This window comes from Cucumis melo, chromosome 3 (genome assembly GCF_025177605.1).
Source record: "Cucumis melo cultivar AY chromosome 3, USDA_Cmelo_AY_1.0, whole genome shotgun sequence".
Lineage (NCBI taxonomy): Eukaryota > Viridiplantae > Streptophyta > Magnoliopsida > Cucurbitales > Cucurbitaceae > Cucumis > Cucumis melo.
In genome coordinates, this window is record NC_066859.1 from 22,422,353 (window position 1) to 22,528,800 (window position 106,448).

Consider the following 106,448-nt stretch of genomic DNA (forward strand, 5'->3'; position numbering starts at 1 on the left):
AAAACTTAAATCTCTCACATTTCCTTCTGATTCTCCGCCCTTTATTTATTTTTCAAATTAAAATATATCTTGAAACAAATCAAAATAACGACATTGAGTATGATATAAAAAATATAATAAAGCTGATATATATTGGTGTTTAACATCAACAAGGAAAAATAAACTAGAAATATAAAATTAGTACAACACTTGTTTAAGATAAACTCTACGAATTTGTAATGAAATATTTTGGCAATGAATCATAAAACCCTAAATAAAAGATGAAATAATTGGGAGAACAAGTAAAAAATAACTTAATGAATCATAAAACATCCCAAATTTGAGGCACTAAAATATGCCTGAAAATTATGTCCAGATGAATTGCACCAATTACCATATGAGTTGAGAAAGTGAAGTAGAAGGACATCAAAATCTATAAGATAATGACTTTTTGAGTTCTTCGATAAATCATCAATTTACTATACAACCTTTAACTAAAAACTAAGACCTTATATTATTAAGGGTGATTATCTTATTTGGCAATCGACATCTTAGTTATCCAAACATAGAGGTCCACCTTACCGTTACATTAGAGAGTTAATGGATTCTTAATGACAAGGATTAAAATATGCTATTTTAAAAAGTTGAATGACTATTTAAAAGTTTAGGGATCAAAATATAACATACATACAAAGTTTAGGGAACAATATAGAACTTAAACCTATTATGTGTATTTGACAACCTCTGTTGGAAAAGTATAATAGACACAAGTTTTTTACTTTACATTTAAATTGAAAATAAATCGGAGTTACATGCTATACCATTTAAATAGAGCTTGCTATATATTTATGTAAATGAAAAATCACTACACAAGGAAAAAATTAATGGCAAAAAAGTATAAATAATATGTCTCGGCATGATTATTGGACAAAACTCGTACTCTAGGTATTAAAGCTCTCTCAAGAGTAAATTAATCTGCTCAAGTTTTATTGATAAATAATCTAGGCTATAAATAGCCAATGAAAGTACATAAAACTCATGGGCTTTACAACTTGTTGCAATTGCTATTCAATAGAAAACAACAAACTAACAAATGGTAACATAAGCATTACTAACACTTAATACTCCCCCTTAAGATGGCTTTACAATATCAATGATACCCATCTTGGAAAGTAGAGTTTTGAAGGAAGATATAGTGAATATGTCAACAATTTGGTGCTACGTTCGAATGGGCAACAACTTTACTGCTCCTTTTACAGTTTGGTCTTGGATGAAGTGGCAGTCCAACTCGATGTGTTTTGTACGTTTGTGGAAGACAAGATTGGAGGCTATGTGTCAGCTGCAGTGCTATCACAAAAGATTAATGAGTGAGATATTGTAGAGATATGTAAATTTTTAAGTAGTTGAACTATCTAGGTAAGTTTACTTGTTGTGGCAACTAGTGCTCGATATTAGGCTTCAGTAGATGAGCGTTATACGGTTGTTTGCTTCTTTGATTTCCAAGAGATTAAAGCATCTCCTAGAAAGAAACAAAAGTCAATGGTGCACTTTCTTGTGTCAAGACATGATGCCCAATCTGCATCACTAAAGGCTTGTAGTTGGAAGGATGTTGATGGCTTAATAAGGAAGCCTTGTCCAGGGGTACCTTTTAGGTAGCGTAGCAGATGGTTTGCTACAGCCATATGTGACTAGCATGGATGGGCGATGTATTGGTTGAGTTTGTATACAACAACCATGATGTCTGGTCGACTGACAGTGATGTATAGCAATCTACCGATAAGTCTTCGATAGGATGATGCATCAGTCAACTCTTTGCTGTCATTTGATTTCAGTTTTATATTTGGATCCATTGGTAAGGATGTTGGTTAGATGCTAGGAGTCTCGTCTCTTCTAAAAGTTGTAGGACATAGTTTCTTTGGGATATGACAATCTCTTTTGAGGATCGAGCTAGCTCTAAACCAAGAAAGTACTTTAGTGTGCCAAGGTCCTTTAGTTTGAAAGCAGAATGTAAATGTGCATTTAGTGTGGTTATAATATGAAAAACAGTGTGAGATAATCAAATAAACCTTTAGTTAATTCTAAAGTATTTAACTGTTGTAATAACTAAAGGGACAATAGAAGAAAATAACACATAGAACTTTGGTAACCCAGTTTAACAAATACCACCTACGTTTGGGGAGCTGAGCACAACTCGTATGAGTAATATTATTAAGATTTACAATAGTCAATATACATCAATTCAACAAGTGATATTCTACTCAAATATACACTACAAGAAATAACATATACGATAGCTAACGAAAAAAGCTATAATAGATTTTTTATAGCCTTTTTCGGAAGTCCTGACAACCCATGTTATTAAAAGTCTGGGACTTTTTATAGCATTTTTTTGAAGCTATAATGAGTGCTATTGTAGAGTATGAAGATATAACTTTTACACGTTACTATGAAAACATTTGATAGCGTTTTTCATTATAGCTATAATAAATTTATATAGCTTAAATAATGTGCTATCTTTAATATACAATAGCCTTTTTTCAACACTATAACATAGTATTTACAGCTATAACATTATGCTATAATAATGCTATTTAATCAATTCCAATTATTATAATAATTATAATAACCTTTTGATAGCATTTCGTTTTTGGCTATATAAATCTTTATATATCTGTAACTTATGGCTATAAAAGAGGTAACTTTGTTTTCAAAAATAATTTCTGATTTAATTAGCTTTTTATAAATTTTAGTTAAAATATTCAACTTTAGCACACATAACTACTTTGTAGCACAATAAATAATAATAACTTCCATTCATAATCTATTAAAATTACAAAATAGAGTATTTAATAATTTACTCAAGTTGTGGTCTAAATGATACAAAGGTAGATAAAGTATTTAGTGAATGTAGCACAACACAAAATAACCCTCAAAATACAAACAAAATTCACCAAGTGTCCAAGATTATATTATCATATAAGGTATGAGCTACTGTCATCGTAGGATCTTTTTTCCTCTGGTAAGACACATTTCATTCACCTGCATAAATTTATAAAACATATATCAATATGTGATTTTTTAGACACCAATAATAGTGGATATTAATTAAAAAAATATAGAAAATCTTTAACAAATGTAGATAAAAAAAGATAAAAAAGATAGCATACCGATGGTTACTTTAGTTGTTGAAATTGTCGTCTCGACCTGAATTTGTTAAAGATTTGTCATGTCCATCACCCCTCAATTTTTCTTTCAATTATGAGAAAAAGAAAAAATGTTCATTATCAGAGATTAAAAAAGAATAATTCAGTTTCATTTTTAATGAGCACCAAATATGACCACTGAGAGTAAATTAGATGTTCTGGAGGGCCAGAGAGGGCAAACATCCATTAGCATTATTACAACTAACAACAATGCAACAGCATGATGAGGTACACATGTTATATAAATTTCTACATAAAGTTATAAACCTAAGAAATAAAATATCAACCTTCAGCCATTTGAGTGAAAAGTTTTAACCATAATATGCAGTTCCATTTGCATATTTCCAATTGCCCCCACTAACAGAACCGCCAATTCTGGACATCATCTTTTCACAAGCCTAAGCAGCCAATAGCAAATCAGTATAATTATCTTAAACAAACATACTTTGTTCATCAATGACCAAGTAGCGTCACACACAAATTCAATAAGGAATGGTTAGCACCTGAAGAAGTGTAGTCCGGTTGACTGAGAAAAGCTAACATTATCACCAAAAATAAAAGCTTCATTGCTTCTTTAAGTTGCAACTGCCCCTTGTTGTACAGATAACTCCAAATTCTCAAAGTTCCACCTTTTAACAATAAAGTACCTGATCTTTCAAAAATAAATGAGGTCATTTAGAGTATTTAAAAGGTTTATGTGAGAGTCAAATTTTTTTATTTTCATTTGTTTTGCAGAATTATATTAAAAATGAGCAACCATGTCTTTATCAGAAGATGAATGGAAAAGGTTACAGAACTAAAAAGGATACTTCCATAGCAAGAGAAGATTGAGAAGATCAATATTTAAGATACTATAGTTCTTCAATAATATCACTCCTCGCTGACAAAAAATCACACCAAATGTCTCCATCAATTACCAGCTTGCTCATTAAATATTATTTGGATAAATCTCACAATATCACAATCACATATGACTGAACAAGTTTCCATCCTATTTTATCAATTGCAGCAACAGAGAACCATAAGTGTCAAAAGAACCCAAAACTCAATGGTTTGAACCTGGTTTTCTGGAAATAAACTCACTGAAACTTCAGTAAATCCAAGAGCTATAAAAGTATAAAAAACTATGCATAAAAATAATGATGATGATAAATCATAGATAACAAATTCCATTTTTCTCTTCTAATTCATATTTCCCTCAATTGTAAATGTAGTAATAGTTCAAGTCATTCCATTGTCTGGAATGTGAAACATGCAAGCAAAAGCAAATTTCTACTCACCGGTATTCTAACAACATCATTACGGATCCATCCAAGAGGATTGTACACTACCATGACCTGGCTGCAGGCACATTTACTCATTCATATTCTAGTTGAAAATTTTAAAGAGAAGTTCTAAAAGGAATGTAAAATAAAAGGAACATTACCAAACTATTCCCTTTTTGAATATCTTGCTCAGTTGGTGGGCAGAAACTGATATTGAGTAACATAAACTTACTCAATATTTTCTTTATTGAGAAAAATGTATGGTTTTAACAACTAAGTAAAGAAACAAACACATACAAGAAAACCACCCAACTTCATAATCACATAAACATGTGGGAATTCAACTCTAACTTTCTTTTGGGCATTTCATCAAAAAGTTTAAGAGCATACAAAAAACATCATCATTAACAACAACCTACTATGTTTCCGTTATCACAAAGAATAAGACATTCTTCCTCAGGCCAAGAGATGAATTTAAATGGAGAAATTGATATCACAATCCATTAAAGTACAAAGCAACACAAACATGCGATTGTAAGAACAATTAATTAGATGAACATGACTTGCTAAAACTGAAAGGTGACAACAGAAAAAGAGTTCACTTCTAGGAGCATAATGCTAAAAATTACTTGCAACTTAAATTAATAATTGGGAGAAGAGAATATTAGTTATGAAGTTTTCCAAAAGAAAACTCTACAGTTCAAGCTTAATAAGATCAACAATTTTTGCTATCTCAAAATTTTCCTAACCATTAAAAGTCTATGCAATCACTCACAAATTGAAAGAAGTTAACAACATTCAAGATACAAACAACATTGTAAGAACTCAACTTTACCCATAAAAACATGAACATAAAAGCATTATGAATAGAGGTGATGTACACTTAAATAGTTTCATTTAAGCTATTCTTTACCTACTTCACACACACTGATTTCTTAAATGGAGCAAGGAAAAGCTACTCACGGAAAGGTAAAATGAATAATAGGCAGTCTTGTACTGTACAATGTGCCCATGACTACAAAAGTTACATTATATGTGCATTAGAAAGCATCCCAAAATAATATATGAAAGTGAAAACAACAGAAAAAGGTCGTAGGATGTGGGAGAGAGATATGTTATGAAAGACAGAGAGAGGTTGTGCAAAATTACCTATAGTTGCAAATCTCTAATTTCAATTTCATCGAGCAAATGGAGGATTTAATTATAGAAAGAGAAGCCTTTGCTGTGAGGGATTAAAACTGCAAGAAATCAGTTGACAAAGCAAAACCATAATAAATTTTTTAAGAACAAAACATGAAAGGGATTCATGGAATAAACAAAAATTGGAGATTAGGGCACAAAGAAAAATATGAAAAACAAATGTGGAAGGATTTTTTAAGCTAAAACATCAAAATACCAATTGTTTAAAGCCAAAAGACTAGAGGTGCGCAAGCCTATTCATATCAGACCACAAGCAAGACCATTAAGCTTGTTATGATCTAAAGAAACAAATCTCATTATTATAAACCTTAAAGAAAAGATGTTTAAAAATTAAAACAAAATCATTTCATATGTTTAAAACTCCTTATTGATATTCCACTCAGTGCTCTCACCATAAAAACGATGTAGAAGAAAGGAAAAAAAAGACTAACCTCGAATCATAAGCTTCAAGTGTCTAATAGTAGTAGAGAGACGACCTGGTAGACAAAGAACCCTAAGCAAAACCCATGTGGACGACGGTGAGAGATTAGATGAAGCCAAGTGATTGCAAGTCTCAGAGATTGAAGCCGAAAAATAGGATATTCTAGAGAAATCGTGTGATGAAAGTGATGACGAACAGAGAGACGGATGAATAGAGACAACAACGATGGATAGAGATGAAAGTGTCTTCATCGGTTGAACGACAGTTGTGAGAAGGAGGGTATCGCAGAAAAGAGGTGAGAAATCGTCGTTTGAGGGTGGATATCGCAGTCGTCGTTTGACAGTGGTATTTTGGTGTGGGTATCGCATCTGGTTGAGCAAAAGAATTCGTGAAAGAGGCTCCAAAAGGGGGGGAAATATTGGTGGGATATTTTTATTTTCTACTTTCCACTTCTTTTTTTCTTTTTCAATAGCTCAATTTAAAATGAGCTATCTTCGTAGGCTATTAAAAGCCTCATTTCTTGTAGTGATACGACTATCTTAAAGTACTTAATAACTTAAGAATTCATGCTCCCCTGAACATATGAGTGAGTCTTCTTGAAGATGTCTTCATACTTCTTCTTAGTTTAAGGTGATCTCTTGATCACTAGTTCTTCTTTTACATTACTCATCATTAAGTTCATCACAGATCAACATGTTGATACCATAGATAATTAGTCGCACTACCTTCTTTTCGCTCACAGCTTTTGCGACAATAAACTCGACTAACTTCACCAAAAGCTTTTTGCATTCTTATTCGTACCGAACCTCATAAGATCCGTAACATATATATATATATTTTCTCAAGAATAATCTTAAAAAAGATATTGATACAAGATTCCTAAAATAAAGGAATATCTTTTATCTTTTTAAAATTAAATAACTTATTAAATAAAAGATAATCTCATTAAATCTTTTTGACAAAATCCCAATATAATCTCTATAGAAGCTCCAGTGATTATGATGTCATCAACATACGCTAGTAACGCAATAAAAGTGGATTCTCTTCCTTTTGTGTATAAGGAGTAATCTAAATTGGATTGTGAGAACCCAAGTGATATTAAAGCTTGGGAGAATTTATCAAACCACTGTCTAGAGGTCGGTTTTAAGTTCATATATGAACTTGTGTAGTTTACAAACGAGTTGCTCCCCTTTTTGTCAACCATGTCATGTTTGTATCCAAGAGGAAGGTGCATGTAAACATTTTCAAATAAGTCTCCATGTAGGAAGGCATTATTTACATCCAGTTGGATGAGAGGCCAGTTCATGGAGACCGCGAGGTTGAGCAAAACTTTAACAGTTACCAGTTTTGCTACAGGAGAAAATGTTTTAATGTAGTCTAAGCCTTCTTGTTGGGTGTATCCCTTTGTTACCAACCGGGTTTTGTATCTTTCTATTGACCTATCAGCTTTGTGTTTGATCCTATAGACCCATTTGCATCCTATTGAGTGGCAGTCATTTGGTAAAGGAATAATGGTCCATGTTTTATTTGTTTCCATGGCTGAAAGTTCAGCTTTCATAGCTTCACGCCTATGTTCATATGGCACTGCTTGATGGTAGAATTATGGTTCATGGGATGATGAGATATTCAAGAAAAATTTTATGTGCTGTGGGGAAAGGTTCTTATAAGAAAGAACCTTTTCAATGAGGTATTTTGAGCTGGAGGGTGAGATATTTTTATCATGTAGTAGATTACAGTTTTGGAGATATGGTGGAGGTTTAGATGCTTTAATGGATCTCCGGATGGCTACTGGTTCATTTCTTCCAGTATTATTGCTTTGTTGTCAATTTTCTATGCAACTTGAACTATTTATGGTGGAGAATGAAGGCATATCAGCATTTGTTCCTTCATTTTGTGGTGACATTTCTATATTGCTGATTTCAATAGGACTGCTTGAGGTTGTGGATTGTAATCCAAAGAATTCAAAGGATTTTTGTACCACTAAGTCTAGAAATGGTATGAAAGGGAAAAATATTTTCATGTAATATTACATCACGGGAGACAAAGAAGGTTTTCTTTTCAATATTGTACAATTTGTATCCTTTCATTCCTAGAGGATATCCAACAAAGACAGATGGTATAGACCGAAGGTTGAACTTTGTGCAGTGTGTAGAGAGTGTTGAGGCAAAACACAGACATCCAAAGGTGCGAAGGGGTGCATAATCAACATTCCTTCCATTTAGTTTGAAGTAGGGTGTTTGCCACTTTAAGGTCTAGAGGGGGTGCAGTCGATGAGGAATATTGCTCTCAGGACGCTTTCTCCCCAAAAACTAACAGGTACTCTAGACTAGAAAATGAAGGCTCTGGCAACATTAAGTATGTATTGGTGTTTTCTTTCAACAACATAATCCTATTCTGGACGCTCAATGCATGAGTATTGGTAGATGACTCCTTTTGATCAGAAGAAATCAGTAAAGGATGGTTCTGGTGCATTGTCTCATCTAAACACCTTGATAGTGGAGTTGTATTGATTTTCCACGAGTGTGAAAAATTTTGGTATAATGTCTTGTGCATAAGACTTTTGTTTCATAAGGAAGAGCTATGTATATTTAGAGGAATCATCCACAATAGTTAGAAAGTATTTATGTCCAGAATATATGTTGTTTTTATATGGTCTCCATGTATCACAGTGAATCAACTCAAATGCTTTGTTTGAAACATGACTATTTGATTGAAAAGAAAGACTTTTATGTTTGGCTAGAGAACAAACAATACAAATGTGTTGTGTCTTAGGTAAATGAATATGAAGCATGTTTTTTAGATGAGTAATATGTTTGTGACTGGGATGGCCTAGTCTATTATGCCATCTATCAACATCAGTATGAGTCAAGGAAGCTACAGACAAATCATTGTATATAGGTAATACATGTGAATGACAAGCAATATTTAAAGTAGAAAATTTAGAAATATCAAAAGTGTTTAAAGTTTGAAGAAGATATAACCCATGCCAGATATTAGCCCTGCCAATCGTTTTCAAAGAGTACGTGTTCTGAATAATGCAATAACCGTCACAAAATTTAACCAATGTGGGTAAAGATGAAGTCAGAGCACCAATTAATAGCAAATTAAAACGAAATTTAGGTAAGTACATTACATTTTTCAGGATTAATGTGGGAGATATATTGACTATACCAGTATATTTGACAAGAGCATGAGTGTGATTTGGTAAGGAAACTGTGGCATTTTGTATGGGTTGATGAGATGAAAACTGGTTTTTATTATGACAAATGTGAGTTGATGCTCTAGAATCTAAAATCCACATATCATCTTTCATAGGAGGTATAAGCTTGGTTTGGGAACACATACCTGCTATATGTGGATTGGATGATGAATCTACATTTGTTTTGGCTTTACTGAAATGAGGTTGCAGCATTGATAGGAGGTTTTCGCATTGCTCGTTTGATAAGCTTCCAAAAAGATTTTCAGATGAGTTGTTTGTAGGAGGTTCATTCTTTTGTAGATTTTTCTGATGGTAGTGATGTCCTGGAGGATAGCCATGAATCTTGTAGCAGCAACAAACTGGGCGGTCTTTCTTCTTTGGGTTTCCAAAGGATTTGACTGAATTTTTTTGCCAAAAGTGCAGTTGATTGTACTGCATAAGGATCATTTGTGGCTTGGGGCATGAGAATTTCTCTCTGTTCAATCTCTCGTGCTATGGAAGAAAAATATTTTGAGATTGTTAGTTCAAGCTCCATTAGGAGTAATTGTGTTCGAATTGGGTTGAAAGCTTCATTCAGCCCCACAAAGAATGTCATCACGTACTCAGTTTGGAAGTAACCATTGAGTTCTTTGACTGCTCCGCAAGTGCAAAGTCCACATGAGTAAGAGGGGCGATATAAGGCTAATTCATTCCATAGCGTTTTCAACTTGGCATAATAGGTGGTGACTGAGTCTTGTGATTAGGTTAGGGTTGATAGTTCCCTGCGAATCTGATATACTCGAGGTCTGTTCTTGCGTTGGTATCTTTCTTGAAGATTAATCCATATGTCGTGTGTTGAATCAGAGAAATTGACTCTGGCGAAAATTTCCTTTGATAGTGAATTTAATATCCAAGCCATGACTACACTGTTACAGACGATCCATGATTGGAGGAGTTCATCAATGGGATGTGTGATGCTGTCATCGATGAAGCTAAGTTTGTTCTTCACGACTAATCCAATTTTCATTGTTGGGCTCTAGGAGGTGTAGTTTGTTTCGGTGAGGAGGTTGGATAAGAAGACGATGCTCGTGTTGTCTAAATGGTGTAGGAAGTAGGGGTTAGAATATTGTTCGACGGTGGAGAAATTCGCTGTTTGGTTGGTGGATTGAGGAAGTTGGGGGAACGATGGGTTCTGCCATGGAGGGGTTGGAGGATCGTAACTCTTAAGAGATTTTTTTTTGTTAATATGATACCATATTAAAGCTCTCTCAAGAGTAAATTAATCTGCTCAAGTTTTATTGACGAATAACTTGGGCTATAAATAGTCAATGAGTACATAGAACTCGTAGGCTTTATTCTTGGGCTTTACAAGTTGTTGCAACTACTGTTTAACAGAAAATAACAAATGGTAACAAAAGCATTACTAAAATTTAATACTAGAAGACCTTCAAAGCTCTCTCGAGAAGCCTCCTATGATCATAAAGTTAATTTATGACATTCAAGCATAATGACCTAAATGCTTGTCCATTTTATTTTATATTCATTAAAATTGAGCTTAAACATATTAGGTCTAACTACAAGTTTACATATTTTGTTATCTATATTTATTTTAATTAGTGTTTTTAAAAAGTCAAATGATGTTTTGAAAGCTAAAGAAGTGGTTTAGTTTGTTATGCATGCTACAACTATGTGGTGAACAACCATGCATAATGGAAATGGTGAATGAATACATGACAGACATTTATGATCGAGATTATTTTATCTTGGTCAAAATGATCATTCAAGATCATACTTAATAGTATAAAAATTGCATTTAAAAATGTAAAATTACACACTAACTTCTCCTATATCATGTGTGTTGGCAGTGTTGATCTCCTGCATGCTATGTTTGGGAATGTTTTTGGAAACAATGATGGTAGCAATATTGTCCGATGAACAAGTAATTTGTTAAAAAAAGTGATTTTCACATTGAGAGTGTGTTTGAGAGTGATAGTTGGAGTAATTATTTTATAAAAAAATATTTAGCTACAATTGATTTCTAAACAATTAAAGATTAAATTTGATTTTCAATCATTTTGTTTGATATCAAAAATAATTTTAAAATAATCAAATTACTAAAAATGATATTTTATATTTGGAGTTTTGTTTTGTTTTCTTTTTTTAAATAACAATAATACATATATAATTTTATTAATAAAATGCACATATTAAAAAAAAATCAAAACACATATCTCATCAAATTTAAAAATGTTTGTATCATTACAAAATACTTAAACTATACACACACACACACACACACATATATATATATATCATCTATTTAAGCACAAAGTACATAACAAAAATACTAAATAGAAGGAAAATGAGGCGACATGCACGATGACTGAGTTGTGAGATGGATTGGAGAGGATGGAGAAGAGAAATGTGAAACTAGATTATTGGTTTCCATACTCTAAGAGATTGTTTTAATACCGTATAAAATAAGGGTGATTGATTCTCAGATAACCACATTTACACAATCACTTGAGATATGATAATTCAAAAATCAACTGGTGATTTCTTATTTTTGTAAAATCATTTTTATTAGGTTATCGAACACCACATTTTTGTGCAAAAATAATTTTAAACACACCCTTAAATTATAGTAGAACTTTTAAAAACAATTATCTATCAACAAAACAAAAAGTGGTTTTTAACATATTTAAGTTCATGCTTGGGGTTTACTTTTATAATAAGTATTTTGAGCTTGACTATAATTAGTTTTGCAAAACTGATATAAATCATGTTAATATTTGATCGATTTATTTTACAAAATATTTGAATTTATTTTTAAATATATTTTATTAATTCATATATGTTGTTAAAAGACAGTTTTAGAATCATGAAAATATTAACACACTACGTGATAACCATTTTGTATTTAGTTTTGTTATTTGAAAATTAAGTCTATAAATATATATTTTTGAAAACACAAAATATATTTTTCGAGTTGCTAATCAAACAAATTTATTTCATTTTTTTGTTCTTCGTAAAAGAAAAAAACCATATAATAAAAACATTTGCTATATCCTACCATTGTCGATACAAATAAGATAGATACAACCCAAATAACAACGAAAATATAATAGGGCTGAGTGAGTATATAGCATTGGGCCCAAAATATATTAAGGATATAGCAAAAGTTAAAAAAAAAATTGCAAATATGGCAATTTTAACAAAAAAGACGAAATTACCCCTACATATACACTAAGCCTCTAGAAGACGATTTCAAGCAGATTCTTCACGTTTTCCTCCTCTTTCTATTTTCTTCTACTTTCTTCGTACTCCCATTTAGTTTTCCGGTGTCGGTACTACTTTCTTCTATTTTGTTTTCCTTCCGCCATGCTACGTTCCATATTGTTGAAGAAGATTTTCTTCTTTTTCTATTTGTTTGAAATCGATTCATTCATTCCTTCCGCCGCGCTACGTTCTACGCTCTGTTTTCAATTTGTGTCTATCAATGATGTGTTTCTATCACTGATTTAGGGTTTAACTTGTTTAGGTTGAAATGTTTAACTTGCTGATCTGTTTTAGGTTTGTGTGTTAGTGTATAGGGTTAGGGTCTATCGGTGATATATTTGTATCACTGATAGTCTTGAGGGATATTTAGTTTGTTTGCATTGGGATTTTAGTAGATAATTTAGTTTATTGTATATTTTTATGTGATGTTATTTATGTTCTATCAGTGATCTGTTTCTATCAACTTGAAGGATATTTTACTTGTTTGTGTTGGATTGTTATTAGATATTTTAGTTTAATGTACACTTCTTATATGTTGTTGCCTAGGGTCTATCGTTGATATATTTCAATTCCTAATAGTCTTAGAAGATGTCTAGCCTGTTTTACTTTGGAAGTTAGTAGAAGCTCTAGTCTAATTTAGATTTTGTGTGTTATGTTGCTTAGGGTCTATCAGTGATATGTTTCTACCACTGATTAGCGAATTTGGAGGATGTTTAACTGGTTTATGTTGGAATGTATAACATGCTGATCTGTTTTAGGTTTGTGTGTTAGTGTATAGGGTTAGGGTCTATCAGTGATATATTTGTATCACTGATAGTCTTGAGGGATGTTATTTGCATTGGGATGTTAGTAGATAATTTAGTTTAATTTATATTTTTATGTGATGTTGTTTATGTTCTATCAGTGATATGTTTCTATCAGCTTGAAGGATGTTTTACTTTGTTTGTGTTGGATTGTTATTATATGTTTGTATCACTAATAGATTTGGGGGATGTTTAGTTCATTGGGTTGATGTGTTTGTTGTAATTTTAATAGATGGATAAGAAAAAAGATATTATGGAAAGCGAACCAAATGAAAAAGGTGCAAAAAGAAGATTAAAAAAGAGAAGGTATTCCATTATATATATATTGTTTTGTTTCTAAGTTAGTATGTTGCATATTTGTAGCAATTATTTTTCTCTAAACAGGGAAAACAATTAATTATTCCCAAAGAAATGTGGAAGTCAACCTTGAGAATCACTGTGAACTGTAATCTACAAACTTCTGACCATATAATTGAAAGTTTATCACCTAGTTGTCTAGACTTGTTTAAAGAAGGGCCATTTGGACACTTGTTAAATTTAAAAATGACAAAAATACCTTTACAACTATTAACACACTTGATTAGAAGACAATGTGTCTCAACAGACAACAAGGTTCTTTTTTTCAACATTGAAGGTAACATTGTGGAGTTTGGATTGCGAGATTTTTGTTTGATTACAGGATTAAATTGTGGTGAACATCCTATAGAAGATGTTTTAGATGCAACGGAAGAAAATGAGTCTATGGTTAAACAATTGTTTTTTAGAAATAACACTTCCATTAGTAGACAAGAATTGAAGACTGCTTTTAACTATCACTGTAAATCCTGCACCGATGAAGAAGAGCTAGTAAAATTAGCCAACCTTTACTTCTTGTACAATGTTTTAATTCCTAGACAAAATCACAATATGTTGGATTTAAAACATGTAAAAATGTTGGATGATAAAGAGAAGTTTAGGAATTATCTTTGGGGAAGGTTGTGCTTTAGTCTTGCAAAGCAATTCATTCAAAATGCGGTAAAATCCAAAAGAAAGTCTAAGAACTCAGAAACTGAATCTAAAGCGTATGCCTTTCTACAAGGCTTCCCTAAGGTTCTAGCTTACTGGGCATATGAAATACTTCCTCAACTTGCTAGCAGGTATGTGACAAGAATAGGAAAAGGGTGTCCAAGAATATTAAATTGGGAATCCAGTGAACAACTCGATTGACAAGATCTTGAAGATAAAATCTTTCTGGAAAAAAATGTAAGTTTCATTTGTTTTTCTTTTTAGTATTTTCTAAATTTTGTTGTTACTAAGTGATAGATCCATATCAGTGATAGATCCTTATCAGTTATAGATCCATATCAATGATATTTTCATTTTTGTTTAACACTGATTATATATTTTGTTTTTTAGCTATTTGTGATCCCTATCGTTGCATCAGAAGAAGAAATGAAATATGAGTACTTCAGATATTTTTTAAAATTAGAAAATGATAGATTGGATAAAGAAGCATGTGCTATGAAGGACAAAAATATGGCAGAAAGAATATCTTCTTTACATGAAGATATTAAAGATTTAAAAAAACAGCACAAAGAAGATTTAGACTACTTGAAGAAAGGACAATAGGAGATTGTTCGTTTGTTACTTTCACTGACAGAAGTGGTAAATCAAAAACTTTCGCACAAATATGCAAGTGAAAAACAATCTCAAGCCCTTGGAAAAGAATCCTCCTCCATCAATAAGTTTAGAAATGATTGATGCTGATGTTGATAAAGAGAAAGAGGTAAAATTATTAAAGCTTCTAGTTCTTTTACTTTTATTTTTTTCCAAGACTATTATGTTTGTGTGTGAAAAGTTTATCAATGGTAGAATTGTATCAATGATTTAAGTCTATTAGTGATAGGGTTCTATCAGTGATAAACTATTATGAAATCTCAATTGTGATTCAAAAGTCTATCAATGATAGGATATTGACAATTTCTATAATTCTTTTCATTGCAATACTAATATTAATATCTGCAAAAGATTGAAGATAACGAGGAAACCAAGGAAGATGATAATCATCGTGAAAATAAGTCAAAAATGGTGCATAACACATCAAACAAAGTGAAGGTATTATAATAATCACATTTCATTGTTTTATGATAGACTTAATGTATATAAGTAGATAAACTCTAATTCAATATTATATTTTCAGGTTGTTCAAGAAAAGGCAAAAGTGAAAATTATGGAAATAGCGACGAATATTGAAAAAACTAGGCCGAAGAGATAACCTAAACCATCAAAGAAAGTGTTGGAGAATGTGAAAGAACAAACGAATGCAAGAGGTAAGAAGAATGATTCTCCAAAACCAACCAGACATTCTCCTAGAATAAAGGATCTTACACCTAGTTTTGATTTGCAAATCTCTCAATTATAAGTAAATGGATATTGTAGTGCAATAGTTTTATTGATATTTGTGATAGAGTTCACATTGTTTTAATGTACAAATCTCTTAATATTTAGTAGATAGATATTGTAGTGCATTAGTTGTTTTGTGGATGTTTGTGACAGAGTTCACATTGGACCTTCATATGCTGTTAGTTGATTTTACCATATTAATGAAGAAAAATGTTGGATTACAAGTCGAAACATTACAAGTTTTTTTGTCTTTGTTTGGATTGAGATTAATATTTATTGAACCATTCCTTTCATCAATTATCCCTTCTAGTTCCTTCAGTTGTATATTGGTTTCTATCACTGATAGAAAATATTGGTGATGACTACAAAATAAAGTCTATCATTGATAGAAACTATCTGTGATAGACTTTATAGTGGATTACTTCATATTACTACTTTACAATATAGTCTTGAGAAAAAGGTAGATTATTATTGAAAGGTTTGAACTATTCCTTTCATCAATTATCCCTTCTAGTTCCTTCAATTGGATATTGGTTTCTATCACTGGTAGAAACTATTGGTGATAACTCCACGATAAAATCTATTATTGATAGAAACTATCTATGATAGACTTTACAATAAAGTCACTTTTACTTTTATAGTCTTGAGAAAAAGGTAGATTATTATTGAACAGTTTGAGTCAAACAAATAGAAAGTATTTACTACACACACAAAATAAATGCTCTATATGCTAAAGCTAAAAGATTATTATAAAAAACATAATATCACGTCACTGTAAAAATGGTGGAAATTTGCAATTTCTACGATTTTGACCAGCACGATGACAATGGCTGCATCTTGAGTGACTTTTCTTCTCGCCAATTGATAGTATTCTTTGTTTTCGCGGTCGTCCTGCTCGACGCTTGAAAGCTGGAGTTAGTATGTTATTCTCAATCCCAATAGACTTCCAATTAGCATGGTTCCCAACTGGACGAACTGATCCAGTATAAGTTGAAATCAAAGTACTTGACAAAAAATACTTGGAAATATAAGAGTAAGTATTCATATTATGCCCACGAAGAACAGCAAGAGCGTGGGCGCATGGAATTTCATCAAGATCCCAAATGCGACAGGTACATGATTTGCAATCTAACCGTACAATAAATTGTTTTCTTCCATCAATCACTTGAAATTCAACATCATTAATAGCATTAACCTGAAAAAAAAAACTTATTCAACATATATGGTTTATCACTGATAGAATCTATCGCTGATATAGACAATCACTAATAAGAATCTATCAGCGATAGAGTCTATCATTGGTAGGTCTTGTTACATTACCCTCTAATTAAATAAATAAACATTGAAACACAAAAACTTACTGTGAAGCTTCTTGAGTTTTGATGTTGTATTCGTAATTCTCCCTCAACCCAACTAGTTAAAACAGTTCTCATACAACATGCAACTTTTCTCCGATCATAAAACCAATTTTGAAGTATTTGTCTGAAAGAATCGAGTAATGCTGCAACAGGCAAATCTCTAGATTATTTTAGAACTGCATTTAAGCTTTCTGAAATGTTTGTAGTCATCATTTGATATCTTTTCCTTGTATAGTATGCTCGAGCCCACTTTTCAAAACTAACCTTACTAAGATAGTCTCGTGTACTGGGATACATAGACTCCATCCATCTCATATTAGTCTCAAAATCAACAACTGTATATGCTTTTCCACATTTAAAAAGAGCTTATCAATTATAGGGTCCTTATATATCAACTTCAAACTTTTTAGAAGGTGTTGCAAACAAACGCAATATTCAGCATTTGGAAAAACATTATGAACACTTTTTGGGATACTTAAATGTCGATCAGATATTACAACTAAATCTTTCCGATCCCCTAAACTATTCTTTATATTCTCAAAAAACCATCTCCAGGATGCATCATTTTCAGAATCTACAATACTAAAGGCCAATGGGAAATTTTGATTATTACCACCAATTGTTGAGGTTGTCAAAAGAGTTCCACCATATTTAGATTTCAAAAATGTACCGTTAACTGATACGTTGGGCCTACAATATTTTCTTCCTTCAATGCATGCTCCAATAGCCATAAAATAGTACTTAAAATGTTCCTCTATATCAGTTTCATAAGCAGTGAATGAACCTGAAATAATATATATATATATATATATATATATATACACATATACATAAAAAACAAATAACATGTTCTTTTACTATAGGTCTGTCACTGATAGACCCTATAGTAAACCACCATAACACCAGTCGTCTGATGATATGCTCATTTACTATAAGGCCTATCACTGATAGAACTTATCAGTGATAGACCATATCATTAAAAGCTTGATTGATGATATATAAATTGTAAGAATAAAAACATACCTGGGTTAATTTCTTTTAGTTTCATAAAAAAGTTGGAATCAAGGTATAAGATTCTTTTGCTTCACTATTCAAAGAATTCATAACAAGTTCCTTTACCCTCCACGCTTTATAGTAGCTAACATTTACACCAAGTTTAGTACACATGTGAATCATAATATCATTTGGAGTCGAATGGTCAAAAGAACTAAAGTCTTTTACAATACAATCACTAATCAATGATGAAGATGCTTGTTTATGAGTAGTTTGAATAACATTTATGGAGCAATTGTGATTAGCAATATACTTCCTTAGTCGCCATAATTCCCCACCCTTGTAACGAGATGCACAGACATACCATGGACAATTATTTTGGGAGCACTTAAACTCAATAGATTTAGAATTTGATCTCACAGTCTTGAACTCAAAGTTGTTTTTTATAGCAATGTAGTAAAATGACTTTGATAGTATTTTCTTGCTAGCAAACATATCCTTTTCTTTCAAATCGAATGTAGAAGACAAGCTATTAACATGAATATCCGTAAGAATTTGAAAATCATCATCAATGAAAGAAGAAGGCAGCAAAGAACACAAATTATCCATCCCACCGTCAACAACACTAGACCATTCTAAATCCATATTGGAGACATGAGCAATAGTATGGGCAACTAATGGATGTCTTGTAATTTTCCCTTTAACTAAACTTAGAAACCAAGTAACATCTTTATCTTCCTGAATTTGAACCACGTTTTGAATATCAGTGATACCATAATCCAATAAGATTGACAATTGTATTGAAGAAGGAGATGCATCAAATCGAACTTCTCTTAATATCAAACTCACTAAACACCTGTAGTCTTGTAATTCAAGTAACTATTTGTATCATCCCATTGTCCACTATGAAACATTACTATTGGAAGCTTAATCATAATTCCAAATTACTGCAGAATTAAAAAAAAATAGTGTATTAGTGCTAGAAGACAAAGTGTCTATCAGTGATAGACTTGTATCATAGTGTATTAGTGATAGACTTCTATCAGTGATACACTAGGATCAAGTCTATCACTATCATTAATAGAAACATGTAATTCTACAATAAGATGAAGTCATATCATCGATGTTTAAGAATAATAATAAAAGGAACATGTAATTCTTTTAACGAAAAAACATGAAATCGACAAAAAAATATTCTACAAAGATTCAAACCGAAAAATTATTAAAATTAGAGGAAACAACTAAAATCAAAGATTACAAAGATTCAAATAGAAAAACTAAAATAAAAGGAAACAACTAAAAAGAAAATAAAATCTAAAATCTTTAAAAAATATCTGATTACATACCAGATGATTTAACGAAAGTAGGAGAAAATCATAGACAATATGACGACTGGTTGGAGGCGGAAGAAGGCGTCGTTGAAGCCGGCGGAAGGTGTTCTTAACGTGGAGAAAATCACATAAACGATGGTAAAGATGAAGAAGAGAGAAAATCGTGGAGAATATATTGGAGAAGGCAGAAAATCGCGGAGAAAGGGAATTATGGTGAAAATGGAGGAGGAGAAAGTCGCGCCAATATCCTCTTTAAAACAAGGGCAATATTGAAATATATTTAAAAAAATAAAAAATTTGTTATATTTGCAAATTGTTTAATAAATTGACATATACTTTATATTTTATACAAAATGGTTAACGTTATAAAATCTCATTATAATAATAATAAGAAGGACTACTTGGAGAGGAGGATAGGATAAGCAATGTATGAGTGCATGTATGGGATAAGAATAACATTCGTCTTATTATCCCGAAAATAAACAAACCCACACGCCACGTAAGCTGGGCTCTGACTTCGAACCAATCAAATTAAAAAGGGTCCCACATGCTGACGCAGCATTCCAACAACTCTCACTAATAAAAATCAATTCACTCGACACTTCCCTCCTTCATATAGAAAGAAACTCCGTTCTAACATACATAACCCCGTCTTCATCTCCACTATTACTTAAATCGAACAAAGTTGCTGACGGAGACAGCGCCCACCCATTCCGATCAATCAATCTTCTTCCTCCATGGCTATGCCGACCTCGAGCTCCACCTTCATCGCTTCTTCTTACACTTCTCCTTCCCCGTTTCCATGCCGGTCTAGGTTTCTGGAGCCGGAGTTCGTTGCTCATCTCCCTCACCGCTGCTTTGGCGGTGGTGCTAGGCTTACTTTCTTGCGGAAATGGTAAAGTTCGAGTGCTTTGGAAGTTTGGTTTTCTTCTTTTGTTTCGTGTTTAGGATGAACTGAAATGAACGTCGCCTTGAATCTAACGATCTTTAACATCAAGAACTGGTTAATTTTGGTTCATTGTCAGTTGGAACTCTCTTCCTTGCTTGCTCTAGGAGTTCCTTTAATTGTTGATGGATCGATTTGCTTTCTGTTGACACTCTACTGTGTATTATGGATAATGTGAAAAATTAGAAGTGTCGGCTGTTTAGTTGACTTGTCTGCAGGCTGAGAGAGTAGGGTTTTGAGCTCGGGATGGATACGATTCGGTTCGTTAGAACTTAATCATCTGATATTTTTCGACATAATGGTTTTTTTTTTTTTTTTTTAATTTAGTTTATAAATTAACATTTGTTCGCTCCAGTCGTGTAAAGACATTCTACGCAGAGGGCACGTTCGGTCAGAGGCCTGGGCTGAGTTTTTATTGTACTTTACGCATATGTAGGTAGATTGTAATGTGGATTATCTTTGATGCTAATTGTTAGAATCTGAGCGTTAGTTTCGTGAAAGGATGATGGGTGATTATCTGATATGCTTTTATTCTTTAAAATATAATACGGGCTTGTTCCATTTGTGCAATATACGATCTGTTTTGGATGGACGAGGATTAGGCAGTGGACGATTCTAAAATTTTAATTGCTCTACGATTGCAAGTAACTGTTGCTGTCTATCATCTCTGTGCCACGAGTTATTTAGCAAACTTATAAAGTCTAGTTCTGTTGTTTGCTTTTTGCTTATTTGATTTTCACCTATTAGTTTATCTCAATAATTCTCTAGTAATTCATATTCTTCTTGCTCTCCGAAGCATGCAACTCGTGTATCTGATAACCCTCTCTTGATTTATGCCTCTCAAGCTAATGCTTATGTCCTATTTGTTCTATTCATCAAATCTTATGCAGGAACATCCTTAGTGCATCAACCAATGGTTTGAATGCAGTCAGTCCAGCATCATTGGTCAGTGATGTGTTTCTTAAATCTAGCATTGAAATAATATTTCTTCTGATGTCCTCAAGGCTGGACTGCTTACTATTTCTACATAATAAAGATAATACACTCAAGTTTTATTACATATAATTAACCTTTATTCATGCCACAAACCCATCCATGGTTTGACACTAATTTATTGTCATTAGTCATAATCATTAATGTTTCTAACATCCTTCGTGAATGACTAAATGTGAGTTATTCCTTATTCTTTACTTCTCCCCCTTGATGACAGTGGAGGCTTAGAAATACTCCAATTAGGTACCAATATTTCAAATTCACAATTGTAAAAAAGTTACATCAGGAAGAGCTCAACAAATTAATTCTTTCTCAGTGCCTCCACCCCTCCCTATGATATTATTTCCCAGAAACTCCCTTGGTTTCTTTTCAACCAAATCTTCAAAAGAACGACTTTAACAATGACAGAAAAATAACTCGTATGTAGTCCCATACCATGCATATTACCTTAAAGAAGTTGTTCTCCCAATTGAGAAATGATTACCGACTAATCTCAAAATATATATTGAATACTAATTAAATCTCATCCTTAATTAGTTCATTGTTACTATTTTATTCTCATTTTTAATTAGTTGATTGTAATTGTCAAAACATTTGAAAAATATCTTTTTTTGTTTCACTTATTATATATGCATTGCAATGGTAAAGACAATGATTTCATGTTAGACATCTTCTTTTTATCTTTTTTGTGGGTGGTAGGGACTAAAGAGTTTTGAACTTATCCTTTGTTTCTTACCCTTAACAGTTGGAGCCCAAACTTTTAGTTCTGTATTTCCATTTTTGATGTTTTTCTTTGCCTTTATTTGGTTTGGACTAGCTTTTGTGTAGCCATCGTATGTCCTTTCATTTACTCTATGAAAGCATTTTTTTAAAGTCAGGCATCTCCCTTTGTACTTCTTATTTTGCTGTTGATGCTCTTATTTATCATTCTTTAATCAACTAATTATTTTTTCCTGGGTGTGTATGTGTATTGTTTTGCTATATACTTTTTCAGCTGTCTAAACTTAGGACTCAAAAGTCTCTTTTTGGTGGGCCATTCAACAAGTTCATTTTTACTTCAAGAATTATGCGTTTATTTTGCTGCAAATACTCTAACAATTCCATTTGCTGACCTTCCCCATTAATTATAAATCTCAATGACTTCAAAACTGTGCAATTGATGAGTTAATTTTTATTCTAGATGTTTGATCAAGATAATGTGCCAATGCCCATAGTTCTCATAGATCAAGATTCAGACTCCAATGCAACAATAGTGGAAGTCAGTTTTGGCGATCGTCTTGGTGCTCTTATTGATACGGTGACTTTTTCAGTTTCATTATCTCGTGCTTTGTAGAAATTGCATTACAAGATTTCATATATCCTATTCTCCGTATATATTATGTGAAGTCAATTTGAGGCTGTGTTGTACAATGTCAATGCTAAAATACTTACGTTAGATGTTGGGCTCAAAGTTATGATGTAGTTTATTCCCAAGTAGGATTCCCTTTTCTATTTCAACGTTGTGGTTGTAGCTAATGGATGCTGGAGTAATATATGATCACAGAAATTATTATTTGGCTTATAGGATTCTTATGTGAATTTATTTCTACTACCCTCACTTTGTGAAATACAAATTTACATTTTCTAAAATAACATTTTTCTGAATTAGAGCCACCTCGACGTTCTTTTAGTACTTATATTTGTATAGTTTTTTTTAATCTAAATATCATATGATCTGCATCTTATTTCATCATCTTTTCTTGGACATCTTGTGTAGATGAGAGCATTAAAAGATTTGGGTTTGGATGTGGCGAAAGGAACTGTTAGCACAGAGGGACCCGTCAAGCAAACAAAATTCTATCTGACAAGATTGTGAGTTGTTTTATTGCTTAAATCTTGTCATTTGAGTCACTGTCTGATGTTTAGTAGCAGCTCCCTTGGTTAATCCAAATTTGTTACTTCACATGTCCACACAAGAGGAATGATAGAGTGTTTAGGGGGTCAGAGGGGGCACAGTGAGATTTGGTTGTTGGCCAGATATCACGTGTCTCTTTGGGCTTCGGTTTTGAAGATCTTTTGTAACTATTCTATAGGCAACATTTTACTTAACTGGTCCTCTCCCTTTAAAGGAGTGATATTGTGGACTGTTTTTTTTGCACCCCTATATTCTTTCATTCTTTCTCAATGAAAGTAGTTGTTTTCATCATAAAAAAAATTGTTGACTCCCTGCATATCACATTTTTCCTCCGATTATATTTTTTGTATTTACTATCATGTTTCTTTATTTCAGAGAATATCATGAGTCGTATGTGTGGGCTCAATTTTGCCTCATTTTATAATTTTTGGTACCTGATCTCAATGGTGAAGGAAAATTTGATCCTGTGATCCATTTCGAACATAATCTGCAACGAATATGTTAACCAAGGGGGTATAAGGGGGTGAAAGTCGATAATTTATGGATCCACATACACTCTATATCACCTTTTGAGTCTTAAAAAATTCAGCCATCTTTTCTTCATAATATCCCTAAAGCATAAGCATGCTCGACCACATCGTCTTTGATTTACTCTGCCCTTTACCTTAAGTCTTTACCAGTTTGCCTTATCATCACTACAACTTATGGGGGAAAGAGACGGGGTAACTATTTGAAATTCACGAAATCCATAGAGATCAAAGCTCTTAAATTATTCTAGTTAAAGTATAAGTTGTCACAAGTATATTCTGAGTTGGCGTCCTACTGAGAAGCATGAGTACAAAGTAGAACCTGCATCTCTTTTTCAATGTCACAGTAAAGTTTAATGATCTCTTTCCTTTCCAATTAAAAAAAAGTAGACAATAGCAAGTTCTTAGTCAAAATAATTTTGGTTTCTAATGAAGGGATGTTCATGAGTAAGCTGCAGGTGAAGTCCCAGGCGTTAGTTGAAAGTTTAACTTGAAGTAGCAGAAAATTATGTTTAATGGAGTGTAGGCATAAGGTAGATAAGAAGAAGATGCTGGATCTTTTCTGAAAGTTCATCTAATATCCCAGATTCCTATTTACTGGTCTACACCTAGAGAGATGTTAGCGCTATGATCTTTTCTTCAGAAGTATGGTTTTCTGTATGTTTGCTAGATGTTGTGAGTGCTATGGAACTTTTCAATCCGTCTTGTTTCTTGTGGAGAGAAGGGCCGCTTTTTATGGTAAGCAGAGGTGTGTACGATCTTGTGGAGTGTGTGGGGTGAGCTGGACAGAAGGACTTTTACAGGGGTGGATAAGGACCCTAGTGAGATTTGGTCCCTTGTTCACTTTCATGTCTCTTTATGGGCTTTGGTTTCAAAGACCTTTTGAACTATTTTATAGGCATTATTGCAAAGCTAGAGAGCCTTCCTGTGGGGAGGTGCCTTTTTTGTGGGCTGAATCTTTTGTATGCCCATTTATTCTTTCATTTTTTTTCAATGAAAGTTGTCGTTTTTATCAAAAGAGAAAAAAAACGAAGATCTACTGTTTTACACCCAAAGCTCATGCATGGACTTTGTTATCATGATGTAGGCATATCTTCTACCCACTTAATGTATGGAATTGAGAGTATATCCCCATATTCAGATTTTTAGTTCCTGGTACATTGTCAGCATTCCGATAGTTTGTTACTGCCTCTTAATTGAAGATTTATTAGGTGATGTTAATTTTAGATCTCGTATGTGTTGTTGTGCTATCTTGCAGGGTTATTCTACCTGTGCTCTTATATAACGATTGACCTTTTAACATGCATTTTGATGTTTGTAATGGTAGAGACTCAGGCCGCAAAGTAGAAGATCCTGATTTGTTGGAGAGTATTCGTTTAACCATCATCAACAACCTTTTGAAGTATCACCCAGTATGTATACTAAATAACTTAACATAGATTGACTATCTTAGCTTTATTTTATCTGACGTAGATCTCTCCCTTAATTTTCTGAATATTTCCTTTTATTTTCTTTATCTTAGCTTTCTAGTTTCTTGGTAGGAATCTAGTCAACAGCTTGCAATGGGTGAGGCTTTTGGAATTCAGCCTCCAGAGAAGAAGGTATAGCTTCCTTCATGCTCATATTTTCTTTTATGGATAAATAATTGTATTTATAGAAAATAAAAACCGTACCTCCAATCCGAGGAGTCTTTTGTCCTCTAGATGGTGTTTTCTCCTTTTTTTTTTTTAAATATTTTTTTAAAAATTTGATACTATTAATAAAATTGTTTCTAATTAAAAGAGTGGGAAAAACTGCCATACGAAGAGGCAAGGGATCTAGCCAAGAATTTCCAACTACCTAGTTGCAGCAGGGTTTTGATTTAAGTGCCAAAACGTGGTAAAAGGATTAACTTTAGCAGTATCCCAAATCTTATTCTTATCACTCGTAATTTATTTAGAAATATAAAGATTGGTAAAGTTCCAAAGTACCCAGAAGGCAAAGAAGCCGTTACTATTCCTATTCTCCAATTTAACTTGTTACATGTTTCTTCAGACTTTCATTAATATTAGCAGTTGCTATTATTTATTATTTATTTATTTTGCTGTGAACTTGGAATCTACAGTGACTTGAGCTGCATAAATGTTCAATTTTTTCTTGATTTAATGATATTTATGTTTCTTTTGAGGGTTTACTTGATTTAACTCTCTTGAATGCTTTATATTGGTGCAAATATTCACACCCTCTTACCAAGTATTGGGTTTCTATTTTATTAAATAATTAGAAATCCTTCTTGTATTTCATTACTTATTTTCATAAATAATTGGATTCGATTTGATATATTGCAGAGGTATGAGTATCTGTTATAGATTTGCAGCCAATCATTGTCCCTTTTCTTCTTAAAAATAGCTTTCTGTCATGTATTTCTAGGAAATTTTTGTTTACAACAAATGGCTTTATTTTCTTTTATTTTTTCTATGCAAATTAGTCTAGTAATTTTTTTCCTTGTGGACTTGATTTTTGTATCTATTTACTTAACACTGTTTTGTACTTTCCCTCTTCTTACAAGATATGATTTGTTTTAACTAGAAAATGACCTATTAGTTCCTATCTCTCGGTTAGGTACATGCAATGCTGCTTTGATGATCCCCTTGCAATTTTGCAATTTTGTTTTCGTCTTGGGTGAAAATTGAAATGATCTGAAAGTTTGGCATTGTTCCTATAATTCCTCTACTCTCTCGAGCTAAATTGGGTCATCATTGTCTTGGAGTGAAATTCTCTTCCCTTCAAAATTAAGGTCTTTTTCTACGTGAGTCGACCATTCTTTTGTCATCTCTTGATTAGTCATGCATGAAGTTGCAAGTCCAGGACCTTGAGTGTAGTTTTTGGTTCATCAGACTGCAGTACATATAAATAGTCACTTTGGGGGGTCCAATTAAAGTTTTTTTTTGTGTGTGCACTTTTGCCCCCCTCCCCCTCTTAATGGTAGTGAGGTCCGCATTTCTATTTTGCTTCATGCAGCTTGACGTTGATATTGCAACTCATGTTCACGTGAAAGCTGATGGACCTAAAAGGAGGTTTGCTCTTCTTGATTTAAAATAACTTGCTACAATTTTGTTGCGAAAGTTTTATCGCCTGTCATCTATCTGATACCTATCTATTACATTGTTTTTAGAGTACAACTCTGCAATGTAATTATCAAATTGGCGGGAGCTAATTGTTCAATTATTATCTAATTTTTTCTTTCAATTTATAGCCTACTTTGTTTAGAGACAGCAGACCGCCCTGGATTGCTGCTTGAAGTTATAAAAATACTTGCGGATATCAATATCGATGTTGAATCAGCAGAGATAGATACAGAAGTAAAGCCGCATGCCCTTCCATTCTATTATTCTTTTTCTTCGTCTTCCTCTGATTTGTGATGACAATATTTCAACTTTGATCTTTAGGGGTTGGTCGCCAAGGACAAGTTTCATGTCAGTTATGGGGGAGCGGCACTGAATAGTTCCTTATCTCAGGTAAATAACTGACATGATATTCTGTGTGTGTGTTGGGCATATTAAAATGTAACCTTAGATTCTTGTTTTTAGCACTTTTGAAAAAGAAATGAAGTGTTTAATAATAATAGTACTTAAAAACACCATGAAATAAGTTATTCATCACACACACGCATATATATATTGGATTAAACATGCTTATTTGTTAATTAATCCTTTTTGTTTAAGCAGTGTAAAACTTTTTACTACATTCGCCTTTTCACATTCACGATGCGGATTAGAGTTGAATCTTCTCTTCTCTTTTACACCTCAAACTACCAACCACTGGTTTAAACATTTACATTAGTGATCCTGCCTAGTATTTTGGAACTCCAATGGTTTATCACAGCCCTCCAAGTCCATGAAATAAATTGTGATTAGGAAAACAAAATTCTCTTGATGAACAAGAATGTGGAGTGACAAATGTTTTGCTTCCCTCAGAATTGATATAAAAGTAGGAGGCAAATTGCAGTAATCACCCTTGAAGTATGGTGATAGTAGCACTTATATTCTAAAATTTACCACGGTAAACATTGAGCTCTCATATGCTAAAAATAGAAGTTTGAGAGCTCAAATTTTACCGTTGAAAGTAGATGGTATAATAGGTCATGGGTTTAAGCCAGGTCTATATAGGGCCTAGTATCCTACCTGTTTCCTTGATACCCAAAGTTGTATTATAAGATCAAACGAGTTATCCTAAGTTTAGACACTCACAAATATTAAAAAAATATTAAAAGAATTATTGCAACTACTACGATATTTGAAGGATGATATTTGCAATTTGTCCAACCTCTTCTAGTTTAAAGACTTCCATTAGGCTGTTTTTGGTTCACCATTTTTGTTAATTTTGTCTTTCAGCATTAGAAAACTAAAATTAGCATAACTTAGCATGTACTTATTTCCTTCTAATCGAAGGTTTGAATCTCTCTGATCCACATTGGACCATTTGTTGTAGTACTAAAAAATAATGTAAAAAAAAATCTTGTAACAAATTTCAAATGTTTATAATATGTGCAGGTTGTGGTAAATTGTCTACGTTACTACCTGCGGAGGCCGGAGACAGACATAGATAGTTACTAAGATCTCAAAGGAACAACATGATCTTCAACGTAAGGTTTGAAAGTGTTTGAGAGGTCATGCAAAAGTTGGATCTCAAGTTCTCGTTGTTTCCCGAATTTTCATAATTTGAAATTTCGAGCTCCCATATGATAATATTGTGAGCTGATCAACTTCAAAGACCTTGTTTTCACTTGTATAGATTTGAAGAATGGGATATTTCCACACAACAAAATGCTATCTTCCATGTCTGTGTTAATATCTGTCCAAGAGACTAAGCTTCCGAAGGTATCATTGTTCTCACTTATCAAATTAATAAAATGGAGTTTGAAGAAATAACAGGTGGTCATTAAATACCATTAATGTCCACATCATCACACATAAGCATTCCTTTAATTTAAAAATTATCTTAAAAGGCCATTTACAAACATTTACCTAAAGAATGTTGTGAAACTTCAAAGACTAAATACATATAAACTTCAAATTTTAGGAATCAAAATGCCGTCCTAATTTTATTTTTATACCTTTGTTCAATCATTTTTTTCACTAACACTTGAGAAAAATTCAAGTTAAACAATAAATACTTAAATTTACTTTAATGACAATACTTTTCATTCAAAGAAATGTAATGTGAAATGGTTTTGCTAATAGATTACGTTTTTTTCTTAAATCAACGATAAACTTACGTTAACAATCAAATTTAAGATTTATTCTAAACTAAGTTAATTAAAATTGAACAAAGTATAGAAATTAAAATTAAATATGTCATATTTTTCAATCTTAAATAAAATCGCAATGGTAACTAGATTGCTTTCGTTCACTTTTACCTAAAAATTTTTTGCATGTCTAGTATGTTTTCTTATCTTCACCATTTCAATGGATAACAATAACAATAATCGTACTATTTCATAATTTTTCATAGTAATAATAATGATATCTGTTAATTTTTCATGGTAACAATAGCGATATCTGTTAATTTTTTATAATAAATATCTACAACAACTGTTATTTCAACTAATTTTCAAGCTCAATTCGATTGAGCACGCTCCACTGCCCAACCAAACACTAAAGAAACTTCGTTAAACCTCATCAAAGTAAATAGAAGGAACCACTTTTCCGATATTTTAACCTCATCGATAATCCAATCGACCGGCTCTAGACCGACTCGAGCCGGGAAGTGATAGACCGAACCGACGCTCTTCCTCTTCGTCATCACCCCGCTATTCACCGCTTGATATTTAACAAAAGATCTCTTCAATCAGCAAAACACAGAAGGAAGAAAGAATGAAGGGCTTAGGAAGATTGATTCTCAGAGCTCGAAGAATTCCGTCACTGGGTTTTCATGGAGGTGGGAACACCCGATTCTTCTCAGCTGCAACAACTTCTTCCATGTTCGGGGGTGAAGGACCTGCTTCCTGTTCTATATCGTCTAGAATTTGCTCCGATTCTTCCTTGCGCTCGTGGAAATCGATTAAATTCGGAGGTGCGTAGGCTTTGGCGAACCCTTTTAAGGAAAATTTGCTTATCAAAGGTTTTTTTTTTTTTTTTTTTGGTATAAATCTGTTCAAATTTTGTTGCATTCAGGACAGAGGAGAACAATGTTCATTGAAACTCAATCGACACCCAATCCTTCGTCTCTCATGTTCTATCCTGGAAAGCCTGTTATGGAAGTTGGGAGTGCAGATTTTCCTAATGCCCGTTCTGCTATGAACTCCCCACTAGCAAAGGCCCTCTATGGTGTCGATGGTACGTATTGGAACCCATACTATCTTTTTTAGATTTCTGTTTGATTTTCAAATTGGAATCCCATTTCCCTTCATCTGCCATTTCCTGCATTTTCAAATTTGAAGCCTATCAACATTAACGTTGAGGGCTTCATAACTCCACTATACTTCTATTAATTTTATCCTCTGCACAGCGTTTTCATTTTTTCTTTTTTTTTTTTTGGGTTTATTTTCACGGTAACATTCTGATTTCTGAGTATGAATCCCTTCAATTATCATCTAATTTCTTAAATGCGAAGATTGTGTTCAGTAAACATTTTGATATTTGAATGTTCTTTCTTACAATTATACAATGTTACCTTTCTTGTTTTTCAATTTTCAAGTTTGAACTTAGTTGAGTGCTTCTTCTCTCTCTATAGAAATGGTTGTTTTCTAAATGAAGTTAGTTAAAGTCATACACTCAAGGGGTGTTTGGGGGCAGACTATTTTAGTTTGGGTAGGAAATGGTAAACATGCTAAGAAGGAAGGAAAGGAGGATGCGGAGGAAACAGTGAACAATATAACAAATAGTAAACATTGTACTGTAGCTAATGGTAGGTTATAGTAGTTGAAACACCAACTATTGTAATTGATTCTCCAAAGATGGAGTGAACTATAATAGCCGACCCTACACACTTGAAGTTGCAAGCCGAAACACCCGCACAACGTCTTTTATTTATTTATTTATTTATTGTGTTGATTGATTCATGGACTTTGAATGAGTGAATTCTGTATTTAGTCAAAACATGGATGGCTGCTGGTGTAATATGTCTCCCCCTTCTCTTTGGTTCTGCCTTTAAGAGGCCTTACAAGGGAGAATTTCCACTGCAAACTCTCCTCGGTCTCTATGATTGCTTGACTTAAACAATTCACTCTCTTTTCTTGAATCTTTGAGATTATGTCTAATTCACTCTAACTATCTCTTGATTTCGGGCTGGAACATATTTTTTCATTGATATCCGGGCGGGTATTTCTACAAAACAAAAGCGCTAGACCCCACTTGTGTAGCCTATGCGAAGCAAGCCTACTGGTCCTTTACAAAAATCAACAAGTTTCCCTTTCCTCTCGCCAAAGAAAGAAGTCCAATAGCAGCTGATCTTAGCTTTGAGCACTTATTCCTTTTTTTCCCAGCTACCTAGTGGTCACGAGCTTATTGGAATCAGAGCTTTTTTCAAGCATTCCCAGGGTCAAAAGGTCAACCGAAGCCTAGGCTTGATTCTTTTTAGTAGGTTTCTACTGGCTGTATCATACAATCGTCTTCAACACTATATTTACGGGGTTATGGGTAGAAGTCTGTCTGGGCAGCAAGGCCAGCCCTTCATTAGCTAGGAGGCAGGGATTGAATGAATAAGAGTTTCGTCAGTCACAAAACAGAATATCTAAAGAGAAAGAAGAAAGAAGTACTATTATCATAAATCAATGATTATAGTAGGGAGAGTGGGAGGGGCAGCCCACGGAGTGGGATCAGGCTCAAAGACTTTGTTCATTGAGGACCTTTGTTTTTGCTGATATTTGTAAACACCTTTCTAATCATTAACACCTACTACGTCTTATTCCATACCGCTCCTTTTGAGTTGTCCTTCTACTTCTACGTCTTTGGAGTTGTCTCGTCTTCTTTAATGAAACTACTTCGGACCGGTATTTTTGTCCATTGATATGAGATTGAATAAATTCAGATATTCCTTTCAAGTTTCTTTATGATAGCACAGTGGCCTTTACGTCTTCTCTTTTACTCTGATTAGACCTTTCATTTCATAATCGGGGGATTTGGAAGATTCAAAGAAGGGTTCTCGTGCGGGCATGGATGCGGGTTGACGAGCATGCGTCGTTTGTGATGGTCTTGAGCGTAGAGCGAAAAGCCAAGGCGCCTTATAGCTTGTAGAAAGATTTCCCAACCCGTCATAATATTTTAATTGATACAATGACTTGATTATGGATTCCTGGTATTCTAACTGGTTTTATTGATTCCTGGAGTGGGGCTTACTCAATTGCTTGTGCAGGTGTCGTTCGAGTCTTCTTTGGATCAGATTTTGTTACAGTAACAAAATCAAATGATGCTTCATGGGATTTCCTAAAGCCTGAAATTTTTGCTGCAATCATGGACTTCTATTCTTCTGGGCAACCGCTGTTTCTAGACTCTAAAACTGCTGCTGCCATGGACACAGCCATCAAAGAAGTATGTGTTCTAACTGGTTCACTTCATTGTTAGATTCTTACTGATTAAGAAGCAAATCAAATTTTCAGATCACGTAGTGCTTACTTTTCTCCAAATTTTTGATAAAAGCAGCAATGAAACAGTTGATACACTTGTTTACTTTTTTTATTTGGGGGTATTTATGATTATGTTATTTTATGTCTTGATCATAAGTTATGCTTCTCTATATTATTCTCTTTCCTCTCTTGCTATACTCTACACAGTGTAATACAAGGTCAAATGAGAGTTCCTCGGAAACCACATTAATCAATATACATAGGTTGTTTATGTTTCTTGAGTACTAATATAGAAATATGAAATCGTACTTCAGTTTAGAAGTAGGCTGTATTAATAACATACTGTGGTGCGCTTACAGTTGTTTTCATGGTAATGTTAACTTCTATGGAAGACTTGTGCACCATTTTCTTATCGAACTTACTGTTATACAATTTTACTCTTTTGGGTACAAGTACAAGTTGTACAACTTTGGCTAAAACTTGTTTTCTGATCTCCATATTGATCTTTTCTATGGACATTCAATTTTCTCCTAGTCAAATTAGTAACCTTTTGTTTTTTCCGTCTTGTTGTTTATTGTTAAGTAATGGCCCTTTCCATTAATACAAAAGCAGAGATATGAGAGCTATTGTGCCATTTGGGAGACCTAGAGAATTGAAAAGGACTTACTCAAAGTTATTGTAGTTGTATTTTGTTTTCAATCAGTGAAATTCTCTGGTTAGTTTTTATTAAAATGAGTGTGTAATGTGTTTGATTAATGAAGTTGAGTTACTTACCTAAAAGATGAGTTTGTCCACATCTTCTATTAGATGTCAATTAATTTGTTTGTAATATTTAATTTCGAGGTTTGACCTCATGGTGGTTGTTGTCATGCTGCAAGTATTGAATATTTCCTTAAAGGGTATATTTGTAATGTTGGAATTTGAAACATGATATATATTCTTATTATTCTAGTAGATTGATACACCTCAGTTCTTAATAGATCTTATACATTTACCTACTTTTTAGGATGATTCTGAAACTGTTGCTATGATTAAAGAGCTGCTTGAGACTCGTATTCGACCAGCTGTGCAAGATGATGGTGGGGATATTGAATACAGAGGATACAATGAGTAGGTTTTGCTGCATTTGGTTAAAGGCGTTCTTTAAAGTATCCAGAGTTATATGCATGATTGCTTTATATATATTGATTTTTGCATTTCTGCATTCTTCAGAGAAACTGGTATTGTGACATTGAGAATGCAAGGAGCATGCAGTGGCTGCCCAAGCTCATCCGTCACTCTAAAATCTGGCATTGAAAATATGTTGATGCATTATGTACCTGAGGTGAGAGTTATATGATCTTTGCATATTTGTTAGCTCATATTTTTATGGATCATGTAGATAATCACATTAAGGGAGAAAGTAGAATTTAGAAACAAAATGGTGTTACAGAGATGCTTAGTTCTAGCCCAAGTTTAAAATATCGACGTAAGTATCGAGGTCTTAATTTTCTGGAAATATCAATAAAATTTTGATGTTGATGGATATTTGGAAAAATTATAAAAACCAAATTGCTCAAAGAGGTCTTCAGCTGGGGGATCCTCTCTCTCTTTTCTTATTCACCGTCGGTGATGCTTTCAGTAATATTGTTCGGTATTGTAATGAAAGAAGAATGATCAAAGGCTTCTCCCTTGGCAACCAATCGACAGAGGCTATGCACCTTAAGTGTGCAGATGACATTTTTATCTTTTGTTCTTGGTGTGATGAGAATTTGAGGGCTTGGTGGTCTATCGTTAACCTTTTTTTACTCGGATCGGGCCTATCCCTCAACGCTTCCAAAACTTCTCTCATTGGGATCAATCTTAGTGATGACAAGGTTGCTTCTAGTGCTAGTGCTTTTTTGTTAGGTTGCAAATCTGATAAATTACCTTTTATCTACTCGGGTTCCCCTTAGGTGGAAAGCTCTTGGCTAAGGCGGCGAGGGCTGCTCTTGAGGAGAAATTTAAAACGAAAATTGACAAATGGCCAGGTTTGGTCCTTTCTAAAAAGGGTAGGCTAACTCTTGCTCAGTCGGTTATTCAAAGCTTACTGTGTTACTTCTTCTCCTTATTGAAGGCTCTGAGCTTGTCCGGAACTTTGTTTGGGGTGGAGGAATTAGTAATCCGGCTACCCATCTTGTTAATTGGAAATGGACTTCTCTCCCTATGATCTATGAGGGGTTGGGAATTGGCTCTCTTAGCCAAGAAAATAATGCTCTCTTGATGAAATGGCTTTGAAGAAGACCCCTTTTGGAGGAAGGTGATTAGTGCTATTTTTGGTGAGGGTGAGCGTGGGTGGAGCTCCTTAAGTTGAGAAACAAAGGAAGGTTCATATTGTGGAATGTTACTTTAAAGCAAAAAGACCAACTTTTTACCTTTGTTGACTTTGTGGTTGGTGATGGGAGAAATATAAGGTTTTGGGATGATGTCTGGTGTGCTACCCAACATCTTGCAACCTTATACCGTAATCTCTATGTTATTTCCTCTAAAAAGGATGTTGTGGTGGCGGATTGTTGGATTGATTCAAGTCAGACTTGGGATTTAGGGTTAAGGAGAAGATTATTTGCTAGAGAAGTTGGCAGCTATATTGCCCTCGCTCAATTGCTGACCAATTGGGTGGTGAATAGAACCAAGGATAGCTTACGGTGGAGGTTTGAGGCTTCGGGCATATTTTCAACCAAGTCTACGTTCCTTAAGTTGACTATAGGGGCCCTAAAAATTGTGTTCCCTTTGGCTAATCATATTTGGAAACCGAAGATTCGATAAAAGATGAAGATTTTCTTTGGTCCTTTGCTTATAGAAGCCTCAATACTCATGACAAGCTCCAAAGGAGGTTTCCTCACCGACCTCTTTCCCCTTCCATGTGTCATCTTTGCCTGAAGGAGGTTGAGACCTTAGATCATTTATTCTTACACTGTGAGTTCGCTTCCAAAGGGAGGAGTATAAATTTTTATACTTTTGGGTTGGATGGTCATCTCCCCAGGAGGATTGACAATTGGATGATGGATGGCTTGAATGGTGGCAGCTTTTGTGGAGAAGGAAAAATCTTCTGAAGATGTGCTACTCGCGCGCTTTTGTGGCATGTTGGGAACGGAAGGAATAGTGTGTGTGTGTGTGTGGGGGGGGGGTGAAATTTAGTTTAGTAAATAAACATTTAAGATTTTAATGAACTAACATGTATATTATTTATATTCTACTTATATTAGTGACACCTTATTGCTTTATTTATTTATTTTTATATTTCGTGGTTTAATATATGGTATAATAGAAATATCGATTCACTCTTTGTGTTCTCATGCTTCTTAGAATCATAAACACAGAAGCATAAACACATATACATGCTTTTTGGTGGTTGGATTATCTATGATTTGAATGCTTATTCTCAATGTATAGGTGAAGGGTGTGGAACAAGAATTTGACCTCGAGGAAGAGGATGTAAAGTCAACCAGCCAAATGGAGTAAAAGATGAGTTGGTCTCTATTCATTTTATGTCATATGTTGAGCCTGATCATCTTGAGGGTTATACCCTATACGGTTTTGTTGTTTCATTCTTGGTTTGGTTGAGCTAACACTGATCTTGAGGGTGGCCAGGCCATAAGGATACTTGTTTTTTATGCAGAGAATAAAAAGAAGCCGTTTAGGTTGATTTTTTTTTCTTGGCTTATAGAGTAGAATACCATGTAACTTTTATTCCTAGCTATGAAAAGAAGTTTGTGAATATTGAACCGTAAACTGGGATTTCAAGGGATTGACATATTTTGGACCTGATAACATATATGATATGATAATGTACGAGAGATTTTGATTGTTCATTTAATAATAATATTTTTGTTCTATTTCTTGGAATGTTGGGACATTTTCAAATGTAGTTTGGGCAATCTTTACTATAGGATGACAAATGTGTGATGGTAGAAGCCATTATTCTCTTAAGTTGACCCTTTTTCTAAAATTTTTTTATTGGGTTGAAGTTCATGTCAGTCAATTACTTAGTTCAGCTCGCTTTGGTGATATTTTCATTTTTTGTAAAGGAGCTTTGTCACTTATTTTATTATTGTTAGTATTCTTTCTAATGTTTGTATGAATAAACTCCAGAGAGAGAGGGTTTTCAATTAAGTCAGACATCACTGGTAGAATAATTAAAAAAGTCTTTAAAATTGAAGCCCAAAAAGAACTATCCCTCCCCAAATATCTCACAACAAAGCACACACTCTTGTAAATCCCAAAAAATTGGGATTGAACGGCCCTCTAGTGAACAAACATAAGCTCAGAACTTTTGGGAAAAAAAAAAAAGAAATCAACACCGATCTTACAAGCTGACAATCCGAATGAAGGTGGTCCAAGTTTAACATGAAGGCCTATTTATGAACGTGTCTTTCACGAGGGCCTATCCATGGTGTTCACAAGACCGGACAGTGTACTGGTTCCCAAAAATACAGAACTTGTCAAGTTTTCGACCAAGCAATGTCGAAAAGCATGGATGTTGTTGCTACCTGCGTCTAAATGTAATTTCCTAAAGTTAATTTGTTGATTTGTGATTATGGCTTTTGAATATTTAAATGTACCCCACAATTATATCAACCCTATTTGCTTTCTTTATACCAATCAGTCACTTTCAAACCTCTCATCTTCCAAGTTGCTGCGTGGAAATCTTCTTAAATACATTTTTAACAAATAAATCAATCAGGTTTAGGTGAAGGCTGAAATCCTCGTTCCTAACCTTCCTAGTCGAAGTCAAAGTTGAAAAATGGTAGTAGACCACAAAACCAACATCAGTAGGAGTTGCGAATTCGATGCTGACTTGGTCTAGGGCATGACATCGTTGCCATATGTGCATTTCCATGCCTCAAATATGACATACAAATAGCCTAATTTGTTCCATAAAACCGTAAAGGGATGTTTGGTGAACAATTGGTAGATCCATAAATTTTATTGACGGAGGTTTTATAGAAAATGTAAAGAGTAAGACTTAAACCTAGGTCCAGAGGGAGTTATAACATAGTTTTACCACTGAGCTAACTTCTGTAATGAATATTATTTCAATTTTTTTTTATACATAATGTAATATAAAGAGCATAAAGTTGAGAGGAAGCTCAAGCCTCCATAGACTATGCTAAATCCGGCCGTCGGTGTTGGTGAGTTGTAATAGGAGGAGTTTATGTTGTAATGTAATCCAAAAAATCTATTTTGCATTGAACATTTTGGATTCGATTTGTAATATCGAACACATTTTGCTTTGACAGTTTTCAATCTAATATTTTCTCATTGTTTTCACGCTTTAAGATCTTATTTTCATTTAATCTTTGATTACTCATGCAATCCAACACTTTTCTAATTTATAGTAATCATGATTACATTCCTAACACTTCTTCAAGAAATGTGTTGGACTCTTTTACTTGATTAGAGACAATATTGGTCAAAATAACATACTTAAAAACTTGTACACTTGTGGACAATACGTAAATGAAGGGTAAAAACATGCAATATATAGCATTTATCAACATCAACTAAATTGTTTAATCATAACTTACCACAATGGAGATTCTTCTTTTTTTATTTTTTAAATATTTTAATTCGTTCCTTTTATGGCATAAAAGCAGGATGGATACCTTAAGAATCAATTATCAGGATTCTATAATTTTAGAACTTTGATGAGTTTTTCTAGCAATACAATATTGTAGGGGTAGCCAATTTTTTCTAAATAAAGTGATGTACAATCGGAATAAAGAACTATAAAAATTTGAATGAGTCTCCATTTAGAGGATGTGAAGATGCCTTAATGAAGCTTCAAGTTTACTCTATAAGGCCAATTAATATATATATATATATATATATATAGAGGTGTGTGTATATATATGCATGTATGTATATGTGTATATATATGTATGTAAACTTTAGTACCGATCAGAAAAATTGTAAAACAACTTTGTTGATTATTATATGGTTACCAAAGCGAATACTGCATTTTTATTTTTTGTGCTTGAAAATTTTTCTTTTTTTCTTTGCTTTAAAACCTAATTTGTTTTTTTTTTTTTTTCATCTTTGTTTGGTTTGAAGAAAGAATTATGGCATATATGATAAATGGGCTAATAGTAAAATTAGCATAATTTAAAACTACTTACAAATATGGTAGAATTTGAATGAAATTCTAAAAGTCTCTCGATATATCACTAGTACAATTTCAATCTAAATCACTAGTACATAATTTTAGCCTAATCATTTTCCATCTAACTACAATTATGGGTCATTAATACAAATCTATTGATATCTAGCATTATGATTAAAGAATATTGTTTGATAGGATTCTAACACTTAATTGACTAACTTATGATATTCCTATCTAAGATAACAAGGAGATATCATATAAACTCTATTATATGATATCACATCTGAAATTTAGTCTATCATCTCTAGATTGTGATGAAATTAAAATTGAGATTATGAAAAATTCAAACATGGAAGAAAACTAGCTTGCTATATATGTTTACAATTTTTTTATAGTTATATTTGCAAATATTTTGTCATCTACTTTTGATACTTTTTAGAAAAAAGAAATAGATAACAAAACATAAAAACTTATAAATAGAAGTAATATTTATAAGCTTAATTTTTAGAAACTAAAAACTAAAAATCAGAAGAGTATCAATCAAGTCCTAAAATGTTAGGATTATATTCATTAGATCTCAAAATATAAAAATTGTCTATGACTTTTGTATTTGTAAAATCCTTAATTTTGAGTTTCATCGAACTTTTAAGTTTTCTAGGCATTGTTTTTGTTTTGAGCAAATAGTGGAACAATAAATTGATGGGAAGTTAAAAAATTGGAGTTTGTGAACTTTAGGGTAAAAAGTTAATAAGGAATAGTAGCATGAATCCCCTCGACGTCTACTCTCCAAACGTGTCCATGAGTTTAGCATATGACATATTTAATTTAATTTTTTTTTTTTTTTGAAATTCATGATACCATGACCAATGACATATAATTTAATCAATTGAATTGTGTTTTTGTTTGTTAAAATTTATTGTCTAATTAGCACAAAACTAGAAGTAATCTAGTTTAGATACCCAATTCATTTTGTAGTACAACAAATTACGTGGATTCCAAACCTCTAAGTTAAAGAAAAAGATACTAATTACTACTAAGCAAATTTAATATCCTAAAAATATTAGAAAAAAGCAACAAATATGGAAGATGAAAAAATCTAACATTTAATCTAAAGATGGATAGTACAAGCATTTATAGAGGTGATGTGGGGAAGTTAGATTTATGTGTTATTGAATGTTGTTGAATTAATTAAGAATAAGAAGTTTGGAGTTGGTATGTATATGAGTAAAATGGGGAGTGGATAGAATGGCATGCTTCATTCTTATTTGGCAATCAAAATTCCACTCTCCATTGCAACGCCACAAGCTTTTCACGCGCCAACTTGTGTGCGCACGTGCCATATCACACACACACACACATTAACCCAACTTCCTTTCTTATGTCTTCAATCTTTTCTGTTCTGTTAAATGCAACAAATTTTACCTTACCTTTTCCATTATTATAAACTTTATTTTCATTCATACTTTTAACTCTTTTTATATTATCCTCATATTATATTTTATATTCTTAAATATAGTAAAATTATTCTAAATATTTGCTTCTATAATCAAATATCAAATCTATTATGATATATCTCACATATAGATTATCTAATTTTATTATATTTTTAAATAATCTTTTTAACATTTTTTTCTAAAAAATATTTTATGGATATTTGTAAAAAAGAGATTATATATATATATATATTAATAGATATTTAAAATCAACGTTGAATTCTTCGATTTATAGATGTATTTTTAAGTATATCAACATGTCCATCGATATTTCATAAAAATATAAAAAAGTAATTTTGGATTCTATTAAAGATAAGATTTCTATTATTGTCTATCAATATAACCGATAAAAACGTATCAATATATTTTAGAGAATGTTTCCAAAAATAAAAAAAAAATTGACAAACTATACACGAACAAAATCATTAAAAGATAAAAAAAAATTATATTTAATTTTTGTGGGAAGTATAAATATTTTATGATAGGTTGTAGTATTTGTGATTTTTCATATATTTTGCTTTTAAAGGGTAGAACTAATATTAGGGTTTCATTTGTTTTGGAAATATTAACAACATGTCTTTTCCTATTTAATTTTGTAATGACAATGTCTGTCAAGTATTCCAGCGTGGACACACATGTGGCATTTGTTTGCATATTTTATTTTTCTCTCTTCTTCTTCCTCACTTCTTTAAATTTATCGTTTATTCGCTTCTTTCCCTTTCACTCTAAAACTTTTGGTATCAGCTACTTTTTGTTCTTCACCACAATTCAAAATATATGATTTCATTTGTCTCTATTGATTGATACTGAGTCGGGCAAGATTTTGGGGTTTGAAGATGCATTTTGCGGCATGGAAAAGTGGCTTTAAAGAACTGAGGCCTTTGATTCACTTGTTATTGCCTTTATGTGTTCATTGGATTGCTGAAGAAATGACTGTTTCTGTTCTTGTTGATGTTATTACTAATGCTCTTTGTCCTCAAAACCCCACTTGCCCTCAAGCTATTTACTTCAATGGAACTGAGCAAACGGTAGCCTCTTCTTCTTTTTTTTAATCTGTTTAGATACTTACGCTGTTGAATTTTCTCTGTTTCTGCTTTCTGTGTTCATGATTCGGATTATTTTAGTTTCTTTTCTGTTTCAATTTGGAAATATGCGGATTTCTGATACTTTTTAAAAATTTGTTTTGAGTGATTATTTTGGTAATATTCAATTATAAACTGTTTGTCACTTTTTCCCTTTTCTTTTTTTACTAATCACGCGGGAGTTTTGTTTTTAAGGGTTGATTTGAAATGATTTTTCAAGTTCTTAATAATAATTTTTACCGTAAAGTGCTGGTCAATTTTTTCTTTTATGTATTTTGAGCATACCGTCAACTAATTGTACAAAACAGCTGTCTTATTTTTAGGTCGATTTGAAATGACTTTTTACTTCAAATCCAAAGATACATCATCGTTTCCATCGTTGCTTTAGGCCAAACTAAGCGAACCAACCATTTGCTTCACACAAAAGTTGAAAAGTATGTTCTTAAGTAACACTGCATGCATCTCCCGCTTCTTTTTTTCCTCAAAGTTTTGATGGTAGTTTTATTTAATTTCGATAAAAATTTGGTTTTTCATTTTTAGTTTTTGAAAATTAAGTCTATAAATATTTTTCCATCTTTAAATTTCTTGTTTTGTTATAAAAATTCTTTCACCGTGTTTTCAAAGTTGATGAACAAGTTCTCATAACTAAAAAATTATTTTTATTTTCAGAATTTGAATAAGAATTTAACTAAAACATGTAACCCATTTTAGAAAACCAAGATGCTCTAATATGGGTTTTCCTTTTTTGTTTTTGATTTTTGACTGCATGCTTAGCCACCTCTATCTCCTTCCCAGTTTTCATGAGAACAAAAAAGTTCATTACATTCACGTTATCACTGTTTAGGAATGATCAAGATCACTCAACCAGGTTGTTGCTTTTGCACTCTTAGAATGAACCCACAAATATTTCATTCAATAACAAAGAACCTAATACATTTTATAGCCAGCGTTTCTCCATCTTTTGTAGTGAAAACTTTAATTACAGTGGTAATGAATGAATAAATTTATATTAGCAATACCATTCCGTTGGTATGGCCACGCTTAAATTCTGTTTTATCCCTTTCTTTGCTTATCTACAAGACTTAGAAAGTAAAATAACTGAGGTTAGAAAATAATGTTTTTAGCACTCTTTTGAATTGCAGATCGTTGGAATTTTCAAAATGGTAGTTCTTCCGCTGCTTGGTCAGCTTGCGGACGAGTATGGTCGAAAACCTTTGCTCCTACTAACAGTATCGACAAGCATATTTCCTTTTGGTATGTTTCTAATTTCTGTTTCTTATCTGAAAAACAAATGCATTATTTATTTATTCCTTTCCAAATTTTGAAGTTCGGTTCATGCATTTTTGTCTCAGCATTACTTGTTTGGGATCAATCCAAGGGCTATATATATGCTTACTATGTGCTTCGTACAATATCAAAGATTCTGAGTCAAGGCAGCATATTCTTCATTTCTGTTGCATATGCCGTAAGGATTGTTTTCTATCGTAATTATTATTGTAATTTTCTTTCGGCGTTGTTTAATGGCGTTCTCAATTTTCGTTTTATGTTGGATAAAGAATACAATAATGTCAACTTAAGAATGCCTCGAAACTTATGATGCTTTGCTCATCTACTTCAGGTTGGAGTTTATCCAGTTCCACTCTTTTTGTACTAAAAGAAATACAATAACTTGAATCTCTCTCTTTATCAGCAATTTCTTCACTCAATGCTGATGCCCCCTTGCAAGACTACTTTTGAATTTTAAAGAAATTTGAGAAACAAAAACAGAAGTTTGGGAAATGATTCTTAAAATTTACAAAGAGAAAAGACTTGTAGTAGACAAGCTCAAATTTTAGAAACAAACCATAACAAAATCTGTTTGCAATGCCATGAGTCTTGACATTAACTTCAAGTTTTGGTAGGAAAATATACAGATCAAGCGGTCTTTTAAAGCTTTTCCATCTTATAGGCGGATATTGTACAAGAAAGTAGGAGAGCTGCAGTATTTGGTTGGATCACTGGCCTTTGTTCTGCTTCCCATGTTGTTGGAAATTTGCTAGCACGGTTTCTTCCCGAAAAGTACATTTTTGTGGTACTAACTGCACCTCCGTAGCATCATAGATTTAGCTCTCATAGTTTCATTTTCCACTTATCACATCAAGAATTCACTTTTCTGTTTCAGGTCTCAATCGTTCTGTTGATGTTTTGTCCCATCTACATGTACTTCTTCCTGCACGAGACAGTAAAACCAATCCCGAAGAATGATGGAGAACCCAATTGGTTATCAAAGACGGTCAATGTTCTCAACAGACGATTCAGAACTATGAGAGATGCAACCGAAATAGTTATCGACAAGTACTTTCTTTCTAGCTTATGTCATATTTGTTTCTCTGTCACGTTTGCAAAGTTTCAATAGTCTATTTTCTATTCAAAGTTCCTTTATGTCCATTGTTGAAGAGCTCCATTCTGTTTTGCAGTCCGACACTTCGGAGCATAACTTATGTTTCTTTCTTTCTGAAGTTGGGAATGACAGGCATCACTAGCGTCCTAATGGTAAGTTTTGATCAAGTAAAATTTTATTATCCTTAAAAAATATGAAGTTCATTCAATTGCACAAGTGGAACGCATAGCAATTGAATTGGACTTTAATCTTTAACTAATAATTTAAAAGTTCTGCAGTTCTATTTGTCTAACCTCTCTCTCTGGGGCTCCCCCTATCTGGCTCCCTCGTCAGTAAAACGTGGAACGCATAGCAATTGAATTGGACTTTAATCTTTAGCTAATAATTTAAAAGTTCTGCAGTTCTATTTGAAGGCAGTTTTTGGGTTTGATAAAAACCAAAACTCAGAAATCTTGATGCTTGTCGGAATAGGCTCGATTTTCACTCAGGTAAACTCCTATCCAACAAGAACTGAAAAAGAAGACCCTCTGTAATATACTCTATCAAATTCAATTACTCGTAGAACAAACTAGTACACAACAAATACAAATACAGCACCGGTTTCTGATTCTCCATAGATTTCTTCTCCGCCATTGACGAAAATTGTCACCCTCATATCAGTTTATTGGTCAAATTTGGTTTCAGATGTTGGTACTACCACTTCTAAATCCACTGATTGGGGAGGAAGCTATATTATGCTTGGCAATACTTGCATCAGTAGCTTATGTGAGTCATTTCATCTTGCATTTTTAACCTTTTATCTGTTAAATTTCTCCTGTTACTTCATCCTCAAGAAAATAAAGCAAAAAGAGAGATTGAGAAGCTTCTGAAGAAAAATAATACGGTCCATCCTAAAGTTTCTTGTTTTGTTTTGGCTGTACAGGCATTGTTCTATGGCTTGGCATGGGCAGCTTGGGTATGCACCATATTCTATATGAACTTTAGAACTCGAACAAATTACTTAGAACTTTGCTCTACTAAAAAATGTGATCTTATTTAGTCTTTGCAATTGGTAATAAATGTTTTTGCCCTCTATCAGGTTGCGTACTTGGCTGCTTCATTTAAAGTCATATATGTCTTAGCAAGACCTGCAGTAAGTATCAACAAAAAGGAAATGAACTCTTTTAATCATTTTAATTCTAATAACATGAATTGACTTATATGCTCATTCCTATTGTCATACAGATTTATGCAATTGTCTCCAAAGCTTCAAGCTCCAGCAATCAGGTTGGAATAGTTGTTCATTTTATTTCCACATCTGAATACCTTATCGTATAAGAAATGAACTTTCTGTTTTTGGTTCTGTTTCTTATTTTCTATTATTTCAGAAACATAAGTATTTGATAGTTTCTATTTCTTTTCTCAAAAAAAAAAAAAAAAAAAAAAAAAACTATTTCTTGTTTGTTTACAAATGTTTCCATAATTTTGTTGATTTTGGAGACAACAAAACCCAATTTGGTAAACATTTGGCTTTCTTTTTTTTATAATCAGTCCTACAAACACCCATCCACCTCTAACTCTCTTGCTTTGCTATCTACATTCTACTCTTGTATAAAACTAGGCCAAAATTTGAAAACTAAAAAAAAATAGTTTATAGAAACTTATTTTTGTTTTTGGAATTTGGCTGGCAATCAAACTCTTTTACTTTAAGTTTACGAAAACTATCGTAAAAATTGAGTGAAAATAAACTTAATTTTAAAAAACAAGAAACTAAATGGTTACTAAACGGATCCAATTTACATGGTTGTTTTTTCTTTTCCAATTTTTAACAGAAGACCATTGAAGATTTCCCCATTTCCCCTCTCTCTGTAAAACTTCATCCAGAGAACAAGAAACAATAAGTGATAATCAAACATATGTTTGTTTTTGTTTTTGTTTTCTTTTTCTGTAGTAAGAAAGTAAAAAAAAACAAAGAAATCAGAAACGTTATTCTTTCTTGATAAAGAGGAAACAGAATGAAAAACAAGAAACAAAACATTGTCAAAAGGCCCTATTCTTAATATACTTCCATCGTTGAGGTTTTGGCAACTGGGGTTGATTGTTTTAACTGTCAACTTATTGATGGCAGGGGAAGGCCCAAGGATTTGTTGCTGGTGTGGAGTCAATAGCAAGTTTATTATCACCACTTGTGATGAGTCCCCTAACCTGTGAGTTTCTTTCATTCATTGCTTCTCTTCTTACTGTTTGTTCATTGTTGGAATTGGAGCAGATCTTTTAACTATATTTGGTTATTGATCTTTTTTTCCTGTTTTGATATTTCACAGCGTGGTTCATTTCAAGTGATGCCCCTTTTGATTGTAAAGGCTTTAGCATTGTTTGTGCCTCCCTATTCTTGGTAAAGCACTTCTGATCTCTATCTCTCTCCTTGGCGCATGTTAAGATAACTTGATTAACCCAATCTAACCCTGCCATAAGGGTTTGGGTTATTCAAGTTAACTTTATTAACCCAAGCTAACCATACTGTTAGGGTTCGGGTTGTATATTTGTCTGAGTTGCGTTAGTTCATTTAGATAGATCTCTCTAAACTTAAAAAATGTCCATAAATGTTAAACACTCACATTTTTATGATTTATTAGATACTTTTTAGGATTGTTGAACTTATTAGACATGAATGCCCACAAAATTGAAAGGTAGGATTGCCACTGGGTACAAAATTCAGTCTAAACTTAAAGTTGGAATCTATTAGATTAAATTGTTACTTGATAATAACAAGTCCAAAATAATAATAATAATAATGATTAGATAGTGTGTTATAAACTTGTTAACTGGGATGAAGTTCCATTGGTGAGTATTTTAAGTATTGAGTTAGATTTGGCCATAGAACTACTTCTATTTTAGTCCTTAAACTTTAAAAGAAATTTTTTAGTTCTTGTCTTTATTTTGTTCTTCACTGATTATAAACATGGTTTTAAATATGTGTACTAGCATGTCAATATGAGCTTGATTTATATGCTAGAGATGAACCTTTGATAAATGAACATTAAATGATAAAGTCATATGACAATGATTTAAATGATTATTTTTTTCGAAGTTCGGAACTAAAATAGGCATTTTGAAAATTTAGGAACAAAAAATAAGCAAACTTGAAGGTTCAACAACCAATACAGACATTGCATGTTAGAAGCCAATACAAAACAAACTCGAAAACTTTAATGTTTAAAATGATATTTGAACTTGAAATTAATTTACGCTGAATCAAACCAAATCAACCCGACCGTTTTATGGTAGTGAGTGATGTGAGTTTTGTGTTGCACAGGTGATTTCTTTATGGCATGGCTGTTGCCTACTGAAGGCTAGAGGACATGAAAGCAAAGAGGTTGATCCCGAGGAACCACTTTTGATTGATGCTTAAATGTTGAATGACATTGGTTAAATTGCAAATTTAGTCCATTCGAAGAAAGTTAGAATTTAGTCTTGTTAACTCTAAATATTAGAATTTAGTTCTTATGGTTCGATAAAATCTTTATAAATGGTCCATATGGTTCGATAAAATACTCATAGATATTTTCTACCATATAGACTCTTTATAAAAAATTTATTAGACCGAGACTAAATTCTAATTATCGAGACTAAATCTTAACTTTTTGTATATCATATAGACTAAATTTACCATTTAACCAATAGTATATAAGCCATGGAGAGAACTTTTGTCTTGTATATTAATTCTTCTGTAAATAATACAATGCCCTCAAATTAAAATTGAGTATGATAAAGACTATATTTTAATAACGGTATAATGAACTTGGAATTTATATGATCTATTCCTTTTATCTGAAATTATCCTACGTGAGAAAATGTTGAAAATATTTTTAACTTTTGTTCTGTTATATTTGTAAATAAATTGATAAAGAGTCATTTGATGAACTTACAACGAGTAAAAATTCAAGGAAAGGAAAAAAATTGGACTAATAGAAAATGTTTAGAATCAAGAAGCTTTGAGCTGTCGTGAACTCTTAGGTCTCTACAGTGTAAAATGTAAGGAGTTAATAAGTTAACTTTTTATAGTAAAGAAATCTACACAATGTGTGAAATTAATTTTTATTTTTCTTTTACTTAAACAATGGTCATAATGGTCATGTCAAATTTGTTTTTAAGGCTAAATAGTCAAAATTTTATCTTGGTACATTAAAAAAATGAATTGAAATCTTTCATTAAAAAGGTGAACAGACATGTACATAGGAATGCAACCAAACATTTGAAAAATCAAATTAATCCAATAATTTGGTTTGATTTTTAGTATAAAATCGAACATTTTAGTTTGTATAAGAGAAAACCAAAAAATATTATTTCACATCCGGTTTTTATTAGAGAACAAATTAAAACTACACCGAATTTACGATATATACCTTATAAAAACTCTCTATCAGGTATATTTTACTTTTTTAATTAATAAAGAACATGTATGCTCTTGAGAAAGAAAAACAAAAATGTCAAATATATATATATAAAGAAAATGACTCAAATTTTAATTAGAGTGAAATTAAGAATAAAATTTTAGGGGAAAAAAATGCTAAAAATCCAAATAAAGGTTTTGTTCTATAATAGATATTGATTTGGAGTTTAGTTTTGGGGTGAGTGGGGATATAACATTGGACCTTAAATTAATTAAGGATATAGCAAAAATTTTAAAAATTTGCAAATATGGCAAATTTTAACAACAAAGACGAAAATGCCCCTGAATACGATTTCAAGCAAACTTCTTCAGTTTTCCTTCCATTTTCTACTTTCTTCGTACTTGATTTGGTTTTCCGGTGCCAGTATTGGTGCCTTCTGCTGCGCTACGTTCTCCACTTCATCTTACAGACTTATTTGTTTTGCGTTATTCACTTCGCTACGTTCTCCACTCTACCTGTACAATCGTAAGTTATTTGCTTTTTGTTTGAAATAGTAAGTTATTTTCATAAGGTATCTTTGTTTTCGTTTGGTCGTAACCTATTTGAAGAAGATTTTCTTCTTTTTCTATTTGTTTGAAATTGATTCCTTCATTTTCTGTTTGGTTTATGCTATGCTTTTCAGTTTGTGTTTCTATCACTGATTGACAGATTTAGAGGATGTTTAACTTGTTTATGTTGGAATGTTTAACATGCTGATCTGTTTTAGGTTTGTGTGTTAGTGTATAGGGTTAGGGTCATCAGTGATATATTTGTATCACTGATAGTTTTGAGGGATGTTTAGTTTGTTTGCATTGGGATGTTAGTAGATAATTTAGTTTAATGTATATTTTTATGTGATGTTGTTTATGTTCTATTAGTGATATGTTTCTATCAGCTTGAATGATGTTTTACTTGTTTGTGTTGGATTGTTATTATATGTTTGTATCACTGATAGATTTGGGGGATGTTTAGTTATTGGGTTATATTATGGAAAGCGAACCAAATGAAAAAGGTGCAAAAAAAAGCCTCAACACATGAGCTTCATCAAGCAAAAAGAAGATTAAAAAAGAAAAGTTATTCCATTATATATATTGTTTTGTTTAGTTAGTATGTTGCATATTTGTAACAGTTATTTTGTTCTAAATAGGGAAAACAAGTAATTATCCCAAAGAAATGTGGAAGTCAACCTTGAGAATCACTGTATACTGCAATCTACAAACTTCTGACCATATTATTGAAAGTTTATCACCTAGTTGTCTAGACTTGTTTAAAGAAGGACCATTTTGTTGTTTTATGATAGACTTAATGTATATATGTATAAACTCTAATTCAATATTATTTTTTCAAGTTGTTCAAGAAAAGGTAAAAGTGAAAATTATGGAAATAGCGAAGAATATTGAAAATGTTAGGCCGAAGAGACAACCTAAACCATCAAAGAAAGTGTTGGAAAATGTGAAAGAGCAAAAGAAAGAAAAAGATCAAAAGAATGCAAGAGGTAAGAAGAATGATTCTCCAAAACCAACAAGGCATTCTCCTAGAATAAGGATCTTGCACTAAGTTTTTATTTGCAAATCTCTCAATTATAAGTAGATGAATATTGTAGCGCAGTAGTTTTGTTGATATTTGTGATAAAGTTTACATTGTTTTGATGTACAAATCTCTCAATATTGAGTAGATAGATATTGTAATGCATTAGTTTTGTGGATTTTTGTGACAGAGCTCACATTGCACCTTCATATGCAGTTAGTTGATTTTACCATATTAATGAAGAAAAATGTTGGATTACAAGTTGAAACATTACAAGTTTTTTTTGTTTCTATTTGCGTTGAGATTAGTATTTATTAAACCATTCCTTTCATCAATTATCCCTTCTAGTTCCTTCAATTGTATATTGGTTTCTATCACTGATAGAAACTATTGGTGATAACTACACAATAAAGTCTATCATTGATAGAAACTATTTGTGATAGACTTTAGAGTGGATTACTTTATATTACTACTTTACAATAAAGTCACTTTTACTTTTATAGTCTTGAGAAAAAGGTAGATTATTATTGAAAGGTTTGAGTCAAACAAATAGAAAGTGTTTACTACACACACAAAATAAACGTTCTATATGCTCAAGTTAAAAGATTATTATAAAAAATATAATGTCACGTCATTGCGGTAAAAATGGTGGAAATCTGCAATTTCTACAATTGTGACCAGCACGATGATAATGGCTGCATCTTGAGTGACTTTTCTTCTTGCCAATTGATAGTATTTTTTGTTTTCGTGGTCGTCCTACTCGACGCTTGAAAGTTGGAGGTAGTATGTTCATGTCAATCCCAATAGACTTCCAATTAGCATGGTTTCCAACCAGACGAACTAATCCAGTATCATCCCACTGTCCACTATGAAACACTCTATTGAAAGCTTAGTCATAATTCCAAATTAGTTATCATTGATATTACATAATTCCAAAAAACAGTTATCATTCTAATATTACATCGAAACATTGATAGAAAACAAAGTGTCTATTAGTGATACACTACGATACAAGTCTATCACTCTCATTAATAGACATGTAATTCTACAAAGAAGATGAAATCATATCATCAATGTTTAAAATTAATAATAAAAGGAACATGTAATTCTTTTAACCTAAAAACATGAAATCAACAAAAAAAAAAAAATTCTACGAACATTCAAACTGGATAATTATTAAAATTAGAGTAAACAACTAAAAACAAAGATTGCAAAGATTCAAACGGAAAAACTAAAATAAGAGGAAGAAAGATCAAATCTAAAATCTCTAAAAAAAATATTTGATCACATACCAGATGATTTATAGAAGAAGGTGTTGGAAAAAATCAGAGAAAGAGAGAAACAATACTAAAGAGGTGAAAATGGAAAAGGAGAAAATCCGTCGATTTCCTTTTTAAAAGGAGAGCAATATTGAAATATATTTTTTAAAAATAAAAAATTTGCTATATTTACAAATTATTTAATAAATTGACATATACTTGGTTATACATTATAAAATCATTGACCTTCAAATCGAACTTATTATCATCTATACGTGCACACACATATTAATGGAGGAGGATGAACAAAATGTGAACATGTTTTGTTTTTGCAAATTATGTTTTGTTTTTGCAAATTATTTTAGTAGTGAACATGTTTTGTAGATTTATGAATGATTTTTTTTTTTTTTTGGCAAAACATGGAGATTACTTATGAAGTTGATAACAATTTGCAAATTAACCTATCGATTCCACTTTCATAACTCAAACTCAAGTCGGTACCCCAAAAGGACCAACATCTTAGAGTCCCAATTACCGGTGAGGTGTTTGCTTGATTGCCACCATTGAAGCGTGTTCCAATGGAGCTACTCTCTCCCTCACCCACAACGAATTTCTCATTCCACTCCCTCAAACCCCATTTCCGATCCTCCGCCATTAACACCCATTTCCCTCTACCTTTAAGTAAAACGAAAAAATTCCTACTTTCTTCTTCTTATCTGTACTCCACTGTTCCTCTTCGCTGTTCTGTTGCAGTTAATTTAGCTTCAACATCCACTCCTTCTACTTCTTCTCTCTGGTCTCCGACTTTCGGCGAAAACCGCCACTGGAGGGTCCTCATGGAGAGACCCCCATCAGGGCTCAATTCAAAACCACAAGTCATTGATTACTACGTCAAGGCCTTGGAAAGAGTTTTGGGCAGGTTGGTGTTCCTCGTGTTTTACTGTTTGATTGTACTGCATCGTTTTTCTTTTTCTCACTGTTTTTTTTTTTTTTTTTAATTTTTTTTAATTTTATCATTGGGATTATATGATTAGTGAGAAGGATGCCCAGATGTGTATTTATGATGCTTCCTGGGATACACACTTTGGATTTTGTTGTGACATTGATGAACAAGCTTCCATTGAGCTTGCAAGTAAGTAAAATGAATGTTAGCTCGTTTGTCTATGGGTATTGGCGTTTGAAAACAGTACTTAAAAGTGAAAAGTACTCTTAAGCATCTTCAAAGATGAATTAGTTATTAGTTCTCCTCCTAGAATCACCTTAGTGCATTTTAGTGTTTTAAGAATTTTGAAGGCCTTTTTTTTCTATTTTCTAACCACACTAGGGAAGTTTTGGAGAGTGATTTTCAAAGTGTTTTTAGTGGGCTATAGAAACACTTTTCACCTTTTTAAAGTGTTATAAACCTACCCTTTTGATAGATTCATCGATTTTTTTATTGGTTAAAACTGATCATCTTCCATACTTTCACTTACAAAAATAAAAATTTCACCAGGCATTGCAATTTTTGTTGATTTTCATAAGAGCATCTGTTACAGGAGTACCTGGGGTTATATCTGTTGAGCCTGACCCGAACCTCAGTTCCATAGAGAAGGATAATGGTTCTTCAACTCCTCCATTGAATCTGAAATCATATTCGCAAAATGGCAGTAGGGTCTTGTTCCCTTTGGGGAATACCAAGCATTGGCTTGTTCGAATAGACAAGCCAGGTATTGGGGTGGTTACCAAGGCACAAATGGTTGATTATTATGTTGAGATACTGACCAAAGTTCTGGGGAAGTAAGTGTACTATTGAATGTAACGAAAGTAGTTGCTTCCATTTCGTTTATGATATTTTCATTGTCCCTCAAGAATGGTTATGTTAATTGTCTGTAGTGACAAGGATGCCCAAATGTGTATATATCACGTTTCCTGGCAGTCTAGCTTTGGTTTTTGTTGTGAATTGGATGAGGAATGTGCACGAGAACTAGCCGGTAATCTCCAGTTTCCTATGACACTTTTGCACTTTATTCTGTGAGTGATAGTTCTATGTTGTTTGATGCTAATTCTCTCAAGATGCAGGTGTTCCTGGTGTTTTATCTGTTCAGCTAGATGCAAACTTTGAGGCAGAGAATAAGGATTATGGAGGTTAAATCTTTTAACATTGAGTAAATCTTTCAATTCCAATTCTTAGTTGTGGTTTCATTGCTTGAGATAAACAACTGTTTTTGCCCATTCTTTTCTAACTTAAAGGATTCTAGTCCCTTTTTGCTTTTGTTGATCCTACCTTACTTGGTGATTTTTCCTATATTTCAAAATTTTACCTTTCGGACTGTGTAGTGCTGGCTTCTTAGATGGATGGTCGAAATTGTTAGATTTGATTATTGAGTAGATATCGCTTATCCTTTTGTTGGACTGATGAAAATTAACCAAAAGACAAAGATTATTAGGATAAATTGTTGGTATATATTTTGAGAGAAAATACTTGCAGGAATTTAGTTCTTTTGTCCTGAAGCATAAGCTAAAATAAGATCTTATAATAAAGAAGAATGTGGGCAAAAAAGGTTGGCCTACAATTGCAAATTTCATTTTGGTGATCTCAGCCTTCTTTTTTGGCTAATTGCCATTTTTTAATATATATATATATTAGAAACCTTTTTAGCTGTAATGGGGCAATGAAGTTATCTGAAATAACTATCACTTTTTATTTGGTTTGTTGTTGATAGTAGCTAAGCAAACAGGGAACTTGTGTTATATTTACATGTTAATTCTTAATCAAGTTATTCATACTGTGTGATTGTAATGGTAAATGCTACAGGGTATTTGCTAGAATTGTAATTTGATTTATTTGTAACTATTAACTCAATTATTTCCATTAATTTCTTTGAATTAATTACCTGCATTTTTCAGGTAATATTGCCAAGAATCCTTTGGATCTACCAGATTCTTCAGGAACACATCAAACAACTCCTGTGAAAACAAAGAAACTATTTATAACTGGTATTGGCAATTCAAAACATGCTAGATTATAAGATTTTTACATTCACTTCTATGAGCACTGTCACTGATATTATTCCACATTTCAGGTGTAGTTTTTGAATATGAACGCCTTAGTGAGCCAAAATATCATTGTTCTGTTTAATGTTCTTAAAAAATGAACGCAAAGGCTCTTCAGTAGCTTCATCATGACATGAGAAGGAGGTGGGGGCTGGGATGTCTTATAAAAGGATTTTATTCAGTGTGAGCCAAATGGCAACATGGACATAAAGGATATTGTTAGGAACTAAGGTATTATGAGCTACCTTTGTCCCATATTGGTTAGAATGGGATGAGCATTATGGTACTTAAGCAGTTGTCTCTCCCACCTCAATAGTTGGTTTTTTCTAGTGTGGTTTTCCAAGGTGTTTAAGTACCTAATTGATATTTGGCCCCTTTCTTAAGGGAAAAAACTAGAGAATGTTTTATCCATTGACATGTCTTTTGAAAAAAATCCTTTTAAATGGAAACACACGCTTTGGGTGGAAGCAATGATTGAAAACTTCTCCTAAAATCCTTTAACTATTATCTTTTTAAATGTTTAGAATTTTCAGAATCTTTTGATTTTAACCGCTCTGGATTGATTTAGTGGTGGTCAATAAAGCCAATGTAAACATGCATAAGTTAGTGGGAATGAGTTCAAAACATAGCAGTCACGTACCTAAAATTTGATTCGTACAAGTTTCTTTGACAACTAAATGTAGTAGGGTTAAAAAATTGCTCGTAAGAATAGTCGAGATCACTTTTGATCTATGGTTTTGTTTTGTTATTGGAGAAAAAATATGTTCGGGCACAAAATTGAAAACCATAACATGTTCATCTTCTCAATTTCTTGAAACTCCTATTTGACACTGCTTATTGCTTTCAAAACGAGACAGGACTTTCATTTTATACATCAGAGAAAACCTTACGTGCTGCATTTGAAGGCTTTGGCGAGCTGGTTGAAGGTATGTTGCATTGATCATGTGATTTTAAACTCTAACAAGTTCTCATGAGACAAAATCATGGTGTTGTTGATTACTTTTCTAAACAGTTAAGATCATAATGGACAAAATCTCCAAAAGGTCCAAGGGCTATGCATTTATAGAGTATACAACAGAGGAGGCTGCCAGTGCTGCCCTCAAAGAAATGAATGGCAAGGTGAATAAACATGAGTTCTATCTCTCCCTCTCCCCTTGTTGCTTTCTTATCTGCCATATATATTCTCTGTGTTTGATGCAGATCATCAATGGCTGGATGATAGTTGTCGATGTTGCTAAGCCTAGTCCTCGTAGATACGGTGGAAACCGCTCCCGACCCTAGGTAAAAGAAGGCACGTAAAATTTTGAGTAGTCAGTTAGAAACTTAGAATTTACTAGTTTAGCTCAAAGTGTTTGAGCCTTGAGACTAGGGAGCTACTCATTCAGCTCAGTGCCAATTTGAGGCAAGAGAAGAATTACAATTAAAAATGCACACACACATATATATAAAAGAATTAGGAAGACTAAAACTTACTACATCTTCCTTAAAATATTGTCAAATTACTTATTTTTGCCACATCAACATTAAACACAATAAAAAATTCATGTTAAATTTGTGTTAAGTGATTGGCATTTAAATTTTCTCAACCAACAAAAAAAAAAAAAAAAGACATTATATAAATGTAAGTCAGAGGAAAAAAATAATTGTTTTAGATCACAGATATATTTAAAATATTTATAAATATAGCAAATATTTACGGTATTGATAAAAACTAATAGATAATGATATTTCTGTTATATTTATAAATATTTTGATTTTTAAAAATTAAAATAGTTAGTACTAAATTGCTTTGGATTCAATTTTATTTTTATCAAATATTTTTTATAAAAAGAATTATAATACGAAGGTGAGGGTGAAATATGTAGTCTTTTTTTTTTTTTTTTAATAATCCTAAAGGAAACCATTGAAAAAAAATTATAATTAGAAATTAGAATCTTTGAGATGTAGATTCTTTTATTATCAACCTCTTTTGCTTTCAACTTTTTTAAACAATGATTTAAATCCAATATATATATATATATATATTTTTATTATTTAAAATCTACATTTAAATTTAGTGTCTAAAACCAATATTTTATTATCCCTTTTCTTTTCTAAATTCAAGTGGACAAACACAATCTGTCGATATTTCTATCTTCTCATACAAATAGGAATCGTTATATAATATTTTTACGAAGATAACTAATATTTAAACCCAACATTAAATCAAATGTTATTCATATCCAAAAAGATTTATTTCCTATTCTTTATCTACATATATCTGCCCTTTCCTGTATGTATGTATGTATGTATATATATATATATATATATATATATATATGTATTTGTAGGTTGTTTTACTCTCATTCAGCAAATCAAGTTAGCCTTATTTTAGAGTTAAACTCTCAAATGACATCAAACTCGAGTTTTCTTCAACTTTAATTGTTTAGTCATCATGATGGCGACACAACGGTAGCATACTCCCATACCTTTTGAGTTTGAATTTTTCAATCCTTTTAAAATTTGTTTTCTATTCTTCGTGTACTCTAAAAATTTGACTATGGCAACCCATTTCAATGTGTTATTTTTTTAGAAAATACACATGATTTTATGAGTTATTAACATTATAAAGTAATTAAAACTTGTTTGGAAGCTAAACACTTAAAACAGCACCCTTTTAAAATAGTAAATTTGTTGTTTTCTTTATTTTTAGGTTTTATTTTCAAAAGTTTAACTTTGAGCATTTTAATTCTACCACCAAACACAAACTTTGAATTTTATATTTGAATTCAAAGTTTTAAATTAGAACTAGTGTTTCTTTTTAATACAAAAAAAAAAAAAAAAAGATAGAAATTTGTTTTTGTTTTCAGTGAATTTTTGAATCACGGATCAAAACATTAAAATTAGATTAAAGGTTCTATAAATTGATTAGACATTTAAGGAAATTATATAGAAAAACAAAATTTAAAATATGTGAACCGAATTTATAATTTAATTTTAAAAGAAAATATCTTTAATGTCTTTGTGACGCTTTTAGATAACTTCTCGTAGATAGAATTTGTTAGCAATGCTCACGAGACATCATTGCTTTTTTTTTTTTTCTTTCTTTCTAAAATTTAATTTAACTTCTCTCTCTCTCTCTCTCTGTTTTTGATTTGCTATGTTACAAAACATTACTTCATTGGACTAAAAGGTCTAAATTCACTGTATGGAAAATAAATTTTTTATTTACTATTTCTTATTATTATTCTATTGAAATTAAAATTTTAATTTACCTATAAAATCTATCCGATTTAAAAATTTAATAGGTGTTAGATAATAATTTTGGTTTTAGTTTTAAAAATTAGTATTAGAAGACTCTAAAAAATTTGATTTAATCCAACCTAAACTGTTTAACCTATCAAATATTACATGGGTTAGAGGTTTTTTTTTTTTAAATTTCTTTTCCTTCCTAAAGTGTTATGTATTAGTATTCCTGTTTTTAGTTTGGGATATGGAATTTCAACCACGTAAATGCATACACGTCACGTGTATTAATTATTATTTTCCAAAAATACTCATGCCAGCTGGCACTTAATTTACGTAGCCACGTCGGGACCTAATTTAGTAATTTGGCTTTACCAAAATATCAAACCCTTTCTTTCCCTCTCCTAAAAATTTGCAAAAGAAAAATTAAAAAAAAAAAAAAAAAAAAAACCCTAGAAGCTGAATCATCGAAAACGCCCCAATGTTCCCTAAAGTTTTCTTCTCCCTTATAGGGTGAATCCGAGCGTTGATTCTCTCCATCCAACGGTTCCCGTTAGTCGGCGACCGCCTTTTTCCCCAGTGGTTTTTATCATAAACCCTAGCCGTCTTCTCTCTGTCAGTTTGCATGAAGCTCTCTCACTCTCACCGATTATTCATCATCCTTTCGGATCTAATCTTTGAAATTCCTTTTTGGGTCTTCCTTCTTTGTTTTTCTCCGCTTCTTTTCCGGGGTTTTCCCTAGCCTATGTAAATGGATCTCTGATATTTCTGTATATTTTAAAACTTCTTTTTTCTCTCTCTCTCTCTTTTTATAGGATTTGAATCTAGATTATTGTAGAGATAGTGTGTGATTCTGTGAGATTTTTTGTATTTTCTTCTTGATGTTGCATGTTTCTTTGTTTGTTTCCGATTTTTGATTTTTAATTTTCCCCCCTCTTCATAATCTTTGGCGCCAAGTCTCCATTTTGAGTTCGATTGTATTTTGAAAATTCTGAGTCATCGTGTTTACAGACACTGATTTCGACAAGATGGGTGGTTGTTAAACACTGGCGAGTTTGTTTTTTTACGGCCGCCGGTTCTGAGTCAATTCGAAGAAGAAACAGAGGGTTGATTGTTGGGTGGTTGGTGCTGTTGATTTTTTATAGCCGTACGGCAATGCCGTCTGGGATGAGAAGGACAAGAGTGTTTGGTTTGGTAAAGGGAATTGATGGAGCTAGAGTTTTGAGGTCTGGAAGACGGCTTTGGCCTGAATCGGGTGAAGTGAAGCTTAAGAAGTCTAAAGATGCTAGTGATTGGTACCCTATTATTGACGGCAGAGGAAATGGGGGTGGAAGTGGCCATGGTAGGCTCCATGGGAAATGGACTCAAGTTCGAAATGTCAAGCCAAAGAGGGTTGTCGTTGTTAACATTCGTGAGGATGATGATGCATGTGTTGTAAAAGTTCCTGAACCAGTGAAGGTCTTGCCTAGGATTGGTAACGATGTCAAGTCTAGTGATGTGGATAGAATGTTTGGGAAAGTTTACTCAAGGAAGAGGAAGAGGGGTCGTTTGGAAGATGGGGAGGTTTTTGATGAAATGGAGAGTGATAATGTTCTGTCAGGGGATAGGATGTTCGGACTCCGGTTCATTCGAAGACAGAGGTCGAGGAAGTCTGATGTTGAGCATTGGGAGTCTACTGCAGGTGGCCGTTCTACTAATCTGCATTTCCATAGGCAGAGTATTCCGCACCCACGTGATTGTGCTCTTACAATTTTTGCCGGGAGCAGTGTCGATGGTGGCTGTTTTTCAGATTTTATACTCACGGTTCTTAGACATTTGAAGAGTCCTAGCCTTAGTGTGGCCAAGTTTTCTGCATTTTTGTTATCTAATCCGATCAATGGAGTTTTCGCTCTTAAAGGAATGCGTTTCTTGCAGGTATTGGACTGTACCTTCTTAATTCTAGCTGTATGTTCATATGTTTCCTAATAAAATTTTGAGCTTCAATATAATTGGGTACTGTGATGAAAATTTATGAAATGGGTATATAGATTTTGTTGGGTATATAGATCTTGTTGGTTGTTTCTTGATCTAAATAAATACTGTTGATTTTATGTCTGGAACATTTTTATTACTGTTAGAGAAGGTCTTTCATTATTTTGAACTTAACCTGTCCTTCAGGGCTATCCTCCAACTGGAAGTTGTGGCATGTGTGCGATTTTTGGGGCCAGGCAATCCATTCCAATGTTTCATTTGGATTTTTCCGCTGTTCCTCTCCCTTTTATGTTTTTGTATTCCGAGATGTTTCTTAGAGTGACTTGGATTCAGGCTCGTCTTGTATATAATAACAACCAGTTAGATGTAGATGTAAGTAGTGATAGTGAAGAAGAAAGTGTTGAAGAGCTACGTGCTTCCAGTCCTCCTGTAAGTTCTTTGGAACGTAAACCCATGGCCTTTTCATTTGATCGTCCTAAAACCCGATCTGTCTCACATCCATCTGTTAGATCTACAAGGTTAGGTACTCGGACCATGCAATACAGAAATGGTTTCAGCTCTCGTGGTATACGGAAAAGGAGAAGTTCACTGAGAATTAGGAGACCAAGGAGCCATTCTCTTGCTGCTACGCAAAAAAGTATTGGCTCTTTGGCAGTCGATGATGTGAAACTTGGTGTATCTTTTCCTTCTGGAGCATCTTGCAACAGGCACAAGAGCCCAGATGTGAGAGATTCTGTGAGAGATTCCGCTGGGCGCATCAAAGAAGCGAGTTCTACTGTGTTGGGATCAGCAATGGATGTTGACTCGTCATGCTGCAATGCAAATATATTGATAGTGGAAGCTGATAAATGTTTGAGAGAAGAGGGAGCCAATATCGTGTTAGAGTTCTCTGCATCGTGTGAATGGCTTCTAGTAGTGAAGAAAGATGGTTCAACTAGATACACCCACAAAGCCGAAAGAGTCATGAAGCCCTCTTCTTGCAATCGTTTTACACATGCAATATTGTGGTCAGTAGATAACGGTTGGAAGCTAGAGTTTCCTAATCGAAGGGATTGGTTTATTTTCAAGGACTTGTACAAGGAGTGTTCTGATCGCAATATACCATGTTCGATCGCTAAAGCTATTCCTGTCCCAAGAGTGTCCGAAGTTCCAGATTATGTTGATAGTAGCGGTGCTTCTTTCCAAAGATCAGATACATACATCTCTGTAAATGACGATGAGGTATGTAGAGCGATGACAAAAAGTACAGCGAACTACGATATGGACTCTGAAGATGAGGGATGGCTGGTCGAGTTTAATAATGGGCTTATTGCAACAGACAAGCACGAAGAATGTGTCTCAGAGGATAATTTTGAGTTGACGGTTGATGCTTTTGAGAAGGGATTTTACTGCAATCCTGATGCCTTCTCTGACGAGAAAGCACCTGCTGATATATGCACACCTCTTGGTAGTCATTCGATCGTAGAGTCTTTATATACTTATTGGACAAAGAAACGGAAACAAAGAAAGTCATCTTTGATAAGGGTTTTCCAGGTAACCTTTTTCTCACGCTGCTTTAACTTCTAAGATTTGTATGTGAATTGAGTCTCTGAAATTTCTGTACATTACCCAATTTAAGACTATTTTTTCTTTTAAGTTGTCAATCTGTTTTGAGTGTTTACGAGGGTTGAATACCCTTTTAAGCTTTGACTTGGTTTGTTGAGGAGATTTGGATGAACTTTCATTCCCAGGCTTATCAATCAAAAAGGAAACCTCCCCTGGTCCCTAAACCTATGATGCGGAGAAAAAGATCACTCAAAAGGCAGCCTAGCCAATCCGGGAGTTGTAGAACTCCCCAACCAAGTATTTTGGAAGGTAAAATTCTTGCACAACCATCGTTTTGATATCTGTTTTGAAAATTGTGGTTGTTTTGTGTAGCTAAATTCTAAAAATGAACTAAATGTTAGAAACTATTTTTTATTCCTTGGACCATGGTTTGTGTTTTGATAACAATGAAAAGTCAAATAAAATAAAGGTTCAAAATCTTATTTTGTTCTATTTTCTACTTCAAACTTATAGAAATATTTGGCCCCGGATTTTCAAAAGGTGCTCTCTTTTGGTCCCTTGTATTTCGTATTTAGATTTTGTTAACTCTTGAGCAAAATGTAGTTTTAATAACTGGGTTCCTAAAGTCGTTAGTTATGCTTTAAAATCCGCAATTTTGATTCTGAAATAGGTGGCAAAACAAATTTCTATTGAACTCAAAAGTCAATCTTTCACTCTATTTTGGTCGGTCACTGTGTGGACTTGCTGGTTGGTTGCTGGCACATTGTACTTCATTTTCACCTTGGTCAACACATCTAGAGCCTAAAAATAGAAGTTCCTTCAGATTTAACAAATTCTTGACTAAAATTGTGACTAAAATGAGATTATATATTTTAGACGAAACTTTAATCTCTTGATCTTTTTATCAACTTTTGCCATACTCAGTAGTAATGAGGTTAAGGGGCTCGGCCAATCTAACGAATTTGTTTGAAACCTGTTTCTAAAGCTCGAAAAGTCTCTTATTCAATCTGTCACATTTTCTAAATCGAAAGGTCATCGTGCAGCCATACATTGGAGACGAGATGCTGTGGAGGACCAGAATGCTGTGCAGAAGTATGAAGAATCGAAGGCAGCAGCAGAGAAATGCATCGAAAACGCTGTTAATAAGCGGCAAAGAGCACAATTGCTGTTGGAGAATGCAGATTTGGCCGTATACAAAGCCATGTCAGCACTCAGAATTGCGGAAGCAATTGAAGCATCAGACTCTGCTGGTGCTGCTGCTACTGCTGCTTGTTTTCTCGAATGAAATTTTACCTTCGAGAAGTGCCACATTCAATTTTTCATCCAAATCCATGGCTTCTGCTTTTTCCTTTTAATTAAATATTGTATAGTATTTCATTAATGTGTACATTCCTATTTTGTATGATTAGTTGAATCTTTATCACCCCATTATGTAGAATGAGATGTCCTGATTTTTCCCAGGTCAAAAATATACCCAACTTTGTGTACTTTCTATATCCTATATGATAATGATGAATTACGCTTCTCTCTATATCTGCTCTAATTTTACTTTTCGATCTACACAAAAGCACAGGAGTTCCCCATTTCTTTTCATGGTACAATTCTCAAAATTGTTATATAAGCAACAACTTGGTTACACTTTTCCAGCAATACTGATTAATATCCTAAAAGGATGATCATCTTAAAAGTTACATCTCCAATATTTCCTTTTTGCTCTTTATCATAAACTTCCTTGCATTGAGCTCAACGTCTACCAGATCTTCTGCTGTTCCTAAGTATCCATAAAGAACTACCTCTTCTATTTTGTTCCCCTCCATTTTAACTTCGCCATTGTTGCACTTTGCCACCTCAAAATCCTCTCTTCCTCGTCTGTTTTCGGAAAAGAATTTGTTGAGTCTTTCTGCATCTGTCAAACCAGAAAAGGTTGGTAGGAACTTCAACGCGATCACGCTTTGATCTGCAGGACACCCCAAACTCATTTTCACTCTTCCCTTCAGTAGGTTTTTACCTGTCATTTAGTGACGTTAATGCTTCCACATCTTACAATCCGGGAATATGGTGAGTAATTCGAATCCACCTTTTTGGTCAAACAAAGTATATGCTAAATAGTATTAAAACTTCCACATTCGATAAGAATATACACACATAGTATATGCTTTCCATAACTGAGGATGATATATACAAAGTTGAAGAGGTGAGGAATTCAAACTCACCTCTTTCGTCAAGTATAGATTTTCAAATGCTAAAAGAAAATAATATACTTCCAATTGAGAATAGACATGCTGTGTGCTAAAAGTAAAGTATAAACATCTGCCAGATACTAAGTAATAAGATAAGTTTGAAGTATAAAACACCACTTACTTCTCAAGAAAGACTCGAGTGCTTCAATTGTTACGACTCTCCACTTATCAGGACTGTTGTGTGACAGAGAAACGTTGCGGACAATAATAACAGGAGGCCAGATGATGAGATCCTCCTTCTGAAGCACAGCTTCTTCCTTGGACAAGACCTCAGGAACCCATGTTACAGTGTCTTGGGGAAAGACACTATTCCACCCCATCAAAACACATATGGCTTTCCCAAGACCTAAATGTTGAGCCTTCAACCCTACCTTGTGGGACATATAAGCATGCTTTACCAGGCGTTGACTATTCATAAATTCCTTTGAGTCGCTGCAAAGATACAAATAGGCAAAGCTGGAATTAGTGACGAGTCAATAAAAAGACGTTACTCCTGGCAGATAGTAAGCCTACAAAGGCGCCAGATCTAGGTCAAGACAGTAGGCGTCAGCAAACTGAATAGGCTCAAAAAAGTAAAGACTATCAAAATCACAAAGATGATCATACCCACAAGTCATAACTTCAGCAACTTAACATTCAGAACTACCTCGGGAAATCTATTCAAAGAAGTTAAACCCCATGATTTCAGAACTACACCTCGGGAAATTTAATAATTAACATTCAGAACTACATGGAGTCAAAGTTCTGGAGATTAGAAGTTGATCTTGCAACAATTGGTAGTCAACAAACTTCATAAGAAAATCAATATCAAAACATGTCAACAATCTTAAATTAAGCTCCATCCATGAACGTTTAACCACCATGTTAGCTTCAATATTCTCATGATTTTCCAAAAACCACACAGGTGAGTTATGATTTTTTCAGCTTATGAAGGATAACAAACCTGGAACCAACTTTAACGCAAACATGAAATATAAAAAAAATGGGCCTAAACAAAATCCCTTAAAGCAATAGAAAGCTTTGCTCCACGAGGGCTGGAATAAAGAAATTGGAGGGATAAACCACGACCAAAAAGTCAAAATATGAATTCCTAATTGTCCTCCCAATATATTATACCGTTTAACTCTTCCAATTGAATATTATATCAGATGCCACATATATCTCTATCTCTAACAAGTAATAAATGGGTGTAGCAGTACAAAATGAAGGTAATATTACAGAGCAAGCTACCATCAAATGATGTTCAGTACTGGCTTAACATCTAAAACTGCCCCATCGAATGTTAGCCTCTGGTCTATATGTTTCATCCCGTTGAGTAAAAGAGCAGTTAAAACCTTGAATGCTCTATAAAAAATATCTATCAAGTAATTCTATCATGCTGGTACTTGGATGGCCCACTTCACAGCCCAATTCCAACGATCTTCACGGTAAACTACCATTAAAAAACAATATGCATATCAAAGAATGGTCATTATCACTATAGAAGCAGTTGATGAGCAGCAATGGGAACCATAGGCATAGCACAGTGGCAGAAAGTCCAGGCCATTGATATACTCTACTAAATTCTGCAAAATAAGCTAGGAAAAAAACATTTTCAAGAGCATAGTTATGGCACGTTGGTAAAAATCAAAAGAGGCCATATCGTCATGCAAAACTAATGCTTGCTAAAGTGGACTGGCCATACGTCCACTACTCGTGTAAACAGAACAAAAGAAATTGGTTATATCACCAGGAGAAGAAAAATCAAATCAAAGCCTCTACAGCTCGGATTTTATGAAGCTATAGTTAGTTTGGTTGTGACATGGTGTAATTGCTCTCCCTTTTTCATTTCTACAGTTTTTCTTACCTCCTCTTCTAACTGGAGAGGTCTTTTGTAACTCCCCCATATGGAAGCCTTCTTTTGTAATTTCATGTCACAAATGAAATTGTTTCTTATCCAAAAGGTACCCTCCAACCAAGGCCTCTCTACAATGGGGTGATACTGCCCTTGTAGTTCCAAAACATTGGAAATGAAAATGAAAATTGGCCGATCAATATACCAAGGAAATTTCCTACGATCTATGCTTTGATGTGTGCTTTCTACAATAAGCATATAATCGCCACCATGAACCAGTGACAAACGAAAAGACACACATGTCTGTAGAGGATAACCTGAACTTCCATAAATTTCGCTAGTACTTGGAGTCCTTGACAGGATTGCACATTTCACAGGAAACACTGATACAATTGGAAGACTGACCAATGGAAGTACAATCTCAAAGCTTGCTCTGAACAACTCCAAGTTTCCAAGGTCAATCAAATGATGAACCATTTTGAACGTGGTAGGTTTAAGTATATGACTAGTAATCATTCTCAAACAAAATAAAAGCCGCTATCATTTGAAGTACAGGTCTAATGATCCACGCCTTGCAGCAGTCAAAGGAAACCCTTAAAAGCTCCAAGATTAAATACCCCACTCTAATTTCCCCCTCACCCACCAAAAATAAAAATGATGATGGTACACACAGAACATAGAATCAATTGGAATCTTACATCCAAAGGAACACACAGAACCAAACCTTGAACGTTAGAACCAAACCTTGAAGGTTAGTTCTTATAATCTTACTTGAATATGGTTGCAAAATAGCAATTAGAGAACTCTTGAGTCAAAATATGAAATGGAGTCTCCAGGATTAGGAAATAGGGAAGAAGACAGACCTTCTGCCACATACGACGCAATATAAACTACCGGCATTTCCTTGCTCCTTGTACTTTTTCCGGACACTAGGATTCATATTCAACATTTTTGAGCACTTCAAAAAGGCCTCATGGACCAATTGTTTAAACTCTTCAGAATCCTCAGGGGGTTCAGATTCTGTAGTTATTATCAAATCATCTGACAAGTCATCATCATTTACACGAGCATAATCATTCTCTTCAGTTTTTTTCCAATTTTTAAATGGTTTATGCAAACTATTTCTGTGATCAACATTTTGTGACTTGATCCAGCTTGAAGGACCATACTTTTTATTGCCCTTCATATATTTTGAACCAAATTTATATTTTTGAGCATGATCGGAATAACTTTCATGTGAATCAGCAATATTACGACAATTATATTTCGTATTTGGCTTCTTGTATTTGTTGTGGTCAAATCCTGCTTTCCTGGATATATATCTGTTTCCATCATCCCTCCACTGTTCATCACTATCATATAAATCCACAAGCTTATTGGGTGCATTTTCACGTGATGTAGCTATTCTATGATCGAGTAAGTTCATATCTTCCTCAAAGTACTTTCTTTTTGGCATATGATCCTCCCTCAAATTATAAGTGCGAACACCCTCTGTCATTCTCTGTACTCTTTCAGTACTTCTGTAAGCCTCTCTATCGCACTTGGACATGTTGGACCTACGCAACCTCTCCTTCAAATAGTATGAACCTACTTCTCTTTCAGGGCCGTAATCCGATATTGCATATGATGTTTGACCATACTGAGAATGGTTAATGTTTGACCTTTCATAATCTTGAGTTACTCTCCCCACATCAGAATAGATGGATCCAGCACCTGCATATTCATTGTCATCGTTTATTTCTTCTGTGCTTGGTCCTATATCAGGGTAATCTAACGCTGTCTGTTTTCTAAGTCTATACTGGTCAAGTGCTATTCCAGCTCTATAGTTTGCATATGAATCATCAGCTTTTTGTATTTTCAGCATACTAGTGTTTGCAACTTTAGTTCTTGAAAAGTCTCCATGATCAGAAACAACTGTACTGGCGTAATCAACATAACCACGTGTTTGAGTAATTTTCTGCACCACACGAGATGGATCTTCATTTGAATTATTCACTGTTCTCTCAGGTTTAGAATAAAAATAGCTCCCGTGCTCCCTTCTAGGACTATTTGTTCCTCGTTGATGAGGAGTAAGATTCCTTTTTCCACCTTGAAGATCAATGGCTGAATCTACAAGGGTCCTTTTCCCATATGAATTAAACTCTATATGGTCCACAATGTCTCCGTGGGTCCTTGTTGAAAACTCATCTGAAATTTGAAAGTAATGGCCATCACGATAAGATTCCAAACACTGGCTTGCCAGTGGTCCTGACAAGGAGCTCTCATTTCCTCTGGAATAAAATCCTGAACTTGCAGAATATCCAATATTCCTTGAATTAAACTTCTGTCCTTCTTGAGCTTCTTGTGAATCTGTGATCTGAGGTCTATCAGAAACTACATGGTTTCGAAATTTGAGTCTTTCATTGTCAAGACCTCGCATCTCCACATCCAAACTCAGGGAAGATGGAAAGAAGTCTTTATAAACAGCCGTAGGACCAATACCAGGATGTGAATTATAAGATCCCATCCCATTGCCCTCTTCTATAGCCAAAAGTCTCTGATCCGTCATCCTTTGTCCACGGCCATCTGACCATCTCCCTTCAATAATTTCCCTCTCTTTTCTAATTCTCAAATCACCAAGCCTATACCCAACGTCATGCTTATAGTCAACAACTTCATTGTCAGCAGAAAATCTCCTTGGATCAGGTGAAACCTGCTGCAAATCTGAATGCTGCCTGTGATCATTGTGCAGGAACACTTCCTCATAGTTGGGCACTTTCCTCGATTGACCAAAAGAATGTGAACTTAACCCAATATCATTGTTCCTTCCAGTTCTCAGATGCCAATTCCCGTCCCTCCTTTCTGTGTTATCAACCCTATCAACCAAACCCACTTCGCGTCGGGAAACACCAAACCTATGAGGGCTCAAACTTCTCCTAAGACGTGGAGATCGATCCAGTGTCTCCCGCCGGGCCATACCATATCGACCATGATCAAGATGAAGTCGATCTTGTACATGTAGTTCCGTATTTTCCGGCTCTCTAACATAGTAATCTTCACGCCTTCGACATTGCATCTTTAAGTAATTAGTTGAGTAACTCCTAACAAATCCTTGAACAATACCCTAGAATCGTCGAAATCGATTGATTCGCACTACAAAGTCGGAATAAACAAGCAGAAACCTTCAATTCCCATGACCTAACTCACCCAATCAAAATATCGAACAGGAATGTGGAGCGCTATCTGGAAAAAAGAATTGCAATAAAAATCTAACGAAAAGGTGATAAAGGGATTACCAAGCTGAGAAAAATTTCAAACCTTGGGAGGTCGATTTTGAGAATCCATTTGATGGTGTCTGTTATAATCCCTCGCTTAAGCTTCCATTTTTTGAAATCAAGAATCAGAAGCAAGCAATTTCTTGAGGAACGGGAATTGTCTTCATCCCATACGTTCGAGGGAGGGAACTATATTCGCTTTGATCTCCGAGAAATTTTATTGAGACGAAATCCCACGTCTGAACGATAAGGGCAAGTGACCGAAACCGATTATTTGTAGCGTATTTATTATTATTATTATTATTATTATTATTATTATTATTATTATTATTATTATTATTATTATTATTATTATCATCATCGTTATTACTATTTTACAAAGAATTAAAGTGTAGAGGTCGAAGTCAAAGCCGAAGGTTAGAAATACAAACACAACCAAATGAAAGAAAACTATTTACATAGAAAATAGTATGGTATCTGAGCTATGATTCTTGCATTATCGGGGAAGTACAAGATAGGATTTTTCACTAGAACAATTAAGAAAACCACTAAAGAAAATCTAGAATTCGTCATCGAAACAATCAAGAAAACCATGGAAGGAAATATGCTCTCAGCATAGAAGTGCAACAACAATATAATAGCCTCCTGGATCATAAATTCATGCAACAACAATATAATAGCCTCCTGATCGTAAATTCAATTTCTAAGGAAATTGCATCCAACCTCATCTACAATGGAAATGTACAAGAAATATGGGATGAACTTAAGGAGAGATATAGACAGTCAAATGGTCCACACATTTACCAATTGTGAAAGGATCTTGTAACAACTACACAGGAAAATCTCTTTGTAGAAGTATATTATGCCAAAGTAACAACCATATGGCAAGAGCTTGTAGAATACCAACCCATTGATGAATGTACATGTGAAGGGTCAAAGAAAATGATAGAATTCCTCGATGCTAAATTTGTGATGATCTTCCTCATGAGATTAAATGAATCCTTCTCTCAAATCTGAGTACATATTCTTTTCATTGATCCCTTGCTACCAATGAACAAGATATTTTCCCTTATCATTCAAGAAAAGAGACAAAGATCCATTGGAATTTCTTCACAAATTGAAAGCATCACATTAATGGCCAATGCTGATAAAAGATCATCTTCTAACCAATTGAAGAAGAAAGATACATGTCCAATTTGCTCCAATTGTGGCTACAGAGACATTGTGGCTACAGAGACCATGTAGTAGATAAATGCTACAAATTACATGGACATCCACCTCGGAAATAGATTGGCAAACAACAACTGAGTACATCAACAAAGACAAAACAACCCTGTTCAAGTTGATAACGAAAAGGGAACAAAATTGCCTAAGTCAAATCAGTCTGCCTTCTTTGCAAACCTTACCAATGACCAATATTCACAACTACTGCAAGTTGCAGACTCATCTCAACCCTCCTCAAAATGGTGAAAATACCAAAAGAGAGACTACTCATGTGGTAGGTATTTGCTTCTCTACTTTATTTACCAACGGTAGAAAACACCAAAAATGGATTATAGATTCTGGTGCATCTATACACATTTGTCATGAAAAATCCATGTTCAGAACACTTTGCAAGGTTGAAAATTTCTCTATGCTTTTACCTACTAAGCAAGACTTACGGTTGAACTTATGGGTGAAATTTCCATAGCAAAAGATCTGATATTACAAGATATCCTTTGCATACTAGAGTTTAAATATAACCTACTATCAGAAAGTGCCTTTCTCAAGGATACAAAATACTCTCTTTCCTTTACTAACACTAATTGCATCATTCAAGACAAGTTGCTTTTGAAAATGATTGGGAAGGTTGAATTCCCCAATGGTCTTTACCTATTCAGTACAGAAGCCAAAAGCCACACTGCCCTGATATGTAAAGCCACCTAGCACAAACAAATGAGACATCCATCAGTTAACAGACTAAAAGACCTATCACACAAACTAGAAATTTCTAATTTCTTAAACTGTAGAGTGCCACATCTACCCATTGGCCAAACAACGCGGTCTCTCTTTTCCTACTTTAAATAATGTTGCTGAAAATGTTTTGACTTAGCACTAGAACAAATATAGGCTTTAATGTCGGTTGGGAAAAATGGAAAATGAACATTAATGTCGGTTTTGAAAAGGCAGATGTTTAATGTCGGTTTTCCACCGACATTAAAGACTAAGCTTTAATGTCGGTTTTAAACCGACATTAAAGGTCCGCCATTTTGAAAACCGACATTAAAGGTCCATTTAATTTTTTTTAATAATTTTATTTTGTGAAAAAATAACAGTCTCTCTTACTTTACTCTTTTGACCCTCTCCTACTCGCGCAATCCCTTTTCTTCTCCAAATGAATTCGTCCATTTCTTCTTCGGCGACTTTTTCTTTTCCGATGCCCGTTCCTTCTCCGAATAACAATCGCTGCCACCATTGAGCTTGTCGCCACTATTGTGATTTGGCGTTGGTTTTGGAAACCTTCTTCAACCTCTCTCCTTCAAAAGTCAATCGGCATCCTTGGCGTTGATTTGGCAGAGAGAAAGTGATTGAGGAAGATCACAGATTTCTCATTGTTTTTCTCATCTTCTTTTCTTTTTCTGAATCCTTCCCATATTCATCCAAAGGCATGCTCATCCACTTTCTGTAGAGGTAAATTCGTATTTTACATTTTCCATTCTTCATCTTCGATTTTGATTTTCGATTTTCATTGGGTTTCCTTCCTTTGAGTTTCTGTTTCGATTTTAATGAGCAATAGCAGTAGCTTCTCTTCTAGGGTATTTCAATAAAGGGTTTGGCTTTGGTTTTTAGCTGCCATGGAGGATATAGGTCTTTTCAAGCAAGGATGGAAATGGTTTCAGTCGCAGAAACACACTTACTCGCGTGCTCGAACTGCGTTTTTTAGTTTCAGAGACAAAGTTGGGATGTTTATTGAGAGACATTGGCCAACAGTGTGCCGTGGCTGTGCCTGGATGGGGAGTTTACTACGTTTAGTAGTGCTTCAATGGTGGGACTGCATTATAAAAGGCTTCAGATCGCTTATTGGATTAGGCTCTGCTGCATTGCTTCTTATAATGTGGAGTTGCTTTCTTAGTTTAACCTCCATGTCCTGCCTGGTTTACGTTCTTCTTAGTATGGTATATTCCTCTCTGATACCCGATAAAAAGTTTTTTTATGTTATTTTGGGTTATTTCAGAATTAGGATCTGGATGTTGCTTGAAATGATAACGAGATTTATGAAGTTAAGTTCCCAACGGCAACAATTGGTTAAATGATTGACTTGTGGCTAAAACTTTACATTGGATCTTCACTGTTATAAATTTGACAATTGAGAAGCTAGAGATGTTTAACATTCCATCCACAAAGGTTCATACTAGTATTCAACTACCTTACTTTTCCATATAATCCTTGGTGGTGCCGTTGTTTTGCTACTCGTGGTTGAGTTAGGGTTACGATGAATGATTTAGATTTTATTTTCATGATGTAAGTTTGTTGAAAACATCACTGTAGAGGTACTTTGAGGTTTATTGTTCTGTTAATAGCTGGCTCTTTGGTATTGGTAGCCGTTTGTAAAAGTGCATCTTTGACTCGAGAATTCTCTCCTGTTCCCTTCTCTAGCGTATAGTCCTGTTCTTTGAATTACGATCCCAGTAGATTTACAATGTCATGGAAGTGGGCAATAGTCGATATATTTTCAAGTTACTTTCATAGAATTATTTGTTAAGTTGCTTTACAAGGTTCCTTCTATTTTAGTTTAATAGTGTAATACGTCAATAAAATGAAATTTCATTTCATTATATTTATAGCTTAGTCCACTGTTTCAGGGAGCTGCAGGAGTTGCTGTTCAATATCTCGGTTACACTCCTGGACTTTTTATTGTGGGGCTCTTTGCTATTCTAGTCTTGTGGATGTATGCTAACTTTTGGATTACAGGGACGTTGTTTATAGTTGGAGGTACAAACTTCTTTCCATAAATTGGGCTCTTTGTAATTACCAGTTTAGTCTCATAAATTCATTTAGATTAGGGTCTGTTCTTGTTGATAGGGTTGAGACTCCATTTCTTTTCCCTCCCTATGATACATGTTTCTTTTCACACTTCTCGTTCTCGGTTTCCTACACAGACACATATTAATAATTAAAACTGTGGTACAGAGTTGACTACTAGATCTTTTCCATGGTTGTGGTTTGTATGTCTTCATAGTAGCCGATAACCATAGTTTACTTCTATTTTTTTGTGATTGAAGGTTCAATGTTCCAATCTGTGGTATGGCTTTCCACAATGCCATAACTTTTTCTGTAATCAGCGGGGTAAAAAGGAAAAAATAAAAGCATCTTCCACATGTATTTCATAAATAAGTCTATTGGAGATAGTGGGGGAAGGGGAAGTATGGCAAAATTTTCACCATATTAGATGTTATGTTGACTGAACAAGTGCTATTTTGCATACAAATGTCGTCTGTGCATCTTCCAAGATTGATATCCCATCTGTGAATTGTCACGAAGGTGTTACAAAGAGTATCAATTAATTTCTCCTTTTGTATGGAGTTACATGTACGAATAAAATGTCCATAATACTGGGAGGGAAGATGTTTATGGGCATATTATCTCTAATATAATTATTTTAAATTTAGAAATGACAAGTAGAGAAGATAGATGTTTCTAATATTTTCCAAATTTACTGCACACTGCTTGTGGTGGTTGCAATGAAGATCTATATGAACTTTTTATACTTCTACACACGACTATTCACCCTTATGCCCACTTTAATATCCGTTTCCCATAAGAGTAAATTTTCTTGATGAATCTGTACTCCACTTTAATCAGATTGCTATATGAATCTTGAAATTCTGTCAGTTGATTTGGGTTTTTGGTTATCCTTTCTTATTTGCAGGTTATTTGTTCTCTCTTAATCATGCACGGTTGGTGGTCTTGATGGCAACTGTATATGCTATATATTGTGTTAAAGTTCGTGTTGGATGGCCGGGTGTCTTTCTCTCAATAAATCTTGCATTTCTATCCAATGATGCATTAAATTATTTGCTCCAATGGTGTGATAAGGCGAGGGAAAGCTCATATTTTGAAGAGCAGAAACAATTTGAAACAGTTTCGGGAGATGAATTCTCAGGAGAGTGTGAATACTCTATTCCTACTAGTGAGTCCGAGAAGGTTCATCCATGTAAGTCAGCCAGCCCAACTGTTGTGACATCTGTTGTTGATAACCAAAAAGAGGCTTCTTGTAGCAAGGTGACCAAAGATCAGACTGATTCAATTGATGAGATGAAAAGGATCTTAAATAATTAAGCTTTATAATTTCTTTGTATTTGGAGCCAAGTTGTATATAAATGTACACATTATTAAGATTTCATTTTGTATATGTACAAGTAAAAGATTTCATTTTTAACTATTTGGTGTCATACAAAATGGACAATAATGCAAGGATTTAATAAAAATAAATTTGAAAAAACGACATTAAAGACAGCTTTAATGTCGGTTAAAAAAAATTAAAGACATCTTTAATGTCGGTTATCCACCGACATTAAAGATAAACCGACATTAAAGGCCTTCAATAACACCTTCAAAGATGTCGGTTTATAACCTACATTGAAGCCCAACCGACATTAAAGCCCTTTAATAACGCTCGCAAAGATGTCGGTCGCCAAGTGACATTAAAGGCCTTTAATGTCGATTTTAAACCGACATTAAAGGCCAAATTTCTTGTAGTGTATAGTGCACTATGATATATAGGGTCCTTTTAAAACTCAAACACATTGGTCACTTTTACTTTGTTACTAATGTTTATGACAAATCTAGATTTACTTGGATCTACCTTTTAAGAAATAAAAATGATGTTTTACAAGTCAACCCACGTTTCTTTAAACTTATAGAAACTCAATTCTCAAAGGTAATCAAGACCTTCTGGTCTGATAATGCCTCAGAACAAAACTTAATTGTTGAAAGGAAGCACCAAAGCCTCCTCAATGTAGCAAGAGCTTTAATGTTCCAATCCAAAGTGCCAATAATTTTTTGGGGCGAATGTATTCTAACTGCTACTTATTTAACCAATAGGACACCTATGGTTCTACTTCAAATAATACAACACCATTTGCTGCCTTGTTTGAAAAGGATGCAGACTACACGTACATTAAAGTCTTCGGATGTCTTGCTTATGCATCCACATTATCTACAAATAGATTCAAGTTCAATCCAAGAGCACACCCTTGCATATTCATGTGATATCCACCAGGTATGAAGGGATACAAAAATTATATGACATAACTAAAAGAAAGTTCTTTGTTTCCAGGGATGTATCGTTCTTCGAGGAGCTTTTTCCATTCTCCTCCATTAAGAAGAACACCCTGTTACATGACTCCACCACACATGACTTCCTCGAACATTTTGTCACACCTTGCCCTCTCTTTGACAATCTTGGGAAAAGGAATGAGCAGATGGTCCAAGGAGGTCTTGTGTTCAAGCGCCTGCATTGTCGTTTCCTCCCCAATTAAAATTGATTTCCACTTGTTGGGCCTTTCAAATATGGGTAATTATAATAGGTAGCAATTTTTAGAATAATTATTAAGTATGGAGCAATATTTTAAAAAAATTGCAAATATAGCAAAGTCTATCAGTGATAGAGTCTATCGTTGATAGACTCTTATGGTTTATCAGTGATAGACCAACATTTGTTATATGGTCTATCAGTGATAGACTCTTATCATTGATAGATTTTGACAGATTTTGCTATATTTGAAATTTTTTTAAATTTTGCTATATACTTAATTATTTTAAATATAATTGCTACATTTGCAACTATCCTTTCAAATATTTCAGGCCCACAAGTGAAGGTTAGTGATATATAATTAAATTTACCTTTACCGCATCGACTTAAGCTTTTGGATGAATTGTTAATTTAATACACTCAATGAAAGTTCTAAGTAACTGAAAACAATAAACAAAAGTCTCAGACAAACATGACTCACGTAAGATAGTCTAATGATCACAAAGTGATTAAGTTGCCATATGAGATAGATAACTCTAACCTTACATCTCCATCAATTATCCGCATTAAGGAGCTAGTCAAATTAAGTCATGTATCCTAATCACCAATTATGCTAGAGAGTCTTAACTTCATTACCACATAAAATAGAATACATGCGTCGGAAATTATATGAAGCACTAATACTTCACAAGTGTGCAGAGAATCTGTCGCTGATATTGATATATTCAGATACGTAAAATGAAGTATCTTACTTATTTTTTTAAAAAAATTCAAGAACGCGCATCTCCTTCCACGCCAATCAATTTAATTATATATATAATTGAGATGAATTTTTAATCCTAAAACTCATAGTTGAATCAATTTCATATAAATTAATTTTTAAATTTGAATTTGAATTTCTAGAGATGTTTTTTTAAAAAAAAAATTAAGACAGTATAAAAACTTAAACATGTTTATTATTAAAATAAAAAATGCTTCTTAGTTCAACAATATTTATTAAGTATTATGAAGGGGAGAACTTGTGCATTGAAACATGACGGTCGGAATATAAGTTGAGAGAGCCACAACCGGAGCCCATGGTTGCAAAAAGTCATAGATGGACCAAGTCCTGTCTCAAATTCTGAACAATATTGGTATTGAAGACGGAAGCGTCGAGTCAAAGGCTCATTTGAGCGAGACCAAATGAGATGCATGTAGTGGGAGGGAGGTCGATCGATCGATGTCGATAAAGCCAACTTGACAAGCCCTATGTTGGAGGAATAGCTCTTGAGGGAGTTTTGATTGAATGGAGTGAAGGATAATAGAAGTGGAACAAAAGAAAATGTGAAAGTGATTAGTAGCAAGCAATTTTGAGAGCTCTAAGAAAGGTGAGACATGGCCATGAGCAGGTCGGAGGGCATCAAAATCTTCATTTTTATTTCATTTCTACCGTGACCATCTAACTCCATCTCTTTTTCTTTCTTGCTTTCTTGTTTAAATTTGTGTTACGAGAAAACTAAAATCAGATTATAGGAGAAAGGGATATAATGATTAGATATAGTTTAAGTTGTATATAATCTCATGTTTCATTTTTCTAGCACAATTTAAATAAAACCATATTTTTTTTGTCACATGGAAAATTTAGTGGTGATTCAAAGTTTAGGGATAGAAATTGTTGAAAATACTTATAAAATGTTCTAGTCTTCAATTAAATTTGAAGTTAAGTACAAAGAAGGGTTTTTTCATTCTCTTTTCAGTATATTATAAAAACTATAAGTAAATAATTGTCTATGCAAAGGTATCTCTCTATCATATTATTTTTCCTTTAAAAAGGTCTAATACATATATATTAATATACATCTCAAGATTTAGTCTAGAAGTCGAGTTGAGATTTATGGTTATTTGGAAGTTGATATTAAAACGGTTATATTTCGACTTTCATATATACGTGTCTACTAAGTCCTAACATGAAAATATTATTGCATGTTTTCACACATGTCAAGTAAATCAAACTCCCACATGGCAAAGGAATACGGTCTCTCGTTCCTCCACCGAAGTCGAATATGGGGCACTTGCAATGTTTATTGGCTTCATCATTTGTTGTGTGATCTACGTGTATCCTTCACGATCCCCCGATATTATGGTGTGACAACATTAATTTTCAACATCTTTCTTATCAGTAATTCTGTTTTTCATGTACATACTAAACACATAGAAATTGACTGCAAGTGACGGGAGTACTCCCGACGCTCAAAAACGTCGGCGAAAATGAAAATAACGTTGGGAAAGGATATGCCGACGTATTTCACGGCGTCGGGACAAACGTCGGGAATGCCTCTCCTGACGCCGTCACATGCGTCAGCAACAGTGGCATCAGGAATGCCTCTTTCCCGACAGACCTTATGCCGACGCACCTCACGGTGTCGGGAATGCCTCGAAAATTTAATTTCTATTTTTTTCCCTAAAATATTTTGCTCAAACATTCACAATGACATTCGGATTGCTCAAATACTTTTTCCGACGTTTTGGATTAAATTAAAATAAATTGAATATAAATTAATAAATTAAGAAATATACAAACACAAATTAAAAAAAAAGATTTAAAATTAATAATACGAATAAGTTCACAAAATATTAGTAAGTTTAATACAAAAAATGTAGTTCTCATAATACAAGAAAACGCAAACATAACAAAAAGTCTCCCAACAAGGTGCATATGTGTCATTCTACACATTCGGTCCTAAAATGATATAAAAGTAACTAAGTTTAGTACATATATCCATATGTTCACTGTATACTATCATTGCAAAAACTTAAGAATAATGGAGACATATATACGTACCGCAGAGCTAGGGATCATGTGGTGGTCCGTTGTGCATGAGTTAATTCTTCCATCATCTTTTTCATTGTTTCCACTTGTAAAGCTAACGCTTGGTGATTTCTATCTTGTACTTCAATCCATTCCAAAGTTTCATTAAGTTTAGCTTGTAATTCAATCTCTTTTTATGGGACTGTGAACAAGATCGAACTGCTCGTACTCGTCATCTTGCGGGCCTTCAGCTTGGGTTCCCAACCAAGGCCTTTTGAGTAGTCTGATCGTCTACCCAACACCTGATTGCATATCTCATCCTCAGAGAGTGGCTGACTACCCTCTGGGTTAGGTTGGGATTGGAGTTCCAGCATTTGATTCTGCAACAAATTTAAAAACTATGTTAGGTAACGCGCAAAATTATATAATGAAAGAAGATAATTAATAAGGGCATAACTTACGTGCGCATCCTCGGCGACCTGCGACACGAACGTCCCAACTTGAATGTGTGTTTCTCGAAACAACTCCACACGATCGATTGGCTCCCCTTTTCTCTCAGCGAGCTCGTACTGTTGTTGTAGAAACGACTTGGACCCGCTACTATGATTGTAAGGCTGCCTCTGTTTAGCAGCCTTGTTCGTCCGTTATTGTTCATGCATTAAAACAATTATATTGTTTATTTCTTATACATATTAAAACTTATTATCATAATTAATCATGACAAATACCTGGAATGCACGGCTGATATAGTGGTCGCAAAGGAAGTGTCAATCCTCATGATGTCCAACCGATGCGTTTGGTGGGTTTGCACGAGCCTCCTCCGGGTCGTACTTTTTGAAATGTCTGTGACAGTCGGCCTAGAACTCTTTAAAGGTCGTGAGCATCTAATGCTCAACAAACCTATTCATTGCTTGATCATTGAAATCAAGTACAAACAATCGCTACACATTACAAACATAACACATTAGATTGGTTAAAGTTAGATATGTTTCAAATGAAATCATAAACGTGTAGTGCACTTAATTACCTGGAGGTCGCCCTTGACGACCTCAATGTATTCTCTCCCAACACCTGCCCACTTAAGACAGCGGACGGGAAATGTTTTTCGCTCGCACACGTCTATCGCCTGGCTAAAACGAACGGCGTGTGGGAAAATAGGCTTCTCCGCTCTAGGGCGATCATCATCGGAATGTGCCTATTTATTGCAACGTGGCGCTCTAACTCCAAAAGTCGAGACTGCGCACGTCTCCTAGGAGTCGGAGTCGCAGGTTGTTGAGAAGAAAATCCTGCTCAATAAATCGATAATAACATATAATGTTAGAAAAAAGAACATGAAATAATCGTAAGTTAAAATAAAGAAAATTCTTAGACTCACTCGTATTATCGCCCACAAACGACGACCCTCCCGCGATGTTATCTAAATCATCCTCAAACTCGAGGAACATAGCGTCCATCTCCATAAAATCATTACATGGATATGACGATGACATAATGGCTGTGGACATAGAAAACAAACATTCAATAAGCAAATACGAACACATAGCTAGAATCAAACTACAGAGGCTACCATAACTGCAGGATAGCCAACACAACCTAATTATTAACAACAAAATACTTCAAGCTATCCTACTACCACCCCTTGAAACCATCCCAAACATAAGCAAATTCAAAACAAAAAAGGCTATCATAACTGCAGAATAGTCATCCCAAACAGAAACAAATTCAAAACAAAAAAGGCTACCATAACTATAGGATAGCCAAAACAAATCTACACACATATTACATTTTCAATTTAAAACATAAACCCCCTACAAAAATTTCAATTTAACAATAAACCTCCTCCCCCCAATTTAATTTTCAATTCAACTATAACCCCCCCCCCCCCCTCAATTCAATTAAATCCTAAACCCTAAACCATTCAAATTTCAATTTAACTATAACCCCCCCCCCCCCCAATTTTCAATTTAACTATAAATCCTAAACCGTAAACCTTTCAAATTTAAACTCAACCACAATTACACACATTCTATACAAAAATACATTTAACAAACAAAAATCTATTCCAAAAGAAAATCCTAAAACAATTCTCCTAAAAAAGACCTTAAAACATAATTTAAACTAAACAAACTTTATATTTAAACTTACCTAAGGTGGCAGATGGCGGCGGAACGGTGAGGGATGGCGACGACGACAGAATGGAAGGCGGCGAGCTACGGACGACTAAGCCTCGACGATTCTCTCTTCTCCCTTTCCCTTTCAGTTTCAATTCTGTGAAATACAGAACTGAATCGATTATAAAGGCATCGAGAATAATCGTATTTTCGACGCTCATTAAAAGGGTTTCCCGACGCGCTATGGTGCGTCGGGAAAACCCCTTATTCCTGACGCCGTTTGGCCTATTCCCGACGTCGTTTGGTCGACGCGTGTTTGATGCGTCAGAAAAAAATGGTATTCCCGATGTAGTGGTCATTGCGTCGGGAATACACTTATTCCCGACGTTCTTTGTGCCGACGTCTTTTTTGGCATTGGGAAATCTCCGTTTTCTTGTAATGTATCATTTATTAGAGAGAAGAGGTTGTTCACAAGGATCTTGTGTTCTTTATTTCACTTTAGGATCAGGTTGCTGACTTGTTCACCAAGCCTCTCTTCACGCGTTCCTTTGATCAATGTTATACCAAACTCACAACAGCTTCTTCCTCATCTTGAGTTGGTAGGGGTGTATTAGATATTTGATTCTATTATAAGAAATTGTTATCGTAGATTTATTATTTTGTGGTAGATTCAATTTTAGTTGTTACTCGTAGTACAATTAGTTGTATCACCCTATTATATATATAGAAAGGTCTCGAAGAATCAATGAACAAGCAAGATTAAACTCAATATATATTTACCTTTGTCAACTTGTTCAAACTTTCAAAGCATAAAAAGTTGTTCGTGTTGAATTTGGATAGATGATTACTACGTGAATGGAAAAGAAAAAATGTGAACAAATAAAATTTGTTTCTTATTGTTATTTGTTTTGATGTGTTTTTATATGAGTCTAAAGCTCAAACCAACCTCTTACACTAGCTCAAAGATTGAACAACAAGTCATGTCAGATGCATGTATTTGACTTCACATTTAGCATTTAGATAAAACCTAACGATGAATAATTAGTCAATGTTCCACTATAAACAAAAGTACATCATTACGTCTCCAGAAAAAGTAAATTCACTCTATTATTCTCTAATTTTTTACTTGGAACACGTACACTTTATGATTTAAGCATTAGAGTTTGTGTGCCTATGTTAATTTTCAAATTATAAAATTTCTATTTTGTTATCATGTGTTATATACCTTAGCCAAAATTTGGCACCAACAACTATATACATTAACTTTTGTTTGTTGTTACACCGCATTATCATCAAGCTTCAACAACATAACTTCAATCAAAATGAATTAATAATCTAACTTGAAAATAAAAGTACGTGAATCAAAACAGAACAAAAACTCAATGAATATCAAAGTTGAAAATACAAAAACGATAAAGCAATTTTTGAAGTTATTGTTTTTATATAATACTATGAAAATTTTAATTACATGATATTTCTTCCGCTTTTACTTATTTGCAAGGAGGCCCTCAGCTTTGTTGGGTGTTGCAGTACCATTATGATCATCAATCTTCATGACTTCACAACAATGTGAATCCATGGAAGTTCTACACCAATTGCTTTGTAAACCTTTCTTTTTCCTTCTACATAGCTTCGTTATCTCTTCCGCAACAACCTCCATTTCATCTTTATCACCTTTCTCCTTCATAATCTTTGCAAACTCCTTCATCTTCTCCCTCACTCCCTTCCCGCTTTCCTCCGCCACTACCTCCCTCACAGCTCTTGCCACCTCTCTCCAACATAGCCTACCGCCACAACTTCTCTCCACCACGACACCAACGCCGAGGTGCTCTACTAGCCTGAAATAAGTAGAAGGCATTAAATCATCATCAATATGTGATTGTTTTCATTGACATTTGTAGATATAGTATGCCAATAAAAAAGTTCGTGTAGTGGTTTTCCTTTTGAGAAAAGGAATTTGTTCTCTTTTTTTAGTATGTTAGAAAATGATTTGCACCTAATTATTGGTCTATACATATGTGTGTGTGGATGTAGAAAAGTGTTACCTGGCATTCAATGGTTGATCAAGTTGCATCGGGGCAGCGATGATCGGAACGCCAAACTTGAGGCTCTCTAAGACAGAGCTCCACCCACAGTGGCTGAGGAACCCGCCGGTGCTCCGATGCTTTAAGATCTGAGCTTGCGGGACCCACTCTTCTACCACCATCCCTCTCTCTCCAACTCTCTCTAAAAACCCTTTTGGGAGTTCTTCTTCTACGTTGTTCCTCTTTTTTCTTTCTCCTTCGCCGCTCGCCGGAAACCTCACCACCCATATGAAGTTCAGGTGGCTCAACTCTAAGCCATGAGCGATCTCTTCCATATCTCCTTTGGATAAGTAAAACTCGCTTCCGAAAGATACGAGTATGCAAGATTTTTTCTCCTTTTTGTTCAGCCATTTCTCGATACTTTCTGCTAATACTTCGATGTCTTCATCTTGTTCTTCAACTAAGGGACCCACGGGAATTACCTAAATAATAATACAGAATCAGCTCAAATAATACAGTTATTGGGGGCTCATAAACACCTTGGAATGAAGTATAACAACTCCACATTCCCGATGATCCTTTTGGGTCAAACATCCACTCTAGTTTGGCTTACTTAAACGTACGATTGATCTAAACATAAGTAGAACTCATCCCTTGCCCTTTATATTAGACATACTACCACACCAATGCGAGATCTTACTTTGAACCTATATGTCACTCAATGTGTGAGGTGACAATTGTGCAACTAGATTGACTAGATCAAGGGACAAGCAAAAAGAAAAAACGAAAGTCAAAAGAGAATTAAGAAGAAAAAAGACAGCCCAAAACGATATCGACCTCGTTTTGGGCATATGGCTTGATGCACTTTGCCCATCAAGTTAATGAGTTAAACCCCTATTTGCACGCCAACTAAAGTTATATGCATGTGCTTGTTTCTTCACATTTCTATTTATTGTTGATGGACAATACTTAATTATCAACATATATATATATATATATATATATATATATATATATCTTTTTGTTGATGGTTAAATGCCAATCAAGAAAGAGGTTTGTTGATGTTTGTGGCTCATCAACAAATCCAAAAAATGAAAATTCCTCATTTGGACGAAACTTACGTATTTTTGTGCCAAAATAATAATTCATTTTTTCTGGCGTTCTTGCACATCAAGTCAAATATATATAAAAGCTAAGTGTATCAATAAATGTATTTTTCTTGACATTCTTGCACATCAAGGTAAATATATAAAAATCAATTGTATAAAGAAAGGTGTTTCTTTTTTATGGTTTTTTACATGGTCAAACTTTACTTGTAGTAGTGTCATACTTAAGTAAAAGTTAAACTTAGTATGTCAATCGTGAAACAATTAATTAAGAAATGAAAATAATTTTAATGCTAAAATGAATGGCTCAACTAAATGAAAGTTTATATTATCGTCTTCGAAGTCAAAGGTTCAATTATTCCATACATACCCATGTGAGTGTAAAAATGTCATTAACTTTAAAAATGTTTAAAGTAGGGATTTGTTTCAAAGTTTTATTATTATTATAGGTAAAGTAGATAAGACATTGACTAATTTCCATTAAAAAAATGATAATTCAAATCTTGACTCGATATGGTTATAGTAATTGAAAACAAACCTTGATTTGCAACGAAGTGGAAAGAAAATCAATATACTTGGCTTCTATTTCTCTGAAAGATTTAAGAAGAAGAATGCCACAAGATCTTTCATAACATTCTTGGATCCTTTGCTTGTCTTTTGCATCATTCACTGAGCTTCTAAACAAGTTCTTCAGTTGTTTAATCTCAAACGCAGAGAGGCGAATTTCAGGAAACATCGACGGAAAGTCCGAGTTTGGAAACTTTAACATGTTCGTAACTAGGGCCGCCATAAGAGCACCTGAAACAATTTATAAATTTATCAACCATTTCACGAAGATTGGTTTGAAATAAATTTAAAATTCACACTTATTATTAGAGAAGTTATTCTTTTTTAACAATACATAGAGCTGGAGAGATCGAACATCTTATCTGAAAGTCGATAGCACATATTTGATGTTTAATGAGCTATACTCACTTAGTTTACGGTTTCAACTTTCTTTTAGTAATACTCGAGTGTTTGTACACCGTTAACCTTGCCCATCTCCTTTAATAATAATGGAAGACTATAGAAAAAGAAGGAAAGAATTGTGTTTTCTTTAAAGATTAAAGGAAAAAAAAGTTTGTCAACTATAATTTATCAATACATACTTGATTGAGCTAAATTACGATGAGTGCAACTAAAAAAATATATTTTAAATAACAAAATTAAACTTCTAAAAATATTTATAAAAATAACAAAATATCACAATCTATTTATGTGATATATTATGATAGATCAAGATAGACTAATGTACCTATATAGTAATACAAATATACAATAGATAATATCTTGATTTATATTGGTCCATCCATATATACACAATGCTATTTTTTTATTTTATAAATATTTTAGTTTATTTTACTGTATTAAAAACTATTATTTTCGATTTCTACAAATTATAGTTTGTTTTTATAAAAAATAAATGAACATTTTTTAAATATTATAAAATCAACCAAAATATTTATCAAATATATGTATATACGTATCATGATACAAACCAAGAAACACGAATAGAGAATATAATATTTTAATACGTCTGTAATTATTTTTGAGAAATTTTCATTCAAATAATTACTATAAAAAAAAAAAAAAAAAAAAAAAAAAAAAAGTAGGTCTAGTTTTTGTTAGAGATGCATTCCAATAATTTCTAAAGATGCATTTACGAGTTAAAGCTATTCTTTTTGAAAAGAAAATAATGATAAAAGTATATCAACAATTAATTAAACCAAAGTCTTAATAATGGAATTACCTGTGCATTGAAACATGACTGCTGGAATATCAGCAGAGAGAGCCACAGCCGGAGCCCAAGGTTGCAAGAAATCATAGATGACCAAGTCCGGTCTCAAGTTCCGAACGATGCTGTCAAAGGCGGAGGCAGCCGAGTCGAATGCTCGCTTGAGCGAGAACATGAGATGCGACGGGAGGCCAGCAGTGGTGTGGCGGCACCGGGGGAGGTCGGCCGATGTTGGTAAGGTCAACTCGACAAGCTCTATGTTAGATGATGATAGTAAGTTTTGAGGGAGTTTTGATTGAATGGAGTGAAGGATAATAGAAGTGGAACAGAAGAAAATGTGAAAGTTTTTAGTAGCAAGCAGTTTTGAGAGCTCTAAGAAAGGTGAGACATGGCCATGAGCAAGCCATGGGAGCATCAAAATCTTCATAACTTTCGTCTCATTTCTTTGATGCCCGTCTAACTCCATTTCTTTTTCTCTCTTTCTGTTCTTTCTTGTTTAAACTTAAGATATGTTATTATGGAATAATTTAAATGCTTAAAAAGAAGTTTGGATTGTGGGAAAAAGAAGAAAAGAGTGATAAGGATGTCTCTCAAATATTGTTACTTACTAATGAAAATATCACAATAAAATGTGGATAATATTGATGAATATTCCTACGCATATATAACAATCTCTAGTATATCTTTTACTGTATTTGTATATATTTTGATTTGGTTTTCATAAGTCTTAATATAAAATAATTTGTATGTTTTGACAAAGGATAAGTTGATGGACAAAACGAATATCTATAGGAAATTGAATACAGGACCTTCAGAATTAAAGCTATAACACCGCAATTTTAAATCACTAATTGATAAAAAAAAGGTTAAGTGAATAGATAGCGAGGGGTAGTTCTATTATATATAATAATGTCCACATGGTAAAGAGTTAATAGATCCAGGTGTATTTTATATCTATGTGTTCAAACTTCAAACCACAAAATCGGTGGTTTTGAATTTGAATGGATGACTTCGTGAATGGAAAAGAAGAAAATGTTTGAGAACAAACAAAATTTGTCTTCGTTTTCTTTGGAAGTGTTTGATTGTTAAAAGGGTGTTTTTGATAAATAACAAAAAGTAAAGTTCCACAACATTCTTTTATTTAGTAGCAGATTTAAAATTTTAGAAATGGTTTTCAATTTGGTATTAAGTTTTCATTTTTCATTTTTTTTTTCAAAAACTTCATCTTACAAAATAATATAGTAAAATTTTAAGTTGTATCAATGATAAATACCAATAAATTCCTATCAATTTTTATTGTTGATGTAATTCAAAATTGTTTAGTATATTTTATCTATTCGTAATTATATTAATTCGTTTTTCAATATATATTTGAAAATAATCCATTGAAAATTTACAAACTACAAGATGTTTTAAATTAAAATTAACATAAACAAAATTCTTTGAATGTAGTGAAACTAAAATTGAATTAAAAAGAAACTATTCAGAAAACAGATGTTATTTATTCTTTATAATATGTACTAGCCACTAGGAACATGATTAATTTTTTTAGTTCAGCTATATGCAAGCGATAGATTCAAACCTTTGATCTTTTAATTAATAATACATACTAGTTTTAGATTGGACAAAACTCAATAAAACTAATCTAACAAATATGATATTTGTTGCAATTATATTCTTAAATTTTTAGAATAAAAAATTGAGTCCACCAATTATATCTATCCAAAATTTAAATTTGGACCCTTAAGTTATTTATATATAAAGGATTTAATTTTTATTATTAATGGGTCCAAGAATCTAAATTTAATATTTTATTTAGAAGTATAAAGGTATAATTATAACTAAAATTATTTTAGGATGATTTTATAATTTGCGTATTTAGTGGTAGGATGTTTTTATTTTTAAAAATTAGTTTGAAATTTGAAGAAATTTTGTTGGGGGCAACTTTTATTGCATCCAAATCTTCACTCAATTTGTTCACCTTTTCCGAGATGATGTGCTCATCATTCCCATCTGTTTTTCTATTTCCTATATTTATCCAAAACAAACATGTGTCAAACGACTATATACATATCCACATTTCTATTTTATATATACATATATATATATATATATATATATATATATATATATATATATATATATATATATATATATATATATATCAGAAATTATTGTAAATATTTAAATCAAGTAAAAATATTTATAAAATATAACTAAATTTTATATATCTGTCTACTCATCTTATAAAATGTTACTATGTTTTACAAATATTTTTAGTTTATTTTACGAAGTATATTTTTTAAGTCAAAAACTATCAAATTTATTTAAATTAATAATTAAGTATTTTGGAAATTTATTAAAATAAAAAATTCATAAAAATTATTTATAAATATAACAAAAATATCATAACTTATGTACAATAAACTAAGATAGGCAATAGTTTATGGTGATCCATTGTAGTTAGTTGTGATACTTTGCTATATTTTGGCTATTTTATAGAAGAGAATTGTGAAAAATTAAGTTATAAATATTGTTGTTAATATTATATTATTCATATTGAAGTAGATAGATAGATGAATGATATTTTTATGTTTTATGATAAAAGATATTGGAAATATTTATGGTATATAATATCGATGTTGAACCCTTCAATTTAGGATATATCGACCCATGTTTTCATCCATGGTGTCATCTTATTCTAAGTTTAAAATGGTTTTGGAATTAGTAAATTTTTTTAATAGAAGTTTTAAATTATTTTTAAAAAATGTATGTTAGCGTGTATTTAATATTAACGTTTAATAAAGATAAATATTTAATAAATAGCATTTTTTTTTTATATTAGCATGTTTGAAAAAAAGTATATTAATAATAGGAGAATTATTATAGATAACATAAAAAAAGAAACTATTAACTAGATATAGTAAATTTAAATGGACTATAAAAAGTTTGATTGAATTTTGCTATTTTTAAAAAATGTATTTTAATAGATGTGTTTATATAGTTTATTGATTTATTCAATGATCAAAAGTAGTTTTAAATAAGTTTTAATATTTTCTCGAAATAATAGAAAAGATGATTCGATTTCTTGAAATAAACATGCGAAAAAAACCTGTTTTTGTTGTAGTAAGGAATTAAAAAAAATAGCTATAGGTTAAATTAAATTTTTTGATAGGATACATAAAACCAACTTAAATGATATTGTACCTAAGGACAAAAAGTTATAAGTTCAAATCTACTCTCAAAATCTTACTAAAAAAAGAAATTAAGATAGAAGAACATTTTGAATCCTAAGATTTATTTTGTCATTATATTTTTTAATTAACTAAGTTTTAAAAAATATGTATATATCAATTATAGTTGAAATATTCTAATTTTATTATCTATTCTGATAGGATAAATTAGAACGTAGGTAAAGTGTTTTCATTTTGATTAATACAAAGAATGAAAATGAAATATTTATCTCGTAGTTCTCAAATTTTGATGAATATATATATTTACCATTTGAATTTTCAAAACGCAATAAATCAATTTAATCACCGAAATTTAAAAATCAACACTATTTTTTGTTTGATTTCTTTAAGAGGTAATTAGATAATCTTTGAATTTTAAAATAAAATAATTTAACTTTTATAAATTATTCTTATAATTTAAAATATCATATAACTATTTAAAATAAAAGTGTAAAATTATATCAGTGACTTTTTAAACTATTTTTTAAAAATTTAAGGATATAAAAGGTAAATTTTTAAAACACATAACTAAACATATTCTTCAAAATTTCAAGAATGAAATGTAATTTTATCAACAAAAAAAAATTGTCATATATGGATATTTGAACTTTTATAAATTTAATTAAAAAAGAAATATATTCAGTATTTGTATTTAAATAAATATTATATAATATTATTTTAATTGTTGAAAACTTTTAGAATTTAGATAATGTAATAATTATTATTTTAATATTTTTTCTAAAAGAATAATTTTAATATTTCTATATTATTATCTTTTAATTTTCAAACTTATAGTGATATATATCAAATGAAAACAAAACTACTGTAACTTTACATGAATCTTTATTCATGTTTTTATATACTTCAAAATTTGTATAGAATATTTATTTGGTTAATTTTTATTAATGTAAAAAATATCAAATTATTTATAGTTCGCATAATAAAGTTTATGAAGTTAATCATTTTTAAAATATTCTAGGTTTTTCCTTCCTTTTCTTTTTTCATTCGCACCGTGATTTATTTCTTCGTCTTTCTTCTTTTTCTCTTTCATTTTTTTCCACTACGATTTCTTTTCATCATATTTATTCATTTTTTATTCTTTTTCTACGTCGTTTAATCTTTCTATCGTCTTTCTTTTTTTCTTTCTTTTTTTTTCCAACTGCCATTTTTTCCCATCATATTTCTTCTTTCCTTTTTTTCCAGCTGCAATTTCTTTCTATCGTCTTTCTTCTTTTCCTTTTTTTTTCGCTGCGATTTCTTTCCATCGTCTTTTTTCTTTTCCTCTTTTTTTCGTTGCGATTTATTTCCATTGTCTTTTTTCTTTTCCTCTTCTTTTTTTTACTTCGTTTAAATTTAGTACCCAAATCTAAACGACCATGTACAAAAAATAGCAAAATCTAAAAGATCGTATATAAAGAATCTTGAAAAAAATCATTTAGATTGGAGTAGCCAAATGTAAACAATCGTGCAAAAAAAAGTAAACAATCGTGTAAAAAAAATGAATCATCTGTAGATAAATCTAAACGATTATATACCAAAAAAATTAAAAAAATCATTTAGCCAAATCTAAACGATCATATACCAAATTATGAAAGAAAAAAATCGTTTAGATTTGGGTCCAAATCTAAATGATTAAATATAAACGTGTAACTAAATTTAAACGTAACCAAATTAAAGCGATCGTATAACAAAATTAAACCATAGAACTGAAAAAAATAAATAGTAACCAAATCTAAACGATCGTATACCAAATATATTATGGGTACGTTGTTGACGAGACATTTTTTGTATTTTCTAAAGTGAGTCTATAGGCTTTTTCTATTTTCGAAATTATTTTATACAATGTAAATATTTTATTGTTTTTGTTATATTTTTTTAAATGACTCCGGTTTATATCAACAAATTAAACTACTCCATACATTTAAATCCTAACCATTTTTCATTTGTTGAGAAGAAATCCTATCAAAAACTATTTAAAAAGTCAACAAAGAACATAATTTATCAACCTAAAAAATATAAAGGAAACACCAATGAATAAATAGTTAGTTGTTTTCATTAATTATGATATCAAGAACATAGTGTTTAGTTTGGATGAAAAGGTATGTTACTTGGAAGTGTATAAAAAAAATGAAATAATTATTTTAATTAAATTGTCTAATTTTGTTTCTAATTGATTTTAAAAAAATTACATCAGATGATTGGATGATAAAAAAATTAAAAATAAAAAAAACTCATACTTACATATTGCAAATATAACAAGTAATTATATATATCAAAGAGTTATTAGAGGACTATCATGTAACGCCCTAGAATATAAGGTATTTTAATTTTAATTATCTTGTCAAAATTATTTTGGGTGTAAAGTGAGTTAATTGGTGGGATCTGTTTGATTTTGTGGGAATTAGGTTTAATTAAATATTTTTTTGGGAGAATATTTAATTAGTTGGGAGATTTGGAACTTTTTGTGTCGAAAATTTTGATTTAAAATGAATGTTATTGGTTGATTTATGTGGTTTAATTTTGAGAATTTTGGATAATTATATATATGTAAATATAATTAATTTGATTAGTGAAGATAAGAATAATTATATTATGAGAATAATATAATTAATTAAGAAAATATGATATGTTTTATGGAGAGAGAATATATTTGATATTGTTTCGAGGAGAAGAGAAAAAGAGAGATAACAGTGATGATGTGATGGGAAGATTTAATGAGAAGAGAGAATAAAATTATTTGGCTTGATTTGTATTAAATGGAGAGAGAAAATTATTTGTTTGATTTATTTAGGAAAAGAATAAAAATAATAATTACTATTATTTTTATTAGGAAAATTTTCATAAATATAACAAACTACTAAAATATTTACCGTCCGTGTAACAAAACTCATAAAATTGGCCATTTTTTAAATATTTCAGGTTTGTCCTTCCATCTTTTTCTCCTGATTTTTTTATCGTCTTTTTTCCTTTACTCTTGTTTTTTTTTTTCGTTACGATTTTTTTCCATTTTTTTTCCCTCTTTTTTTTTCACGTTGTTTAGATTTGGGTAACCAAATATGATTTCTTTTTATTGTCTTTCTTATTTTTTTTCTATTTTTTTCGCTGCGTGTATCGTCTTTCTTATTTTCCTTTCTTTGTTTACGTTGTTTAGATTTGGTAATCAAATCTGATTTTTTTATCGTATTTATTTTTTTCTCTTTTTTCTTTTATGTTCGCTGCGTGCATCATCTTTCTTTTTTTTTCTATTTTTTTTATGTTGTTTAGATTAGGGTAACCAAATCTAAAATATCGTGTATAAAAAATCTTGAAAAAAATTGTTTAAAAAGATCATGTACCAAAATTTGAAAAAAAAATCGTTTAGATTGGGGTAGCAAAATCTAAACGATTGTGTAGCCAAATCTAAACAACCGTATAATCCAATTAATTAAATAATCGTGTAACCAAATTAAATGATAGAATTGAAAAAATAAATCTTTTAGATTTGGCAACCCAAATCTAAACCAACAAATCTAAACAACTGTGTACCAAACAATAGCCCAATCTAAACAATTGTGTACCAAATATATTACGTGTGTTACTAAATATATTATGCGTGTTGTTAACGGAGCATTTTTGGTATTTTCCACGGTGGGCCTTTAGGCTTTTTCCATTTTTAGAATTGTTTTATACATTGTAAATATTTTGACACTTTGTTATATTTTTTAAAAGATCCCTATTTTTTTATTTAAATAGGATCCCTCGTGATGTGTGCTCATCACTATTCATTCATCTTATTCCTCACACAAAACCCTAACCTCTTCAAGATTTTTTGTTATCCTTCTCCGACCACCGTTGCGCACTAGTCGTTTGCCATTAGTCGTTGACCGTCACAAGCCACAAGAACCAAGCCGCTTCTCCTTTCGTAAGCCAATCGTCGCGCGTCATCTTGCGCCGCATCGTTCCCTTGAGTAGCAATATTGTTGACGAGCCCTCATCAATTGTCGATTGTCACATTTTACAAGTGTCCGAGCCGATTCTTCGTGAGTCGTGTAACCCGAGCCGCTACCTCCTTGTAAGCCACGTGTGCGAGCCGTCCTCTACTGTCAGCCGTCTTGTCGAGTCGATCTACTCAGATCTAAGCCGCACTCGAACTCCAAGTTATCATCCAAGCAACACGCGAGCCACCACCCCTTCGTGAATCGCCTAGCCGCTTTCTCTAAGCCACCCAAGCCGTTTTCCTTAAGTCGAGTCACCAGCCTTGTTTTAGTCATTTTCTACTTATTTTGGTAAGTTTTAGTGGGTTTTGGATAATATCTATGAGATATTGATTTTTGACATTAAATAATTTAATTTTGGATTAAATTGGATTATTTTTCATAAAAGACTGGTTATATCAAATTTGAAGTTTATGTTGTAGAATTTTTCCTAAATCAAGGATAAATTGGATTTAACCTCAACTTTGGATAAGTTGAATTAAATTGATTTTGGGTCTTTAAGCAACCATTAAACTTATTATCTTAGTTATTTTTCCCTTACTGTTTAGGACTTATCTGTTTGGGAAAGCTTGGTTGTTGCTATTAGGCATATTTATCTATTTGTTAATCTCGAGGTAAGAGATTCTCCTACTAGACTTTCGTATTGAAGTTATGAGTTTGCATGTGATTTCCCTATTATGCATTGATGTAGCTAAAATGCATAATGTATTGATGACGTATATTGATGATTGATAGTTATGACTGAGTTATGTTGATAATGATGCATGGTTATGTTAATGTTGATGCATGAAATATTAATCTCATGATTAAGAATGTTATGATTAATATTCATGTCATATGTTATGATGTGTTACATTTTATGGATAGGGTGTTATGTTAACTTTATATATTAGAGTCGTACCTATATAGATATCCCTCGGGATCACCACCTTTTTATGACTGTGTAGTCCGACGAGATCACTAGTCTCATGAGATGTTATGTATATGAGTAATCCGATGGGGTCACTTATAGCCCGATTGCCATAAGTGTTCCTTTAGTTCACTGAAACCCAATTTGTCCTAAGTGTTCTTTCAAGTTCACCGAAGACCAGTTTTGTCTTAAGTGTTCCTTTGAGTTCACCAAAGACTAGAGATGTTCCTAAGGGATCATTAGATTGCAGGTGTTCGAAAACACGCCAATTTAGGGGTACTTCTTTATAGGACTCTAATGGAAAGTTAATAGACACCTAGTGAGATTAGTAGTAGGTCCCTTACTGAGTATATGTTTATATTCACTCTTTATATGTTTAATTTTTTAGGTAAACGTAAAGGTAAAGGTAGAGGTAGAGAAAAGCTGACGAATGACAAGAAGTAACCGTGACTTGCCATAGGGAAACTTTTTGTTTTCGCTTTCACTTTACAGTTTTGACTTCAGTATTTTTGTGTTCTTTGACTATTTTCTTTAAAAGTAGATAGGGCCAAAATTAGGAATTTATTTTAGATCTTATTTCTACACACTTTTATTTATTTAAAATGTTAATGAGCATTTGAGGTTTTCAGTTAAGGGTGGTGTTATTTTCTCATTTGTTTAAGAAAGTCTTTATTTCTTTTAATAGTAATGATCTTAGTTTAATATAAAGAGTTGGGTCGTTACATATCTGCTTTTAAATTTGCTACTTTTACAATTTAGAAAATATAGTGACATGAGCCCAATTAATTATCATAAATTTTTTTGCTATTTCGACAGTTGCATGTGGTCACCTGTAATTTTAATGACGATGTTATTTGTTTTACGACACACTTAAAATTGCAAGGTATTTGGCTAAACTAGTTGACCCAAATCTCAATGCACTGATTTTTCTCTTTTAGAACCCAATATCCCTTGAATTAAGATGAATGCGTGAACTATCGATCTTACAAGTGTAAATAATCAAACATTACTACTACTCATCATCATTGGCTAATCTCATTGATTAACTTTAGTTGAAAACTTAATAGCTATTTATTTCTTTATTAAAAAAAAACTTTTATTTGGTTGTTAAAAAAACAATGAAAAGAATGATAGTGATGGGAGATACCTACTTTTATACTTCTTTAAATTCTTAGGAGAGAGGGAATTCTCAAGAATACAAATTTTGTTCTTTTGTCTATATTAATAATAATAATAAAAGTCATTTTTTATAGGACAATTTTAAAAGTCATTTTCTGCCATTATTTTAATTACCAATTACTCAATGGACAGTTCCATTTGATTATTAAAAAGAGGCGAAAGGAAAGGTGCCCCAACAAATAATTATTTTAATTGATTACTTAAAAAGACCTCCAATAGTGTTTTAAAGACAAATATGAAATACAAAAAATAATCAAATAAAAACCAATAATATAAAATAGTATGAAAAACGAAAAAAAAAAAAAACTGTTTGGGTCAAAATTAAAGCTCCTCATTGTTAAATTGTATAAAAATGAAAAAAACTGAATTGGATTTTAAAAAACAACTTCCTATCTTATGGATAGAGAAACGATTTTTTTGTTCATAATTACAAAATAATAAAACTTGAGGATATTTAATTAGGGTCGGTTTAATAAATCATTCATTTTCGATTTTTTATTTTATAAGTGTTTGATATCTAATTAACTTTTGGTTTTTAACACAAGAAATTTGTTTTCTAAATTTATGAAAGAAAAAAATGAAAAATGAAAAATGAAAACTTTTGTTTTTAAATCAGTTATCAAACATATATGACTTTTATTTTTAATAAAATTGAATAGTTATTAAATAAGATTTTGAAAATCGTATATATTTGTATATAAGATTGGTTCAGAGCGCACACCACATCCATCTGAAACTTTCAAATTAATTTCTTAATCTACACGATATGAAACTTGAAAAAGGAAAAAAAAACATACCACCTAAATTGGAAGGAAGCAACCGACACCTTGAACAAGTGTATTTAATTTTATGAAAGTTATTTAAATCAGAACGGTTGATAACATTTGTAAATATAGTGAAATGTCAGAGCCTATATAAATGATAGACCATGGTATCTTGAGATATGAAGAACAAATGGAGAGAATAATTTGGTGCAAGAGAAAATCCTAGCTTTCCATTGATGTTTGATATTGATGCAGTCTCTAAACATAAAAAAAAGCACGATGAAAACCTCTTACACTATGAACTCACACATTATATGATTTCCCTTGTAACAAGCAAATATATTCTAAAAAAATCAAATAGACTAGGCCTTATCATAATGGGTCGTGATTACATAAAAGGAAAAGATAAGTGATGAGTCTCAATGGGTTGTCTTAACGCCCTTTGCATCAACAACAATTAATTTGTTTTTAAGTTTGTGAAAGCTTGTAGTAGACAATGGTTTGGTAAGCACATCAGCTATTTGTTTAAATGCTAGAAGGTGCCAAACATAGATTTTTTTTTTCTTTTATATGAGATCTCGAACGAAGTAAATGTTAAGCTCAACATGTTTTGTCTTCGATGTAGTATGAGATTAGCACTTCAGTGAATTACATTTAGATTATCACAACACAAAATAGGAGGATTAGATATATCTGTACACAAATCATATAAAAGTGAACGAATCCATACCAGTTTTGTGGCAAGAAGAGCGAGCATCGATACTCGACTTCAGTACTAGACCTGGTAATAATGGATTATTTCTTTGAACCCCATGAAACTAAGTCATGACCAAAATAAACCTAGAATCCCGAAGTTGATTTTTTTATCATCAAGACAAATGCCCAATCCACATCAGCAAAGCCAACCAAAGATAAACTGTTAGAGCGCCTAAGCCATAACACATGAGATAGTATGCCTTTGAGGTATCTTAAAATGCGTTTTACAAGTTGCCAGTATACAAGTTTTAAAGAATAAATAAATTGGCAGGCTTTACTGACACTATAAGAAATTTCAGGATGGTGAGTGTGGCATACTGTAATGCACCAACTACACTACGGTACATATGTTTGTCGTTAAAGGACTCTCTTTTAATGGGCAGATAATAGAGGTCCACTTACCATTAGAGTTTGAATTGGCTTAACTTTATTTATTTTTGTTCAATGTAATATATTAGTTATATTTTTAGATTGTGATAGAAACAAACCACTCTTGACAGGGCAGGAAACCTCAAGTCCAAGAAAATAGCTAAGCTTTTCCCAAATCCTTGAGAGCAAACTTCTTGTTTGTTTAGATAGTGAATTAGACCATCCAAGCCTTTACTAGAGTTTCCCATAATAATCAGATCATCAACATAAATCAAAACATAGCAATAGGTAGTAGGACTTATGCGAATCAAAAGAGATATGTCAACTTTAAATGTTCTAAAGCCTAAAGATTGTAAACTCGAGCTCAACTTCTCATACCAAGCCCAAGGAGATTGTTTAATCCCATAAAAAGCCTTTTTTTAGGTGAAAAATCATAGGAGGAGGACTTTTGACTTCAAAACCAAAAGAGTGTTCCATAAAAACATTCTCTTGTAAAGTTATGAAGGAATGCATTACTAACATCAAGTTGACGTATAACCCACCCTTTCTTAATTGCTATAGTTAAGAGCATACAAATAGGAACTACTTTCACAACTAGACTAAATGTCTCATTATAGTCAATATTAGGGGTTTGGTGGAGTCCTTTTGCAACTAGACGGGCTTTGTATCAAACAATGGACCAATATGAATTTCTCTTAATTTTGAATACCCATTTGCATCCAACAATTTTTTAATTTGGGGTTTTTGAAGTTAGTATCCATGTGGCATTGTGTTGTAAGACATTATATTCTTCCCTTCATAACTTTACTCCAACGAGTATAGTCAATTAAAACACACTTTAGGTTTGAAAATGTTATTCTTACATCGAGTTATTATTGAATGAGTATAGACTATGGATGAACAAATAGTAATGCTTGCATCATCAAGAGGTTGTTTTGGCAATGAACTTGTGGATTGGGCTGAGGTTGCCCCATCACAAGTATCTTCATGAATGATCAATTCTTCTTGGGAACTACTTTGAGTACTTGTCTCTAAATGATACACATTAGTGAGATTCATATTATCAGTGTTATTAGCAGATGTGTCAGAATTATGTCTTTCCTTATTATGGTTCATGGTTGGTGGTTGGAGAATGGAAGTAATTGGAGGACACATGACACTTTGGATGGCAAAGATACGACCATCTGAGGACAAACATTTGTATCCTTTGTAAAAGGTATTGTACCCAAGAAATGTGCAAGGTTTAGATTGAAAAGCTAGTTTATGGGATTGATATGGTCGCATATACAAATATCATTTTGCATCAAAAAAATTCTAAGAGAAGGATAATTGAGTTTTTGGCCCTAATGACTTCTCCAAAGGACTAATATGGTCTAGTATTGGAGTGGGAAGACGATTAATGAGGTAAACACTAGTTGAGAAGACTTCGTCTCAAAAGGATAGATGTAAGGTGGCTTGGTGTAACGACCCAACTTTCCGGACTAAGCTGAGGTCACTACCAAATACCAAAACTCGACCATTCAACATAAAATTTAAAACGGACCAGTTACGATTTATTAAAAGCATTAGAAATCTTACAAAAAGACGGTTTCGGGCCCTATTTTAAATCAATCATAAAAAGTCTCAAATAAAAACTCAAGTCATCAGTTCAAAAGCACAAGTCAAATATTCTGACAAAATACATAGCGGAAGCGATAAGAAAACCAGACGCGTCCATATGGCCTTCACACATCCTTTCTGCCTCTCGTCGGTCTGCCCCTCGCTGTGCCCTTACCTGAAAAGTTAAGGAAGAGAAAAGGGTGAGTATAAACATACCCAGTAAGGGACCCACTACTGGGCCTGTTAGGGGTCAACAGTTAACTTCCTATTCGGGGGTACCCTACATAGCAGTCTAGTGGTCTCGTAGAACGCACACATCAGTCTAGTGCTCCCGAAGGATGCACATATCAGTCTAGTGCTCCCGAAGGATGCACATATCCGTAAGGCACACTACCCCATAGATGAAGCTAACCGTTACCCCTCGGTCTATACTAAATCGTCTACCACAGTCATACCACAATCATCAATCATTTTACAATTTCTCTAAATGCTTTACTGGCCAGGTAGTATAAGCTTAAACCGTTACACCCTCTGTTGCTATACGCGCCAACTATTCATATACCATTATGGAAGAGCCCCAAGACTCAAACAACTAAATAACCAACTGAACTCACTGTCCTTCCCCGTCTAATCCCATGATCATCGTCCATCAATCTAAAATTTCAATCTACAATTAGCGGTTGCAGTTCAGTTACATCAGACAGAAACATAATAACAGTGCTTAACAGTCAACACAGATACACTTATTCAGTATAGTCACTAACGTATAATCCCCTGTGGATTACTACGTTTCCGGCCTCGACCCGAGGTCCAGTAGTAGGAGAACCCTTATTTGATACTCGGTTATGCCCCTCGATCGAATCCACGCTCAACAGCTCAACCTAAAACGAAAACACGAAGGTTTTAGTTGATGACTTTAGTAGAAGTCGTTTTAGAAGGTCCGAAGCACATCCGTTGACTTACCCGAGGAAAGAAGGAAGCTATCTCCAAACAAGCCTACCGCGAGACCCGAGAACTCAAGCGTCAACTCTGTACTACCTTCAAGGGAGAAAAGTAGGGCCATATCTTATTCCAATATTCAAACTCTAATCGGATGTAGCAACATTAGGGAATTCATCGAAAACAATCCTTACCGAAGACTCACCGTGACCCGGAGCGGAGGAAGGAAGGCTTAGGTGGCTTGGTGAAATAAGGAGCTCGGCTCGGCTCGGCTCCACCTCGGCTCGGCTCGGCTTGGCCTTGGCTTACAGCTCGGCTTGTGGCTCGGCTCAACTCGGCTCGCGGCTCGGCTCACTCGGCTCGCGGCTCGGCTCACTCGGCTCGTGGCTCGGCTCGCGGCTCGGCTCACTCGGCTTGCGGCTCGGCTCACGGCTCGGCTCACTCGGCTTGCGGCTAGGATCGTGGCTCGGCTCACTCGGCTCACTCGGCTCGGCTTACTCGGCTCACTCGGCTCGGCTTACTCAGCTCGGCTCACCCGGATTTGTGTGTGGCTCGGACTGGAAGCGGGTCTCGGGTTAAATGTGGGTCCTCGGGTCGGGTTGGATGAAAACGGCAGCCACGGTGATCGATTTTCCCCCGGCGAGCGATGGCGGCGGCGATTCGCGGACGACGCACGAGGAACGCTTTCGTGGAGTGGCGACGAGCGGCGGCAGATCTGTTGTGTGAGGCCGAGAAGAAATCGGAAATGGATGGAGGCCGCGGCGGAATCCGCTTCGACGTTCGTGGACAGAGACGGAGAAGAAGGCGGACGACTACCACACGGAAGGAGACGGAGAGGAAGAGAGATGGTGGCAGAAACGGTTGGAAGGAGAAGAGATGAAGAAGAAGGAGAAGGAGGAACGGAGATGGTGGCGGCGGCGCGGAACGGAAGGATAGAGAGGTGGCTGCGGCGCGCGAGGAAGATGAAACGAAGAAAATGGATGGGGGGGCTCGTGCGCGGTAAGTAGGGTTTCTCTTTTTTTTTTTTTTTAAAAATATATATATATATATATATATATTAAGTTAAATAAATAATAATAATAATAATATTTAATAATAATAATAATAATAATAATAATGATAATAATAATAATAATATAATAAATAATAATATTAATTAATACTAATGTAATAATAATGTTAAATAACAATAATAATAATATTAAATAATAGTAATAATAACAATAATAAATTATAATAATAATAATAAAAGAAAATATTAATATCAAATTATATATATAAAGATTATAATAAATATTAATGATAATAATAATATAATTACTATTATATTATTATTATATAAATTTACAAATATTAATTTCAAAATTTCAGAAATAAATCCAAAATTTAAAATTCCCGAAAAATTACATAAAACGGTAAAAGTTTACCTCGAAAATTTGGGGCGTTACATTCTCCCCTCCTTAGGAAACTTTCGTCCTCGAAAGTTTTATTCCTCGAATAGTTCGGGATATCGGAACCTCATGTCGTCTTCTCGCTCCCATGTAGCCTCTTCCACCCGGTGATTCCGCCATAAGACTTTAACCAGAGGGATTTCTTTATTCCTCAACGTTTTCACCTCTCTAGCAAGCACCTCAACGGGTTGTTCAGTATAGCTCAAGTTTTCATCAATCTCTAGTGGCTCGTAATCCACTACATGGGATGGATCTGACACGTACTTCCTCAACATAGAAACATGAAACACATCATGAACTGTCGAGAGTGATGGTGGCAATGCCAAGCGATAAGCTACAGGGCCAATCCGCTCCAGAATCTCAAACGGCCCAACAAAACGGGGACTCAGCTTTCCCCTCCTTTCAAAACGCACGACACCTCTCATAGGTGCTACCTTTAAGAACACCTTGTCCCCTACCTCAAACTCAAGATCCTTCCGCCTCACATCTGCATAACTCTTCTGCCTACTCTGAGCGGTATGCATGCGTGATCTAATCTTCTGTATCGCTTCGTTAGTAGACTGAACTAACTCAGGACCCATCAATCTTTGCTCGCCCACTTCACCCCAGCAAACCGGGGATCTACAACATTTGCCGTACAAGGCCTCAAATGGTGCCATGCCGATAGTAGCCTGATAACTGTTATTATAAGCAAATTCCATCAAATGTAAGTGGGAGTCCCAGCTACCTGGAAATTCCAATGCACACGCTCGCAACATATCCTCTAAAACCTGGTTCAGACGCTCAGTCTGACCGTCAGTCTGTGGATGGAAAGCCGTACTAAAGTCCAACCTCGTGCCCATAGCAGTCTGCAAACCCTTCCAGAATTTGGAAGTGAAACGGGCATCTCTATCAGAAATAATCGACACTGGCACCCCATGCAACCTCACTATCTCGGACATGTACAACTGTGCCCACTTACTAGCAGTATAGGTGGATTTACCCGGAACAAAGTGTGCTGACTTGGTAAGCCTGTCCACCACAACCCAAATCACTGTAAAACCCCTCAGAGTCCTCGGCAGTCCTGTAATGAAATCCATGGACACGTTTTCCCACTTCCATTCCGGTATACTCAAGGGTTGTAATAAACCCGCTGGTTTCTGCCTTGGTGCCTTAACCTGCTGACACACCAAGCATCTACTAACAAATTCTGCTACTTCCCTCTTCATGTTACGCCACCAATAAACCCGCTTCAGGTCCTGATACATCTTCGTACTACCTGGGTGCATGGAAAATGGGGAACTGTGAGCCTCAGATAATAATTCTGTCTTAACCGCACTATCCGACGGCACACAGAGGCGTCTCTCGAACAAAAGTCCACCATCAGAGGATAATGAGAACTCAACCGCTTGCCCTGCTTCTGCTAGGCCACGTTTCTCAACCAGATAAGGGTCGTTACTCTGAGCATCAATGATCCTTTGCCTCAAAGTCGGCTGTACTGTCAGCTGGGCTAATTGCATAGTAACTGCCCCCACTGACACTGCAATCTCAGCCCGCTCGAGATCCCGATGCAATGGGGCCTGTCGGGTAATAAGTGCTGCCGAATGTGATACCTTCCTACTAAGAGCATCAGCTACCACATTCGCCTTGCCTGGATGATACAGTATCTCACAATCGTAATCCTTCACTAACTCAAGCCACCTTCGCTGTCTCATATTCAATTCTTTCTGAGTAAAGAAGTATTTCAAGCTCTTATGATCCGTGAATATCTGTATCTTTTCACCATATAAGTAATGCCTCCATATTTTCAAAGCAAAAACCACTGCTGCCAACTCTAGATCATGTGTAGGGTAGTTCTGCTCATGACTCTTCAACTGACGAGACGCATAAGCGACCACCTTACCCTGCTGCATCAAAACACAACCCAAACCCTTCTTGGAAGCATCACTATAAATCACAAAACTGCCAGAACCATCAGGTACAGTAAGAACCGGTGCGGTAACTAGCTTCTGTTTAAGGTTCTGGAAACTGTCCTCACATGCCTTGCTCCAAACAAAAGGAGCTCCCTTCCTGGTCAACTGAGTGAGAGGAGTAGCTATACGAGAAAAGTTCTCCACAAACCGTCGATAATAACCTGCTAAACCCAGAAAGCTACGAACCTCACTGACAGTGGAAGGTCGGGTCCAACCGGTGACTGCCTCTATCTTAGCTGGATCCACAGAGACCCCAGCCTTAGAAACTACGTGACCCAGAAAGGACACCTGCTTCAACCAAAACTCGCATTTCGAGAACTTTGCATACAACTTATTATCCCGAAGTGTTTGCAAAACCATACGTAAATGCCTCTCATGTTCGGCCTCCGTCTTGGAGTATATCAAGATATCGTCGATAAACACGATCACAAAAGTATCTAGGAACTCCCTAAACACTCTGTTCATCAAGTCCATAAACACTGCCGGAGCATTCGTCAAACCAAAAGACATTACAATAAACTCGTAGTGTCCATACCTGGAACGAAATGCTGTCTTCGGTACATCCTCATCCTTAATCCTCAGCTGATGGTATCCCGACCGAAGATCAATCTTAGAGAACACTGTGGCTCCCTGTAACTGGTCGAATAGATCGTCAATCCTGGGCAAGGGATATCTGTTCTTTACGGTCACCTTGTTCAACTCCCTATAGTCAATGCATAGACGCATCGACCCATCTTTCTTCTTAACAAATAAAACTGGCGCACCCCAAGGTGACACGCTCGGTCGAATGAATCCCTTATCAAGCAATTCTTGCAACTGCACCTTCAGTTCTTTCAGCTCTGCGGGGGCCATTCTGTAAGAGGTCCTGGATATAGGAACCGTGCCCGGCTCCAACTCTATGGCAAACTCAACCTCCCTGTGCGGAGGTAACCCTGGAAGTTCCTCAGGAAAGACGTCCGGATAGTCCCTCACTACTGGTTCTGATGACAGGGATACATCGGCCTCCCTAGTATCCACCACGCTCGCTAAGATACCCCAAGTACCCTGACTGAGCAGTTTACTGGCCCTGATGGCTGAGATTACCTGAGGCAACGACCTTGACCCTTCCCCTTTAAATTTAAAACTGGCCCTCGAGGGAGGGTTAAACGTTACCTCCTTACGGGAACAATCTATGCTGGCGTGGTTAGCGGCTAACCAATCCATACCCAGAATTACATCAAAGTCGAGCATATCCAGAACTAACAGCGTTACCTCAATCACATGGCCTGCTATCTCAATCTGGCATGTTTTCACCTTTTCCTTCGACAACATACACTCCCCGGAAGGAGTAGATACTGATAGAACATGGTGTAAGGGCTCTATCTCTAAGCGGGCATGCAACACAAATGTGGACGAGATAAAAGAATGTGACGAACCCGAATCAAACAAAACTAAGGCGTAATGCCCCAACAATGGGAGCGTACCTGTCACTACCGTGCCTGCCTTCTCAGCCTCAGTCTTGTTGGTAGCAAAGACTCTACCCTGATGTGGAGCACCTGCTCCCTGATTCTGCGCGTTCCCCGCAAGTCTCAACGGGCATCTATCAGCTGTATGACCCTCTTGCCTGCACTTAAAGCAAGTCCTGGTCCCGAATAAGCAACGGCCCAGATGGTGCTTCCCACAAGTGGTACACAACGGCTTCCCTCTGGCAGCCTCCCCTGCCTCAAAAGGTTTCTGCTGGAAGCGGCGAAACTCACCACCTGATCGGAAATTCCGCTGTGGCACTGGAACAGGCTGCTGCTCAGCCTTCCTCTTCTGTCCCGATGTCAAACCTCTACCAGCGGTCTTAGACGAGTTAGTCCTCTCCTGTAAACTGAGATCCACTGCCAGGCGCAGTGCATCGGCATGAGTAGCGGGTCGGAAAGCTCGGACCAAACCCTGAATGTCCAGTCGGAGGCCTCTAACAAACTTATCAGCTCTAGTCGCCTCGGTCGCTATCATCTCGGGAGCGAAGCGGGATAACATGTCAAACTCCGCATCATACTGCTCCACTGTCATGTCACCCTGCTCTAAATTCAGGAACTCCTGCCGCTTGGCGTCTCTCAAACTAGCAGAGAAGAATTTCGCATAGAAACTCTCCTTAAACTGCTGCCACGTGATCTGACTCACATCACCACCTAGCATTCTCTCCGTAGTCTCCCACCATGCAGTACCTCTGTCAGTCAACATAAAAACAGCACACTGAACTTTCTGATCCTCAGGGCATTTCATGTAACGGAATATGGTCTCCAAGGACGATAACCACATCTGAGCCCTGGTGGGGTCCTCCAAAGACCCATCGAACGTCGTGGGATTATACTTCCTGAAATCCCTCAGATGCTTAGCCTCTGCTGACAACTGATCCGGCACAAACTGGGGCGCAACTGGTACTGGAGCCGGAGCTGGAACAGGAGCTGGTGCTGGGGCTGGCGCTGGAGCTGGCGCCGGAGTTGGCGAGGCAGGCTTCTGCTGCTCCCGCATCTGCATAATCAAATCTCTAAACCTCTGCTCCATGGCGGCTAGGTCCGCATGAGTAACTGGCGCAGCCGGGTCAGGGGCTTGGGCTACAGGCTGCACCTCAGGTTGAACGCGTCCTGCTCCCCTTCCTCGGCCTCCTCGGCCACCCCTACGTGCACCTCTCCTTGGCGGCATTTCCCTAACAACCACCAACGATCCCTTTAGTCATAAATGGTAATTAACTTTGCAGTTTAACTTAGGTAAGGTAATGCATCTAGAGTTATACATATACTTTCATGGGAGCGTACCTGACGAGCGGCAAGGATCGTTTTAGCCATAAGGACACAAAACACAGACTCACATTATAAGTCAGTCTACAGAACCTAAAACTTAGGCTCTGATACCAACTGTAACGACCCAACTTTCCGGACTAAGCTGAGGTCACTACCAAATACCAAAACTCGACCATTCAACATAAAATTTAAAACGGACCAGTTACGATTTATTAAAAGCATTAGAAATCTTACAAAAAGACGGTTTCGGGCCCTATTTTAAATCAATCATAAAAAGTCTCAAATAAAAACTCAAGTCATCAGTTCAAAAGCACAAGTCAAATATTCTGACAAAATACATAGCGGAAGCGATAAGAAAACCAGACGCGTCCATATGGCCTTCACGCATCCTTTCTGCCTCTCGTCGGTCTGCCCCTCGCTGTGCCCTTACCTGAAAAGTTAAGGAAGAGAAAAGGGTGAGTATAAACATACCCAGTAAGGGACCCACTACTGGGCCCGTTAGGGGTCAACAGTTAACTTCCTATTCGGGGGTACCCTACATAGCAGTCTAGTGGTCCCGTAGAACGCACACATCGGTCTAGTGCTCCCGAAGGATGCACATATCAGTCTAGTGCTCCCGAAGGATGCACATATCAGTCTAGTGCTCCCGAAGGATGCACATATCCGTAAGGCACACTACCCCATAGATGAAGCTAACCGTTACCCCTCGGTCTATACTAAATCGTCTACCACAGTCATACCACAATCATCAATCATTTTACAATTTCTCTAAATGCTTTACTGGCCAGGTAGTATAAGCTTAAACCGTTACACCCTCTGTTGCTATACGCGCCAACTATTCGTATACCATTATGGAAGAGCCCCAAGACTCAAACAGCTAAATAACCAACTGAACTCACTGTCCTTCCCCGTCTAATCCCATGATCATCGTCCATCAATCTAAAATTTCAATCTACAATTAGCGGTTGCAGTTCAGTTACATCAGACAGAAACATAATAACAGTGCTTAACAGTCAACACAGATACACTTATTCAGTATAGTCACTAACGTATAATCCCCTGTGGATTACTACGTTTCCGGCCTCGACCCGAGGTCCAGTAGTAGGAGAACCCTTACCTGATACTCGGTTATGCCCCTCGATCGAATCCACGCTCAACAGCTCAACCTAAAACGAAAACACGAAGGTTTTAGTTGATGACTTTAGTAGAAGTCGTTTTAGAAGGTCCGAAGCACATCCGTTGACTTACCCGAGGAAAGAAGGAAGCTATCTCCAAACAAGCCTACCGCGAGACCCGAGAACTCAAGCGTCAACTCTGTACTACCTTCAAGGGAGAAAAGTAGGGCCATATCTTATTCCAATATTCAAACTCTAATCGGATGTAGCAACATTAGGGAATTCATCGAAAACAATCCTTACCGAAGACTCACCGTGACCCGGAGCGGAGGAAGGAAGGCTTAGGTGGCTTGGTGAAACAAGGAGCTCGGCTCGGCTCGGCTTGGCCTCGGCTCGGCTCGGCTCGGCTTGGCCTTGGCTCACAGCTCGGCTTGTGGCTCGGCTCAACTCGGCTCGCGGCTCGGCTCACTAGGCTCGCGGCTCGGCTCACTCGGCTTGCGGCTCGGATCGTGGCTCGGCTCACTCGGCTCGGCTTACTCGGCTCGGCTTACTCAGCTCGGCTCACCCGGATTTGTGTGTGGCTCGGACTGGAAGCGGGTCTCGGGTTAAATGTGGGTCATCGGGTCGGGTTGGATGAAAACGGCAGCCACGGTGATCGATTTTCCCCCGGCGAGCGATGGCGGCGGCGATTCGCGGACGACGCACGAGGAACGCTTTCGTGGAGTGGCGACGAGCGGCGGCAGATCTGTTGTGTGAGGCCGAGAAGAAATCGGAAATGGATGGAGGCCGCGGCGGAATCCGCTTCGACGTTCGTGGACAGAGACGGAGAAGAAGGCGGACGACTACCACACGGAAGGAGACGGAGAGGAAGAGAGATGGTGGCGGACACGGTTGGAAGGAGAAGAGATGAAGAAGAAGGAGAAGGAGGAACGGAGATGGTGGCGGCGGGGCGGAACGGAAGGATAGAGAGGTGGCTGCGGCGCGCGAGGAAGATGAAACGAAGAAAATGGATGGGGGGGCTCGCGCGCGGTAAGTAGGGTTTCTCTTTTTTTTTTTTTTTTTAAAAATATATATATATATATATATATTAAGTTAAATAAATAATAATAATAATAATATTTAATAATAATAATAATAATAATAATATAATAAATAATAATATTAATTAATACTAATGTAATAATAATGTTAAATAACAATAATAATAATATTAAATAATAGTAATAATAACAATAATAAATTATAATAATAATAATAAAAGAAAATATTAATATCAAATTATATATATAAAGATTATAATAAATATTAATGATAATAATAATATAATTACTATTATATTATTATTATATACATTTACAAATATTAATTTCAGAATTTCAGAAATAAATCCAAAATTTAAAATTCCCGAAAAATTACATAAAACGGTAAAAATTTACCTCGAAAATTTGG

At 34.1% G+C, this 106,448-nt stretch overlaps 8 protein-coding genes across 11 annotated transcripts; 6 read left to right on the top strand and 2 right to left on the bottom strand.

Moving 5' to 3' along the window:
• The first annotated feature begins 20,000 nt into the window (after window positions 1–20,000).
• On the top strand, window positions 20,001–28,582 carry LOC103496504 (ACT domain-containing protein ACR12). The gene is made up of 10 exons (XM_008458371.3): window positions 20,001–20,287; window positions 21,229–21,283; window positions 22,512–22,628; window positions 23,088–23,182; window positions 25,080–25,164; window positions 25,294–25,353; window positions 26,753–26,808; window positions 26,988–27,093; window positions 27,181–27,249; window positions 28,285–28,582. Exons 1-10 carry the CDS (start codon window positions 20,130–20,132, stop codon window positions 28,345–28,347), a joined length of 864 nt encoding a protein of 287 aa, XP_008456593.1. The 5' UTR covers window positions 20,001–20,129; the 3' UTR covers window positions 28,348–28,582.
• On the top strand, window positions 28,470–36,151 carry LOC103496505 (nifU-like protein 4, mitochondrial). The gene is made up of 7 exons (XM_017046496.2): window positions 28,470–28,611; window positions 29,586–29,806; window positions 29,908–30,069; window positions 32,087–32,262; window positions 33,304–33,407; window positions 33,510–33,621; window positions 35,709–36,151. The coding sequence occupies exons 2-7, from the start codon at window positions 29,608–29,610 to the stop codon at window positions 35,775–35,777; spliced, it is 822 nt and encodes a 273-aa protein (XP_016901985.1). The 5' UTR covers window positions 28,470–28,611; window positions 29,586–29,607; the 3' UTR covers window positions 35,778–36,151.
• Window positions 36,152–40,614: 4,463 nt separating this feature from the next.
• LOC103496503 (uncharacterized) lies at window positions 40,615–47,182 on the top strand. The gene is made up of 14 exons (XM_008458370.3): window positions 40,615–40,939; window positions 42,136–42,247; window positions 42,346–42,458; window positions 42,942–43,064; window positions 43,155–43,327; window positions 43,450–43,525; window positions 43,775–43,861; window positions 44,058–44,138; window positions 44,296–44,328; window positions 44,452–44,505; window positions 44,598–44,639; window positions 45,481–45,559; window positions 45,677–45,747; window positions 46,669–47,182. Exons 1-14 carry the CDS (start codon window positions 40,748–40,750, stop codon window positions 46,762–46,764), a joined length of 1,332 nt encoding a protein of 443 aa, XP_008456592.2. The 5' UTR covers window positions 40,615–40,747; the 3' UTR covers window positions 46,765–47,182.
• A 3,802-nt stretch (window positions 47,183–50,984) lies between these two features.
• On the top strand, window positions 50,985–55,165 carry LOC103496502 (organelle RRM domain-containing protein 1, chloroplastic). Its single transcript, XM_008458369.3, has 9 exons — window positions 50,985–51,490; window positions 51,606–51,703; window positions 52,107–52,347; window positions 52,444–52,541; window positions 52,630–52,695; window positions 53,458–53,547; window positions 54,462–54,530; window positions 54,617–54,723; window positions 54,805–55,165. Exons 1-9 carry the CDS (start codon window positions 51,150–51,152, stop codon window positions 54,883–54,885), a joined length of 1,191 nt encoding a protein of 396 aa, XP_008456591.1. The 5' UTR covers window positions 50,985–51,149; the 3' UTR covers window positions 54,886–55,165.
• Window positions 55,166–57,255: 2,090 nt separating this feature from the next.
• Window positions 57,256–61,876, top strand: LOC103496500 (uncharacterized). Of its 2 annotated transcripts, none has more exons than XM_008458367.3 (4): window positions 57,256–58,743; window positions 58,987–60,333; window positions 60,531–60,654; window positions 61,377–61,876. In XM_008458367.3, exons 1-4 carry the CDS (start codon window positions 57,985–57,987, stop codon window positions 61,628–61,630), a joined length of 2,484 nt encoding a protein of 827 aa, XP_008456589.2. In that variant the 5' UTR covers window positions 57,256–57,984; the 3' UTR covers window positions 61,631–61,876. The 2 variants fall into 2 exon arrangements, with proteins under 2 accessions (XP_008456589.2, XP_008456590.2); XM_008458368.3 differs by having other exon boundaries at window positions 61,389–61,876.
• Window positions 61,877–61,903: 27 nt separating this feature from the next.
• On the bottom strand, window positions 61,904–67,942 carry LOC103496499 (uncharacterized). Of its 3 annotated transcripts, none has more exons than XM_051082824.1 (4): window positions 67,717–67,942; window positions 65,283–67,641; window positions 62,707–63,017; window positions 61,904–62,422 (listed from the first exon to the last, which is right to left on the bottom strand). In XM_051082824.1, the coding sequence occupies exons 2-4, from the start codon at window positions 67,472–67,474 to the stop codon at window positions 62,370–62,372; spliced, it is 2,556 nt and encodes an 851-aa protein (XP_050938781.1). In that variant the 5' UTR covers window positions 67,475–67,641; window positions 67,717–67,942; the 3' UTR covers window positions 61,904–62,369. The 3 variants fall into 3 exon arrangements, with proteins under 3 accessions (XP_050938781.1, XP_008456587.2, XP_008456586.2); XM_008458365.3 differs by having other exon boundaries at window positions 61,904–62,353; window positions 65,283–67,637; window positions 67,717–67,938; XM_008458364.3 differs by having other exon boundaries at window positions 61,904–62,353; window positions 67,717–67,938.
• A 2,505-nt stretch (window positions 67,943–70,447) lies between these two features.
• Window positions 70,448–72,992, top strand: LOC127148644 (uncharacterized). The gene is made up of 3 exons (XM_051082825.1): window positions 70,448–70,828; window positions 71,516–71,645; window positions 72,583–72,992. Exons 1-3 carry the CDS (start codon window positions 70,508–70,510, stop codon window positions 72,990–72,992), a joined length of 861 nt encoding a protein of 286 aa, XP_050938782.1. The 5' UTR covers window positions 70,448–70,507.
• Window positions 72,993–80,450: 7,458 nt separating this feature from the next.
• LOC103496497 (UDP-glucosyltransferase 29-like) lies at window positions 80,451–84,506 on the bottom strand. The gene is made up of 4 exons (XM_008458362.2): window positions 84,006–84,506; window positions 82,755–83,014; window positions 81,132–81,592; window positions 80,451–80,924 (listed from the first exon to the last, which is right to left on the bottom strand). The coding sequence occupies exons 1-4, from the start codon at window positions 84,454–84,456 to the stop codon at window positions 80,573–80,575; spliced, it is 1,524 nt and encodes a 507-aa protein (XP_008456584.2). The 5' UTR covers window positions 84,457–84,506; the 3' UTR covers window positions 80,451–80,572.
• Between the last annotated feature and the right edge of the window lie 21,942 nt (window positions 84,507–106,448).

Bases quoted from the DNA above. Each gene is read 5' to 3' on its own strand.
- LOC103496504 (XM_008458371.3), top strand. From the start codon at position 20,130: ATGGCTATGCCGACCTCGAGCTCCACCTTCATCGCTTCTTCTTACACT. The intron at 26,809-26,987 runs GTTTGCTCTTCT...TTCAATTTATAG, and splicing joins GCTGATGGACCTAAAAGGAG to CCTACTTTGTTTAGAGACAG. The intron at 27,094-27,180 runs GTAAAGCCGCAT...TTTGATCTTTAG, and splicing joins CAGCAGAGATAGATACAGAA to GGGTTGGTCGCCAAGGACAA.
- LOC103496505 (XM_017046496.2), top strand. From the start codon at position 29,608: ATGAAGGGCTTAGGAAGATTGATTCTCAGAGCTCGAAGAATTCCGTCA. The intron at 32,263-33,303 runs GTATGTGTTCTA...CCTACTTTTTAG, and splicing joins TGGACACAGCCATCAAAGAA to GATGATTCTGAAACTGTTGC. The intron at 33,408-33,509 runs GTAGGTTTTGCT...TGCATTCTTCAG, and splicing joins GAATACAGAGGATACAATGA to AGAAACTGGTATTGTGACAT.
- LOC103496503 (XM_008458370.3), top strand. From the start codon at position 40,748: ATGCATTTTGCGGCATGGAAAAGTGGCTTTAAAGAACTGAGGCCTTTG. The intron at 43,065-43,154 runs GTACTAACTGCA...TTTCTGTTTCAG, and splicing joins CCGAAAAGTACATTTTTGTG to GTCTCAATCGTTCTGTTGAT. The intron at 44,640-45,480 runs GTTGGAATAGTT...TATTGATGGCAG, and splicing joins CTTCAAGCTCCAGCAATCAG to GGGAAGGCCCAAGGATTTGT.
- LOC103496502 (XM_008458369.3), top strand. From the start codon at position 51,150: ATGGAGCTACTCTCTCCCTCACCCACAACGAATTTCTCATTCCACTCC. The intron at 52,542-52,629 runs GTAATCTCCAGT...CTCAAGATGCAG, and splicing joins ATGTGCACGAGAACTAGCCG to GTGTTCCTGGTGTTTTATCT. The intron at 52,696-53,457 runs GTTAAATCTTTT...TGCATTTTTCAG, and splicing joins AGAGAATAAGGATTATGGAG to GTAATATTGCCAAGAATCCT.
- LOC103496500 (XM_008458367.3), top strand. From the start codon at position 57,985: ATGCCGTCTGGGATGAGAAGGACAAGAGTGTTTGGTTTGGTAAAGGGA. The intron at 58,744-58,986 runs GTATTGGACTGT...CCTGTCCTTCAG, and splicing joins AAGGAATGCGTTTCTTGCAG to GGCTATCCTCCAACTGGAAG. The intron at 60,655-61,376 runs GTAAAATTCTTG...CTAAATCGAAAG, and splicing joins CCAACCAAGTATTTTGGAAG to GTCATCGTGCAGCCATACAT.
- LOC103496499 (XM_008458365.3), bottom strand. From the start codon at position 67,474: ATGCAATGTCGAAGGCGTGAAGATTACTATGTTAGAGAGCCGGAAAAT. The intron at 63,018-65,282 runs GTCTGTCTTCTT...GTATCTTTGCAG, and splicing joins TGCGTCGTATGTGGCAGAAG to CGACTCAAAGGAATTTATGA. The intron at 62,354-62,706 runs GTAAGTGGTGTT...ACTAAATGACAG, and splicing joins ACTCGAGTCTTTCTTGAGAA to GTAAAAACCTACTGAAGGGA.
- LOC127148644 (XM_051082825.1), top strand. From the start codon at position 70,508: ATGGAGGATATAGGTCTTTTCAAGCAAGGATGGAAATGGTTTCAGTCG. The intron at 70,829-71,515 runs GTATATTCCTCT...CCACTGTTTCAG, and splicing joins TTTACGTTCTTCTTAGTATG to GGAGCTGCAGGAGTTGCTGT. The intron at 71,646-72,582 runs GTACAAACTTCT...TCTTATTTGCAG, and splicing joins GACGTTGTTTATAGTTGGAG to GTTATTTGTTCTCTCTTAAT.
- LOC103496497 (XM_008458362.2), bottom strand. From the start codon at position 84,456: ATGGAGTTAGACGGGCATCAAAGAAATGAGACGAAAGTTATGAAGATT. The intron at 83,015-84,005 runs GTAATTCCATTA...AAATTGTTTCAG, and splicing joins AGTCATGTTTCAATGCACAG to GTGCTCTTATGGCGGCCCTA. The intron at 80,925-81,131 runs GTAACACTTTTC...TACTTATTTCAG, and splicing joins GATCAACCATTGAATGCCAG to GCTAGTAGAGCACCTCGGCG.